This window comes from Chroicocephalus ridibundus, chromosome 2 (assembly GCF_963924245.1).
Source record: "Chroicocephalus ridibundus chromosome 2, bChrRid1.1, whole genome shotgun sequence".
NCBI classification, from domain to species: domain Eukaryota; kingdom Metazoa; phylum Chordata; class Aves; order Charadriiformes; family Laridae; genus Chroicocephalus; species Chroicocephalus ridibundus.
The window spans coordinates 43367175-43511353 of record NC_086285.1 but is presented as its reverse complement, the minus strand read 5'-3'; the positions used below and the strand labels follow the sequence as shown (position 1 = coordinate 43511353).

General features: G+C 42.0%; 1 protein-coding gene across 7 annotated transcripts; it reads right to left on the bottom strand.

Moving 5' to 3' along the window:
• Positions 1 to 34245: 34245 nt before the first annotated feature.
• Positions 34246 to 81172, bottom strand: LRRC3B (leucine rich repeat containing 3B). Of its 7 annotated transcripts, none has more exons than XM_063323912.1 (3): positions 80977 to 81172; positions 55386 to 55433; positions 34246 to 35489 (listed from the first exon to the last, which is right to left on the bottom strand). In XM_063323912.1, the coding sequence occupies exon 3, from the start codon at positions 35323 to 35325 to the stop codon at positions 34546 to 34548; it is 780 nt and encodes a 259-aa protein (XP_063179982.1). In that variant the 5' UTR covers positions 35326 to 35489; positions 55386 to 55433; positions 80977 to 81172; the 3' UTR covers positions 34246 to 34545. The 7 variants fall into 7 exon arrangements, with proteins under 7 accessions (XP_063179982.1, XP_063179983.1, XP_063179984.1 ...); XM_063323913.1 differs by lacking the exon at positions 80977 to 81172 and adding an exon at positions 80855 to 80923; XM_063323914.1 differs by lacking the exons at positions 55386 to 55433; positions 80977 to 81172 and adding exons at positions 42771 to 42851; positions 42968 to 43418.
• Positions 81173 to 144179: the final 63007 nt, after the last annotated feature.

The window sequence follows — 144179 nt, the reverse complement described above, 5'->3', positions numbered from 1 at the left end:
CCGCAATAAAAGAAAGGATGACCCAGAGCGAATTCAGCAGAGGGCCTCCAAGATGATCAGGGCAGGAGCACTTGCCATTTGAGGAGAGACTGTTGGACTTCTTCCAACAGGAGATCTGATGGCTTTGGAGGGCCTTAACAGCAGATGTCTGATGCCTACAAGGAGGTAATTGAAAAGATGGCGCCAGGCTGCTCGTAGTAGGGCATGGCAGGTGGACGACAGACAGTCAGTTTCCAACTAGATATAAGGAAAAAAATTTTCACTGCAAGGACAGTCAGGCACCAGACCAGGCTGCCCAGAAAGGTTGTGCACACAGTCTCCATTCTGGGAGAATTTTCATGACCCAACTGGATAAATCCCCAAGCAACCTGCTCTGAGTTCAGAGCTGACCTTCCTTTGAGCAAGGGCTTGGACCAGAGACCTCCTGACCCTTCCCACTTGAGTTACTCCATGATACTGATTACCAGCCACTCCACCCCACTAGATGTAATGGCAGCTCTGCACAGCTCACTGTACCTCAGTCAGTAGTCTAACTCCTGTCCTCAACAGGCAAATGCTCAGGCCTCCAAGCTCTAGGATCCTTGCAATATTTTAATTTTCTTAAAAGAGAAACCTTGAAAAGTTGGGCTCAATGTCCTCAGTAGCGTTACAGTAGCCTAGGGTGTAGGGAACACGAAACAATGATCTCAACCCAGTTTTCCCTGCTTGTGGTATATTAAACCTGAAACCTCCTGCTCTTAGGGTGTCCCTCCTCTTAATGTTAGACGGGTGTTGAATGCTCTACGTGGCTTGAGTGGGTCAGAAAAGCCAAAGATTGGGGTGTCAGGAGTGGTTCGAGATGCTCTTTTCTCTCAGACTGTGACAGAGGAAGTGATGTTAATCTTTTCACCCCCTCTGGCTTGCTGTTCTTATACAGACATAATGGTACCTGCCCTAAACCTCCTAATGTAATACAGAAGTAAATGGAAGCCACAGAGTTAGTATTACGCAACTCTTAAAGAGGGGAAAACAAAAGCTATCAGAATTTAAGCACTGTAGAAAACACGTGAAGGAAGGTAAAGAAAGTATAGAGAAAGCGTCTTCCAGGTTTAGGACAGGGAGGACTTTTTAAGCTATAGTACAAGAAAAATAAAGAAATAATAAACGACCACCTTTGCAAAATGAAAGCAAAACTATTCATAACTGTGATAGAGAAAAGAAAAGTCATCTGTTGTATACTCAGAGAAAAGCAGGTGATACTGTAAGGGTGGTGAGGCACTGGAACATATTGCCCAGAGAAGCTGTGGATGCCCCATCCCTGGAGGTGTTCAAGGCCAGGCTGGATGGGGCTTTGAGCAGCCTGGTCTAGTGGGAGGTGTCCCTGCCCATGGCAGGGGGGTTGGAACTAGATGATCTTTAAGGTCGTTTCCAACCCAAACCATTCTGTGATTCTATATGCCTATGCCATGTTAAATGTTTTCCAGCCCACTGGAAAGCAAGGAAGGTGCTACCATGTCTTTAAGATTAATCTTTATAAAGCATCAAAACTGAGTAACTTGCATCAAGAGATATAGCAAATTACTACAATCGTCTGGTGATGGTACAGTACAAAGGAAAAATGGGTTAGTATAGGTAATCACCTTGCTAGCCTGACGTATGACCCTTGCAAAATAATGGAAAAACTGAAACAAGATTTAATTATTAAAGATGTAAATAGAGATAAAAGGTGTGAACATAATTTCATGACAGTCAATATGATGCTATTAAAAAAATAAATCTTGTCAGAACAGCCTGATTTTATTGGGAAATACATGTTTGGCTGATAAACACTGTTGTGTAGACATAAAATATTTCTATGGTTTAATGTGTTCTGGTTGCTGCTATAGGATAATCTGTTTTTAAAAAATTAGTAACTGCATGGCAAGGTTGCAAAAATGAGCAATTAGTGTCAATAAAGCTTGGATAAGATGAATTTAGAACTTGCTAAATGGCAGATTGCAAAGCTGTTGCTAACGCGAAATTTTCTCTGAATGAGTCTGCTTCTAGTGGCATCCCATGGTGGTATGTACTAGAAACAATGCTGACCAACCAATTTCATCAGTGATCTGGAAATAAATGCAACGCTCATGTTGATTTAAAACAAATCTGTGAGTATCACATATGCTGGCGGAGCAGAAATCATGATGAGGACATGACAACTATATGAAATGATGATTGGGTGTATGGGATCCAGTCAAATAAAGATTTTTAATATGGGTGAGTTACGCAAGCATAGATTGTAGGCTGTATCTGCAGAGTTGGGGAAGCAGCAACGCTGAGAAGAGTCTTGGCGTTGCCACCGTGCAAACTGAGCCCCACTGTGATGTTCTGGCAACACAAGCAAATGTAATGCCTAACTACATAAACATGAGATAAACAAGTAGGAGCAGGGAAGTAATTTCACTGTAACTGAAATACTGCATGAAGGTCTGATGTTGGCATCTTGAAAAAGATGTTTGAAAATGAAAAAGGTGCAGAGACAGTAAAGAGTTTGAGAAACTGTTTTGTTTTGAGAGGGCTTGATCTGTTTATTGTGAAGTGGCTTCATAACAGCTGAAGCAGGGGAAAAAGGGAAGATAGGGCACAGAGAATCCTTAATCTAGTGAGAAGAGTTCAGCAAGAAACAAGAATGGGAGCTTAGCAAGCTCAAATGTTGGAAGGCAGAAAAAGTTGTAGGACAAGAAGATGCATTTTTATTTTTTTTTAACAGTGGGGTATGAATCTTTGAAAGACATTACAAAAACGGATGGTGAATCTATTTCTGGATCTTCATCTCTGTTAAGAAGAAAATATTTTGAAAAATAGGTTTTAGTCAGCCAGGGGTCACTTGGTGTGGTAGAGGAAAAACCCCTTAAGCATTAAGTTGATTATACAGATAAAAGCCACCCCGAGATCTTCCCTCCTATTATCCCTTAGGTTTCTTGGAGATGTCCAATGGATGGACTTGTGAGGGTAATTTAATGCTTGTAATTATGCTTTTGGTTTAACTGCCTATAGGGAGCTGTAGGGCTGACTGTGCTCTAGCCACACTGGTCATACTCATCCTTTTTTTTCTTTTTTTTTTTTTTGCCATGCTCTGTGGTTATCACAGTCTTCTTTTTCTGAAATGAGAAGATCCATGTGTGTCTGTTCCCAAGGTCTCCTCTGCACAGGGAAGAACCACCAGGAAAATATCCTGCAAACAGAAATTTGTTTTCTGAAAGAAGAAAGCAAGAAATGATTTGGGAAAGAGGTATGAGCCATTGTGTTTTCTCCCTGGAAGGATCCCTCTCCATATTACTGAGACTGGCCTTATTACAGCCATCTCCAGCTGGCAGGAAAGTTATGTATGTACTCAATAACAGCAAACATCAATGAAATGAGCCTTTAGAGCTACCCTTACTGTGCTTGACTCACCTTTATTGATGCAGTGGGATGCAAACTGCATTTCCAATAGCAGCAGCTGATGGGCCTCCAGGCCAGCCAGGAGAGGCTGCCTCAGACTGGGGAGAGCAAATTGAAACTGTTCCCAGGTGCCTGGAAATAACCTCTCAAAGGCCCATGGTTGCAAGAGGGCAGGCAGAGTCTGTACCACTAGGGACGTTACCCAGCTGAGGTGCACTTTTGGAGTGGCACTTCGTCTGCCTGAATAAAATGAGAAGGGGAATCATCTACCTAAATGTAGGTCACCTGGGCTGTCTGGTGACCAGGGGAGGACTCTAGACAATATTGAACAGAGTCAAAAGTGTGATTCAGCCCACCCTAAAATAGGCATCTAAAATAAGACAGAGGTGTGCTCCCTAAAAGTGCCTTATCTCTCTGTTGGCTGTGTAGACAGTTTGCTAAGTAGCTCAGCTACAGACTACTGTGCTGCAGGTGTCTGCCTTCATTAGCTTTTGGGGTCTTACGATCAACTCAGTTTCTGCCATCTGTCAATGCTGGGAAAAGGCCCCGATGGGCCACAGTCACACTTGTCATGTACCATGAAAAGGAGCAGATGTGATTTCATTGTCTTCCACATGCACAAAACACTCGTTCACACTAGCTGATGGGCTCTTACTGCAAGCGGTGCAGGGAGCCAGTCCAGCCTCTGATCATCCAGCCTTTGTTAGCGATCTTTGGTCGCCACTTACAAGTGAGTAAAAGCAATTTCTGAATTTTTTCCTGCTCATTACAAATGAGGATTGATCCAGCATTGGTATCAAAAGGCAACAAGCTCATTCCACTTATTAACTGAGAGCAAACCGAGAAAGACAGTTTGAACTTTGCACCAGAGACGCATAGATAATGTGGTGGTACAATTTTTCTGTGCTTTCTGATTATAGACTGCATCATAAAGTTAAGGTAGGGCTGCCACATTACCAGAACCGAAGTGTCACCTGTGGCATTATCAGGTGGCTGAAGGAGGACCGATGGGCTGGGTCCTGTTGCAACTCAGTGCAGGAGGCGATATCAGCATCACTGGAAAATTTGCACAGAGCTCTGGGACTGTCGGTGCTCTGTGAGACGCAGTGCTATTTTTGAAAGCTATAAAACTAGTTGAGTGTCTTGAAAGCATCTCATTATTTCATTCATTGGGAAAAAATACGTTCTTCATCAGAGATGGACTGCGGAGCGGTGTAACGGAAGCAAAGATTAGTTCAAGATTCCTGGCATTTGTAGGAATTGGATAAAATTTTATTTGTATGAGGCTGTTCTCTTTCAAATGGAAGACTGTAGTTACAATGTGATAGAAAAGAGGAGGAGAATTTGCACTTGACTAACAGAGCATAATCTGATGCCAAAGCAAGACCTGTGACTTGCAAATTTACACAGTTCAAATAAATGATAAACTGCCCAGTAAGCCTTTTGAAATGACAACAGCTATAAAATATTCACGTGAATGCCTTACAAATGTATTTTTTATCAAGTTGATCTGTAAACTTTGGTGGTCAATTATGCTGTTCTGCGCTTAAAATGGGCTAACAAATGAGTGGCCATGTAAATTATGGCACTGTAGGTGACATCAGAAGCAACCCTTTGAGAAACTTAAAAAAAAAAACCAAAAACAAAAACAAATGAAAAACAGAACACCAATGAATTTTTACTTGAAAGAGGACCTTAGCTTCCTAATGCAGAAGTAACACATGGCCTAAAACATATACTTTTCTTTCCAACCAACATTTTCTGTCTTCCATTGTGATTCTTGCTTTCCCCTCTTGGCTAAGACCAAATTAAGAGTCAGTTGTAAATATCCTTTTTCTGTTGCCACATAGGCAAGGAGATGCTTAGTGAGTGCCATGCTTAAAAATGTCTTCATCTTCTGAAACTAAACGCAGAAGATGTGTGATGGAAAGAACTCAAGTGCATGCATTATTTCTGTAGTGAAATAAGGGTATAACCTGCAGTAGTCCTACTACAGGGAAGCTCCTGTTGGTGGTATCAGATAAAAGGGGATGGCTACATATGGCAAGTACAGCATGTCTAACAGAAATCCGAAACAGGCCTCTTTGTCCCACACTCTGTAAAGTGAGACCTGGCTAGCAGGCAATGGAGGCTACACACAGGCAAACCAGCAGTGACGTGCAGGATCTGTTCCAGTGGAAGTGGATATTGGACTGGGCCTTGTTACATACAAGCACAACTGATTAATCACAACTGGACAGCTGTGAGCTGTGGAAATTGCTAATGCAACTCAGGTGCCTGGCTTTTACCATATGAGTTTTTTCCTAAATGGAGCCAAGATGCTGCTTAAGCATCTGCAGTGCAAAGGGAAAACCTTTCCCTGGGAGTTGGTTTACTTTTAGTTCATGTTCCCAGAGCCCTGCTCTGTGTGATTTCCTCCTCTGCCATTTGCCCTCCATGTATTCTTCTCTCTCCCCCAAGTTTTGCAGTATCATTGCTGTGAGATCCCCAGTGTGATCATACCCGACATTATCCTGCCCGTTTTATCTTCCTGACTGCCAGTCACAGGAAATTCTCACATGAAGGAGGATTTGTGAAAAGACCGTCATCTCTGCGTGTTGCCTCTGACTTGTTCCCTTTTTTCAGTTCATGCCACAGCTCCTTGCTGCTCAATCTCAGTTGTCTGCTGAATCTAATCTGCATCTTCCTCCTGCTCCTTGACTGAAGGTACCTTCAAAGCTGTTGCTCAGCATATAACAAGCGAGACAGCTACATCTTATTACCCTCTTTTAAAAGCAGTAGCTCCATGTATAGTGTTTTCTTCCCTTTTAAATCACTCCTTCCTTTGCAATTTGAGGTGGGGTCCTCATTTCTCAGCCCAGTTTTGGACCCTGGGGCTCAGAGAGAACTGACAGTGCTGCTACCTTTCCCTCAGACACCAAAGTCACCTGTGCCTTGATCTGGAAAATTTATGGTCTCTTTCTTAGTCACATCTAGTAAATGCCTTTAGCCTGGCTGTAAGCATGTGCCCATTCCCAGCTTGGAGGCAAGGTTGAGAGGATTCACCAACCGGCCCACACATCTCTCTCTTTCCACCATGAGACTCCAGGAAGTCCCATGTTTTACTGCAGACCCACCTGTAATGGGGTTCTGCTGGGATTCCTCTCAGGTCAAGTTTTCAGGCTGAGTTTTCAGCACCTCCATTTAAAACATCTCTGTTTCATCAAAGGGTTTGTTAGCACGAGTCAAATAAACCCCCTTCAACACTTTCTTCAGACTATTTCTCAGTGAAAAGACCTCTTTTTTTTGCCCTCTAAAAAGGAGACGCCACAAATATCCTTTCTGGCAGCTGCTTCCTCAGAGCCAGTGGCATTTCCCGCTATGGATGTGAGGGGACAACCGTGCTCCTCCGGGTCATATGGCTCCCAGCCAAGGTGTGCAATTCCCCTCCCAGCTCCGCTCACATGCTAAATCATTCATGACACTTTCAGGGAGCTGGGATTTGAGTAGCACGGGGCAAAAAATTCTGCTTAGTGAGGTTCTCTGTGAACCAATTTTTCCCTGTGAAGATGCTGAAATGTGAAATGATCCTTGCGGCTCCTACTAGGGTTCACAGTGTAGCTGGACTTTATTTTTAGCTCTCTACCTCTTTTTTTGGCCATTCATTATTTATCTCTCAGCTTGGGAGAGGTCACTCTTGCTCATCACTCTCTGAACTTTCAGATAGTGAAAGACTTCAGCTCGTGCCTTTCCCTGCTTCGATTAGGTATGGTCCAATAAGCCTGACTAATGCTGGCAGACTCCCAAAGCTTGGTTTGCTAGAAAATAAGCCTAATGCCCATTATTTTATCCTCAAGGTACTTCGGGTTTCCAGACAGCTTTCAAATTTGAGATTAGGAGGCATGAACAAGCCAGTTGATTAATTACAAGAGGTATTTTATACATCAGATCCCAGTTTTCAGCTGCTAAGGAAGAGGGAAACCTCCTCATCTGCCAGAAGTATGCCTGTTTGCTCATGTGGCTACTTAGCACGGGGGCAGGCTGCTTTCTCATCAAAAATCCTGTTAACAAAGAGGAAAGACTTTCCAGTATTTTTTTCCTCCTTTACATGCATAAGAGACAGTTACACCTTAAAATCGCAAGCATCTCGTTCACTCATGTGTGTGCATGGGGACTGGGGAGAAATTACACCTCCTTTTCTTTAGTGGGAGCCACGCTCTTCTACCCCAGCCTAGAAAATTAGCTTTAAATTTCTGGTGTCAGTAAGCGTGCCACATCTGCTGGAGCATGGAGGACACAAGTCAAGGTGGACTTAGAAGGAATTGCATTTTCTGATATTTGTGACCTGTAAGAAAGATGGATGGTTTGTGGTTCACGCCGGGACACTGGCTAGTGCTTAAAAGGAAGCTTACTTTTCTTTGCTAGTCTTTTACTAGACAGCAAAGACTTAGTTCAGTACCTGGGCATCTCTAAAACGAAGCATTTTGAACCCATATGCATAAAGGCAGAATTCAAACAACCCCTGCCTTTTTTTTCAATGTGCCTTTCACACATTGCTCTTTATTTCCCTCAACTCAATTCGTTGGAGGCTACCAAAACCCCAGCGTCAAATGAGCAGAGCCAGGGTTCATCTTCACTGGAGGGAGGATGGGAAAGCCTGTCTCCTGCTTCCCGTGAAGGGATGCTAACATACAGCTCCAGCAGTCATTCCTGGAGCCTGTGTTGCTCCCCTGCTGCCTCTGTGGTGGTGTCTCACCCCAAGGCTGCTCAGCCTGCCCACGCTGATGGCAAGCTCAGCCTAACTATGGCATTAACAATGGCATTGTGGGCATCCCTCAGTGTCTGCCAGGTTACCGTGAGAGCTGCTGAGCTCCTAATCTCGCCCTCCTGGCACGGGTCTTCATGACTTCTGCTAGTACTGACTTCATGGGGTTCGGACAGCCTTCCTCTTCACACAGGAATGCTGAGCTTGCAGGTGCAGTGTGCATCTGCTGCCCTTCCTCCATCTCACCAGCAAATGCCCCCCTCTCTCAGCAACCCCCAGTCCCACGCTGAGACATACAGAAGAAGAAGGGAGGGCTAGGCCTACAAAGAGTTTATCTGTGGCACTTCCCTAGCGACATCCTATCCCCTTGAGCGACTTTGTGCAGCATTTCCCCATGGACAGAAGTTTTTAGTTGGCTTGTAAGAACATAATTTTTTTCACTAAAAGTGAATTGGTTTTACTACCAAAGCAGAAGAGGTGGCAAATGAATGACATCTGTTAATTTCCATCCCTGCGCAATTCCCAAGTGCTTAGAAGCTCTGAGTGCAGAAGCCAGCAGGGAAGGGGGCAGGGCAACTGAGAAATCCCATGAAAAATGAAAGCTATCTTGATACAGAACATTAGAATGTAATTGAAAGCAGCTGCACTTTTTAATTTAATGCCTACCCAGATACAAAATGAAAACAGTAGCTACATTTGTAATAAAATAAAGCCTTAAAACAGTCCTAACTAAGAGTGAGATGTCAGATACCACTCCAGACCCGGTCTTCTGCTGACTTCTGAAGAAGGATCACTTGGCAAGTGACAATTGATGCCACAACCCAACATTTCTAAGAAACTCTAGTACTATAAAGTGTACTGCCAGAATAGCTACAAAAAGCTGTCTGAAAATGTTATGAATGACTAAATGTTAAAAGTTGGAGATCTCAGGAGACTAGATTAATGGTCTATGCGTAATAGTGAGACATACATGTAGAAAAATAAAGTACCTTACAAAATGAAGTGAAATTAAATAAAATTCAAAATTAAAGCAGAGATTGAAGTAAAAGATGCAGTCCCCTCCACCACCCCCACCAGCTTTGCTGACATAATGTCAGAAACCTATGCACTAGAAAAAAAACTTCTGTCCTCTAAAGCAAGGTAACAAGCTAGATGTGGAAGACTGGGCCAATGAAGGCACTGCATCCATATTTCAAGTCTTTTCATGAGTGATGGTGACAGATCATTTCCTGGCTATGAGTGGTGTAAGAAAGAACTAATTTTCTTTGGCTTTCCTTGAGCATACAAAAAACAAGGCAGTGAGGTATAGATAATATGGTTGGCAAGCGTCTTCTCTGGATATTCAATAGGACAGATCTTTAGCTTGCATACATCAGCATAGCATCATTGTTTTTATATTAATTAAGCATCTGCCCTGATATACTAATGATTCTGCTATTGTTCTTTTTTTAATTGACATTCATATATATTCTAGCAAAGAAATCCCCAAAAGAGCTGTTTTAAACCAATGGAGCAAAACAACCCACCTCATAGTGGAAAGAAATATCAGAATGGCATTCAAGGAAAAACACAGGATGATGCAGCCTGAGATTTGTTTGCAGGAAAAATGAAGAATCAGGGCACGGGTGATTTTACCTCTGCCAGGACATGCCTGCCCATTCCTGCAGCCCTAGCCTCTATGCATGCATGCCTCTATGTACTAAGTGAAATCCAGTAGTAGTATTCAAAATCACTCCCCAGTATGACAGGACCATGGGAGTGCTTAAACTAGATTAACCAGCACAGAGCAAGCATGTGCCTAATCCTTTAATTGAGTTCTTCTATAGATCACAACTATTTCTTTTATTGGTATTCTCTCCGAATATATTCTAAATATAAAACACTGTGTTTGGTTGGGACAAATAAGGAATCAGCAGTAGAGAGTATGGGTTGTCATACTTCTCTGTCATAAACTACTAGCTTAATATGTTCCTTGCCCACCTGATTGCCTCTCCTTGGACTTTAGAGCATTCCCTCCCATAGGCGCCAAAACCTGCACATCTGGAAGCCATAGCAATGTCTGGGAATAAACCCTTTTATTATTTCTTTGGGTACTGAAGCTTATCTCAAAGATCCACATCTTTCTCTTCTATTTATTACCTACTTACCTATTGGCTGTACCTTGGCTCTCCTGTCCTTCAGTCCACTGGAAATTCATCTGCTCTTAATGAGGTGTCAAAAATGATTGATAATGCCTCTGTAATTATCTCTGCCTGCTCTTTAAGCACATTCAGGTGAGACTATCTGTCCTTGCTCATATGTGAGCATTTAGTCTGTCACCATCATTTTCTTCAATCTTTTTCACCAGCCCAAACAATTGCTTCCGTAATTGTTTTCTCACTTTCTCACCAACTGTACAGAAAGTACAGCTTTGAACACAAAGCAGCAATTTCTGTACTTGTACATATCTTGCTTGTGAAGTCTCACTGAAGTCAACAATAAGTGCAAGATACAAATCAGAGTGCATTAGCCTTAGAGAAACGTATTCTTGTATGCTTCAATCTGTTACTTCCAGTTAATATGTCTGGATCCCAAATTAGCTTTGAATCCTATGCTTTCATCTGATGTGCCAGTCTGCAGGCCAAGTTTCTGTAGTAGCAGCCAGATTCTACCCTTTGATGGACGCAGTTTCACTCTTGAAGGGTTTTGTTTGAACTCCATGCACAAACCAGATGGTAAAGTCAGATTTGCAATCCAGGACCTTAATTTGGTGTGGATGGAATGCTCTAGAGCACTGAATTTGCAATGAAAAGATAAAATTATTTGCTTTTGAGGTAAGTAGGGAAATTCTATCAATTTATGCAGATTGCGGTGCCTGGGAAAACATCATTACAAATTAAGTCAGAGGCATGAGTGGGGCTGATAAAGCCCATTTTCACTGAAAATGAAGTTTAAAATAAATGTTGATGTATAGGATATCAGAAAATTTATTGTGGGTTTAATCTTCATAAGAAAGTGGTAGACATTCAAACAAACACAAATCTATACTTCAGTTTTCCCTGGTTGTAAGTAAGAACCTTATGACTGCATCATTTTTTCAGTGAATTTTTTTGAGTGTAAATTGCTGTTTATCTCAAATAACTGAAAAATTTAGGGCATTGAAGCTGAACAGTAAAAAGTACATGATGTAATTTTAAAAGCATCAGGTCCAGTTCTTAGGAACTCATTAGGATTCTTTCCATAAACTTTAGTGCACAGAAGCATCCATCCAAACTATGTGGTCATACGTAAACATACCAAGGCATATCTAGTGGGCTCTTAATCCTGGTATTGGAGAGGAGGCTTCACTGATACTGTACTTATCATGTATCCTCAGCTCATCTCACACAGTTTGAGACATTTAAAGCATAGACATCTGTAATAAGTATCTCACTGTAGTCTTCCTCTGGTCAATGGAATGAGACAGGGGTGGCCAATCTGTCACTTAGGCGTCACCTTCAGAAGAGGAGGAATCGTGCTCTAAATCCTCTCTTTTCCTCCCACTTGGGAGATAACTCCATTTGATCAAGGGATCCCTTCAGAGTCTTTGTCCTCTGCATTCGTTTGGATTTGACATAAAATCTGGGCTGGTCATATAGAGATAGGATTTTCCTTGGTTGTTTCAGAAGTCTGGTTAGGGCTGGAAGAGAGATCTAGACAAGAGGCTAATGGTCGTCTTTTTTATTGTCTTGTGGAATAGGAGTGCTTCTACTGGTAAGAGATAGAAATACAGCTCTTAGCACCTTTGCTGTCATTTTAAAAGGGGAATCACTACTACAGAATGTCCTGTTGTTTCTTCTGGCTCAATCCGAATGAAATGGGGACTAGATTTTATTACATTGATCCTTACTTCTGTACTTTTTAAGACCCGTTTTTGTAGTTCAGATGGAGCACTACAAAGAACGGCTACAGTTTCACTGCCGCCGTCATCTTTTTCATTAAATTCACCCCACATCATGCAGTAATTTGGTTTCCTGATTTGGAGTCCTTAAGGTTTTCAAGATTCTTTCAACCCACTAGTCATGCTAATGTCCATACCCAAATATGGCTTGTCCAGCCACCAGCAGAGATCATTATACACCCTGCAATTCTCTCCTAGGCAAGTCCTTAAGCTCCCCTTCTATCCTAATCCAGTTACCCCTGGCACAGATGAATCCTGCAGGTATGCCAACCACCCATCGGTGAGCAGAGAAGGATTGAACGTTGGCACCAATGTGAATTCTGTACATACCATACCAGGCACTGAAAAGGAGCATTTAGATGATCCTCAAGACATCTAGTGATTTTGACTTGTATAAAGGAAAGCCAGAATGCTTTGTTCACATGAAGCCAGGCCTGGGAACATGCTATTTCAGGACAGATATTTTAAATACCACTTCTATGCACAAGTGGGGTGGTGTTTTTATCTTTTTTTTAAAGCACAGAAATACCCAAATGTACATTGAAACTTTTAAACCACTTTTAGCTTAATGCTTAACTTAACATATTTAATGCTTTCTTTATTCATTTCAGGTTTTGCTCTTGAAGCGGACATCTGGGGAAGTGGGAGGTCTTTCCTTGTGTGTTTTGAAGAGATTTAGATAAATCTGAGACTAAGCATGAAGAGACAGTAGAGATTAAATTCGTGCTTGTTATATCTTCAATAAAGGCGAGAATTTTCTGGAGCCTCTTAGCCACAAAGGCCAAACTGCTGGAAACCAAAGATGTTCCAAGTTGGAAGACAAAAAAAAATACACACATCAGCACAATGAATCCCCCGCACACACGTTGTTCGCTCAGCCTGCAGCAACCGCAGACTGCCTCATGTTTGCCACCCGATCATAATACCCACGCAATTACTGCAGGTCCCCTGCAGTACGGTAACCTAATGAGGTGCTGATAATGTATGTTCAGAAAGCACCACCTCATTGAACGTGAGATTTCAGGTCCTCCCACGCTGGGAACGCCTGCGTGGGGAAGGTGGCTGCCCAGGGCGCAGGGGCAGAGCGCTGCCGCCTGCTTTTGGGCATCCCCTCGGCCTCCGGTTTTCATGAGATGCTGTGGCTGCAGCTCAGTGGGGCAGAAGTTGCCTGGCATTTCCCAGGCCTGAGTCCTGGTTGAATTATTATAGATACTTTTGAGGCGCAAACATAAATCTTCCTCTCTGCTAACTCCACGTTATTTAGCTTTTGGCAGATTGTTGCTGCAAAAGCAGGCTTACATTACATTAGCAGTAGAGTAAATAGCTCTGAGAGGGCAGGTGTGTTACCCTGAAAAAAACCCGCATGCTATTCAACTACAAGTGTGACTGAAATGTTGTTTAACTTCATCACTTTCTTGTTTTAATTAAACATGCCCCTTTCTTTCTTTCAGGAAGAGAATGTCAGCTAAGAAGCATAATGATTAAAAAAAAAATAATTATTCAAATTTGCTGAGGACAAAGAAAGATTTCTTTCTCAGTCAATTTACAGTGAGTCAGTCTGCCAGGGCCAAGAATTAGCACTAAGTGAAAAGAAACCCAAGTGGGTAATTAACAGCAGCAAGAGCAATAACAGTGATGGGAGCTCAAAACCAGAAACATAAATGCTCTTCAGGTGCTGTCTTTGTTCAGACTGTCTGGAAAATGAGAGCTGTGCACTTGTTCTTCAGAAACTCAAAGCGGACCATTTACCCTTGCCACATAACTCACTCCGACCTTATTCTCAAGTCTTAATCTTAGACATGTTGAAATGAATAAAATCTTTTCTTTCACATCCGTGTATTCTGAATCAGACTCCCTGTCCAGAAACCTGAGGAACAGATTTTGAGGAGAGAAGTGCTCTTGCTTGTTGAGATGCTTGGTTTTACTTTCAAATCAAAAAGTTTCCAGTGGGAGATGGCTACTTAAATATCTTTAATCAGGACCACACATTTCTAGTGTGTTTCCTCATAAAATATGGAGAGGACTTCTCAGTTTTTAACAGGGCAGGGTTGCACGGTTTTTTGCTGTAAGTAGGGAAAATGCTATAATTAGACATCTGTTACATTGGAAGCTGGATACAGAAAGGATATAAAACCAAGTCTACAAAAATGCTAATAACACCCTCACAATCAAAATTGTAATTGTGTGACATCATTGTTGAGAAACAGGTAATTAGGCACAAAAGGTTTCTAACATGCCAAAATCAGTGCCATATTTGGGCAGAAGGTTCAGCTATCAGTGGTAAAATTTTATACCTATTACCTACTATTTTATTCCTATTTTCCTCGCTGTTCTTTATCAGCGTATTAGATGTTCATTTCTTTGTGGGATCCAAGAAGTCACGCTAAGGCTAGCACAACTCAAATTCCAGCTCAAAACCCACAGGAATGACACTTTATAGGTAAAGTGAGGCAGAATCAAAGACATAACATAAGAAACTGATATCCTTATTTTGATCATGGTAAAATACAGACTGAATATTGATCTGGAGAACTCTGATGCTTGAGTAGCCTGAAATTACCTGAAGTATACTGCAGCATATCCCAGTAAAATAGCATATTGTTGGGAAGAGCTTCTGTTCGTGAAATTTCTTTGTACATATGGATTTACCCCTATAAATCATATTGGAAATATATTTAAAACCAGCTACACTTTTGAGGGATCCTAGTTTTACACTAACACAGCTTATTTTTAAGGATAAGCTATAATAATTAAAGAAAAAAAATACATTGCACAAATAAAGCCATATATGACATATAATAAACTAGATTATAAAAGGTCAGATGATAACAAATCCTGAGTATATGCCAAAACCTCCAAATACTCCTTCAGATATCAGTTGGGTACTTCATTCAGGACAGCCTTGGCTCTTGGCCATTACACTTGACTGTACAAACTTGGTAACTCAAAGTGAGTGTTTTTTGAGGGTCAGCTGGTGGCTGATTTGATTCTCTTCCCATTTCTGTCCCAAGCAGCCAGTCCTACTGCAGACAGAGACCAGGGCCACACCCGTGGCTCCTCCTGGTTCCTTAAGCATCTGGTCATGCTTAACTGGCAGCCACCTGGAGAATCAAGTGACTTCTGTCAGTCCTTTCAAGAAATGCAGAAGCTGGAAATTAGGAAGGGAAGGCAGCCTTTTGCCTCCCCTCGTGGTGCTAAAGATCCCTCCTGGACTCAGGTACAACCTGGCTTTCCAGTAAATACTCTATTAAAAATGGTTTTCCTCTCACCAGAGGTTGCCAAGGTAATACTTGCACGAACAGCATTCAGAGTAAGACAGGATTTTATCATTAATCATCTCATTTAAAATGGAAAGTATCCTCCTCATGTACTTGAGGATTTTGCCTTGGCTGGGGTTAACCCATAGGTCTCCCACTAGCATTTTCTGCGCAATTAGTTCTTTCAAAGGGCTTATTGAACCTACACAGATATTGTGTAATCTAGGTTAAATCAGGAAATAGTATAATGAGAAGCAGTTACATGGGGAAGGGAGGTCAAAAAAAGCAGCAACAGGAACTCAGAAAATATGAGGATATAAATAAAAGGACAGGTGCTATCTTCAGTCATGTAACGTGATGGGGACTCAGTAATTGACCTAAAAATAGAAGAGACTAAAAGAAAACATTCTGAAAAGCACAGTAGAGGCCACAACCTCAGCTGGTGTAATTCAACATTACTTCCACAGAAATTAGTACAGAAGTGAATCACTACAGCAGAATAATAACTTACATATTTATAGAAGAAGTGGCAAAAATAGCACTTGTCAGAAAAAATTACTCAAATCTACAAAGAAATGCTTATCGAAGCAGACCACATTCTGTGAACAGAGCTGTGATTACTATATTATGCTTACAGTAAAGGCAGGCAATGCATAGACTAGGTTAATTTTAAATACAAGTTAAGCAAGAAGCATTTGGTAACTATGATACAGATGGTAACAATCCTAAAAAAAGAAGGGATCATGTTTATATTTTCCTCCATGGCAGTATTTTTGGAATGACAATGGCTAAATCAGAACAAATACTTAAGTGGATCATGCTCAGCTGGATATATATGTGATCAGATTTCAAACCTTGACAGTTTTGCCTTGGATATAATTATCTCAGGCCCTTGAGAATTACTGAAGGATTTTTACTTATCAGAGGCAACTGGTGATTTTAAAGGATGGGCATTCCCCATCAGTCTATGGACAAAAGGACACCAAAGGCAAAGATTGCCTCGGACAAACTAAACCTGAATTTTATCTTTCTTACTTTGAAGTGAGATATTAGATCTCCAGTTTTCCCTCTTTCAAAACAGCTATACTTCAGCTTTTCTAAAGCCCATTCTGAGCAACTTCACTGTTGAAAAACCTGGGGAGACAGAATAGATGAGGAAATGCTATTTTTCTCTTTGGTTGAATTTTCTTTCACTTGAATAAAAAAACTTTCATAAAGTTGGAGAAATTCTGCTCAGAGAGGAGTAAACAGGAGGAGAAACAAGCTTTCTGGCTGGTATCATGCAGGCCAGGAATACTCCTAAATCTGTGCTTTAATCGCTGACATTTTATGCAACTGTCTATAATTAAAAGCAGAGTTTTCACCCGAAATGTATCTTATGCAAGCAACATATGTTTTGTGCACTTGAGCTTAACTGATCCGCTGAAGGAGGAACTCCGTTCCTGGAGAGCTGAGACCGGACCATTTCCTTACAATGCTGCTGTGCTTTAGGAAGCCAAGCTCAGCATTACCATTGCCACAGTCATAAAGACTCAGCGCAATAAATACCCTTGTTGTTGTAAATTAGGGTAGCGCTGTGAACTTTCACAGTACTGTACAGATTTAAGCCTACTGAGAATGTGACTCCCATTTAAGCAGGACGGGATTTAGCTGCGGAGACTTCCTGCAGCACTAGGATAATTGCCTCCAGAAGAGGTTTTTCTCCCACAGTGGCTAAATGCAGAGCCCAGCAGCGGAGCCAGCTCCTCAGATGCATCGCTGGGTCATTGCATCCATTTTGCACATTCCTAGGTGAGCAGCCTTGTATGAACCATTTCAGAATGGTGTACTTTCATACAACGGAGTGGCAATAAATGGTAGAAAGTGCTCCATTTTCTGTTTCAATAAGGCTAAGGAATAATTTCATAGTACAAAAATCACGCTGTTTAATTCAAACTTTTAATAGCTTTGAAAATACCTATATTCACAAAATAGAGTTCCAACCTTCCCAAAGATCAGTGAAAGCTGTACAAGTGTATTATTTCTTTGAGGACTAGCACAGCCAGGAAGTGTTATGGAAGCATTATGGTTATTGGCTTTAAATTAGAGCCAGCAAATTTTAAACCAGCTAAACCAACAGCTCGATTTGTAGCTGAATAGGGTAAAATGAAATAAAACTAATATATATTCCTAAAGGTTATGAGACGATTTTTCGACAGAGCAGTAAAGTAACATACACAGTTTTCTTCAAACAGAAGAACAACACACACAATAAAAAAAAAAGCAGGAAAATTTCAACACTACTTGGACCTGTTTGCAAAACTTCAACAACTTCTCCAGAAAAAAAGCCGTTTTTTTCACATGAGTTTGAACCAGCTCTCCTCAAATGCTTAGAAATCTCTTTTAAGAGCCAAGTAGAGACTTGGCACCAACTGGAATTCTGTGCTGCAACATCATGAAACACAGTGCAGTAGAATAATATAATAATAGCCCTTCTTGTTTTCTTAATATTTACCCCTTGTTTTGTTTTGCCCAGAAAAATCCTAGACATTTTTTTCGTTGTTTCCTTTTTGCCTGAAATACTGATCTGTGAACCAATTACCTTTTCCTCCAACAAACGTGTCATCATCTGTCACTGCAAAGCTCGCAGGATGGTGCAAAGTGCTAATAAGAGCAGCAAAAATATATCAACTGCTTGTTTATATTTAATCATTTTAGAAACCATGCAACTAGTCACGCACTGCATCACCGCCCATCTTTTATTACATCCTATTAACGTAACACTTTGCTCAACTCTTTTCTGGAGTGAGCCTGTACATCCATCCATCCGTCCACACATGACCACACTCTGCCTTCTGTGCATAAGAGTATTGTTCCTTGCTGGAAATTCTCCCATTAACCTTGCAAGTGGTCATGAGAAATGTGCTCAGGATCGTGCAGTGGCACAGAAATGCTCAGGAAGCTTCACCGCCTGTTTATTTCTCTCCCAGTAGGGGCAGGGGTGCCTGTGGCTCTGCAGTAATAGAAATGGCAGATCAAGTCTGCAGCAATGCAAGATCTGATTAGCAGATCTGTGCAAACTTCTTTGCTTAATAGCGGGAAAATTCTTTCTGTCCATTTAGTGAAAAACTTTAAAATTGGATTGTTTGAAGTCCCACTTATTACTTATTTACTAGTCTGTGTGTTCTCCATTTTGCCAGAAAACCCTGTCTTAAATATTGACATGGGACTAGAACAAGATTATCTAGCAAAGTGGCCAGTGGATGAGCAACCAGAATTCTCCTTTGCAGATATCAATATTAGGATATGTATAATATTTGTTCTCCAAAGTTGAAAACACTGCATTCATTTAAACAGTAACAGCATTGTTTTAGTTGTCATAATATAGGGCCCCTGGCAAGGTGCGTGGGAGGAGCTGACATGTTTTTGTAGGCCAACTGACATAATTGGGAGAAAAACAAACAAGCAAGTATTTTTTGCAGTTTCTGTGGTTTGCAAGAGCTTATCTGTTGGGTTTTTCCCCCCCTCTTCTTTTTTTTTTTTTGTCTCAGCTATATCCACAAGTCTAAGAAAAGACAGTACCTTTCCACTTTTGTAACAGGAACACTAACAGGGGAGAGAAAGTGCAAATGTGCTTGAGGACTTAGAGGAATGTAAAATCTTTGATAAATTAATTCAAAACCAACCAACCAGAAATCCTTGTGTGAACTTCAGTGGTTTGTTTCTTTTTTTTTTTATGGTAGAGATGATCAGGAAGAGCATACTGCATTCCCGTTTATGTAGTTTTTGCACTCGCTTTGCTCAATGGCACAGCCGTAACCAGCAGCGGAACACCTCAGCAGATGTTCCCAACATTCACAGATCTTAGATCAGAGAAAATAGTTTAGACAGCTGGGTATATTAGGGGACCACATAAAACACAGTTTATCTTAATCCTAAAATTCTGCCACAGAGTGTATTTTTTATGCCAGTGTCTCTTCAGGTTTTCTGTTGTTTCCCCAACTTCTTTCCCAGGATAACTGCAAAACCGAGAGAGGAATGTGAACCCAGAGACTCACACACCATGTAACAAGCCACAGAAGTTTGAGCAAACAAGCCACTCTGGCATCAGCTACTTTTGAAGAGCTTGCAGATGCACAAATTGATCTTTATGCTGAATTCAATGAGCAAAATGAAAGCACTTCAGTATGTCACATATTTCCAAAGCTAGACTTTCCTGGCCAGCTGGTTAATACATACCCCATTAGGATATGATGTCTGACACCAAGACCTTTAGTTGTAACGAGTGGCCAAGCATTCAGATACTCTGAGCCCTTAATCCTCGTTCGAGTCACTCAAGTAAATGTAGTTTTCCCCTGGAGACAGTCCTAGAAAACATTATATAAAAGCAGTCTCCTCTCACGACAAGTGGCCATCAGCAAGCTGCATGCCTTTTTGAGATCTTTAAAGCGGTCTCAGTCTCACAATGCTGGAGCCCCTCTAACCACCTGCACAAGAGGTAGGGTTAACACCTTGCATTTAGAAAACAGCATCCTCAAAGCATGCAACTCTTTTTCCAAACACGCTTCCTCTCATTATAGGTCTGTCATGAATGGAGAAGACAGACTTTTTCGCAGAACTTGGATTTACATGTATCTGCAGAGCGCCCCCCAGCCCTTAGACCCAACCCGGGATTGTCACTGTTCTGTATCAATCCAGAGGACCGAGTCTTGCCTTCAGCAGCTGGCAGGAAGAAACAAAACAAAGTGAAAAGGGAAGAAACATTTGTCACAAACATCCCCACACGTAGGGGTGATCTAGGAGATCTGGGTGAGCACCATACCAGCACCATGCGTGGTGGGGCATGGAGGTAGAAGCAGTGCCAGCTCTTGCTGATGACCAGGTTGACAACCCACCACACTGGCTGAGAGTGCCCAGGCCACATCCTTGCCTTTAGCCCAGCTGGAGCTAGAAAGAGGAGCTCCTGTCTGCCCGATTCCCACCTCGCTGGTAGCAGTATCCCCATGGACCCTCGCTCAACCTCTGTGAGCACCATAGCTCGGCACACCAAGAAGAGGTCCTGGGCTTGGCTTCACTCTCCCAGGCTGCCCCACACTTTTGAAATGAAGAATTGTTTTTATTATTTTAAAGAAAGATGCTTTGATTTCTGTCTTTTACTTTCTTCCTAAACAGGCATTTCTAAACTTAGGGTCTTCATTAAGAAGCTGCTAAAGGAGCCTTGTTCTTTAAGACAAGATTTTAATCACCCTGACTTCCAAAACAATCTGAATAATCCAGCTCTAAGTCTCCTCATTAAGGCCAGATTTATAAAATCTCAATCAGACTTTTGCTTGAGGTTTTGTAAATCTGGTCCTAATACAGATACTTAGAGCTGGAACACAGATCAGCTTGAAAATTCAGGGAATTAAAAGAAATTAAAGCAGCAGATAAAACCTGTACACCACATACTGCTTCCATTGTAGCTGACATGAGAGAACATATATATTTTGTATGGAGCTTGTCTTCCCTGTCCATTCAGTGTCTAAATTACAGCTGCTGGGTAAAGGACAGATGAAGAGAATAAAGCTAAAACCTTGATTTTCTTTTACTTTTACTTTAGATCTATCTGAAAGATCTGGAATTTAGCCTTTCAAACTTTCCAAGCCTTGATAAAGGATGCATCAAGGATGTTTATTTTGAGTTCTTGCATTTCTGTGAAGAAGCAAAATTGTTATTAAAGACTTTAAGATCTCTTTTATCTGATGTTAATTAGCCACTGAAAAAAAAAATTACATGCTAGCAGAGTGTGAGGCAGTCTGACTTAAAAAGCCTTTTCCCGCCTCTTATTAAACATCATCTTATTTGGCTGTGGCAATACGCTATTTCTCCAATCACTGTAAAATTTTGCAGCCCCAGTAGACTTTCAGTTTCAAAAGTGAAAAACAAGCAAGGGGCGGGGAAATAAAACCGAACCATCTGTTTTCTGAACACCTTTCCAGGCATCCTCCATACATCTTTTCCTTCAGAGGTGACCTTTACCAAGGTACATTTGTCTAAAGGTTGAGCAACGCTCCTGTATTTCATCTGGAGTTTCTCAGCCTTTGTTGATATCAAGCACCCCAGCAGACAGGTCTCCCATCCATAACATTCACATCTAAGAACGATGAGGTCCTAGAAAAGGCCGGCAGCAGGCAACAAGGGTTTACATTTACGGAACTTGACTATATTTCATGGAATTACAGTGATAACAGCCCCAGAGAAATTCTCATTTCCTTGACAATGATAAGGATCTTAGGTAGAGACAGCAACTGTATCTAAACCAAGTTCTATATGCCTGCAAAACAAGGTTATTTTTAAATGTAGGATGCCTCCTTGCAAACTATTCCGCTGTAAATTCCTCATAGAAGGAAGGGATATAACACTAGCATTGTAACCACTAGAGTTAATTAACGTCCGGTTCAAAAGGACAGTTTCTAAGATAAGACAAAGCCTGAGTCTGATATTTTAGAAGTTGTTAAATTTTTTAAATCTTGTTGGGTGTGGGAAGTACCTCCAAACTGGTAGGGAGGTATGTCTTGAGTTTATGTTTTAGCATGAAAGGTACAGCATCTCACAAGTGCAGTTTTAGGAACTTGCTAATCAGACCCTGTTCACTGGCAAACAATTCATGTGACATGAAAAAAGTTCAGGGAAGATTTAGCTGCAGCAATATGCTAGGAATTGGTGGGAGGGTAAGAAACTTGGAGAAAAATATCAGAAAATATGGTTTAGTACACATCATTTTGCACTCACAAGATACCACTCGCCCTGCCATGTAAGTATATGTATTCACACACGGAGAGACAATTATAGATATGTATATTTGGGTGGACCAATTGCTCCACTGTAAACAGTCCAGAGGATAAATAAATCGCAAAACTAACATGGTCATTATAGGCCCTTCTGAACACTCACAGGCTTCTTGCTTCTTCTGCCTCCGTGTCTTTGTGTTATACTAGCATGCTCTTACAAGAAGAAGGTGTAGTGTAGAGACCCAAGTCTTCACCTGTCCCTGGTACTTTGTAGTTAGATTATAACTGCTCTTTCTTAGCCCTGCTTTACTGTCCTTGCAGTTCAGCAATGACATTTTTAATATTGTACCAGATAATTCTAAGGAAAAAACAAAGTTATATTTGCCTTCCCAGGCTTTGGGCTAAGAGCCAGGACTGCTGCTACCTTTAAGGTGGGAGAGGAGTTCATGTAGATGCTCCTTGTCGTTCTACGCACTGATGACAGAATATGACCTTTTCAAAATTCACTGAAGATCATAATTAAAATTAGATTCTCTTTGTTATCTACAAAGCCTTGAAGCTCTCATCATTTGAGTGCTTTTCTTCTTGATCTACTTAGCCCTGACAGCTTAAGTCAATGCTGAAATAAACATGTTCCAACACAAACCCTCGTATCAGTATCTTTTTCTCTGATAGGAACCCCTAGGCACAACTGAAATAGGAACAACAAGCACCTTTAAACCAAATGGCCTAAATATTCCCCCCAAATTACCATGGATTTCTTTCCCTCATGCTCAGTGAGGATGCGGGCAGTTAAAAATGCATTCTGCAAGGGGATCGTCACTGTGATAAATGAGAATACCTCCTTTGATTTTAATGGCATTACATTAAACTGCTGCAGGTAAGGACCTGACCCTCTACACTTTTGGATTTCACCCAGGAAGGCATTACAGCAGGGCAGGTGGTCTCCCAGCTTATGAATTTTAAAAAAGACAGACAAAGCAGGGAGAAGCATGCAAGGGATGACTTGATTTATACAGCCTGCTCCCTTCTTCACTACATCTTCCCTGCACTTCGAAAGACATGTACAGCTGGTTTAAACGCCCTTCTGTGGGAGAGCAGAGCATCGACATTATTTACAATTCACTGCCTGAAAAGAAAAATATATTTCCTCTTCAGAGTTGATGAGGGCCGGGTAGAAAAGTGTCAAGCATCAGACGAGCTGCTGGGGTGGCAACGTGGCAGTGGCTGGTCAACTCAGCCGCCACCGTAGCAGCTGGCACCTCGTCTGCCCCATCCCACCCGTTCGGAACCAGCCTCGCAGCTGGAGCAGGGCCAGTGGTGGGATGTCTCCTACCAACCCAGGTCCCCATTCCAAGGAGGTCTCAGAGGCTGCAGGTGGCAAGGGAGAAACACTCCGGTTAGGCCAGGTAGGGCTGGCAACTGATCTCCTCATCAGGAGCATAAGCATCCTAACACCCTTCTCTCCCAGCTCAGCCTTGCTCCCAAACAGCCTTTCTGGAGAGGGGAGCAGTAGCAATAGTGTTATGGGAGGTAGGAAACAAGTTGTGGTGTCAGCAAGGGTCAGGGTGACTGAATGGGGGAATTCCCTCTCCTTCCCCTGCAGCTCCCCGAATGAATGAATATCGCCATGCAGAGCATCCTCTCCAGGCAGTCACGTTACCTCAGCCTCTCCCACACCTTCCCTTCCCTCTCTGCAGACAGCTCAGGATTTCTCCTATATACAGACTACCAGGTTTTACTGGCTTTTCCAGGCATTCCCGTAACCCCTTGCTTCAAATCAGGACCTCCTTCATCTACCCCAGCTCCTCCTTTCTCCTTGGATGCACCAGGAGCGGATTCCCACCACCCCTCGTCCTGCCCCGCCGCCACCAAAGGACATGGAGAATCCCACCGAGTGTAGCTGTCAGGTGAACAAGGTGCTTTACTCAGAGGCAGACACCTCGTGGTCGGGCAGGGATGCACCGAGAACTTGGCTGGCTCCTTGCCCTGGGGAAGTGGCCTCAGACAAAAGCAACCTGGCAGGCTCTGATGTGACATATAACATGCAGCAATTAAGTGCTTCTGCATTATGGCAGTGATAAGTAATGATTTAATTACGGTGCCTTAATTTTTACAGAAAAGGTTCCAGTATTAGGCCAGCAAAAGAACAAAAGACGAAGTAATCAGTCCTTTTATGTCAATACTGGAATAGCACATGATCATGACAAGCACCCTCTGACCCTCTCCCACCCACCCTCCAACAAGCCTGTGGATAGCTTCCCAGGGTTATTGCTGCCACCCAAGCCCATCATCTGTATACGCACTAACCCACAAAGTATGTAAATTCCCGCTCTCCTGCCAGCAAAACCTAGTGGAGTCGAATGTTACTGCACCCATGCAAGTGCACACACAGGAATGGGGACAGGAGGCTGGGACAGCTGAAGTCCATGTGCCACGAACTGATGTGGCATGCCCACAAGGGATGCGAACTGGGGTTTCGAACCAAGTTCATCAGAAACAGCTTCAACAGGCCTGCAGTGAGGGATGCCATCCGCTCACTCTGCGAATCTTCAGCCAGACCATGCAGCGCCTTTCGCCGGCATCGTCTCAGTTTGTACTGATGAGTTGATTCTCCGTTGTGCTCAATCCAACACCTGCAGCAGAAGGAGCACATGCATCAGACACCCCGTACTGTGCTCACGTAACGTGAGCAGTCATCACCCATACGCCTCTACCAGCTAAAACTGACTGCCATACCTATAGTCATTGCCATGCTGTGTCAAAACAGATCTACTGGCATCAGAAGGAAAAGCATTTCAAGACTGATTTAGGACTTGCCTGCAGGATTTTCCAAATGCAAAGCCTATTTAATCATTGAATTTCTGTGGGTTTTCAGGAAAAGCAGCTCAGCTCTGAATGACTCACCCTTCTCAGCCCAAACCATTTGTTCTCTGTGCTAAGTTCGGCATCTGTTTACTCAGGCAGTCAGGGTCCAGGCAGGAAATGTATGTCAGGTCTCCTCAGGTCCACAATTATTTACTGCCGTGGTTTTAATTGAGGTAGTTTCCATGAAAGACCTTTCTTCCACCCCCTCAGGAGAGCTTGAAAATTTAGAGCTTCTTCCTTCCAAGACAACTTTCTGCTCACCTCCACAGTGGTGCTCACCGAGGACACAATGGTGCAGAACAGCAGGAATTGTGGAAAAATACTGGAATACAAGCATTTAAACAATAATGGTGGTTATTTTTCAGAAGCCTGCTGACTCCAGCAAATTCACCATAACATAACTTTGTGGGTGATGCTGGCTGAACAGTAACCCATTACTGGAAACTAGTAACATGCAGTCAATGTGCTTAAATACTATTTTTTTTTAACACTGAAGAAGCCTACCCTCGTACATACAGACTTACAGATTCCAGAGAGGTCTACGTACAGCCGAATACAAAAAGACACCATCTGTCTTTTATCATATAAACAATAGAAAGTTAAGACAATTGCCACTGCTGTTTCTCACCAAGATAAGGAAAGGCAAGGTCCTCATTGCCACTCCAGAAATCTGAGGGTGCACTACTGCAGAGCTGTGTGATGACATTATTTAGAGGTTAAACCCATATTAACCCCTTCAGTCCAAAAGCAACTGCCAGAAGAGTCAGTCAGTTCACCCTGTATCAATAAGACATTTATTGCAGAAATGCTGATCCCATGGCAACAGCAACACTTCTGTTTCACATACAGCCCAAAGTGTATTCCTGGATTTGGGAAGGAAGCCTGCTAACAAAGAAAGTACAAATTCAAGTTCAGCCAGGAATTTTGGTACATCACAATGTGAGACCCCAAGATAGAGATTGATTTTCTTTTATTATCTAAAAATTAATTCTTTTCAGCATTACAATTTGCATCTAGTATGATGCTTCCAACTATAGTTTCAGCATTGCCACAGTCAGAAGAGAAATAAAGGTTTCAAGGTATTGCAGAGCTTGTCTTTTGAAAGAATACCTTTATACATCACCCAGCCCTTCCAAAGAGATAGTCTGTCTTTCTCTACTTCAGAACTTCAGAATACAATACAGTAAATTCCACTTTGTTCATTTATTGATCAGCCATTTTTCTTAAAAAGCTCATGTATACACATCACATCTAATTTTCTTTGTAAAACAAACCTAGTATTTTATTCAGTTCACGAACCTTGTAAAAAACATGAGTAAAGACAAAATCTATGACCACCCACGTACATTTTCCCAGTGAGGTTTACCATTCATAGCAATAGGAAATAATTCTTGATAAGTGAAAACGAGCTTGCTGAAGATTCAATATGAAGACCTATGAAGGTTATTCAACCACAAAGGTAATATTAAACAGCAAAAGACTAAAGAGAGGGGGAAAAAAATTGTAACATTTTGAGTATAGCTGCAATATGGTTAGACACCCCCTTCTTGAAAATCAAACTGGCTATGCTGGTATTTTTCAGTTTATAGTACTGGAGAGTTTGATGTCCCAAAACTAAGTTCTGTCATTCTGTAGAAAAGTAGCCATGAAATTGGCTTACCCAGACAATTCAGTTTCATCAGCATGTCAGGATGCCCAGTCAGAAAAAAAAAAAAAAAAAAAAAAAAGAAAAAAAAGCGCCTGATGGTTTTAAGGGACAAGCTGTCTGGGATGCTGAGCTGTGGTGTGTCTGCTATTAGTGGTAACCAAGACACTTCAAGAGGGTTCACAGATTTCATCCCAACAGCAGCTTCCCTCCTTTTACATATGGCCTAAAATAATGCTGCTGCCAGTGCTGAGGCGGATCCCTGAGCAAACTGCTCTCAGGGTGGCATTGCCCAGGTACGGCGTTTCCCAAAGCTCTTGACCTTAGTGAAAGCACGAAGAAGGAGGTTTTGTGTTCTGTAATAGCAACCAGACCTGTAGCTTCTGAAACAGGGCAGCAAAAAGGTGTGTTGGTTGCCCCATATACAGCCACATTAAGAATATACCTGCTCTAGGGGACCCTGCTCTGGAAGGGGGTGTTGGACTAGATGATCTCCAGAGGTCCCTTCCAACCCCTGCCATTCTGTGATTCTGTAATATAAAAGCCAGCACCTACTTGAGAATCTGAAATCTCTCTAGCATTACTTTAATTCAACAACAACTCTTTTCCTTTGCCGCTACATTCAATTAACAGGGTATAGAAATATTGTCTAGAGAGCTTATTTGTTGCAGTCACAGTTTTTTTCGGCCAGCCTGATATGCCTCAGTATTCTCTGTTGCTGAGAACTCCATTTATAAGAGACTTTGCTGAAAGCGAATGTTAATCTGGCTTAGGCACAGAAATAAAAAAATTGGTAAACCGTGAAATGCGGCGTTGAGCACAAAGCTAATCCTCAAAGGAAGAAACAAGAATAGGTTGTGCTAGGGCTATTTTTTTTTCTCCTTTTCGTCCAGCTTTGATTTATGAAGAGGACCTGAAAGTTCTGGAGCCTGTTTTTCCTTTCCAGTTTTTCCTTGCTTTTTTACATTAAAAGCTTTCAGAGCATATCTGAAAGAGCACAGTCTCATCGCAACACCTATATAAGCAAAATTTTTAATATATACCAAATTATTTGTTTGCAGATATGCACACAGGCATACAAGCAGACCTCAGTGCAGATGAGGTTTAGCTAATATGTTAAACTTCAATGACCTTTTAATTACTAGTACTGTCAGGTCAGATACTAGCAGTGTTAGGGCAGATGTGTTTAAAAAGGCCTATTTTACCAAATTAAGATGGATCTATGAGGAAGTCTAGTGATCACAAACTCTTTGATTATAAGGCAGAGACTAATAATTGTGAAGGATAGAGATATCTAAACAGACTGTTCAACATATGGACTTTTTTTGTTGGTTGTTTTTTTTTCCTCCCTCAATGCCCAGTTTAATCTGCCACTGACAGGCTTTGGAGATTGTTGCGTCTTTATGAAATCTGCTTGCAGACTGCCCCACCAAACCAGCAGGACGCTCACCATGTGCGTTTGAAACCTCACAGCAGCATTAAGAACAATACAGATGTTTGAATTCCCAAACACTTAACTGCTTCTCAAGTTTCCCTGCAGTAGGGAAAGCTTAAAACCATCTCATTTTTCACTCTGGAGCTTTTGTTGGATTTAGCAGCTGTATTCCGACTCACAACCATCTCAAGAAATCTCCTTCGCGCGGCATGACTATCTCCTAGGAGAAAAACACAGCCAAACACACTGTAATGCCAAGAACCTACTCATTAACAAGTGCAGAGAGAAGAGCAGATCCAGGGACGCTAGCCACATTTGCGCACTCTGGTTTTTTACAAACAGGACTGTTTCTTATGAGCTAAAAGGCATTACATCATCCACCTAAACATTTTTCTTTCTAGAAAATCGCATCGCTTTCTGTGAGCCAGAAGGAAAACAAAAGGTTGTTTACAAAGGTCTGTAACAGCTTTATGTGGTAACCGACGGACTTGACTAAGGATTTGAGGATGAGAAAGAGGATGAGCTGTGCCAGTCACCCCGTTTTCTTTCACACCACATGCAGCTGGTGCTGGGACCTGGGGGACATTGTGAAAGGCTAAGGATGGAAGTGGCGTGAATCATGTCATCAAAGCAACCTGTTTCACTATTAAATAGGGCAAGCGAAAGCATCCAAAGGAGTTCCTGTTTTATCCGCGTACGTGCATGTGCACACATTATCTGCCACACTCATGCACACAACTAACAGCAGGGAAATACAAGTGAATTTGAGAGACCTATGGATGCCCTGCACACATACATACCCATTTATGTATCGTCGTGCAAAAAAACACTTCTTCATATATTGCCACGGTGTGGCGGGTACAGTCTGTTTTTAATGTTGGTTGGTTGACTTCACTCCTCAAATTAACTAACTCGGGCATACCAAAACTTCATTAAACCATCACATCAGTTTTCACTTGAAGAAACAGACAACAATGAAAAGATTTCTTTGTGAAAAACAAGACTTTAGCCTTGTTTTAATGAAGAATCTATATAATAGGGAAATCATCCTTTTTAGATGGACCACAAGGTGAGCTGTATAGTATCAAAGCACCCCGACGTGTCAGGAAAGATCTCTCGATAACCTTACTACAGGTCCCCAATGAAAAGCTGTCGCTCCTTTAGTTAACACAGTCTTGGCACAACTCAGCGCGGAGGGCCCGAAGCCCACCTGGCAGTTAGCACTGCAAATCACAGCAAGGAGACACCAACAGTTAAATGTGATTTTTCCTGAGTTTCATTCGAACTCCACGCATGTGAGACCTCCTTGTCTGCACAACAAATGCCCCCTCCTGCCTCACAGGGAGGGCAGTGCAGCACGGTTTGCATCCCACCAGACGCAGGAGAGCATAAAATGCCGTAAAATCAAGCCCACCTCCCCTTCTTCAACAAACACCTGCACCAGGACCTCAGAGAGAGTAAGAGAAGCACAGACTTGTGAGCCTTTCCTAGAGAATCCATCCCTGCTTCCTGGGATGAGCAGGGAGCTTCCTCCTTGAGAATTGTTATCTACATCAGTGTTAGCAGTGTTAAATAGCCTCTGGCAACATTGATTTGCATGAATTTGTGGAGTCCTACCTTTGAATATGTGTTTTCTTCTCTACAGTATCCTGTGCTTTACCATTTAAATGCATGCTCTGTAACAAAAAATATTAAAAAAACCCCAACTAACACCTGCCATTCTTTAATCAGAATTGCTCTATTTTCTGTTGCAAGAAGCAGAGATCAATCCTTCTTAAGTTACTTTTTGTGTACTACTCTAGTAGTTTGGAGACTACAGATCTACTTTTTTGGAGATGCGGAGAACCTGAACTAAACGCAATGTTCCAGATGTGGGCTCATCAGTTTTTATTCAGTGGTTCATCATGCCATTCCACCACACTGTTTGGCTGTCTATTTCCCTCCGGATAATTTCTGGTGTTTGTCATCGAAGAGCTTCCCACTGTGTCTCCAAGATGTTTTTCCATTTGCTTATAGCCAATTTAGAGAATATCTTTGTGTTCATAGCTAAGGATATGCCATCTGTGGTACTTTGCAATTATTCACACCAAATCCAACCTTCATTTTATCATCATCTGCTAACTTAGAAATGTGAGAACCTTCTGTATTTCTTCACAGTTAGCTGTAGGTTGGACTGCCCTCAATAACTGTTTATCATCCACAAATGTTACCAGTTCATTATTAACTCCTTTTTCCAGATCACTCAGAAGTACATTGCACAGCATTGGTCCCATTCTGAGACCTTTGGGACACCTCAGAAATGTCAGTAACCATCCTCCTTCAAGAAAAGAGATAATTGCTTCTTTTGTTTCTTATCTTTTCACCAGTAACTAATTCATAGGATGATTTTTTTCCTCTTCTCACATGCTAGTCTACTTTCCTCCAGAACATTTGCCCAGTCTATCCTGGCCCTTGCTAGGGTGGGATTCCTGTTTTATGATTTGCTTAGAAAAAAATGTTCCCGTTTGTTTTGGCCATACTGTGGCTTTACATCTAACCCCACCAGAATTTACACCCTCTTCTACTTTTGTTCTTCAGATTTCATTCCTACAATTTAAAGACTATGCTTTTATCGCCTGAAATCTCATTTACTCTTGTTTGTCAATCCTAGTTTTTTTTCCGGGTGTGGGAGTAGAGGGACATCCTTTTAAAAATTGATTTAGATTGACTGCACATCTTAAACACGCTGCAAGACTCCATGGCATCTTCAAGCATTTTAGCCTCCAGCTGTTCCTTCTACCTTTCCGGGGTTTTTTTCCTTGCTTCCTAATGCTTACAATTTGCCCCTTTCAAGCTGAGAAACACTGGTGGATTTTCTGTTATGGCATCTCTTTGGTAAAGCAGGATTCTCCTCTTTCCTCCATGGGACGACCAGAACCTGCACCACCACACTTTCTGTTTGTACTCAGCCCCTGAAAGTTATGGCGATTGCGGTGCAAAATCTTGCTATGGAAGACTTAAAAACATAATGTACATTAATGGTGAAGATATCCGTATCTAATTCTGTACAAAACTGAGAACAGAATTAAAATATGAGCCTAAATACAGACAGTCCAAATGTACCATCACAGATCTTACCCAAAGAGCATAACACCACTAGAAAATTAGCAGAGAATTATCAGCGTTAGTTTTAAGAAAAAAAATGTTGAGAGACTTATCTTCTACCATTTAGAAACAAAAACCAGGAAGTTTTTTACAAAATCAGGGTATTGAAATGAATCACAGTTAATCTATTGAGCCCTAGTCCTACTTTTCCTGAAGCATCTTAATGACGAAAAACATAATTAAGAATCACTGTGCTATGCATTTCCCTCTTTATTTTCTGTTGTATACCATCTCCTGTGAATATGGAAAAAGCTATTTCATTTCATCATATTTATATACAAAGGTATCACAGCTACAAATATTTCAAATTACTAATTTTTGAGCAAAGCTGTTTGGGTAAATAAAATAACTCCTTGAAGTATTATGCATTCAAAGTTTAAACAGTTTGTGCCATTGACTTCAAAGGGCAGCATGTAGGCTTTTCTACAGACAGTAGCTTTGGACAGAAAGGTGTGCAGTAAATGTGATAAAAACAAGTGTCTTCATATGCTAAAGGTCTTTTTCTTTCTTTCCTATTTCTTTTCAATGAAACAAAGAGATGCAGCTCAAATATTTGAGTTGTCAGGAGTACTAGCAGTGCCAAGTCCACGTAGCTGAGGAACAGTGATTTAATTCTTTTTCCTCGTCAGCTAAATTCAGCTTGACGAGTTTGCATCTATCGGTTGTCAGAGCATTGCCTTGTTTCTCAGATTTTAAATGGAGATTTCAGTGCTGGCTTTAAAAGAGGAAAGGAAAAGTTTTGTGATGAGAGATGTTTGATAGGGAATCAATTAAAGAAAATCAGTAGACCTGAAGAACTGATATGAAACCATCCCTCCAGAGGCTTTCTACAGAGTACTGCTTAACTTGGTTTAAATTGGTTTTGGTCAGGATTTGAACATGCAGAGTCAGAAGCTCAGCTGGGGCAAAACTGTATCAGCTCCAGAACCAGTCTTACAGATCAAGTAATAAAGTGGAAGAATGGAAAAACTAAAGAGAAATTATTTTTAGTTTTGTCGGACAGTTTTGGGGAGAGTTTTTTTATTTAAAAAAAACCCACAACACTGCTTGAAAGCAAATTTTAAAAACCTTCTTTTTGTAAAAAAAAACACCTTTAAAAACCTGTTTTAGAGTGTTTTAAGGCTGCCCAGATTTTTGTAAATATTGCTGTTTAAATAATTTTTTTGTCCAAATTTTGTGCAGAAATTCCTGCATTTGGTTGTGAATAACCAGCACTGCATTCTTGTTCGAGTTAGTATCTCCAGCTCAATCCTTACTTTCACCTAGTACCCCCCCAGCTTTTTCCAAAAGCAGCATACTAGCTGGGATCCCAAATACCGCTTGGGGAACACACCAGTAGAAACAAGACAAATTTTACCCTGAAGGAGATTTTAAGGAAATTAGGTGAATTGCATCGGGAATGAACTTGGCTCAGCCTACACAGAGGCACTACGCGTCCTGTTCAGCAGGGTTTGTTGTATTGCCAGTACAATATCACATTTTATCTCCTCTCTTCCGATTCACGTGTGTATTTAGCCCTACTGCTTTTGGCTCCTGCAGGAGGCCACGCAGAGCTCGGGGAGCTGGGGGCGGCACTTCAGCGAGGCTGGAAAACTCAGCTTGGAAGAAAAAGGAAGGTATAAAATGCAAACTAAGCAGGATGCGTAATCAACAGCCTCCTCTCCTCAGAAAATACAATTTTTACTTGGTGGGAGAGGAAAGGGGGGAGGCAGAAATATCAGAGAACAGATTTTTTTTGGACAGACTGTGCCCTTTAAAAACATTAACATTCTCTTAATATGCCAAAAACTGTTCACTGAGGTAAAACAATGCAAATATCTAAGTCGGTCACAAGAACGGGTACTCAGGCAGGACTCAGCCCACAAAGGTGACATAAAAAGTTGAGTCTATGCACACTTAAAAAAAAAAAAAAAAAAAAAGCCTTTTTTTCCTGTTCTCTCACCTCCTTTGAAACAAAGTTTAGATATTCTTTTAATAATGTTCTGAAAGAAATAAGATAAACTTGTGCACTCTAAAATATAAAATATAACTGTAATAGAAATAACGGATAATCTACTGGGAGATATGACTCTAGAGTTTTTTTAAACTTTTTAAGACTGTCCTTTAGCACTTGTTTTTGCAAAGCAGCATTTTATGTATTTTTTAATACATCCTTCTGCAATCCATATTCCAATGTCAGTTAGACTGGATCTATAGGGACCCAGAGACAATATCATTTTATTATGGTAATAAAGGACAAGAGGAATACATTCTTGTGAATTTGTTCCCTTTGAAAACTTTCTCTATAAAAACAGAAAACCATCAAAGACAGCAGAGCTTAAAAAAATATCTATTTCTTATCCAAGGCTGAGTTTAACTGCGTGGTCTTTATATTTTCCTAAGCATTTATCCATAAAATCATATAAAAATATTTCCTAATACACAATAAAATATGCCCAGCCAAATGTTCACTTATTTCATTCAGCTTTTTTAAAAAGGCTGCACCCTAAAAAGTAAAGCCACTTTTAGTTACAAACCAACATACTGATTAAAAGGACTAATTTTATTTAACTTTTTAAATTTTAATTTAAATCATCACTGTGGTACTCCGGTTTGAATGGTATATTAAGTTTGCTCCTGCCTTCTTAGTGTCCCCCCCAGTGCTGGGGACACTTGCATGAAGGTCATGGGAGGCAGTAAATGGGTGTAAGATGAAAAGCCGCCGCATTTCCCCACTTACCTCTCTTTGACGTCCTATAATGGAGCTCCTTCATGTTGGTTCCTCCCCAGCACTGCCGAAATGCCCTCTTGTGTCTTACCCAGCATCAATCCCTCACACCCAGGGTCAGGACACTCTGGCTCCTCACACTGTGCCCCTCTCCCATCATGGCGAGCAGCCCCCAAAATGGGCTACCACACACCAGCTCTTCACCTTGCACCCCAGGGAGAGAAGTGCCCTTCAGGGACTCCCTGCTCCCGGACCTCTCACAGCCCTCTGTCATCGCGCCTCTCTTCTACCTCACGAGTGCTGATCAAACCAAGTGTGCTCTGGCACTGGACAGGTTTCTGATCAATAAATTACTCTGGTTTACATGGTTCAAATTTAAGCTTTTATTTGGTTTTTAAATTAAAAAAATAAATTTCGTTATTAAATAGTGGAATGGGTCTAAACTAATGTTTACATATTAATTCACTTGCTTTAGGATACCACCAGAGAAATAATTAAAGTATACCACCCGGACAAAACTTTCTGTTAGAAAGCTCAACAGTGGCGTAATTCAGTTAACAGAAAAAAAAAACCCAAAAGTCTTAATGTTTACAATGAACGTTAGAAGTAAACCTCTGGTTTTAGTGTGATCCGAACCTAGTTTCCATCACAAAGGCAGTCATTGTATTCAGAATACTATACCACAGTGCTAATGTCATCGGCTTCATCTGGTTTCTTTTGCCTGCTTGGCAGGGATTTCAAGTACTCAAGGTGCCGCCTTGCATCCTCCTGGTTTTGCCGGACGTAATAAACCACGTACGAGATCACCATGGTGAACCAGCCAAACATGGTGACCAGCATGGCGTAATCGGTAGTCTTTTTAGGAAGGTTGCAGAGGTCAGCATCATTGGCAGCGTTGAGGAACGGTCTCCCCGCATGTTCATCCAGCACAGAAGTCTTGCAGATGACGTTGTTGGCCGTCTCGTGGTTGGAGGCCATGCTCCTCAACACCTGCTGCAGCGTGCAGTCACAGTGCCAGGGATTGTTTGCAATTCTGGCTCTGGCCTTTAAGTTGTTGAAAGCGTTTTTGTGCACGCTTTGAATCCGGTTGTCAGACAAATCCAGAGTCTGCAAGGTTTCTGCCACCCCTTTGAAGGCATGTTCATCTATAAACTCAATCCCGTTTTTTGATAAATTGAGGACTCTCAGTTGGTGCAAGTCCTTAAAAATTTCATTGGGGATTGATGTTATCTGATTGGAGTCCAAATAAAGTAAGACTGTTTCTGGAGGAAGATCTCTGGGTATTTCCTTGAGGTTCGCATTGCTACAGCTGACGTTCAGACCTCCGGAGTGAGAACAGAGGCAGCCTTTCGGGCACATACTGGCAGAATGAAAGCACAGTATCATGAGGACAAAACTTTGTAAGAGCAGACACATGGAGAGGGAACGAGTTAACCACAGGTCTACCAAATGCATGCTGGGGTGTCAGCATAATCACACGCCCATTTCTTCTTCAGCCAACAGTGGTGGGAAAAGGATCGGCAAAGCTGAAACGTGGCTTCATTTTCTTCGGTGGGATTAGTTAAAAACTGACTAACATGTGGGCTTCCTCATGGTCAATACTCTTCTTAAAAGCGCACCTACAGAGAGGAAGGAAGACAAGTTGCTTATACCATAATTCCAATCCAAATTTTGTTTTCTTTAAAAAAAAAAAAAAAAAGGAAGAAATAAAATGAAGTCAACGTGATGTACAACACTAAATAAATGATGCATTATCCTATCAGCACACCAAAGAATTTATTCAGGTAACTTCTGTTAGCATTCATCTGAGTTTAGTATATAAATCCCCAGGATGTTTTTTAAAGGGAACTTACGACTAATTGCACAGGTTTGGGCTTTAATACTTAGTAGAGGAGGCACTGGTTTGTTTTTATCAGACTTTTCTAAAACAGCTGTAAAACTAAATTAAATTTTCCCTTGCTAAAGTAGAAAATGCATTATTAGGACCTAAGAGCTGGATCTCCAGCAACAGTGACACGTAATTGAGGAATTTGTGGTGGTCAATGTGAACTTATCTCAAAATAATTTATGCTATTTTAAGTCCAAATCGAAGTACTTCGGCAAGGCAATATTTTTACTATATCAAGAAACAATAATGAAGTAAACCAAACGCTGCTACAAGACACCACAGTCTCCTTGTTTGTCTCCCCCTCCTTCTTATCTGCTGTTGACCCCCGGATTTCCTGTACCTCCCAGCATTTTGTGAGACACTGCTGAGAGACCCATAGAAATAATATCTACTTTCAGTTTTCTTCAAAGTTTTCTTTTCATTTAACATGGAGAAAAAGAAGGAAATATAACAACAGCAAAAACCTCACCCACAAACCAAATAAAACTCACACAAACCTATGTACGAGCCAAACAAACAAACAAAAAGACTTTATTCAGGGCATGTAATTTGCTAAAAGAACACATGAAAAATATTGTTTCTGCTTCTCCCCTCTCAAGTTGGCTTAAAAATAGTAAATATCCAGCAGCTTTTCCATTTTCTCCTTTAATTGGAGCACAAATACAGAAGTCTGAAATGCTGACCTATAAGGTTTCAAAGACAACCTCATTTATTTTTCCCCCTATTGTGGCAAACTATGAATTTTCTAACCACAACAGGTCAATTTTTTGTCATGTATATGCCCTCTGCCTTTGTAGCAGCTTGGATATTTGCAGCCTTCAGGTTGTATTTACATATAAATGAATTTATTTTTTTTCCAAACCCACAGTGTAGTCCCCTGCAGGGAGGGCATGTGTGATTCTACAGGAAAAAGAAGAAATTGCATTGCCATCATTTTTGCCTGCAGAACTCACATACTAACTGCAGTTTCCGGCACATCACAGTAATATGGATCAGATGTGTCACGTAGCATTCAAACCCATAGCTCAAGTTTTATTTAACCCTTTTGCTGAGGCTTGGTACGTCAATAGCCCCGCAGAAAAAGACCCAAAGCATCTTAATAACATGTACATTATGTGTGATCACTCCATCGCCATGGCTTGGGAATGGCAAAAGCTCAGCACACTCTCACTGCAACTACTGCAAAGAGTAGTAGCGTATCACAGAATCACAGAATTGCCTAGGTTGGTAGGGACCTTTCAGATCTTCTAGTCCAATCATAAACCTAACTCTGACAAAAACCATCACTAAACCATAACTCTAAGATCTACGTCTACCTGTCTTTTAAATACCTCCAGGGATGGTGACTCAACCGCTTCCCTACTCTTCCACTTATCTATTCATCAAGAGAGAGATGGCCCAGGAACCTAAACAGAAAGTTTACACTTGGACTCCATTACATGCAAATCTTCTACTCTAAAATTAAAGAGAAAGGAAAATGTTAGCAACGAGAAATTGTGAAGTTAACCCTGGAAATGTGAATCATTAAGAAGGGAAGTAAGCAGAGCATGGAAAGCTCTCTATGAGGAAATGGAGGTGAGGTAGCACCTCCACAATCAACAGAGTCCTGCAGAACCTCTGTGGAAGAAAGAGGGTTTCATGTGAAAGGAGACAATTACACGGGCTGCATCCTTGCCATCCCTCCCTGTGGTACTTGGTCTTCAGATCAGATAGAAATCTGCTACGGAAGGAGACAAGTTACAGAAGTTGTTTTTTCCCAGCCTGCCCAAAAGTGCTAAATACTTGCTAAAATGTGCAGCCCATTCGGAGGCCAAGCTTGAGCTGTCAGCTGCTCCCCCTGGCAGCTCCGAGCTGGCAATCTGCTCCTGGGTGCTGCTGTAAGAACACCCATTCCCTGGAAAAACAGCCACCCATTTTCTTTTCCCTTCATGTTTACATGACTTACTACTGTGCTGCACCAAAAGAGTAGACGAGCGGTCCAGCTCATCAGCACAGAATAAGGATTTCATCACTGACTACTTGCATGTAGGGGCTTTCCACCAACAACACTGGAGCCCTACCGCAGGAACGGACTGGGGTGAATGCCTGAAGTAGGTCCTTAATTTTGTAGAAGCATAAAAATCACACTGTTCTCACCAGAGTGTGATGATTAAATATCATATTCGTTTCATTACAGGCTAAAAAAAAAACAACCCTGCCAACCTGAAATTACACCATGGATCCTGCTGAGTTCTCCATAGCACATCTATGCCACTAGAGATCACGTGTCCAAGATGCCCCACGCACCAAAACCAATGTGGAATGTCTTCATCCCACTGAAGACAAACAAAGCTCTTTTTCTTTAATGTATTAATGCGTTTAGAGTGGAAGAAGTCGGATCATTACAGACTAAGCAGGAAAGTGTTTAATGAAGCAATGCCTCTTCAAAAGAGATAACTAAGTAAATAGATAAAGAGGGAGAAAAACTCCCCATGTTGTTACAAAAAGCAAATACAAGTTTAAACCCATCATTAACAACCCAGCCAACAAAACTTAGCTGAGCAAGAATAAAGCTCATCAAATTCTCAGTGAATTAACTGGAAGCAACCCAATGGAACTAAGCATCAGTCACGGGAAGCAGAGCTTTGTTTACTTCCATAATCAGGATATCTTATCCAAGGGATATCTGAGGTTTGGGTTTAACCAACAAACTTACAGCAAGGACTTTCTTGAGTCACAGCATCTTAGCGACTGCCACAAGAGAAAAGAGAACTAGGATCTGCACATTTGTAATGCCAAAAGGAAGATTTTAGGCTTCTTGAGCATCTACTGAATTTTCTCTGCTTTGAACACAATAAACAGAAAAGAAAGTAACAAAGTTGGAATAAAGGCAAGAGATATATACCAGACAGAAACACTAAAGACTACAGAGAAAGGGATGGAAGACACAGAATTAAAATAAATATATGAATTAATTAGAAATTTGCAAATAAAGAAAAAAAAAGAAAAAGAAATTTAAAAGTAAATGAAGGCACAGGGAAATGACAGCAATACTACAAGCACAGGTAACAGCATGGTATAAAAATGCTTTTTGTGTACATTTCTAAAATACAAGTACAAACACAGAAAACAAATATTGCAGGGCAATAAAACTACAGAGGGAAGATCGCACAGAAGAATTCTTTACAGTCTTGCAATTTAAACTGGTTTTCAAGCTTTCCACTTCTCATGCTCCCCCAAGACCATTCACTCAGTACAAACATCTAACACCGTAGGAAAATGTACAAATCCTGAAATCCTCAAGGAAAGCACATTTGCTTTTAATAGACAGTGAGATTTCTGCAGAGCTTCAGGTGTCAGCTACTTGCAGATATCTGCCTTTCCAGCAAGCAAGGTGCAGAGACTGTATCTTAGCACCTGAATGCTATACTACCAAATTAGGAATTTGATTAATAACTCCTCCCCACAAGAAATGAGTGATGTAAAGAAGCATTAGTGCCTCCAACTGCCCACCTGGTAAACGGGGCCTGCAGACTTAGCCAAGTCACAAAGAATGTCCATGACAAGAATACTTGTGATATTAATTTATGCTGCTGTGTCTTCAGAGCAAGACATAGGAGGACAGGAAATCCTATAACCATCCCACAGAAGAGCATAATAATGACACAGACTGAGACTTGTTGTTGTTTAGGACAATGCTAAGACAACAAAAGATGCAGGAAAAAAGAATCAATCATATATATGTAGTTAAATGTGTCTGACTTAACAAAAGAGAAGGGGAAAGGTAAGGGGAGGTAAAAGTGGTTTCTACTATGGTGTACAGACTTTCAGAGTCCCCATGGCAGCTCTTCAGCCATTACCCAAGTGCTCACACATGCGTGAGCAGCTCCTCACTGGCCTTTTCTGTTGAGGAGAGATTAAGAATGTCACCCTTTTCCTGATGGTTATTCATCAAGCAAGATCTCACATGACAAAGACAAAATCGTAACCCAATGTATTTAATATAAATGTCTTTATGGGATGATTCCTGGCCTAAATCATAGAAATGGGGGCCACAAATAAAGTCTGTAGAATAGGATCACGCAGGTCCACGCCAACGTAAGACCCCCAGACTTGCATACAGCAACACAACTTGTCTTGCTGGTGGTCAAAAACTGATGGGAAGAATCAGCAGCAGCTCTCTGAAGTCAGTACCACACTGGCCTTCACTGGATCACAGACTGTAAGGACTCTTCAGCAACAAGAGACAGGGGAGGATTTTTAAAATTTTTTTTGCTGTTGTTATCATTCACAAACAAGCAGAAATGGAAAATGGAGAAAGATATGATCCTAAAATACATTCTTGTTGCCTACGCCAACCAGCACAGGCACCGTGCAGAATGCACGTTTCTAGCAATAACAACTGGATAAACATTGCAGATATTTTGGAAGATGCTCTTTCTTTGGGATGAGATGTCATGGCATGCTGAGAAAAAAAGACTGAGGGTGCTATAGCATTAAGCTGCAGCTGAAGCAAGGTCTCCCTTTGAGCACAGGGTCCATCAGTAGGCATGCTTCTTCCCATCATGTTCCTGTCCCCTACCCGCTATGCAGCATTCCCTCGATTTTCCCTCTTCCCACTCCAGGGGCTGATCACAGATATCTGACAGACAACTGATCAGGTCAGTCAGCTGCATCTGCCCCCTCGGAGCCCAACCCCAAGAACTGGAGGGTGCAGCAGTGTCAAGGGTCAGAGTACCAGTCCCAGCCATGCAAGATGTTTTTATCCCCCTGGTTAGGTTCAGAGATTGCATGGGACTACAGAGTCATGGAACAGAATGACTTACAAAAAAACAAAAAGTAGATGAAGATGCCATGATTAGAGAGGAATTCCTTGTTACTACTGTAGCTTATGTGCTGAAACGAGCAAGCGAGAACAGGAAGAGGCAAAAGGAAGCCAACAGATCAGCCACAGGGGGTGGCCTGTTGGCTGTGTCCGATTGCACTCAATCTGTCTGGTCTGTCACTTTCGACTTCCAGAAAAAAAATGGGAAAAAATTGTGCACAACCCAACTTCCCAAGAATGTGGATCATAGGGCCTTGGCACACAATTCACCTGACCAGACGTACCACGCTTCTGATGATGTACAGCTGAAAAACTTAAATGACCTTGCTACTAACTTTAGGCACAGTACCTGGAGAGGCCCTCATTTGTAAACAGATCCCAAATAGCACCGCAGCGCTCCACACTCCTTGGGATCAGAGAGTCCCCACAAACGTCACTGGTTTTTCAGTTAATACCAAAGGCGTCCCTGTGAGCAACCGCAGGCCTTCCCCGTCAGAGACGGACTGCACACGTCGAGGCGTCTCCTGTCCTCCCCACGTACAAACCATACGAATCTGTAACCTGCTTGCGTTCATGTGTGCAGCTCTGCTGGCTTCAAATGAAACGCCCAGCTTCAGCTGTGCATGCAATAAGCCTTCAAGAGATCCCTAAAAAAAAAAATCAGCTCAACTTTTCAAGCCCAGTTTAAGTAAAGTCCTAACCTTCAGAGTAACAACCTTCTTGCGTGCAAACAGCAGAAGTTTGCTACAGAATTAGAAAAGCCCAGGAAATAAAGACTCCTACAGGGCTCTTTTTTTAGACATCCTTTAGAGCAAACTTGCACTTTGAATAAATATTAAAATTTTATAACTAAGAACCCATTAAAAAGGAACACTGTAAAAAGATCATTGCTTTATTTGACTTCCAGACAATTACTGAGATGTTCTATAGTTTTGAAACTGACATTATTATTACTTTTTTTTTTTTCTCTTTAAGACATTGACTATGTTGGTATATAGAAAAGATGGTCATTGATAAATCTAGCCTCCTATTCTCTATTAAAATAGGCCTTAGCTTTGCCATATTGAATACTTTTGTTTTAAATCAGGTTTATCAAATTACCCAACATTTCTTCTTGTAAGGCCAGTCTGTTACCGCACACGCAGAGACCTGCCTTGCTCTACACATCCATAAAGAGCTATATTTTATGTCTTTGTACTCCTTTTTTAATTTTTTTTTTGCCATTGTTACAAAATGTCATATACTAGTTTATCTCTAAAATCATTACCTTGTAATTAATATTGACAAGATAGCCATAAGCTGGAGACTAAAGGCTAAAATTCACAGGTGGTTAGCCCACTGGAAAAGTCCAGTTGGCTAAAGGACTGAGGATGGGACAATTTCACCTGAAACAAAGGAAGAGATTTGCCACCACTACTCCAAAACAACTGCAGCCGGCATATTTACGAAGAGTCGGAACAGGGAAGATATCCCTAGGAAAACTATTTCCACACATCCTATCCTTAATCAGCCTTATACTACCGGTTAGTACAGACCTTCTAGTAAGCTACATGTTGGGTTGTCCTGCAAATCTGCATGCCATGTTTGAGAGCAGCTGAGCCTCTGGAGGCCAACAGTCTGTGCACGCTGGAGGGCATACCTCCATGAAATCCTGCCCTGCTCCTCTAACACCTGCAGGCTGAATCTGACCACAATTATCTAGGACAAGATGAAACAGCCTCAAGTTGCGCCAGGGGAGTTTTAGACTGGATATTAGGAAAAATTTTTACACTGAAAGGGTTATTAAGCATTGGAACAGGCTGCCCAGGGAAGTCATTGAGGCATCATCCCTGGAGGTATTTAAAAGACGGGTAGGCACACTGCTTAGAGATATGGTTTAGTCATGGTTTTTGTCAGTGTTAGGTTGATGGTTGGACTAGATGATCTGAAAGGTCCCTTCCAACCTAGGCGATTCTATGATTCTATTTAAAAACACAAGACGACTGATGTAAAAATGCTGAGTCTCCTTCTTCTACATCTTGGTCTAAATCTGTTCCAGGATTTAGACAATGGCTCAAAAGTGACAGTGTCAAAATAACAATAATAAAAAATAATTTAAACAAATATTTTAAGAAGGTACTTCTGTTCACTTCCCTATGGACATATCATAAAACTAGACTGCAGCTACGTGACTGACTGAGTGGGCACTGAGCTGGAAAGTGAGGATACCTGCGAGCTGGAGCTGAGCAGGAACAGCAGGACCCAAAGGAGAACACAGCAGCCACGTCTGATCTCTGTGCTGTCTGCACACTACAGAACAACAAATTTCATGGGTACCAAGTGAATTCCTCCAGACAAACACAATCATTTAAAACAACAATGTGTACTGTCAGTGGGGAAGGCATCGCAGCTAAGGACAATCTCACCAGCTGCACAGACAGATTCCGAGTTGGGTAACTCAGCCCTCTCTGTGGCTCTGGGACACCATCAAGAAATTCAGTTTAGCAGATGAACCAAGAATCTCCTCAAATGTGGAGTGGCTGCCTGGCTGCTTCACATCACAGCTACCTTGAAGGAAAGCAGTGAAAATGCTATGAAGCACCAAACCAGAGAGATGCCAAGAGCTGCTTTGCAAGGAGCCAGGTGACTTAAATTCCCAGATGAAAGTCTCCAGCAGTGGAAGATTTTCAGGATTTCAGAACACGGCAAGATGAAATCCTAAAGCAGTAAGAAGAGAAATTAATAGAAGCCAACAGCAAATGAGGTGGGAAAAAAGGGGTGCAAAAGATCACTGATTCAATGAATAATTGAAATGTCGTGATTAATCAGTGTGAGCCTGAACTCCAATTACATAATGGATTCATTATCTAATGAAACACCAAATGTACTCAAACTATAATATTCTCGCCTAAGACAGGACTCAGAATGCCAGTCGACATTTTGTTCCCAAAAACCTTCCAGTATAGACATCCTTCTAACAACTGATCACGGCAAACCACTTCCAGTTGCAGAAGCAAACTGTGTAGGTAAACGTTTATACAGATCTTAAGCTACGAATACTCTCTCTTAACAGTAACGGAGGAATACAATGGTTGAGGAGAACCAAATGAACATTTTAAGCTATAATTACTTTCTGATTGTGAGATCACTGAATGTATCACTCCTTATTACAGATTAACAGCTTGCTTAATTATACTGTGTGGGCAAATGAATCAGCACTTTAAGACTGATGGGTTGGGTTCATGTTAAGAAACATATTTGACTTTTCTCCCTTTTCATCTCAAGCCAGGAACTATTTTATAACTCTCAGCTGATAAATAATTGTGTGAAGCTTAGCAGATATAATAACATAGCAATGATAGAAAAATATTACCAATTATCTTCTATCTTTCCTATGATGCTTTGCTCTTGGAAGTCTTCTGTGGCAACACACTTCTTGGAATGAAATTTTATATGCTTGATGGAAATTTAAAGAAACAGCTGTCAGGGAAGACAGCTTAGACCTCTTTCTTTCAAGCCCTAACAAAAACTGAATCACTTGTTTTTCAGAAGATGTTCAGTGCTGCCTGCTTTTCCCAGTTCTCTCCTGCATCCCCTTCATATGACTTAAGACTACAAAAGGCTCACATCTCTTCCTTGAGCAATATACCCTGCTGGGACATATAAGCAACGTTTTGTATGTGTATCTATGCCATTTGAAAAAGGAACCAAAACATTACATACAGTTACAGTGCATATGTAGTGGCAACATGAGGTAAATTAAAAATAAGACATAACCTATAAGATAAATACCATAATCTCTTGAACATCATTTATCACTATATTTGAAAGAAATTGGCTTGACAATCTATAGAAGAACGAACAAAGGCCGAAGATATGCCAATTACTTCTCAGCAAACATATCTGCAAAATGGATTTTTTACCACTATATAAGAGCATAAAGAACCACATTACAGATGCTAAAGGGAAATGTTCCAACACAGACAAATGACTGTCTGTAAAGAATTCTCCAAGGCCATATCATTTGTTTCTAGATTAATTATTAGCGTGCATGAGAGTCAAAAAAGATTTTTAGAGTTTGGGATTATATTCTACCAAGTCTCAGTCACATTTTCTCAGACAACATCAACAACCATTCTGTTTGGCAAGAAAACCCTTTCCAGCAGCAGCTGAGTCAATTCTCCATATGATCTATACTAGAAAAAAAACATACTCTGAAAGCTTAAAATAACCTGAAGGGGAAATACTTTGTCTTCCTTGGGTAAAGACACCCAGACTAAAGTCTGTTCTAAAGTCTACTTACGAACTGAATGCCTAGGAGCCCTTCACGATTAGGCAATGCAGTAGGTTTTCAATAAATCTGATAGAATCCAATGGAAAATGTTTTCAATATGAAAGGTCAACTGCACAATATTTGCTGATGTATATTTCTCCCGTATTATAAAATAACATGATCAAAGCAAAAAAGGCAAGTGCTTGGTTGGAGCCATACCCTGACTCTATCCAGTAGCTAATGATGGATGCTCCTTCAACTTAATTCTGCAGTACCATACCAGAGAAAATGTCTTCTTGATCTCAAGATAATTACACTGATCACCTCAATGATTACCAGCATAATCAGTGACAAGTCTTGCAATTTAATCTTGATAATTGCATCTGGTGACTGCAGATAGCATCCTTGTCCAACTGAAAATCTCATTCTTATTTTGCAGAGTTACTAAGCCAAGTAACAAAACCTGCGCTAACAGAAACTAATAGGCCTTTAAGGCACCACCTTGCAAGCATAAGCAAGATTCAGACCATCTAGAGACCTTTCTTCCACTTTTAAGGGTGCTTATTTGGTTCTACATACTGCTATCTTCAGGCTCATTTAAAGTTCATCCAAATGTTCCTGCAACTTAGTAGGCAGTGGGAAGACAGAAGTTGTAATTAGGCTGGGGAAGCTGTGCTGATAATAAAGTCAGCAGGGCAGAAATAAGCATGCAAACCTGAAGGGACCATTCAGCAAGGAACATGCTAGCGGCTTTGTAAAGTTGACAACAGTTGCACGAAGCAGCCAGCAAGACAGCTGCTGGCAGCAGATACCCGGGCACTAGGGAGTCCTAGAAGAAATAAGATGTGTTACAGACTCCAAAGTAAGACAGGGAAGGGAGGAGGAGAACGAAGCAGTGCATGACTGAAAGTTGCTTCTTCCAGCTGGCCGTCTGACACAGAGCGGGTTCCCGGGACCACGGCAGGTCACCACAGATGAGACCACCTCTTGGGTTACACGCCTCAAAAGGAAATACAGATGTGAGCAGAGGCAGTGCTATAGTGGCAGTTTACCATCCACTTTCACATATTCCTGCTAATTGGGATCTAGATTACCCTGTTGTGTTACACCACAGGACACCAAGGCTGTGTCTCTCCATGTACAACTGCCCAGGGACAAAAACACAGAGCAATAATCTATGGCACAAGGAATTTGCAAGGAAAGAAGCCAGGGCAGTAGAAGCTGCTATTAAAATTAAACAATCTGATTAATATCCACAAGATGAGACCACAAACAAAAAGAACATACTTCCAGGGCAATTACTCTATATGAAAAAATCCGAAAGGGGGGGGGGAGCGAAACCACAAACTGAATTAGCAATAGGGGACAGCACTTTAGCATAGAGTACCTCAGCCATTACTAATTCAGCTCCTTCTGCTTTCAAATACGCTAGTTGTGTAATAACAGGACCTTTAAAAGGCATGCAGAAGTAGAGTATCTGATTTAGAAAAACGAAAAAAAAGAAAAGTGTAACTTTTGTATATAAAGGAAACCAATAAAGTTTGAAATTCCCAATTAAAAGCTCTAAACTTAAAAGTGAATACTCAACACCACAAAACCACAATGTTCTATTAAAGAAATTAAAATTGTGACCTATCAATGCATTTCGGAAAATAACGAAAGAGACAGCAAGTATGGAATAATTATGAAATCAATAAGCAATTAAGCAACTTTAAGAAGACATTCAATTGACCTTCTGGAATCAAGTGGCACACTGAGTTAACTACACACCATTTGGGCTTGCCGAAGAAACTGGTTGATCAGTGACGCTGGTTTTGCTGGGTCGATGGTTATTAAACCTGCATGCTGACACTTGTGTAGCTGAGAGAGCAAAGAGCACATCTACAACAACACACCCATCTATGCTTCCCATTTCTGCACCAAAGGTGTCAAGCAAAAGTATCATACACCTCTACGGTACCAAACTACCCACCACTAAAACCACATCCCACTTTTAATATTTTAATCCATGAGCAGCTTCAAATGACTGTAATTTCTTTTTCATCAGCTTGCCAGAGAAACTTATCTTTTTTCTTTCAATGAATGCCATAGTACTGAGCTAATAGTAGATTTTATTTCTATATTTAGATATCATTATAGCTCTAAAAGCTGAATGTGTGACAGTCTGGAAGAGTAAGACACAGGGCTTTTGTACTTCCATGAAAGCAAGACTAGAACTTTCCCATCAGGACTCACTTTCAGCTCTGCTGGCTGCTACCGGGGCGTTAGAGGCCGAAGAAAACACCGGCCCAAATACAACCTCCGCAGCTCCGCTTCAGCTGAGGATCTCCCAAGCAAGCGAAATCTAGCAGTGAAAAGCTTCAGTGCCATCTTGTGCTGGCAGCATTTCCCTAATTAAGAGTTTAAGGCCAGATGGAGCCATTAGATCATCTAATCTGACCCCCTGCCTATCACATGACGTGTCAGTTTTACCAGTAAACCTCATATTGAGCCCAATAATTTAGGTCAGACTGAAGCATGTGAGAACTGAGGAGACTGCTGCGTGCCCACGGCAGTACCTTTTGTACCCACCGTTCTTGTACCACCCCGTACCAGGAGGTAAGAGTATGCCTTCAGCGGAGTCTGAATGTGCCCAGAAAACTCAATTCCGTCAACGTCCACCATAATAGTTACCCTATTCTAGCAGAGATACCTGCTCCACCAGCATCTAGATACCAAGCAAGAGTGTCTGTTTTCAAAAGAAAAGTTATATTCAGAGATAACGTTAGACTGCTCATCATAACCTGCTGCATGTTACCACTTGTCTCCAAACGAGAGCTAGAAAAACTGGCTGTTTTTGTAATGTGCTGGTGAGTTACATGAGGCCCTCAGCTGCCCTTAAAGGACTTTGCAAATTACATGTGTTCCACCTAAGGAACAATCAGCATGGTTTCATTTTGAAATGACTGCCCTGGAGCATCCCCAAGGCCTCCCAGGAAGTCAGGTAAAATCCTTTTATTTTTTTTTTTTTTAAATCGTGCAGTATTTTTCCAAAGTCATAAAAAGCTCGCAGTATAAGTTTCTCATCTGAGGACATATGATCATAGCAAGTTGTTATTACAACTTGTTGTAGGAGGCTGAAATCCTTTAAGGGTTATTTAGCCTAGTTGCAACTCCACACCTTGTTGAGAGGCGAGCCTTCAATGTTCAGGGGCCTGAAATAAAAGTTTTTTATCAACCATTGCTAAATAATAACAGCTCTAAAGAAAAAAAAATGGATCGGCATTTCTCAGTGGAAATAAACACCAGTCTTTATCAGACATGAAATCTAGCTGTGCTAAAAAACAAAAACAAGGCACAGCTGCTCAATACTGAGTGAGCGGAGATTTTCCAGTCAGTCAGTCAGTCATTCTTCCCAAGGAGAAAAGAAAAGAGTGAGCCAAAATAAAGTGTTGCAATGGCTGCCTCCAAGATGAGAATAAACTGTTGAGGTCACATTTATTCTAAGGGAAAAGAGGTCTTTATTAGCAGCACTAGAGCACGACAGGAAGAGACCGAAACGCAGTTCAATAAAACCCTTATTTTAAAGACAAGAATACATCAGCTCTTTGTGGGTCTCCACGGAGGTTATACAGCCAAGTTGACTTTGGCAGAGCTAGCTGATACAAAAAGCAGGAGTTGTGAAGAAAAAAAAATTTTCTTGATTAGCTGGGCAATGATCCAATGAGCAAGACACTGGAGGCTGCAAGTTCACAGCCGAAGAAGCTCAGGTAGAAATAATTTATAGCAAATTAAGTTAGGTCATGATAATGAAATTTAAAGACAAGTGGGACATGATTTATTTTACAAAGGCTTGTTGAAAAGTGAAAACCAAGCAGACCTAACAGGAGGGCTAATTTAACTCTGGTTACAGTTGGTACTGGCAGGGAGATAAACTTACCTTGACGTATTTAGAGTGGGAAAGAGAATATAAGAATAGGATTTTGAAAAAAAGAAAATAATTGTATGCCATTTTTTCAAATTGCAGAGGGGAGCAGGGCAAATTCGGTTCTGCAAATCCCTACTACTTGTTTCCCCATTTTAAAGCATTCTGGGGCACACAGCCCTCAGTGGCAAACGCTGTGGAAATATATGATCGCAAGCACTGGGAAGGGATGGATATCAACACCCGCGCTGCAAAGCCCCCACCATCAAGGAGCAGGAGGGAGGATGGAAAACCCTAACGGGAGAAGATCTTGGAAAAGGTGCAGCCCCCTCGCAGGTGACTGGAAAGTGGCAGCCACGGCAGGAAGGATGCTTTGATCATTGAGGGCTTTGCGAGTTACCTCAACAGGTTATCCGGCAGCAGCCCGGGCTTTGGCTTCATTTGGCAACAGATGCGGTGCCATTATGTCCTCAAGTGTCCCTCCTGCCACCCACCTGCCTCTCCCTCCTCACGCTGTGAAAAGTGGCAGGCGAGGGGAAAAAAAGAGAGCGCCGCTTTGTAATGGATGAGTGCAGCAGTTTGCAGGAAGAGGGGAGAGAGAGAGAGTAATGAAAAAGCGTTAATATTAAAGTAATAAAGCTTGTGGCCATTTTTCAGTCTGAAATGCACAACCCCATAAAACAATGCTTAAAGGCACTTGCTTCTGTTCCAAACCACCTGCACGCTAAGGCACCCTGCTATTAGCACAGAAGTTGTTTACTACCAGTCTCGTTTCAGTCTGATTCCAGGAGGGCCATAAAGCTGAATTTTCTCACTCAGTACAAGAGCCCATGTGGCCTCAGGTTTTCTTTGGAATGCCAAGCCCTGCCGTGTCACCCGCGATCCCTGCCCGGTCACTAACCCACTCATTTCTAACAAGATGTATAAAAGTCATGTCGGAGCAAAGGGAATCTGTCCCCGGTGCATGGCACAGGTACGTACTCCTTCTCCTCCAGTTCCTGAAACAGCAGCTGCTCTCGGTGAGGTGTGCTGCGCGTAGCTACGACCGTGGCTTTGCCAGCCAGCATGCGTCACTTGTGTCCACACACTGCCCCAAAACGGTCTGGGTGGTAGTATGCAAAACAAGACTACTATTTCCTCTCCTGAAACAATTCCTTCCAAAACAAGAAATGGAGAAGTGATGAAATACAATGTCAGGGAAAATAAAAAAAGGGAATTATTTTGAAATTAAGACTTATTTTTACCTGTTGGCGTTTTTTTTTTCCCCCCCTTGCTTGACTCCCTTTCCCCCCAGCAAATAAAAGCATATGAATTCAAAGCCAGTCACCTGCGCTTTTTTTCTCTGTTGGAAACAAACATTAGCATTTAGGGGCTCTTTACAGAGATGGCCCAGCTACAAAGAAAGCCTTTGTCTCACTGGCAGGACTACTAATTCAAGGACAAAAAGACAGAGGGTAGAAGAGTGGAGATACCTACAGGAACATCCAAGGCTGTCAGAAGAGCCTGTGGAACTGCAGGAAGAGGAAAGAAGAACGAGAACCAGAAACTGCTTGTCACGCCTGTGCTCTCACCGCAAAGGGAGGAAGCCAGACGCGGGAGTTTCACATGAGAGACCCCACTGGCTCATGAGCCGATGGGTGAACCCCTTACAACCTGGAGCCCAGTGAAATTGCCAAGCATTAGCAAGTTCTGTGAATTGTACCATCCTTCTGGGAGCTACATAACAGACCACGAATTGGCCCACTACCAGCAGCATCAGCTTCCTATTGACTAATATGGTAGAAAGAGATGCACTGATACAGTAAATGACCCATACAGTGATATACTTTTACCCTGTATCTACTGCACTTTTTCACTGAGAGCAAGAGAGAAATCAAAAACATCGTGCTAATTTCCCCCTCCTCTCCCTCTTTTTGAGAATCAATTAATTTCAAAGGCACCTTTATTTCTTTTATGTATTCAAATCCCACAAGTCAACAGTCCAGGACACCCAAAGATGTCCAAAAGGGCTATACAGCACCATTATCAAGTCCCGATCTACATACTATGAAGAATGGCAAAACAAATAGTAAAGCAAACCACATCACTTGAGAGCAGCACTGTCAAATGTCTTTTCCTTCACGCTCCCCGTCAGAGGAAACGTTACACTGCTCATTCGCCTTCCCTTAGTTGCCATAGATGCAGAGCCACAGTGCTGCAGCAACGCTAGTCCCATCTCCGTAAGCTGGTTCACATCCGAACACCTCCTGCGCTCCTGACTCCTTCCCTTCTTGCTTTCAGTCAGCCAAAGGCACCCTCCAGTTCCACCCTGCCCGCTCTTACTGGATACTGGACAGTGAATAGACGAGCTCATGCACAATAAAATGCACTGAACTGTCACAGCACAGTAGTGCCATACACACTTTCAGTGCCACTCATGTTCTGGTCCAGGGAGAGTTTTTCTGCATCCCAAAAGGATGCTTCCCGAAAACGTCAGATTTTCCATCTCCAGCTGCAAAGAGGAGCCCATCCTTGCAAATCTGCATTTCAAACCTTGCAGCCTTTGCCAGCCTGAGGAACAGCCCAGTAGTAAACCTCAGTCAACACACTGCTGTCAACTGATTTTCCAGCTGATCCATGATAGATGAGCTGAATTTGGAAGCAGACAGTGTTCACATGCAATAGCCACACGGTTCTGCACCACCAGGGCTCTCACGGTGCTCTGTGCTCAAAAGCGTCTCCACAGAGCACAGAGACACTTATAAGATACACTTATAGCTGTGGCATCGACAGTCCCCCCTATACTGTCACCATTGTGGACACATGCCCTCGTCAACAGGGCTGCTGCAGACCTCAGCCTCCTGCCTGCGCTGAGCGTGAAGGGATAAATCGAGGTGGTCTCCTGAGTTTCACAGCCACTGCTGAGGATGCAGAGAGCATGTGCTAGTGGCCACAGCACAACTACACTATGGCAAGCCAGGAGACTGCATGCTGGCAATGGCAAGTGCCTGGTTACTCAGGGCACAAGTCTCAACAAGTCCTAAAAAGCTATTACGGTCACTTCACCTGCTTCCTTTTCACTGGGATATAGAATTCCTCCTTTCTCTTTCCACCAAAAAAAAACCCTGCCATCTTGCAAAAAAAAAAAAACAAAACACAAACATTCTAAAATTCTTTGAAGTTGCAACACTGAAATGTACTTTGGCAGATCAAAACACCTCTGCAAACAGGGAGAAGCCGGAAACTGTGGAGGCGTCTCCTAACTCCATTTGCAATATTAACCCACTGGACCATCATTTCATATTACGAAGTTCCTTTTAAAATTGCATGAACAATTTTGTTAGGAATGAGCGATTAGTTCTCTATCAGTGATTTTAACAGCTGCCTAAATGTGGCAATCATTATTTTTAACAAAGAAGATAGTAGCCTTCTCTTAGAATCAATGCTAAGTAAGAAGAGAGAAAAATAGCCTATTAATAACATGCTAATAATTATTTTATTTAAAGTTATTAAAATATTCCTCAGGCAAAATTCCACATTCTACCTTTACTCATTAAAATGTAGCTGGTCTTGCACTCAGGAACTTGCTAACAATCTGAAGCAGAAACTCAGACAGTTGGAGTGAGATTATACGATGTGTTTGTAAAATGAGACACCTAATATGGACTACGTTATGAATGGTCTACCATGAACAAGACACACACATCGCAACCCTGTCTTAACAAAATCTGTTAACAACAGAAGATACACTGAGGAAAAATAAATGACCTTTTTTTTTTTGTGTAACAGTGCCAGCAGAAAGCAGCCCAAAAAATGGCACAGCTACTCTTGGGAATAATTACTGCAGCATCCACAGACTCCCAGTAGTTTTGAGGCAGTGTCACGGTTCCCACTGTGCTTGCAGTGCAGAGTGAGGAGTGACCCTGGCAGACCTTCACGAGATGGTAGGCCGAGTCCTCACTGCTGTAAAACCCCCTGAGAGCTGCTGGCTGTTTAAGAAACCCTAAGAAGCTGAAGGGCTTTTTTAAAGTCATTATTAACTTAAAGCTAATGGAGCTGTGCTGGAAGAATAGATGAACTGCCAAAGGCAGGTGGCTCCTCAGCATTGACTCCACTCAGTGCGGATGTCCAATTCCTCTTTGGAGGACAGGGCTGACTAACCCATGCTCCCCACTGGCGGCAAGTGCTCAGCAGGAAAGGGCTGATCCCTGCTTTGCACCCGCATAAGCGGTGGGACTCCCACTTAGGCTGGAAGCTGGAAGCTAGGCTGCTAGGCTGGAAGCTCAAAAGAAGCTGGGAGCCAGAAGCCTGCCTCTTGCCCATGGCCCCACCTGTACCCTGCAAGGCAGTGGCTCCCGGCATCCTGGTCCTGTTGAGCTCAGGAGCTGTCAGGTTCCTGCTGAGCTGGAAACAGCATCTTCACTCCTTTTCTTCTCTCCTTTTCCCCATTTGACGACTGCACAGAAAAGCTTGTAGACTGGGGCTGCTACAGCCATGCAAGCTCAAAAGAACCTTGCTCACGCACAGACGACAGCTCTCGATGGCAACGTGAACGTGACTGCAGACTAATCCACCTTGTTGATCCACCTTTTGACACTGTTTCCCACAGCATTCTCCTGGAGAAACTGGCTGCTCATGGCCTGGACAGGTGTACTCTTCGCTGGGTAAAAAACTGGCTGGATGGCCGTGCCCAGAGAGTGGTGGTAAATGGAGTTAAATCCAGTTGGTGTCCAGTCACAAGTGGTGTCCCCCAGGGTTCGGTGCTGGGGCCGGTTCTCTTTAATATCTTTATCAATGATCTGGATGAAGGGATTGAATGCACCCTCAGTAAGTTCGCAAATGACACTAAACTGGGCGGGCGTGTTGATCTGCTTGAGGGTAGGTTAGCTCTGCAGAGGGATCTGGACAGGCTGGACCGATGGGCTGTGACCAATGGTATGAGGTTCAACAAGGCCAAGTGCCGGGTCCTGCACTTGGGTCACAACAACCCCATGCAGTGCTACAGGATTGGGGCAGAATGGCTTGAAAGCAGCTCGACAGAAAAGGACTTGGGAGTGTTGGTTGACAGCCGGCTGAATATGAGCCAGCAGTGTGCCCAGGTGGCCAAGAAGGCCAACAGCATCCTAGCCTGTATCAGGAATAGTGTGGTGAGCCGGACTAGGGAAGTGATCATCCCCCTGTACTCGGCACTGGTGAGGCCCCACCTCGAGTACTGCGTTCAGTTTTGGGCCCCTCGCTACAGGAGGGACATTGAGGTGTTGGAGCGTGTCCAGAGAAGGGCTACAAAGCTGGTGAGGGGCCTGGAGGACAAACCTTATGAGGAACGACTGAGGGAGCTGGGGTTGTTTAGCCTGGAGAAGAGGAGGCTGAGGGGAGACCTTATCACCCTCTACAACTACCTGAAAGGAGGTTGTAGAGAGATGGGGGCTGACCTCTTCTCCCTGGTGACAAGTGATAGGACGAGGGGAAACGGGTTCAAGTTACGTCAGGGGAGGTTTAGATTAGATATTAGGAGACATTTTTTCACTGAAAGGGTTATTAAACATTGGAATAGGCTGCCCAGGGAGGTGGTGGATTCACCATCTCTGGAGGTGTTTAAAAAAAGGGTAGATGGGGCACTGAGGGACATGGTTTAGAAGTGGCTCTTGTCAGGGTAGGCTAAAGGTTGGACTCGATGATCTTAAAGGTCCCTTCCAACCTCAACAATTCTATGATTCTATGATTCTATGTTGTTCTGACACATTAAAACCATCTCTGAAATTCCTGCGCTGCCTGTAGTGACTCCTGTTACACACCTCTGCGCAGCCAGCACTCAGACAGGCCAACACAGGGGAGACGCACAGAGGAAAACACTCGCATTTTTGGTAGATTCGCACTCCTTTACGAACTAGAATTTTTCAGCGTAACCATGGAAAGACGTTAACAGTTTAGCTTTAAATACAGGCCTATTGACAAACTTTAGCTCTATTTAACACACACATTCTGCAAAGAACTGGTTTGCATTTAAAGCACATTAAGTGTATCTCTGATAGTTAGAGACAGACTACTACCAGAAAAACGGTGGTCAATTTAAAAGCTATTTTTTCCTTGAATATTCTGTTCTCAGAAATCCCAGGCTCCTGCAAGCAGTGAGAAAGTCTGGAGCAATGAATACTAACCCTCAGCAGAGGAGGATCAAGTTAAGAAACACTTAAACAAACTGGACATACACAAGCCTGTGTGTCCCGACGGGATGCATCCACACATGCTGAGGGAGCTGGCTGATGTTAATGGGAGCCCACTCTCAACCCTTTTTGAAAGGTCATGGGGATCAGAGCAGGTTTTGAGGACTGCAAGAAAGCAAAAGCCTTATTTTCAAGAAGAAGAATTCAGTAAACTACAGGCAGGTCAGTTTGACCTCCAACCCTGGGAAGGTTATGAGCAAGTAAATCTGGGAACAATTTCCTTAATATATGGAGTGAAAGAAGGGGATTGGGAGTCGTCAGCCTGGATTTATGAAGGCAGAAATCACATCTGACCAACCTGATAGCTTTCTGCAATGAGACGTCTGGCTCATCTCACTGAGATGAGAGAGAAGTGTATGTTATTTACCTTGACTTCAGCAAAGCTTTTGATGCTGTCTCCCATAACACCCTCATTGACAGACTGATGAAGTACAGACTAAGTAAGTGAACAGCGAGGCTCATACCTGATCAGGGGAATAATGAAGACAGAACCAGACTCTTCTCAGTGGCGCCTAGAAAAAGGATAAGAACTGGTTACCCAGAGGTTGTGGCATCTCCATGCTTGAAGATACTCAAAAGCCTGTTGGACAAGGGCCTGAGCAACCCGCTCCTGAGCAGGGGGGCTGGACTAAGCGATCTCCAGAGGTGCCTTCCAGCCTTCGCCATTCTGTGATTACTTCCAAGGTTAAGCAAAACGTCTGCAAGAACTGCAATTCAAGAAGAACTACTTGAAAGCAGTGTAAATTAAGACAGAGATAATGCTAGGCCTTGCAGCACAACATGTAAGTACTACTGAAGCACGTTTTTATTTCCTGTTTATGTCACACATCATTGTGCAATCTGTGTTGTCTGTAAAGAAGGTATGCATTTCATGGGGTGCTTCACTTGCAACAGGGAGTTATAAACACAGATCCCAAACTCAGAATTCAGTTGCAGATGTTTTCTATCACTTAGACAGGGTTTATGAAACATCTTACCACTGAGCACAGTTTCCACTATGACTGGGGTGGGTAAACAAGTCCAATTACAGATGTTCTATTTTTAAAATATTAACTGTAAGGCACATAGTGTAAAACATTAATTAAAATTGTGCCGGTTTCCACAACAACAGTGCTTCCTGAGAAATGGCTGTATTAACAAACAAACATTGAAGATACACAATTACCGTATTGCTCTCTAACATTATTCTCTAAATCAAAATAGTGCTCTTCTTTTTTAACTCATACCAACATCTAAAAGCAAAGGACCAAAACTGCAAATATTTATTAATTTATGTCACTGAACTGCAGTCAACAAATTGAATTACTGAATTGACAGCATGACAATATCCGCAATAAATATGCGTAAACTTATTTGGAAACTCTTGAAAGGAGATTTTTAAATGACAGCAAGTCACACACGGCCAAACTTCCAGTAAATAAATTCCTAAGCTCCTAATGAGCCCATTAAGTGATTAACTGATTTCAATGCATCAAACATTAACTTGGGTGCCTACTTTCATACAAACTGTTTTAAGAACTCTGCCCTTAAAAAAAAAAAAAAAAAAAAAAAAAAAAAAAAAGAGGGGAAAAAAAAGCGCTTAAGCCTGTTTTAAATGCTTTTGGGCACCAAAATGATACTCAAGCTGGCCAGAAAACAAGGGCAAATTTTTATTCTGTTTTCTGCACCCAAACTACAGAACAAAATCTCATAAATTGTAGCTAGAAGGCTTAAAAACAAAACAAAACACCTGAACTTTGTCCCTATTTAAGTTATCTTGCAAACTGTTCTAAAGAAGTCAGTCAAATGGATTGTAAAGGATACACGTTTTTCCATCCTTCATTTACAATCCTGTCTCAGAAAATCTGAGGCAAATTCACATCCCTCTACAGGGATATGCGCCAAAGGAAAAGAACTCTGCAGGAACAAGCCACCAAGGTTTTCCCTGAAGCCTCCTGTTGGGTTTTGTAGCCTTGAAAGTAAAAAAGGCTTTTATCCTGCTGGCCCCAGCTTGTCAAACCGAGAGCCCCTGTATCTTGTGACCGCTTTCACTCAGAGATTCTCTATCGCTTTCTCTTGCTACCTTCCAGCAGAGCCAGCAGAACTGTTTTCACCTCCTGGTTATCAGTCAACCTTTCTATCAGGCTATTTGCTTAACCTAGCAATCCCAGAGGCTCCCAGGAGACAGGACTCTGAAGGAAAGTTGAAGCACTGCCAGCCGTTGGGGAAGCAAGGCATACCACCTCTGCTCCACGCTTTCACAGGACCAGATAATCTGCAGGTGAGAAGGGGAGCGCTACTGCTGACCTGCCTTTTTCCAAAGTCACAGAAGGATTCGACCACGGAGATAACTTCTGCATGTAAGCAAAGGAGCTACATCATGGGATCATGTAGTTCATGCCTTGAAAAAAAGCACCATCTCAATTTTCCAGTTCACAGTAACAAAAATATCTTTACATTTCAAGGACTGATAGCACTGATAGCAGACAAATTCCTTTTAAATGCCCTGAACATTTTGGTTTTACATTTCAATTTATTCTCTATTTCTGTTCTATGCTGAAGAGAAGTTTCCTTAGGCACCAAGCCTAAAAAAGGCAGCCCACCACATACTTGCCCACAGTCATTACCTCTGAGTGCTGGCAACCAGTGCTTACTCACTGCTGCTTACGGCTTTTCTCATGGTGGGAAAGGGCTGACTGCAAGGAAGCAATTAATCTTTTTTTCTTTCTTTTTTTTATTTATTTATTTTCAGTTCTTTCTGTTTCTGGGCTACACTGTTTTAAAAGTTGTTGTTTGCATATTTCTCCCTCGGGTTTCACAACTTCGTCTTAATACATCTTTCACTCTTCTCCATAAAAACGTCCATTCTTTTCTGGTTAGCCTTATTAATTTGACCAATTGGATTAAACCCACTTAAAAAGCTACTTCCTAGATGAGCTTTCTGTGTCTCTACATATTAAACTATTTCTGCTTATTTCACTTGTAATATCTTAATTTCATTTAATTTGATCCATGAAAAAAAATGGTATACACAAAAATTAATGCAGAAAAAAACCCCAGAGGAAATAGTATTAGAAAGCTGCAATAAGAGCGGGAATATACGTACATATGTTAAGGAAAAAAATACAACTAAAGTATCTACATAATGGAGTCAATAATGAGTTACTCTGATCTTTTAATTTAATCTCATCTGAAACCATTTTTTCAAGGAGAATTCTTTAATTCATAGGTCCATGCATAAAAAATTCAAATGTCCAGATAGCTCATAAAAATACTACTCAATTTGGTGTATTCATGCATGACTACATAAAATAAGCAAGATTCAACACTATGGTAAAGAGAAGAAATGAAGTGTAAAAATATTTTCCCTTACAACACCAAATGGAAGTCACACTCATTTAAGTAAATATTTTCCTATATTGAGAGAAGCTAAATCCATGTTTTTTTCAAAGCTTTGCTTTAGTTGTCGCTTATAAGATACTGTGCTTTTTTTGGTCTGCTTCATACAAAATGACACAAGAAGTTTGTGTTCGGGTAACACTATTGATGAAATGCTCTTTGCTTTTTACAAGTTGTTTGTAACGAACACTTTAGCTCTCTCGAAAAGGTGAAGAAAACAATCAGCCAACGTCTTTGTGCACGTCCCGTGAGGATGCTCATCCTCCATACAAACAAATTTCACTAACCTGAGTCAGCAAGCTGTAATGGCGTGTGGTAAAACTATGATACGCACCAGAAGCTTACAGACTTGTTAATCAGCAGCAAGATACAACAGAGTACGCCCTCTGAAAACTACCCAAATGGCCCCAACAGCATTTGGATAGCTTCCCTCTTTGAATGGGCACTTGATGCTTCACATTCAATCCGTATGCACCATTTTCCGTTTCTGGGCTACACGGTTTTAAAAGTTTCTTTCTCCCTAAATTCTACCCAAATTCTAAACATTTTTCTTACATTTACTTCTTCTGAGATTCAGTAGTGACAGTTTCTTCCTTACACTCCTACATATATTTTGCACAAGCTGTTAAACAGAGTTGGTCCACGCTCCTCTTTCACATCAGTCACCGTTGGCCAGAAATTTTTCCACAGAATCTCGTATACAAGAATCCAACTGACTTCACAGTTGCAAAAGCTCAACAGCAGCCAGACTATTAAACAAAGTAGAGAAGGGAAGTGTTTATAGGTGATACTCCAACTTGCAGTGGGATAGAAGGCTGGTTTTCCTGTGCTTTAAAGGAACCTAATAAACTGACCTTAGAGAAACCCCGGTTCTGACCCTCACCACCCAGCTTCTAATTTGTGCTACAACTGCTTGGCAGCCAGGCTGAAGAAAGGTTTTGTGGACTATTGTCATGCTGACCCTTGAAATGACCACAAGACGCATTTACTAGGTGAAGACAGGTCCCAGGTGGCTAGCAGGGAAGGGGTATGGACACAGCACTTGGAAGACAGGTTGAGCATGCCCAAGGTAAACTCTTTATGCTGCCTTCAACTACCGTAAGGGCATCACTTATAAGCAGGTAACAGTAGAAACATTGCCTGGTACCACTTGGCAGTATGGTATCACTTGGTAATGGTATCACTTACCATTCAAAGCCAGTACATAAAAACTGGAAAAATGAACAAGTTAGAATTACCTAGAGAAATTAAACCTTGTGGTCTTCACAGACCTAGCAAAGCAGAAAGATTAATATCAGCAAATCCTGCCCCCCACCCCAAAGCCGATACAAAAAGGCAAAATTATACCCTGGTAATTCTTTCAGTTGCACTCCACCAAGATGTCTATTAGTAGTGAACAGGAAAAACCAGTTTTAAGGTGACAATCTAAATTCAATGTCCTGTTTTTTAAAAAATTAAATAAAAATACCAGAAGAGATACCAGAAGAAAACAAGGGCCATTGGAAAACTGACAAGATTCCAGGAGATGAAATAATTCAAGTCTGAATGTCCTTCCTTCACCATGTGTTAGGACCACATGGCACGAGGAGAAAATTAACATGTGCTGTATCTGAAACCCGTGTCAAAGAACAGAAGAACTAATCTGTTATGCAAGTGCGTATGTTCAAATCCGGAGGCACAATACCCCTTCCTGCAGAGCTTTCTGCTGAGTACAGGATCCATGGGGAAAATGCTCTAATCCCCAGCAACGACACAGTGCGAAGAGCCTATATGGAACATACTTAATGCTGTCCTCCACGCTGAGGGTGCAATTCCAGGAATAAAGAGTTAGTCACCACGTCTCCCTCCACCACCCATCTTTTCATCTTCTGCATATACTGCTCTCCAGAGACAGGCATTCACACCTACGGGATGCTGCTAAGTCATGTGGGGACATGGCATGAAGGAAGCTGCTCTTCTACAAAACACTCCTGCAAATACAGTGGACATCCCACTAGGATTTCTTTCTTTACACGGATTTCTATAGGATGTGAGATGGATGTCGCTGGTGGCTTTGCTACAACCTGTACCTGAATGGCAGCACCACTCTGCTTCAGCACACTCTGACTTCTCTCATGCGTGCTAGAAAGGGGCAGAGAGCTTCTTTTTACATCCTTTGCATATACTGTGAGGCCCAAGAGAGGCATAATAAAACAGATAAATGATTTTTAAAGAAATTGGTTTAGTTACAGCAACCGTTTATTTCCTTTTTTTTTTTTGTAAAATAGTTTTGTGGAATTGCAATTCACCCTGAATGCTGTAAACATTTCTTGTTAGCTCGCTCCCAAAGCTCATCTAAGAATTGGATAAGATCACGTGCAGCCATCCGATGAAGCAAAGGAATGAGTCATTGGTCTGCAAGCTGAACAACAGACAAAATCATAGATTCAGAACCAGGTAAGCACAGTAATGAATGAAACACCAGTTTCTAAATTACACCTCTGGAGACAACAGTCTAGGACGGCAACTCATAAACATACCTACCTAGCCTAGTGTGAAAAAGCACATCGGGAATCCCATGGGCCACTTCAGAGAAAAACTCCATGGAATTCAAGGTGGGGGAAATCCCCCTGAAAAATGTCTGAAACAGCTGAAGGAATTCAATTACCTCTCTAACTAACTCGATCAAGCCTTGTGTCCTATGTTCTTACACGTTGGTATAATATTATGGGTTAGGAAAATGTCATTTTTTAATAAACTAAGAACTTTTAATTAATTTACAGTGAACCCTATTAGTCTTACTCCTATGGAGATCGGTACAATTTCCCTCATCACAGAAGGAAAAAAAAGGACAATAGTGCAAATGCTTTCTCATTTTGAATTCAACCGGTTTCTTCTTTGACTAAACAAAGCTAGCAGGGTCTCATAAAATGAGAGCACTTCCCACCAACCAAACTGACAAAAAAGGCTCAAATTCTGTTTGCAGTTTTCCTGGTCTAAATGCAAATAATCTAGGTAATAAATTCAGGTTTCTACCAAAGCAACTGAAAGCAAAACACGTCCCCAGAGATCTACAGCCTGGTTTACTGATGATAAGCTGAGATAGCACAGCCCCAGCTGCTCAATATTACACAAAGAAAGAGGTGGGCAGGTTCAGAGAAAGCTGCACATATTGGTTTCACTCCTATTCACAATTTACCCCTACTATTTCACTCACCCACTCTCTCTCCACCAAAGCATGAAATGGCAGTTGCTTAGATTTAAGCTGCTCAATATTCAGCTGCTGCCATCACAAATTACTAAATAAATTAACAAAATGCCACCATTCCACATAATAACTCCCAAACTTCATGCTAGTCCAATGCATATTCAGATGTTTTGCTCGCCTCCCGGGCTCTTCTGCCCTGCCACCACCTAACCAGACGCAGCACCAAGTTGCCATCCCAGCTCCTACTCCTTCCCTGCCCCGGGGCAGCACACCCTTCCCTGAGGACCAGTGAGGCAGCACACTCTTCACTGAGGACGGCTGTGGGTGCAGTACACATCAGGGGTACTTTTCCCCCCAAAACCTTCACCTGCACCTAGACGTCTCTGAGAATTGCATCCCATCCATTACTCCTTTGGTTACTGCATGCTACAGAGATGGCAGTAACCACTCTCCTGTGAACCCTACACACAGCCACGCAAAAAAGACACGGACCTGTTGGAACAGGTCCAGCGCAGGGCCACGAAGATGATCAAAGGGCTGGAGCACCTCTCCTATGAGGACAGGCTGAGAGAGTTGGGGTTGTTCAGCCTGGAGAAGAGAAGACTCCGGGGAGACCTTATAGCAGCCTTCCAGTACCTGAAGGGGGCCTATAGGAGAGATGGGGAGGGACTCTTTATCAGGGAGTGTAATGACGGGACACAGGGTAACAGCTTCAAACTGAAAGAGGGTAGATTTAGATCGGATATCAGGAAGGAATTCTTTACTGTAAGGGTGGTGAGGCACTGGAACAGGCTGCCCAGGGAAGCTGCGGATGCCCCATCCCTGGAGGTGTTCAAGGCCAGGCTGGATGAGGCTTTGAGCAGCCTGGTCTAGTGGGAGGTGTCCCTGCCCATGGCAGGGGGGTTGGAACTAGATGATCTTTAAGGTCTCTTCTAACCCAGACCATTCTGTGATTCTGTGTGGCCTAGCTTAGCCCTAAGTGAAGGATGGGAACAGAATGAGAAGAAGGAGAGCCTGGGAATAGGGCCTCCAGCTCAGCTCTTCAGGAACCTTTCCCAACCAGCGACTCTGCTGGCTCAGGTACAAGATTCACAGGTTTAATTTTGGTGGCTCTCTTCCTACTAACGCTTTATTTTAGGCCAGACGTGCTGCAACATACTGTGCACTGGCTGTGCCAGCCTGGGCAGGGTGAACATGCTCAAAGTGTGCAGCTGAGAAAGGTGAGGACCTCATCAAGAAAAATAACACCGAGGATATATTAAGAGGAAAAGCGCCCAAAATGGGGCAGTACAGGACAATCTGCCATTTAGGGACACAAAAGGGGAATAATACTAAATTTTTGTATTGATACCTCCAAACCTATGCTTCAGCAGCTTAAGAGAAGATAATTTTGAAGGCTATAAAGACTCCTTCCCTTCTTCTCTAATCTGGACCTGCTTCTTCACTTACTGTTTTTTTAAGGTAGCTCAGCTTCCATGTCTGTTTCATGGCTTCTAACTCACTCATTTCTCATTTTAAGTATTTACAGCTTGGGAGCAGAAAAAGCAAAGGGAGAGGTGATGAGCAGAAAAAACAAAAACTGGCCATGCAGCATGCCCACGCCAGGAGCTGGACCACCTCTCACCTGCGGGTAGGATGGAAAAGGAGTTAGGGGATGTCTCCTTCCTGTTCATGACAATACGAGGGGCTGTGAAAGATTGCTTTCCTGCCAGATTGGGGCTGTATCACACCTACCACGCGGTGACCCAGAGCACCCCTGCCACACACACAATTAAATTCTGTCAAGCCACTGCTGACCACCCCTAGTGCACAGCACATGGCACGCTTTAATTTAGCATTAGCAAAATACCAATAGGCCCTGGAGAGACTTGGATTTAATTCTACTCCAAAAATATGTTCACTACACTAGAAGCAAAGCAGCAACAGTGAGTAATAATTACTAATTGTCAGCTCTTTGAACATTTTCATACCTATACCAAATGTCTTGGAAAGGAACAGCTCCTCTTCCCCACCAGGAATGCCAGAAACAGTATTTTTCTGAAAAGGAAGACCATTTCAGACTGCAGATGATAACTCTACATTTCTTTTCCAAACTACTCAAATTCTGGAAGCAGAAGAAAAAACAAAAAAAACCCCAACATTCAGTACATAAAACCGGCTCAAATATTTTCAGCAGCCCAGCAAAATCCTCTTGCGCACATTCTTATGAGTAAAAAAGCAGATCTGCTGTGAGGCACAGCATGTACCTCATGGCAACAGTGTAGATGTATGTTTCTGCTCTCTGGGAAGTCACTGCTACGTAAAAGGATACGACTGGCTTTACAGGTCAAGGTAAAATCTATTGCCCTGAAACAGACTGAAAAGGAAAAACAGCTCTAGCAACCTCAACACAGAGAGCTATCAGAAGAGGTTCAGAGGTAGGATATACCACCACTGATTTATACAGTTTAAATAGCACAGTCAGTGCCTTTCTCCTCCATTTGACAATTTCTCTTTTTGCTTTACGTTTTCCTTGCTTTTCAGTCCTTTGGAAACCTCACTCAGGGGGGAGAAGATGTCACATTTCCTCTGGAATGAAATGGGCATGACACATCGTATAATTCCAAAAATACATAATGCATTAATTTGACACACTCCTGTCATCAAGAGCTTAATTTCTAACATCTTCTTTTCCAGATACAATTAAAAAATTTCTCTGCCTCAGCCGTCTAATTTGTATCACTTAAGAGGGAGAATTTCTTCCCACTCACCCTAAGGTCCTTCACATGGGAGATTCCGAAACCTCTGGGAGAAGGTCTACTTGAGCCTCTTCTTGAATGTACTACATTCTCATCCCAGCAAGTGACTATTACTGAGCTGCTTATCTCACTTTGTATTTTAATTCCTAAATTTTCTTGACTGATTGCCCCCCTCTTTTTCTGAGCATTAGTTCTCCCCCTACCCTTGTGCTCCTGTTACTCTTTCCTCTCACCTTGGCTTTGCTCTCTGGACATGTGTGTTCCTCTTCTTTACCACCAGACTACCATGCATGCTACAAGTTATCAAAAATACTGCAAAGAACTACAGCACTATTCTGTGCAATACTCTGCAACTGTAGGAGTGCTGTCTGGCAACTGTTCAGGTAGATCCCTGAAACTTAAATGGGGCATTTTCTGTAAAATAGGTGTATATCTGCTATATAAACTTGATGCCCTCCTACCTTCTCTAAAATTAGAGCTGCTTCTCTTCTGAAGTAAAGGCAGGGACAGAGAGAGATAGGATATGTGAATATACTGAAATGCTTTATAATGTCTTCTGGTGGACAGTTAACTGTAGACTGCACGTCAGAGAAGTGTAAGAGATCCACCTGCTCACACGTTTGTGACCTTTCTGGTGAATTTTAGGAGTTATACACCATTTCAGGTAAGTTGCCATTTTATCTTCACAACAGACCTCATCTGGTTGAATATCATATGTACCTTGCAGAAAGCAGAAGAATTATTAGCAAAGAGACCATTTTTTTCTGCTTCCCGTAACACTGAGCTACCCCTGCAATGACCTAAGATGAGGAGACAGATGACTACGAGGGGACGGAGATACAGCAGTGTCAATGCCACCACAGGTGGTATTGTCACAATCTGACCCAGCATCTCTATCTTGCCTTTATCTCCCTCGTCATACATCTTTTTTCTCACCCTGCGTCCATCAATTACATGTATACACAAATCAAATGACCTGGTGCAAAGTTTTTTCACAGAATGTCCAGAAGTCATATTCCCTGGTTTCACGGTTTGATGGTGCATAGAATTATGGGAGTGGGCCCCTAAAAAAAAACAGAAACCCAACCTACAGTGAAGACTGATGTTGCTGACATCAATCTTGCCTCTCTAAATCAGCCCTAAATTAAAATATCAAAAGGGAAGGATGCTTCACAGAGATATAAATACTGGTAATTATTGTTCATAGCCTTCAATACACAGCCATTTGCACTTGTGAAAGACAATTACAAAACATTATTCTGGCACTGTGCATCACCAAATCAAAACAGTGCGTGTAATGTACCAGCATGCTCCCTTTGCACTGCTCTCTGTCACTCTGCAGAGATGTTTGGGAAAACCACAAAACAATATTCATGATTTTAAAGATTTCCTTTCCGTGTCCTCTCCCGCTGTTTTTTTTTTTTTTCAATCCCCGCACGGTCTCATCATCGAAAATCAGAGCAGCATTCACTGCCATGAAGATGTATATCCTGGACATAAAGGAAAACCAAAGTTCTCCGTTTTGGACCAGATCCCTTTGATGGGAACACTGCCCGAGTGAAAGCAGCCTGGCTGAGCCGTATAAGAAGCTAGGAGGCAGGCGACAGTATAGCAATCCTACGATTTCTGGATGCAAGTTCAGGAAAGAGAAAGGAAAGGCAGGTGCCGGTGGCTGCTGAGGACACCTAAGGAGTGGCTCCATGGCACTGCACACATGAGCTAAGCCTGATCTTATTTTTCCTTCTCACGCGCCTGGCCAAGCAGCCCAGCTGAATGCACATGTGCACAGAGACTTGACTCTTTATACTATATACATTGGCCAATTGCACCAAAAATACCCCCCAATTCTGCCCAGTACTGAACAAATGAATGGAGCTGAAGGGCCACTGCCAGGTTGGAGAAAATGGCTCTGATTATGGTGAGCAGCTCGAAAAGAAAGAGGGGAGGAAAGGCTGGAAGACGTGCATTCATAGGGTCAAGAAGACGCTTAGTCATGTCTTTGTCAGTAACTACTGTTTTTCTGCTAAATTTGCATAATCCCTTGCACAACGAGGTATGTTTGACACATGATTTTTCAAAAAATATTTCTTAAAAACAGAAAGAAAAACCTTCTTGCAGATTAAATTAGTAAAGCTATGAAGGCTAAAAAACTTCAGAGTACAGATTTTACCCCGGCCTACTTCATTCCACACCTCGTGTGCGAATTTATGACAAGAAAATGTTACTTAATTAAATATATTATGCTTTGATTTTTTTTCGTTAACTTATTTAATTAAAACCTTCTCAATTTATGTAATTTATTATGGCATGACCATTGTTAATGAAGCTCACAACCGTACAAAAGGTACTGTTAGATAAATTCATGCAAAGGAGATGAAGCAGAGCAGAATGAGGGATTATGTTCTCAGACTGATGAGGCAAAGAATCCTGAAATAAATGCAAGCTGTGAGTATTTGGAGCAGAGGGTATATTCATTGTAATTATTTCAGACTGCATGCCGATTGCAAAAGATTAACATAAATAGGAGTCGTTATTGCAGATGTTTCTATTCTTGCTAGGAAACCCCTTGAATATAGGAAACAGAATAAAAAATGTGAAGTTGCTATACTACCACATTGTAACTTTTGTTCTATTCTTTTTTTCTGTTCTGGACATACCAGAAGACACAGAAATAAAACTGTTCCTCTTCAAGCCTTGAAGGAAAAACACCACTCCTCTCCGGTAACACAACACAACATCTAGATGTAACCTCACTGCTCAGCATTGAGCATTTTGGCACATTCCCTCCTGCCTTCCAGAAGTGCCCTTAGACAGCACGGCACTACGTTACCCTCCAGAGCTGACATGGCCTGCGGCTACAACCATAGTCAGTACAATACAATTCATAGTAATTAACAGCTTTTAACATCCTTCCTTCTCCATTCACAACAGCAAATTGGACATATACATAATTCACATGTAATTTCGATATTTCTGCCTCCCCTTCTACATTAAGCAACGGCAAAAATCCATGTAAAACAGTCCATTCAGTCTTCTTTCTGCGAAGCGGGTATAAATGTCTAATGACAGTACCGGAGGTACGTATAATACATCTCACTCTATCTTCTGCTTCACCTTCTCACTTCCCATAATTTGCTTTCTTGTCCCAGTAGGATCACAACACAAAGAAACTGAGAAGAAAACCATATGGCTCAGGGCAGAGCTCTTTGACTGCAACTTCGATCTGCTCAGGTCTATCTTTGCAAAACTTTTTTTAAAGAAGAATTATATAGCTATTCAAGCTTTCCAGTTATTTGTGGACCATCCGTATGAAGTACCCTCCACACTCACGGAGGCCGGCATGAGTCAAAGATGCCAGCTGCTCAAATGGGCATGGCTACAATGGTCAGTACAATACCCATCTATAGGTTGCATAGTATTTCCTATGGTTCTGCATTGAACATGAAAGAAAAAGGTCATACGGGCCTTTCCATACAGCAATATATATCTCCACATACGCTATGTTTCGCAGTCACAAATGGCACGGCCATCAGCTGCACCACCACTGGCCAGACCCCAAAGCTTCGCCCCACTGCCTGGAGACCGAGGGCATGCAGACACCTTCCCTTTATGTTCCTCAGCCCTGTGCTTGCTCCGTACTGGATGGTGCCGGGAATGTGTGAGACCTAAATCCAATTTTCTTGGCCCAGGGAGGACTCTGCTGCCTGGGACCTGCTGTGCCGCAGGGCAGGTGTCCAGCAAGATGGACCTGGGACTCTGGGCACCCCCGCTGCCCACCCCTGCTGGGAGATGGCCCTGGGCCCTTCCCAAAAGAGATCGGGCCATGGAGGAGGATGGTCACACTGTGACCAGTGGCTTGAATGCCGAGAGAAACCAGAAGCCCACAGAGAACATCGATCTCGCAGCACAGACATTGCTACCATGCCTGGCTAAGGCAGTTTGAATAGCAAACTCCACTGACAGCACGGCACATCTCATACTCCAGATCTGTCCCTCTACTTCAATGTTATGAAACAGGATCATCGACTGCAGTTCAGGTACAGCTTTAAAATAAAACGTACTAGCGCAAAAACAATAGCCCTGTCTAACATTTACAGAGCAACTTCCAGTGAAGCGGCTCTCGCAGGATTTCTTAAGTCGTTCCAAGCCAATTGTGTAATGCCACAGGTTTTCAGAAGTGCAGCTAAGGGCAGAGTTTGGGTCTCCGTATATATGATTTCTTCTACTCGCTGCCAGCTGCAAGGGGTCAAACGCTGACAGCGTACAGAAGCAATTCAACGTAACAGCATCGCAGAGGAAGGAGAGCCTGGTCCCCAGCAGAGGGAATTCACCGCAAGCACAACGCAACTGCTGGGGTTTGAAAAAGAGGGAACAAGCAAAAAAAAAAAAAAAAGAGATAGAACTGCTGTTTTCCCCAACACAGAACAGTAGGGTTGCAGCAGAAATTTTACCATACTTGCAGGGGGAGCAGGCGATTTATGGGCACAATTATAAATTCTGCAAGTCCTTTCCAAAGGACTGTCCTTGAACGACTGAAGCAAGATCCCAATCTCCTCGAACTAACTACATAACAGGGCTCAGCAGGAATGAAATCCATTGTATGACTGTCATTTCTATCATTTTGAGCAGAATCTTGTTTTAGTACCCTGTCAGATGACAAGGGCAGATACGAATTCAATAGATAATACTGAGGGCCCAGAAATAGTTATTTCAAGTACTTTTATATTGCAAGTGAGGAACAATACCTCATTTCCCATTTGGACATATGCTGTGTTCAAATCAGAATGAATAACATCCATTCTTAAGGTGTTTTCATTATGATTTTGCATAAGTCTATCACCAACTGAGACAGCATGCACATTATGGACGTAAATCTACAATGGCTTACAGCCACCTTAATCAAAGCAACTTCAGCGAGCTCAGATTTATGCAGGTTTACCTCAAGTCTTTAAATGTGAGTGATTCTCAAGCTAAAAAAAACCCACCAAAACCCACAATACTGATGTTTCCGAAACAAATAGCAACCTAAGCACGAATGGGAATACGTCTGTACAACCCCGGTCTCAGATCTGAACCTATGCATATTCCCGTGGCTCCTTCTCCTTGGAAGAATCCACCTCCATCCCCAGCAGACCCATCCGTCAGCTCTGGCAGGGGTATGGGAGGACCAGCTCCAGGCACCTGCACTGAAAGTCTTTTGCTGCCCTGCTCCATGTAATCCTTACCCACATGAGGTGTTAAGTTGGTGCATGGCAAGAGTTCTCCCTAGCTAAAACATCTAAAGAAGGGGAAAACATAACTTTCAAAAAGCAGCAGCAATGACAATGGAAGAGACACAGCAAGATAAAAAGAAAACAGTAAAAAGTTTAGGGACTGTAAACATTCTCATTAGTATCCAAATATTTGCAAAGAAAATAACGCAGAGTTTACTTTTTATTAACTTGCCACACTGCTATGCTATAATAAAACATTTCTCCACTCTTGATTGGGAAAGGCAGAGGTGCTGCTCTTGTTTAAGCCTTTTGAAGACTTTTCTAATCTATCACTTGAGAACACCTCACCTCCTTATTCAGAATAACCAATTTCCCTTGAGGAAGGAAAGACCTATCCACCTCCCATTTCAGACCTCCTAAGCTGACTCACATCTTCTAAAACTCTTTTTCTTTGTTGTGCTAACATCTCTAATGGACTTTGTTCTTTAAACATCACTTTGGTTCAGCGAAAAATTAGAACAAGGTCTTAAAAGTCCTGGGGAAGGAAGAAAAATAAAAAGGAAATGGCTGGCAAGTTAGAGATTTTAACCCCACACTGCAAAATGCCACATGGAACTCCCCCGTCGCTGAGAACACTGAAATCTCACCTACCCACCTTCCCCTAAACCATGCCGCCCACTAAGGGCAAAGAATTGAGCACTTTTTCTCAGTAAGGTTTTGGAGAAGACCTCCTGAAGTCCTGAATCACAGCCTTGAAGGTCTTATGCAAACCATGGCAATTAAAAACATCCTCGACTTACACTGATGATGTTCACGTTAAAAACTCGAATGGTGGTATTTCAGAGCGCAGTAAGCATAACTAGGTTTGGCAGCAGCAGGTACTGAAATGCTGTCATCATTCTTCTTACACTCTGGACCAGCCACCCATTCTGTAAAGAAACTCCTCTTTTGTAGAAAAGTCCAGCTCTTGAACGGACTTTTAAGACGACGACTTCTGAGGGAAGCCCATTACGGCTGATAGCTGTGAGCTCTTCATGCAGATGCCTAGAGACAGAGCTGCTGCCTTAAGATGCTTCCCTGGATGGATTAGGAGCTCCATCACTCACCATTTGTACCAGTGTCCATGTCTCAGCCCTGATAAATTCCCATGTCCTCTGCACACTCAAAACGCCTGGTTTCTCTGGGCCAGGGAAAATGTCTCCATCAGGGCTGGCAAGAAAGTAACCGTAGGCTTAGCAGAGAGATGCTTTAGCGTTAGCTGGATGTTTTATCTTTTACCTCCCACCAGAGGTACAAATCTTACAGGAAACATTTCTGCATGTCCTGACCTTTCTGCCCTTCATCTCTTCAGATGAGTCTTCTTAGACAGGTATTTTATCTGGTACATCCCGGCCAGCTCTTTATAGACAGCACTTCCCTCTCATGCCGCCCCCAAGCCCAAACTGAGGAACACCGACCCCATCACATCCGATGAAGTAGCACTGACAGAGGCTGGCGTTTTTGTTTGGTTTGTTTGGGGTTTTGGTGGTAGTGGTGTTTTTTTTTTCTGGATGGGCAAGGAAATGAAGTTCCCCCTTCAAATGAACCCAGGGTCAAATCCCTAATGAAAAATACAAGGCCTTCACCAGCAAGGGGAACTACAACACAGCGTAAGGATGCAAGGTGAACTTTACAATGTCCCACCGAGTCCCTGAAGAAAAGAGGTGTTCCCCAAAGCTGACATGGTCATAGGTGCACCCTGTCCTTGCGGCAGTAATGCTTACAAGGAGCCTGCAAATACCATCTCCCTTCTACAACACCGACATCGAGACGCCAGCGCTGCCGCTGCTGTAGGGCAGCAGGGCACCTGACTTTCAGCCCCGTGTTTTCTTTGCTTGTTATCACCGTCGTTGAATAGCAATATTCTCCTTATCGCATCTGAGGAATACAGTGTTCCTCTCTAATCTGAAAAAGTAGGGGCAGGTTTCAAAAAGTTTACACAGATGGGCACTTTTTTCCCCCATTCTGGCATGAAAATGCTGAAAAGATAATATAATTATGCTGGTTTTATACTGAATTTGTTTTGGAAGTGATGACACAGAGCACTTGCCTTTAATTTCCTTATTCCAGGTCCGTTCTTTATTTAGTAAGAACTATAAAAATTCTTTTGAAGAAGTAATATATTCAAGACAAATAAAATTCAAGTGCAAAATATTTTGAGAGGCAGCTTAGGTACAATTGTTAAGTTGTCAAATAAAATCATCTAGTCCAAGTTATACTGGAGAATGGACAAAGTTAATATCTCAGACCGAAAGGGAGCTGTTTCCAGGAGCAACCCTTCTCCCCAGGATGCAGCTAGGTAACTCCAAGAAGAGCTGGGTGAGAACAGTGATCCTGAGCACAGCATCAATGTCAGCAAGAAGTCCACCACTCACCAATCTCCATTTTTCACTACCACGAACTTTGCACCTATAGGGTCAGCCTACCTCTACTCAAATCTACTGACCGCAACATTAAATTCAACAGTCTTTTTAACCCCTTGCCTTAAATATTTTTAGAAGGTAATAATATTCTTTAAAAAAAAAATAAATTGAGGAAACTATGGATGCACAGGAAATGGAGAAGACTACTTGGAGGAGCCGAGTGGATGGAAGAAGACACGTGGTCACAGAATCAGCCCCTCGCTCCCCACTGCTCCGCATTAACGAAGCACTACTCTGCGAGCCTGAGAGTCTTTCAGTCTCCCTTTGCAGAAGCCCAAGTGATTACTCTGGATTCAAAGCTGCACTCCACAGCTTCTAGAACCAATTTAAAACTAGCGGGTTTAGCCCACAGGATTAAAATTGCTTCATAAAAACAACAGCCAAGACAGAGTAACTCCAGTCAACAAGACTCCTTTTGGGGAGCCCACAGAAAGCCAGAGCTTAGCTGCTCTGCAACTCCACAGCAAGAGGAAAATGAAGGACCTCCGCAACCTGCAGCGTCCTCATTCACCTCATGTTTTTCCAATGATTTCCCAGCTAACTCGAACATCCATAAACTTTTTAAAGCAATTTACTTATCATCAAAGCATTGCTTTCCAAGTCATGCGTGCCACAGTAAAAAAAATACTAAGATGACAGTGCATGGAGCTGACACTGCATGGAGAGAGTTTCTCTCTGGGAAGGCTAGGCTCTTCTTTGGAGAAGGGACAGAGTCCATAAAAGTACATTTGTGGTATGGTCACACAGTCACACACAAATTGGAATGGTATTTTTATACAAATTAATCCTGAAATTAATGCAAAACATATTTTATCGGATCTGATCTGCAGTCTGATTTCATATCAAGAAATATCCCCAGCATAACAGCTTTTTGTATGTTAAAAATAAATACACATTTGCGAGCTGAAATCAGTGGCAAAGGTGTAATAGCAAATATCCCTGTGGCGAGCTTGCAAGACAGAGCCATTCTCCGACAACAAAGCCTGAATGTGAGAGGGTACATCAATTATTGCTGCACAAACCAGATCAAAAGAACAGCACACAGCTGATGCGTTCATAGTTGTTCATGCAGCATGACAATGAGAAGGGCTGAGATGATATTAGACAATACAACAGCACGCATTCAATTTTTAACAGATTCATGCAAATATCTCTTCCCCCCGCCCCCCGCTCACAACCAAGGGAAGCTGCAATGCTACTGACACTGCACAGTTGACTGTTGTTGTTCAACGTGTTAAAAAAAATCTGGTATAATTAAGGAACTGCTTGGCCTCTGTCCATTTTGTTCCACACTGCTGCCTCACACTTGTTTAAAGAACTGAGAAAATTTGTTGAAAATGTGGCAGATAGTGGGAAAAAAACACGTTAAGCTTGACTGGTTCAAATTGGGCAGCATTTGTACAGATGGAGCACCTGCCGTGACTGGCAAGAAGAACAGTCATGTCGCTTTGCAAGAAAAGTTCTTGGATCGAAAGTTATTGAAATACCATTTGTATCCATCAGGAATTTTTTCTGAGCCAAAGATTTAGGTTTCTTACATGTCTAAATCCTGTCATCTCCTACTCTAGCAAAATAAGTATTTATGCATGAGAGCTGCCAATAAGCATACCATGTAATTGATGAAAACGATGAGCAGAATACATACACAATGTCTTCTGTCAAAGGGCAAAAACCGTGAAAGATTCTGGAAACAGAGAACGACCAATACATTTTCTTAACAGAAATCATTAACCCTTCAATGACAACAGTCATTGCTTGCTTAAAACCACGAATGGGATCAGAAATCTGGTCTGCAGGGACACGACATCTCAGCTTTGCAGGCTCAATACGTACTTAAAGGGAAAGAATTGCCCATTTACCGCATGCTGTCATCCCTGTGCTGCTTTTAAGTCAAAGCTGAAAAGCTCTTATTCTACTTGAATTGGTGTGCTTCAGTGACGCACAGTGTGTGAGAAGTGACAACTGAAGCTCTGAGAAATACTGTGATCTGATGTTTTGGAAGTTGTTTCACTCTAAATTTGAAAATCCTAGAAAACAACAATTTCCCATTCATATCCCGTTTTATAACGTGATGGGGACCATTTCTTGGAAACAGTTTGGAATCTCTCAGCTTTAAAAAGGAGGAGATATCCTTGCAGCAGCAGAGTGAAGATCGATACTCTTATCTACAGAGCAGGACCAGGCACACCCAGAGACCAGCAAAACTCAAACATGAGTACTTAAAAGCAGTTCTCCTCTGATACATGCCTTCCTTTTCAGTGCTTGCGCAGATTGGGACCAACACTATGGATGAACAGCAATACTCTATTATAAAATTTGTTAAAAATAGACTGTTCAAAAGTCACCAATTCTCATCTCAATGACTCAAGTGTCAACAAAGCTGAAAACAAGGGCAAAAAGGACGTTTAGAAACACTGTCTGACTATTTGAAGGTTGCAGTGGCAATTGTACTCTGTTAACTTCATTTCAGGAGAAAAGAACTAAGGGTCATTCTCTCTTTTGACACTAATAACAATAAATTATGTTTAATAATACACAGGAATCAAGATAAATTTTAAAGACCGTTTCCAGCAAATCTAGGAAAAAAAACCCAAACAACACACACACACACACAAAAACAAAACAAAAAAACACACACACAAAAAAAACCCCTAGCCACACTTGCTATAAAGACTGGCCCCTGGATTTACTGATTCCCAGTCTTGTGAACAGCCTCCTGCCTTTGAGTATCTTCTCTCTTCTGAAAGCCCTAGATTTGCACATGTTGATTAAAGATTTTTGTTCTTGGCAAATACCATTTTTGCCTAGATGGAGGAAAGTATAACAGAACATCACCATTTCAAAATAAAACTTCAGACTAAAAAAAGCATTACAGCATCTGTGTTTAGAAATATATGAAAAGGTTTTTTGGTGTGTTTTGGGTTCTTTTGAAGTTAAGAGTGTATTGAAAACAATACACAAGTACTGCTACGCGAAGAATTAAAAAATAAAAATAATTTAAATGGAGGTCTAAATAGATTGCACCAATTTTCATTTCCCAACACAAAATAAAAATACATAAACCAGTCAAAAATTAAAACACCGGTAGCTTAGACTTATTTTGGTTTTAATATTCATAAGCTGAAGTTTCATCGGTAAGATATATAATCGCCGTTGCTTGCTTAACCACATATGAGCTAGCAAGCAACTTCATATAAAATTTTTGTTGTAGTTTCTCTTCTAAGAGGAAGAAGTACTTGCCTCTGCTCTTAAAGGAGGAGGAGTACCTGCATGAACTGAACACTGTACACCCAGGGCTTTTGTTTCTTTTTAATTATAATGCTTTTACAATAGCAAACAGCATAGATTCATTTGAATGTCCAAAGGCTTCACCCCTTTGCTGCAAATTATTCACACGCACATAAAAATATGTACTTTGTAAGTACTACAAAAGTACTTTGCATGAAGCAAATTCTGCCAAAGACATACACATTTGTAATCTAGCTGAGGGAAACAACCCTCACATGCTCTTCACGTGTCCCACTAACTCCCAGTACAAGCATATTACATAGTCAGTCATTCACGCACTCTAATGAAGTGATGAATACTCATGATCTTTACATACCAAATATTTTTAGTTAGTACAGTAGCAAAAGTATGTGACCCAGTTTTGGTAAACTGCAAAAAAACATTCCCTCTAAAATCAATGCTATTATTTGTTGGAGGGAGAGGTAACTTTCACTGCGCCTTTGACAGAAAAGAAAATGACAACGCCATTAAAACTAACAGCAGCCACAACGCATACCTCCTAAGACAGCCTGTCACTAAGGCATGCCACCTTTAAAAACACACACCCTCTTAACTGAGGTTGTGCATCCAAACGATGAAGCAGGAACATGAAGGGACCCAACCCCCCCAGACCACCCACCCTGCGTCCGACTTCCACAGTTTCAGTAAAATACAGGTTGTTATGTAAGCACTGTGATATACAGATTTATACAGATAATATTTTCCAATTGAAAACTCCATGGAAATTTTAAATCCATCCCCTGCCCCATTGGATCCCTCCCTGTCCACCTTCTACTTTCTTTATGCATTGCTTCCCTTTCCCAACTTTCTTTTTATTCTGTTTGTCTCTCCTTTTACTGTCACTTTATAAGCCGACTTTTCATTTATTGTTCCTTGAATAATTAAATAGTCTCCATTTGCTTTCCTGCTTCCAAGCCAGAGTAGCATCCCATTTACGTGCTATCACTCACTTCTATCACCTTTCACTTTCTCTTGTTATCATATCTTTATAGTATTATTTGCCAGGCAGAGATCAACTTTTTTCTTCTTCTCAAAGGGTAAATTAGCACCTTTATGAAACGGATATTAATTTAGGACAAAATTCATTTAAAACACTAGCTAGTGGAACTGACCCTGAAACGTGGAGGTAAACCTTAATCAAGCATATCAAGATCTGTAGCGCTAATTTTCAGCTCTGTTTAAGTAAAAATTCCAATTATCCAGTTCAATGTGTCTCTGAAAAGGCCTTTTACCAGACCCGTTTACTCGAGAGGGATTTTTATCTCCTTTCTATCTGTGGAGTTGAGACACAAAAAGCCAAGTTCAATCCCTCAGCAAGGTTTCTAGTCCCACTGAAATCAACCAAAACATCTCTTCTGAAGTCCCCCGGCAAGCCCATGGCACAGCAGGGAGCCGAGCCAGAGGGCTACGGTGCAACCCCACTGACCCCTCCATCAACCCCTCCATCCTTTGGGAGGTCAAACCACCCAGTTCAGCCGCTACCTTTCTCCTTGCTGTCTCTTACTTTTCCCCTGTTTCGAGGGCATCTGGCCGCCTTCATCCGTTTCCACTTCTCTCTCTTTTTTCATCCCTGTACAGGTTCACACTTGTATGGGGAAAGAGAAAACCCATTCCAGTTCAGCTACCACTGCCTTTTCCTTGCTGATGGAAAGCAGGACTCGGGACCTGCGCCGACCTTTACAGTAAAAGGCTTTTCCCATATCCAGTATTGAAGTCAGTGCAGAAAGAAGCTATTTTTTTTTTCAAAAATGTGTTTGGTGAAGGTGCTCAATAGAGCATTTGAATATCCGTGGGGGAGAGGAATAAAAATTACTTTCTTGTTCAGTAGCAGTAAGCTTTGTGTTTTTTCTTCAAAGTTCAAACTAAGTCTCCCTGTAAAATGAGGCAGCGCCAGCTACAAATGCTGGTTAGTCTACAGGGGTAAGCAATGCAAGTGGGTTTGGCACTTGCTCATCTAAACCATGAGCTCCGATGAAGCGGCGAGTAGAACTGGCACCACATCATGCTGCTGCTTCTCTGGGATGCACCCGGGTGTCCGCTGTACACCCAGACCAGCAAACTGCACCAGAACAAGGGAAGCACAGAAACTACAGTATGAAAAGTGCTAGATTAAAACTAGAAGCAGAGATTTAAATTCACCAGAAGACAACAACTCTAAATTTGATGCTACTTCACTCGTAGCACGTTGGATTTAAGATCAGAAGGCACACCCTGCTCATGCATGTATTTACGGACTGTAATCCATTTCAAAATACTTATTGAATGTGCTTAGAAATTCTTATATCCTTATTGCTTGTAGTGTCTGTAGACATATTGACATTTGATTCATGCCAGCACGGAGGTCTTCTACCACATCTGCACTTTCTGGAGGTTACTTTTAGAAAATAAAATAATATTTAAAAAGGCTTGGCCAAACAAGCCAAGGTAAATGCTACACATTCCATGAACTCAAATAATTTACTCTTGGCTCAAAATACCATCATTTTAAAATAAGGTTCTATTTAGCATTATTATAAGTTCTTGAATTTCATAGCTGCATAAGAGTTCTCTCACTATTTACTAGCACATTTTACTGGATGAAGCAAAACAATAAGATTATTTTGCTAGCCACAGAACATTAATTTAATCTGCATTCTCCAGTGAGGACTGATCCAAAGACCACGCATGCAGATGACAAGGACAGTAGTTACATATAAATCCTAGAAATGATTGCAGATGTAATATTCTACGCTGAGAAAAGGTACCTTCCTTACTCCATCTTCTAATGAACTGAAATTGGAACAACAAATATTTCTACGCGTTTTCCTGCTTGCTTATTCATTTCATTAAAAAGTTTAAAATCTTCCTGCCAATGAGCCACATATCTCGTGTGTTACTCTCATAAATATTCCTAGTGAAGCGACAGGAAATATCCTTAAAAGCAAAATTCAGAAGTGCCTTATTATTAAACTGAAGATCTAAATGCGGTTTTGTAATAAAGCAATACATTTCCTCTGGGTTTAGACACCCAGGTCTGCACTTATGGGTAAGGCTGAATTTTATAAATTTCAGTTCTACTGCTTGGAGGTTATTTCTTGAGTTGAGGGATTATGTGTTTGCTCTGAAGTTACTCTAACGCGGCTTCAGTGTGAGCAGAAAAAGATTCCTGCCTCCCAAAAGATTTGAAATATGGACCCCGTAAAGCGCACGGCAGAGACAAATAACAAATGTATCCTTAAAAGTCTTGCTATTATGTTTTTCTGTGGCAAAGCTGTCATGGACTTTACTAGCACAGTGCTGGATCCAGAGCACGAACGTATATCCCTATTAAACGACGCTCCTTTTTCGATTAATCTCTCATTTGTGGCAAAACACGTCAATTCTTGACAATTGCAGATACAGTCCTCTTTCTCATTCATTCAGACCCCGATCTCCAAGACACTGAACAGCTTCAACTCACCCTAAAGCAATGGGAAACTACAATCACCCAGAGGAGCTCATCTTAGTTGGACTCAAGTTGGCGCGAATTTTACAGCGGACCTTGGGAAAAGCAAGATCAGGGCTCAGGGACCCAACTAGCAACAGCTGAATAAATGTAGGAGATCTGGACTTAACCCTAATTTCTTCTCCCCTCAAAGTCAAAGACTTTGTGCCAACAGCAGCATCCCCACATAGTGCCATATGCTGGAACTCTCTGAAAATGGGCCCAATCCTGCTATCTTGAGTCGTCAGAATACTACCTGTAGGAGTAATCCCATAGAAACCCATGGTAACTTGTGCAAGTAAAGGCTGCACAATCTGCTAAGCAATCGCACTGTTATAATTAATTCCAAGCAATTTTAATATTTAAACTAGAAAATTAAGACTCTGAACCTAGCAGAGGTTTGCAAATTAGTTCACTCTACAGCTTAAATACTTTCTTTCCCTCTAAATCAAACTAGAAGCCTATGGTGTGCCTGTCCTTTTTAATTAGATTATTAAGAATAATATAATCGGGTAAGCCATATGAACACTGTGGTGCTCTACATCAAAGCCTTCAAAGTACTGCTTTCAGTGGGGCGTGACACACACCTTGCAATTTAAATGGACAAATTAGACAGATTACCACAAGAAGAAATTGTTGCCAGTTATTTTTCAGCACTCAGAAAAGGCTACCCTAGTCAGAGCTTTCAGCTCTAAAAGTACTTTTTCCTTTCCTTGCCAAATCTGTAACATTTTCTCATGGTTATTATTCTTTTTTAAAAAAAAATTACAATCATCTCAAAAGCATTAGCTTATTTTGTCATTTTCATATATAGGTAAATACCTCTCTGCTCACTTCTGTGAAAGGAGCAGTAAATGCTGTTTGCCCGCTTTTCATTCTGACTCCCTAAGTAGTTAATTTATTCACGCTTCCCAAGTTATTTGTCTGTTTTATTCTGTAACCACACCATTTCTGCTGTCTAGGGACACTCGGAAAGACCGGCTGATAAGCTGCAGCCTGAATCACTTTGCGATTTTCTAACAGATACTCCCAAACCCTTCTTAATTTCTGAAGGCAGAAGCCAAGAAGGAAAGAAAAATTCCCGCTGGCGCACCCGAGACATTTTCCAAATTTTTGGGAGAGGGGAATTCTGAACGTGTCAATTGCCAGAAAGGCGAGAGAAGAGCCCGCCGCTTCCACACACACACGCACACCCCTCCCCCGAGTATCTGGTACCCGCTTACTGCGAGCCATCACATTCCCCCGCGGGCTCGAAGGTGGCGGCCGTGCCCTGCTCGGGTCGCCGGGCCACCGCCGGGCCCCCCGCCGCCGCGGGATCCCCCCGCCTGGGCAGCGCTCGCCCAGCTCGCACCGGGGGGCTGCACCTGCCGCTCGGGAAGCCCGGGCAGCCCCCGCTTACGGTCCCGGTCGGTGCCCCGGCGGGCAGCGGGGGCGGCCCGGGGCGGTGCGGCTCACCTGGGCGCCGCAGGCACCGCCGCTGCCCCCGCAGCCCGCCCGCCGCCCGCTGCCATTTGTTGCTGGCTTTCAGCGGGAGCTGCCCTCTCCCTCCCCATCGCAGCCGCCGCCGCCTGCTCCGTAGCAACTGGTCCTGGTCGGTCTCAAAAGTGGAAAAACCCCACGGCGACACATACGGCGTCTCCTTCCCCCCGCTCCCCGCCGCCTACCCCCGTTCCCCGCCAGCCCCGCGCCCCGCTCCGCGCCCCGGCCGCCGCCTGCATGCTGATCAGCGCGACCTCCGGCAGCCCGCCCCGCACACGGCCGGGGAGAGCCGCGACCAGCCGCCTCGGAAACCCAGACATATGGGGGTGCTCATTTCTTTTCCCTCCTTCTTTCTTGATGCTGCTCCGGTACGGGATGGGGCGGCGGGGGGAGGCGCGGGGCTCAAATCCCTCGCTGGCTCCCAAGCCGGGGGGTGGCAGCCCCCTCCCAGCAGCCTCCGCCCCTCCATGCCCTCCCCACCACCCCCCGCTGCCTCGGCGGAGCCCCGACCCCGTCGCCCCCCCTCCCAGCACTCACGGGTCGCCGAGGGCTCGCCAACACGGGCCGGGGGAGGGAGTATCTCCCGATCAGTGCTGGGCAAGGTGGCAGGGCACGGCGGTAGCCCTTCGGCAGCGCTGCTCGCCTCCCTCCCTCCCCGTCGAGTTTCCCCCCGGCGATACCGCCCCCTCCCCACCCAAGCGCGGCCGCCGGGCCCCGCAACTCACACGGCGGAGCGACGCCCTCCCGCAAAAACTTCGCGGCGTCTCGGTTCGGCGGGGCTCGGCTCGGCTCGGCCCGCCCCCCCCTACCCCGCGCCCCAGCGGCGCAACAGGCAGCGCAGCCTCACCTGGCGCCGGGCCGCCGCGCCATGGGAGCGACGGGCGGAGCCTGCCGGCGGCGCGGCCGGGGCCGGGGCCGGGGCGGCGGGGGCCCGGGCGCAGCCACACCGCCCGCTCGCCCGCCAGCCCTGCTGCCTCCGCCGAGCGGCTCTGCCTGCTGCGCCGCCGCTCCCTTCCTGCCCCTGCGCTGCGGCTGCAGGCAGGGAGGCAGGCAGGCAGGCAGGGAGGGAGGGAGGGAGGGAGGGAGGAGAGAGCGGGGCGGGGAGGGGAGGGAAGGAGGAGACTCCCCTCTCGCTCCCACAGCACCGCGGGGAGCTGCTCCCCCCACCCACCCCGGAGGGGTGATGCTGCCCGTCCCTCCCCGGGACTGGTTTTGGGTCTCCCCCCCTGGCCCTAGGGGCAGAGGGAGAGCCCTGCCACCCCCCACCCCCACCCCTGGGAGGGGTGATGCTGCCCGTCCCTCCCCGGGACTGGTTTTGGGTCTCCCCCCCCACCCCCGCCCCGGCTGTAGGGTCGCCTGCCGGCAGCACCGCCGGACCGCGGAGCGCGGGCTGAGGGTGCCGTTCGTCTCTCTCCCCAGTGCCTTCCAGGTTCCCCAGCAAAACATGAGTAAGGTTAATTGTTTTGCCAGTCTGAATGACAGGCTGTTATTGCCAGCGGATAGTACTTGATTTGGCAAACTTGCTGCTGCACAGTTTCTGCTACAATAGGTGAACTTGCTCTGCAGCCAATCTAACCAACCCTTTGAACTGGTCTTGCGTGGAACCCTGCTTTGGGTTTACCGTGGTTCTTGCCAGGGCGACTTTCTTCTCTGAGAGACGCTTCCGTGAAATGCACTGTGTTGCGGCAGTTGCATGGACTGTCAAAATACCGGCATGAAGGAATATCACCGGCTGGTTGCCTGTCTCACTCAAACATGCATTCTCTCCTGTGCCCTTTTCTGCTCTGGCTCTGCAAAGTAAACTTTCTGTTTGCCTTGTGCAGCAAAGGATTCTGTTGCCTGTCTCCAGTTGAGAGCACCCGGGTAGAAGGCGTTTAGAAAGATTCATCGTTGCTTGGTAGCTGGTTTGATTTAAGGTGAAAGCTGCCTAAGATGCTACATGGAACAGAAAATGAATTGGTTTGGGTTTCCTCAGGGCTTTTTTTTGCCTCTAACTATACAAAACTGTGTTCTCCGTATAGGCCATTGTTAAAAAAAACCTGCTGGGTCAGAAGGACCACTGCTATGGCCACAGATAGGTGGTCTTTTGGGGGGGGGGGGGGGGGGGGAAGAAGGAAAAACATGCAATTAATACACTGCTAAATGCCATTTGCCATCATTAAACCTCAGTCCTGGAAGTCTTTACCCAAGTAAATACTTACCTCCCTGAGTAATCTGTCTGGATCAATTAGCAAGATATGATATATATATATACCAGGCCTTTGAATTATATCAAAACTTGCTTTTTTGCTCCTAAGAATATTTGCAAATTGGCTCATGAACACTTTTATGTATGCCTGTCATTTTACGTTCTTATTAGTATAAGAGGAAATAGCAAATATGAAGAAACTTGATAAAAATCACTTTCATCAGTTCCTTACACATCCTCACAGTGCCTGACTCAACCCAGGTTTGAAGACTGAATCAGTTAAAAAATAAAAACCTTAGTACATGAGCATGCATTCCTGTTTACAATGTGTTGGATCGTGTCACACAGTCAGTGACCAGAAGAAGCCATGGCTGGACTGCCAGCCCTGCATTATTTGCAATGGGAAATGATTTTTAGACTTCGTGACTTTTATTCCTTTAACTGAAACTGACTCAGATTCGGTTTAAGGCAGTAGAAAAATAGTCATCATTGCTGAGAACCCAAAATCTAATTTGCAGGAGCCATTTCTTCAAATTCAGCTTGTGTTTATATTTTCACTGTTCAGTATACAGGCATCTGACAATGGGGTACAGCACCCAGGATGGATGCACTTGGTTGCTCATACTCACAACACTAATATTCCTATGACAAGCATTGCAAACCTCCTTGGAGTGACTTGCTGCTGTTAAATATTTTTTTAATGAGAAAGAAGATTAGCAGATCTGCTTTTCATTTGGCTCAACAGTAAAAATAATAATAATTTTTAAAAAATTTATTTGATTAGGTAAAAATGGATGTCTCCCATGCAGTAATTTCCCTGTAAAATTGAACCTGTAGTTGTACTTTGTGGAATGACCCATTTGCATAGCTAAATATCAAATATAAGGGAAGACTGATCTTAGCTTGCATAACATAACTCTCCGCATTTCCGTGATCTTATTCATCCTATTGATTTAAGTGTGATTGTGTTAAGGAAAAAAGGACCTCACAAAAGATAGAAATACTTATTTATGTTTCTGAAATTGCAGCTTATAAAAAGTTTTTTGACCAGCTGCACATGAGTAGCTGGTTTACAGGTTTGTATTCAAAGACTCACTCCTGAGAACAGCTAAGCATTTATAACTTCAGTTGAAATTAATGGGTGTTTAGTATATCTTTGAAAAAGAGAAGAAAGTAATTTTTCTGGGGAAAATTACTGTGAAGGGATGCACAGCTACTTGCTGTTAAAAATGTCACAGATTCTTAAGAACTGAAATACAGCTGATGTCATGCCCTCCCTCAGCTGGCTGTGCGTGCAGTAGAAAGAATATGTTATTATTCTAGGTGGAAGAAACTTCTTAGCTCCATGAACAAACCCACTAGCAGATTTGCTTATTAGCTTGTTGGCATCACATGTCCATTTTCCATGATAAGTAGAAGTGAAAGGATTAGTCCTGTGTTAGGAAGGAGGGTAAGTTTAAAGGATAAGGAGAAGGTCATTTGGCTGCTCTCAGATAAGAAAGGAACTGCTAATACTTACTGACTTCTACACATAGTTATGAAAATTAGGGAGCATAAAATAATAGGTGATACCGTATGGTTCTTAGGTTTACCTCATAAAATAATTTTGATAAGTGTTTATAAATATTTAAGGGAACAGTACTACCAGCCATTACACAAATTATTTTTTCTAGTGCAAAAAGAACACTACATAATTCAGCAAGACTGTTTTTGAGTAGGAGTTATTCATACAAGTAAGACTTTACAGGATTGGATCCTTAAAAATTTATAAAACACTAACAAAATATTTCAATGGCTAAATTGAAGAATCATCCAGTGCCATCTATTCCTTTAAGCTTCCCAGATATTCATAACTTTGTACAAAAAACAGCAAAGAATACCGCTTCTTCCAGTGCCAAGATAAATTGAGTGACCTTCTCCTTATCCATTAACTAATATTCCTTTTACTAGAGGATTAATTCTTTTCATAGCCAACAATGGTGTGAAATCCATATTCTAGATGTAAATACGTTAAAGAACTAAATCTCACAACGGTCTTACCTTCAGCGGCACGTGCTTAGGAGTTTAGAGGGAATATTTCTCCTGTTCATGGGACAGAGTGATTTTTTTGGTAGAGAACAGTGCAGCACATGTGTCGGCAGCACATTCTGCTTGGGATTACTCAAAGGGAGGACACACGCAGGGCCCAGAGTATTAGTCTGCAGCAAAAAGCACAAAATATTGCATCCCGGGAATACTAAATGCAACACAAACTATAGTGTTCCCACTGTAGGTGTATTCCTAAACAGGATACCTGCTCCTGCTGTCTCTCTGGGCTGATGATGCCAAGAGCCTTCATGCTCTTCTTAGCCCATGGGCACTGCCACTGCATTTCTAGGTGCCGAGGGTTTGCCCCATGAAGATTAATAATGGAGAAAAGCCATCTTTGCAGAGGGCTGGCACAAATCTTTAGTGTCCCTTAATCTAACTTAAGCCCTGTGCTGGCAATGGGCATAGTTCTGGAAACCATCTTGATTTCTAAGCACTGCTACTCTCACAAGCATTTGAGGACTGGCCCTTAAACCATCTCTTCAAGAAGTACCAGTAGCTTCTGTTTTCTTGTATTTGGCAGGTTCTGTCATTTTGAAAGACCTCGCTAGTTTTACACGTACTCTCTTTTCTACACAGTGAGGAGCTGCACTGTATTATAGAAGAGAGTTTCTGTTTTAAATAACAGAAAATCCTTAGACTGTCAATAATTCATTAGCTCTGGAAGAGAAACAGCGGTTGTAAATAAGCTCAACTAGTTCAGCTCATACTCCACGTAGCTCTGATTTAGAGAAAAATATAAGTAGGGAAGTATATTTTTCTGCTACGTGCCATCCATTACTTGAAATTGGTGGTTTGGGCTGCTCACAAAATAGCACGCATTTCTGGGATATATAAATATTAGGAAAAGAACTGGAGAATAAATGTATTTAATGCTAGTCAAAACAGGTTAGTGGAAGTTAGGTCTTGTCAGACACAATTGTGGAATTTTTGGTTATTTAGAAGTTTTCTAGAAAAGATTACAGGTCTGCATGAGAAAAGCAGCTCTATTGATAGGATGTACTTGGATTTCTGCAAGGCAGTTGACTTAATACTACATGACATTTTGATTTCAAGTCTTCCATTACATGGCATTAACAGGTCACCCATTACAAGGATTAAGAAGTGTCTCTGACAAATTTCAAAATGTGGTCTTTTAATGGGGAGGTTTTGTTCAATGTGGGGAGCCTTTTCAGCAGAATCAGAAACAGTCTTCACATAATACTATTTTATATTGTTTTCAGCAGTCCAGGCCATGAGATAAAATCTTCGCTTTAAAGGCTTGTATATGACACAATGTATTTTAGCACAGTAAATAAAGAAGATATATTACTTCTGCAGTGATTTGATTTGGCTAAATGATCACTGTGCAACAAGCAGCACACTAAATTCATTTTACTACAGTCAAATGCAAATTAATACCTCTGGGAACCAAAAGCTTGTAGGAATGGACATTGTCTCCGAGCGAAGAGACGCAGGGAATGATAAAAAGCGATTACCCTAGATAATCACCCCTAACATGAGATCTCAGTGCAATGCTGTGAAAAGGACTCAGCACAGTCCTTGCGTGTTTCCAAAATATCAAGCACCGTTCTGGTGCCTGTGCTTTAAAGAAGATGAGAAAATATTGGAGAAAATCCAAATATTTTGCGAGTCAAGTACAAGTCTTGAGATGGGAGGCTTAAGGAGCTGGACATATTCCACTTAAGAAAAGGTTGAGAGGATACAGGGAAAAGATAACAGATAGCAGTGAGCTTTTTCACTGTTGCTGACAAAAGCACAACTAAATCCAGTGACTGGAAGTTTAAGGTTAGATGTAATCAACCTTGAAATCAGATGCAATTTCCTAGCAGTAAAGGTAATTAAACTCTGTAAGAGCTTACAAAGTGAGGTGGTGCACTCACCGTTGCTTGAACTTGTCCTAAAAACTGTCTGTCTTTCTTAAATATGGGCTTTATTTCAGCTTCTGGGAGAACTTCTAATGGACAGAGCAGCCTCAGACAGGGAGGGAAGGAGGGTCATGTCAGTCTAGATCCCCTGGTGATCCCTCTAGCCCTACATCCATTAGCATGACGCATCTGTGCGACTTCTTCCATTATGGCTGAAACAAGATGTCTTGAATTACACCCTGCCCACTCAGACGTTTGCAGGTTGGCATTAAGGTAATGAGTATAATCAAATCCCATACTTGAGAGCTCCAGTTGGCTGCCTACAGCAGAGAGGAAGAATCCCTTCTCCACTCCTCCCAGAGCATATTTGGCCTCATATATTCTGCAGTAGAAGTTTTTGCCTTCCCTTGAAGCATGTATTATTTATTTAGCCAGGAAGAGAGTAAACCAATGCAGAAAATTATTTTAGACATCTGATGCTTGGGTCTGAATTAAGCCAACTCCAGGAGCAGTAGAGATTTTTCTAGCTCAGATTGGCAAGGATGGTGGATTTTTTTGCATGGATTGTTTCTGTGATTGTCTGGGCATGTCATGGCTAATCAGTTCTCAAGTATTGCAGGGATCTCAGGTACTGCTTTAGACACATAACAGTTTGGTTTCTCAAGGGCTAAAATACTATGAGCTAATGAAAGTAGTTGTCTCAAGCTTGAGGTACACGTACAACATTTAATAGCCACCAATATGCAGGACGTCAGACTAGACAATCTGATGATCTCTCTTGGCCTTAAATTGTGAGGAAATGGAAAGCTTGAACATAATATAACAACAGCCTCTACTTTTCCAGGGCTTACAGGAACACAGGTTACACCATGAGTCACACGCACCAAACAGTCTCCAGTACCACTGGTCAGGGAGTGACAAACTCATGGAGAATTCAAATGCAAAGCAACTCCCACCAAAAAGGCACCAACACTAAATATTGCCATTTGCTTGCAGGTCTTTGCCCTGCAGACGTGGGAAGGTGGTACCTGCCTTTAGTAGGAGACCTGGCCTCGCAGCTTCCGCCATCCGTAGTCCCTCCCTGCCTACGCTGATAGGACAGGAGTGCCGGACAGCCAGACATAGTCATGGAGAAGCCCTGTTCAGAGCAGGTATCTGAAGATTTCCAGCCCTTAGCTAAGAGATGTTTCATCTTTGTGACAGGTGAGGGTGCTCAGCATCCCTGCGTGAGAACGCGGATATTTAACACCCTTTCTGGCAAAAAGTTCACAAAGGCGCCATGATGTTTTACCGTGGTTGCCAGGCACAAGTGGCTCCATGTGGAAAACCATTACTGATTAAACATAGATTAGCTGTTCCTCTATGTAGACTAACATAACTAGTAATAACTTGTTTTTAACCTCTTACCCAGAGTCATGGAAAGGAATGAAAGAAAACCAACTGAGACTGGTGAAACAAGACAGAAAACAAATGTACCTGTATCGTGCCAACACAGATGTACATCTCTGTGACTTGTTGCCTCTGAGTAATAGACTTATATAATGCGAGTGTTGTACTAATCACTAATAAGTGTAATGAATAGTGTGACAGTGCAAATTATCCATAAACAAAATGAATAAACCATGGTATTATAGATCCCCAAAATGTTTGCACCTGGCAGCCTAGAAGAGCACAGTAGGTATAGCTTCACATAATGCTTATCGTTGCAAAACTGTGGATGCTTTTTGTTGCTGGATGGTGGGAGGAAAGGACACATTATAGCTTCAGCTCATCAAGATACTCTTCTCGATTTAGATTTATCACAGGTTTCTCTTAAACCACAGCTTTATTTAAGAAATGGGCTCATCTCATTGGCTGTATGTACAGACTGCAAATGAGGTTTTCCAAACAAATCCTCTATTGCATAATTCTTTCTGTCATTTTTAATAGCTAGATGGAAAAAAAAGTTAGCATGAAGAATCATTGTTTATGATGGGACATATAAGAAGCAACCAGTGCTGTCCCAGAAGCAGTTTGCGGGGTGTCTGGGCAGAAAATGAGAAATTTTGGTGGATTTATTATGTTCCTGAAACAGAAGAAAAAGAGATTTAAAAAAAAGTAATCCAGCAACAACTAACAGTAACATAAAAGACATTAATTCCAGACATCTGAGACACTGTTAAGAGGATATTGAAGTTATTTCTTACTTTGTGCAAAATATTGTGAGGACTTAGAAAAACCTGATTGTTCTGGAAGAGTTCACGTTGTACCCAGGATCTGTTATCTTGAGTCTTTCAAAATAATCAATGTATTGATTAGATTGGAGGTTGAATTGTTTTAATCATGTCTATTTTTGTTATGTAGAAAAGCATTAACCAAATTCATTGCGATATTGTGCATATCTACTGAACACGCATATTTTGCCACAAATTTACATGGTATGTTACATTAAGAAAAAAAAAGAGAACTATGATGTGCCCCAGAGAAGGTGTTAACATAAGATTCTGATCCAGCAGGATCTTATGCAGGAGTAGATTATACATCTACTCAATATTATACACCAAGTCTTTTAAAGGATTTAAAGGTAACTATGTGCGTAAGTCTTTCACTGACTGACACATTTAACAATACTTTGGACACACCAGGAGAACAAAATATATGGGTTAAATGATCCCTCAATGCTTAGACACTTAGTTTCCACCCAAATAAAATGGCAGGGTATACGCAATTTACTTCCAAAGTAAATCTTACTCACAAGATGAAAAGTGCTATATAAAAGCTGTTATGTCTATAAAATGCTGTTGTTTTTTTTTCCTGCAGCCAGTTTGTTAAAAAAGTGTACTTTCATCTTCCATGAAGTGGCCTTGCCAGACAATTATGTTATGGTGTAATAACAGGTATGTTATGTTATGGACAAATATATTATGGTGCCTTAACAGGTATTACAGATGAGATTACATGATCTGTAGTACTCTCTCTCTCTATATATATATATATTTCCTGTGTGTGAAGATTTCCTTCTCTTCACATACATCAGACATCCGTTGTTATTACTGTTCATGTCCAGGACTGGACATCAGGGAGGACCAAGATTGAAACACTAAGAAGGTGTGCATTTTCTCCCCTCATATATTAAGCTCTGAAAAGAAGCTGACATAACATAGTCTGGGATTCTCATAATGGTTCTTCAGCATGCTCCTTTTCAGGAAAATTCCACGGAAGACAGTCCGATGTGAACCCCCTGTTGAATTAAGCTTTGCCAGTGCACCCTGGGTGGACAAGCACCATGAAGGAAGCAGAGGTCCTGGGAAAATGAGAAGCGTGAGCACTGATGCGGTTTTTACGAAGCGGGACAAGAATGACCTTCCACAAAGAAGCCCACTAAGGGATTTTTTGTTACAAGGCACTGATCTTAGGCAAATTGCCAAAACTGAAGTTAGAGACTCTCGATAGATACAGGGTGATCCACAAGAACAACTGTAAAGCAAAAGAAATGAAAAGGATCAAGGAAGCAGAAACATTTGAAGCATAATTGCCTCCTTTCTTCTGGCTGTCAATAAAATCAGACTTTTTTTGCTCTTGTTTAACTAGTCGAGTGCACAAATTCTGACTAGAGTTCTTGTTAACTGTTGTGCTCAAAGGCACTAATGGCTGTCATTCGGACAGTGTTTAACCTGAATAAACATTAAACTCCACTTAAAATCAGTGGTTTGCCAAGAACTCTTTCAGGCTCAGTAGAATATCTGAAAATGTTAATCAAAACTGATCACTAATTGGAGGGGAGTAATAGCCCAACAGACCCGAGCAAATTCATCGTGGGTGCAGGATTTTTCTGGTTGCAGAGAATAAGCCTGGTTGCAGGGTTTGTTGCTGGAAGGACCAGATGATCCAAGTTGTCTCCCTCTCTGAAAAACAGCTGGAGCTTAGACCCTCTTTATTTTGCTATTATGTTTTAAGGGAGCCAATTATCCTGTGGCATATTCATTTAAATTAATTTAAATTGTAAATAAGTAAACAGGATTAGACCAAGGATTTGGCCTGACTCTTGTCAGCTTGGAGGAAACAATGAGACGAAGTCCCCAAATAATACTGCTGCCAGCTAACGACTTGGTTCACTAAGAGAACAATCTTGTGATGATAATCATACCAAAAGTGCCTAAAATCATTAGAATTAATTTTAAAATGGTCTCTGGGAAGCAGCTGGGCAGGGAGTTAGAGGACAAGAATGAGAGAGAGAGAAAAGTGAGGACATTAAAATGGACGGATTAATAAAATATGAATGCAGAGAAAGGTGTGCACCTGGGGTTTTACACTAGCATTTAAAAATAGCCATACATATTGTTCTGCCTCTGTACCAATATCACTTTAAATCTTTTAGAAACATATTAAAATTACTCAAAGAGGGATCATTTTGAAAAGCTCTCTAGAGTTACGCATGATAATTAAAAAGAGGTTCATTGTAAATCCTTCTGTCTAGTTCAACAGTATTATCTCCTTACAGGCAACCCACAGAGGGCAAAGTCGCAGCCTTGATCTGGCAAAATTATTGTCCAGTGCTGATGCATTGTTTGTGCTTACAGAAATGCAGCGTGAGAACAGTAACAACAGATCTTATATGTGGATGCTACAGTGTCAGGAGAAAAACAGCAACTACATCATTATTTATACCAATAACACATTTATGAAATACCACTATTTGTCTAAAACTGAGGACAGATCAGTTTCAAAAGTCAAGGAGAACAGGTAAGGGAAGTCACCTGTACTTCAATTTTCCATTTTAGGACAAATATTCTCTAGATCATAGAGAAGCATTATGAAAATAAGTGTAAAAATGAATTTGAGGGAGATGAGGGGCTGGAAAACATTTGATTGATAAGATCTCTGTATACATATGAGCTCAGAATATCATGATCTTAGAAATAAAATAGTTCAAGAAAAGAACAGGGTGGAAAGAAATCCTTTAATTCATCTGGGACTCTATACTGGGGGAAAAAAAAAAAAGAGCTGAATTTGAAGTTCTTGTTAGTCATCACTGAGGCAAGACATGAATCTGTATCTGACCTACAAAGAAGCAGATTTTTTAAGCAGCATACCACTGTTCCCTGTTGGGCATGCAAAACTGCACTGAATTTTGGAATAGCATCTGCCCTGATGCAGAGGGCTGGCACAGGCCTGTGAGATTTTCTTCCATTTAAGCCTTCAAGACAGAACCGAAGTGAGATCTTGCTTCACTTTAAAGCCAAGGAGTTTTTTTTCACCCTTTTCCTTTTTTCCTTGTTCCTTATGTTCACGTGCAAGAAGGGGCTGGGCAGCACTTCCAAATGTGCTGAGGAGTCTCCTCGTGGAGAGGCTGTGTACACAAATACTGCGCGTGCTTTCGAGGGTGAGTACAAATGTGGCCTCTGTTACCACAGAACAGCAGTGAAACAACAGATTCATTTTTATGAGAGATGCATAGGCGCTTCCACGCTTCTTACAGTTTAGTTTGAATTGTTGCTTTCATTATGAACCTATTAGTTCAGGGTTTTAACAGAGCCAAACAGCTCTGCTTCAGGCTACTATTTGGCACACAACACCAGCAGTACAAGAATAATGGTTTATTCGGACAGTTTAATAAAATTCAGTATCTCAGCTGTTGCCAGGCTCAAAGACAAGCAAAAATGCATGTGGAGGTTTTCAGATTTTACAAACCATATTCAGATCGTACGAGGCGTCTTAGCCTTTAAAAACTAACTCCACAAAAAGATGAGAGTTCCTAATTTGAGGTAATTGCCTTGCCAAATTAGGCAAAAAACATATTACGATATTGGCTGACATACTAATGGGTAAAAAGAATGTTCAGAGATAGCACAGTAAACAATTGAAATTCCCTGGAATTTTGTTTTAAATATCCGTTGATGATTGAATTACAACAATGTGAGTCATCTGACATGGCGGGGTATAATGATGAATTGCACGCTGTGCTCCTTTGTGAGGTGTTCTGAGGTGTGACAAAGAGCACGTGCCTCACACCTAAGTACATGTAATTGTTATTGATTAAGAAAGATGTAATTCAGTAACAAACTAAACATTTTTTGGTCATTACAGATCTTCAAAGAACAAACCTTGTAAAGTACTAATTAAGCCTAAAATTATTTCAAGAAAGAGGAGTTTGAAAACTGTTGCGATACATATATAAGAAACATCATATACTGCATACACTTGACTGGAAATGAATTTTCCCTCCTTTTTTTTTTTCTGTGCCATTTATTCCCTACATTTTCAGAACTGAGAATGAAGTATATTGGGAGTTGTAATGCTAGAAGCCTTGCAACTGAAAATTTTAATTTAGAGGCTTTGAATCAAATGAATGGTTGACTTGGGAAACTGGTAATAGGCTATATAGCCCTTCACCACAAGACTGCTTGTTCAGAGTCGGTCTGGGTCCCAGGTGACCAAACAGGACTTGCTGGGGAATCACCGGTCTGGGCTCTAAGTGGCCACTTCTCCACACTGCAAATGAGCAGTCACAGCTCGGGGCTGTTGCACGATCCATTTTCACAGCCTCAACAAAAGCAGAGTAGCGAAGGACACTGAATAACCCACTCATAAGCCATGCTTACTCACTGCTCATTTATGCAACCCTTCAAACTACATCATTTGTGGCTACTACAAAATACGCGTGTGCTACCTACCTAAGTATTCCTGGGTAGACGTTCCACTACAGCTGTCCTGGCTCCCATGCTGTCAGCAGCGCCCAAGCTAGCTATTTTAAAGCTAAAGTGGCTGTGTCTACATGACCTACAGCCACCGTGAACAACCCCACGCTCTCACTACTGCCCAGGGTCTAGTGTGTCTAGTGTTTGCTGCCCCTAAGTCATCAGGAGCTGCCTGTCCACAGGCACAGCAGGCACAGAGAGATGCAGGAAGCATTTCGGTTGTCTTTCTGGAACCTCATGGTGACTTGTCAAGATCAGGATCATGTTGGAGCAAAAGAAGGTGGCAGGGCTTTGCGCATTTTCTTTGCCTTTGGAACGAATAGAGAAATACAGTTCTAAGATAGTGATAGGAACTATCTTAGTTCCACTGACGTCAGGAAAGCTATGAGAGTCTATACTAGTATCTGCAACTGGTAGCTTTCGCAAGCATTGAAACACATGCACAAAAATACTACATTTGCATTTCAGAGGAAAATTCTGTATTGAAAAAGGCGGCATATATTTTATGAAACAGCACCATTTCTGCAGGCTATGTACCTTGCAGTCCCTTTTGCTGCAGGTTGCTGGCTGGGCTGTACTGCACCACGCGCGGACACACGCTCTGCTCTCGCATCCCCCCAGCAGCACGTGGGATGGACGAAAAGGAACTATTCCAGCTCAACTTTTTCAAAATGTATCTACCTTCAAATCTCTTTGGCATTCACAAACAGGCTCTTTTACAAATGCCTGGCAATTACACTCATACCTATTTTTAGAGTTGTCTAACACACTTCAAAAAGCAGCAAGGAATGCAAAAAAAACCCAGGACTACCATGTGTCACTTTCTTTAAAAAACAACATTTTAGTTGCCATGTCTTACTACTTTACTGCTTGTAAGATGGGTGGTGTCATCCTTGAGAATTTTCCAGGCACTGATTTTAGTGATATTTAGTCACTGAAACTATATTTATTTCAGTTTCTTGGGAATGGGAAACCAGGAAATGGTGCGATAGGAAAAAACAGGTGGTTGGACAGAAGGTGGAATATTTGAGAAACGTTAGCTCTGTGATACACTTGCCTGGGGCAAGTGTATGGCCTGGGACACAATACTTTGTGATGTAATGTCTTATACAACATGAAGGCCAAAAAGGCTGCTGGAAGAGTGTGACACTGCACCACAGTTTAACATGGTTTATTGCATTTTGATTATTTCTCCTATAGGTATGGAGGTCCCCATATTTAACACACAACATGTTGCGCTCTCTGTGGACTTCTTGATAATTATAAGCATGGTTTCATAGATAGCCCCAAAAGTGCTTGTAGGCTGACCATTAATATTGTTTTACCATTGTATATACCATATTTTCAAAATCTATGTTTCAGTATAAGCAGCAAAAATGAAAGAACACTTGGAATTACCTGTGGCAACCTCAGTCTTCTTTGGCCCTGTTGAAATGCACGTTGGGATAGTCCAGACAGTCTTCTCCTCTAAGTGAGAGCAGGGTGAGGAATAGCTGTTCTGCATCTGTGGAAATTCATGGGATTTTGATCATATGAGAGAAAAGGACTAAGTAGGAAATGAAAATGGGTCTCTAATGCAGAGGAGGTACTTGGAAGAAATCCTTAATTTTCATGCTATCCAGGATGATAACAGAGCTTGGCCATCATTTGCAGCTGTTCTGGGATACATCACAATGAACAGAGATTAGCTGTTATTGTTCAGCGTCTGCTTCGGTGTCCTCAATATCCTATAAAATTCTGAGCTTTACCTAATTGGGCTAGAAGGAGAAACAAACCAATAAATCTATTTTTATTATGATTATGTTATGCCAGTCTGGGAGTAAATTAATGTTAAATATAATGCCTGGGAATACTAGCTAATCATCTTCCAATCATAGGAGTAGGTAATAAGAAGCAGACTGGAATATAGAATTGTTCAAAAAGAGCCTTTTTCTTAATCTTATAGCAATTAGAGTAGCCATTTATTATTAGTCATTAGTGCCACCCATCACCACCAGGACCAGAGGTTGCCAGTGTAGTTGGAGCAATGCTTAGCCCCTTTCTTACATAGAGCAGCGATTGAAAACGCATTATACCAATGCTCTGAAACCAGTGTTGGTTTCTGAAAAGCTTCCTGATGGGACTAAAGGGGTCAGCTTTAACCCAGTATGCCCTAGACAGTTTGAGATTGAGAAATGCCCTTCATTTCCACATCCAGTGCCCCTGGGGAGATGGGCAGAGATTTGGTGTACCCTCTTCGTAAAGGGAAGCGCTGGCTGAAATCCTCCGTAGTAGGTTTATATCTTGCTCTCAGCCACGAGCTTTGTTAACGTTTGAGGCTTTCTGCTCTACCCTTACTCTCCCCCTCATCGTTAAGGCAGAGCGGGCTGCAGGATGTGCATTCATGGACAGCTTTCTTCTACACTTACCCTGTGAATTTTTTTACTAATGTTGGGATAGGTGCTTTGACCTATTTTTGGCACTGGTCATGTAGAGATGCATTTTAAAACTGTGAATCTAAATAATAACCATGCATGATTAGGAGAAAGAATGAGGACTGCAGAAGAAAAAAACCAAAACAGCTACTGTTTAGTAAATGCCTTGTCTGTATCCTCACTGGTCCAAACTGAATCACCTGGAATGAGCCCCAGGCTCTGTAGAGCTGCACTGGCACATAGGCAGCTGTACAGCAAGGTGCTTGGTGTCCAGGCAATTGGTCTGTCCTTGCTACCAACTGCATCCACAAACCAGCCTCGGCCCAGGGGTGGAAGAAACAGGCTCACTCCCAAAATCCGAACCAACTGTGGTAGACTGTGGTCTGGCAACAACCAACCTTAGTCAACATTATACTATATACTCGTGACAGAGGCACAGCTCTCCGTTTTTGGCCGGGTCACTGTCATATTTGATATGTCTCTTCACAGGCAAAAGCATGTCCTGGCTGAATTAGGCAGCTGCAGGAGGCCTGGGATCATCTTTGCACCTTCCCTCACTCTTTCTCCACAATAACTTTTTGTGGGTAGGGTTCTGTAAGACACTATTACTACTTATAAGGAGCACCGTAAGTAGTACAGATACTGGGATACCAGCTACATAAGGAGCAAGCCTGAACAACCATTTTAGGTTTATAACAGAGAAGGAAGAAGGTTTTAACTTTTTTTTTTTGTCACAGAATATTGGGATCTCTCTTTTCCAAAGACTAATCGTGGCATACTATAGCACAAGCCTTCCTTGGAAATGCTGCTTAGAAAACAGCTGAGGATGGATGCCTTTGTGTGCATACCGTTATAATAGCTGCATACAAAACCATAAACGCATTACAACATTTAAATTCACTGACCTTGCATTTTCAGAAAAAGAAAAAAGGAGGGTGAGGGAAGAAATTGTGGGACTTCCAATATGGAGCTTTCAAGAGCGCTGTTTTCCAATGGTGACATTATTGTCAACTTTTTATCACTGATATAAGGTGAGTTGCCTGGTAGCATTCTAGGCTAAGCTGTATGTAAGAGAAGTATATTCATCCCTCCTAACGTTGGAGGCAGGTTGAGCAAAATTAATCATTTGAACAATACATTTTATAATATATACACAAATATAGAATAATTTTATTATATTGAAATAAGAATTTAGGCTATTAATAAATAATTAAGTAGACATCCTGGTAAAGCTAACAATAACAAAAGCGGATGATAAGGAGACAAGTTTTGAGACAACAGGAACAAGCAGCCTTGAATTGTACTCATCATCTGGTTAGAACCAGTTCTGTGGTTTGAAAGCCAGCCAAGCCCAACAGGACCAGCCAGTTTCATAAGAAAGTCAAAAGAGATCGACGCAGAAGACTACGAGCCTTCTTCCAAGAGACCCCAAAAGACAACCACCAGACGGCAGAGTGCATGCACCAGGAAGGCAGACCCTATGATAATGAGTTACTGGAACTAATTATAATAACCCCATCTATTTACTAGAATTGTAATAACCACACCTGTGGCGATGAGTAAGCATGTTTTATACTATAAATATAGTCTGTAACCAAAATCGGTGTGCAAGTTAGGAGGAGTTATCCCCCTTGCACCCGGCGCCACAATAAAGAATACCTGCTTAATAGTCACTTAGGCTATTGAGTCTTGATTTCACGGCATCAATATATGCTCAAAGCTCAGAATTAAAATTCAATGTTCTATCTTAACTGTACATGACTGTGAGAGTTTGGGGATTTTTTTCAGGGCTGCTTTAATTGTCACATGTTTTTTTCTTCTTCCATCCAGCTATTACAATAACTTGAGGGGAAAAGCCCTTAATACTCATCCTCTCAGGATTGTCAGAGTTTACGGGCTGATGCTAAGCCTGTACTAGTTTTATAAAACACTGGGCATATTTTTAGATGCAGTAAGAGATGAAGTAATATATGTTAATAACCTGAAAAAGTAAGCATATCAAATGGGTTTTATCTTGCTTGATATATGCAAGATGTAACAATTCGGTAGCAGTTTAGGCATTAAACTTTACTTTTTGCAAGCTGTAAGAATAAAGAGATATATTTCATTTTGAACCCCCTAAAAACCTCTGGTTCATAATATAAACAGGTTCTCCGAGTGAGAATCTTTGCAGAGTGACTGTTAGAAATGATCAATCATCAAAATGAGGTCATGAAACACAAACCTTCAGAGAAGGCATCGGTATGCTTCACTCTTGCAACAGCCTCCCAGGAAACCACGCTGCTCAGAGTATTTATGTCTGAAATGATATCTGTTTGCAGGCTTCAGATCAGTGAGGAGGAACTGTAGTGCCTTCTCTTTTTTTCCAGCCCTATCTGGCTGCCACCACGCCTGAGCTGTCAAGGAGCAAATGCTCTGACTTCATCTCGTGTGCTCATTCCTCTGGATTCTGACAACGTCTCTCAGGTTCGTAGACGTGTCAGCCCCATTGTAATGACTGATGCTAAAATGGATGCACTGAGGAATTAAAGGTGGAGATATATGTTAAAACTGCCTTTCTTATTCATCAGAGGTGTCAAGCCCCTGAAAGAAATTTCAGAGGAATAAGTGCATCTGTAATGGTTGGCGTTGTTTTTTACTTGCTTCTACAGATAATATTTTATATAAAGCAAATCCTCTTCACTCTGGGTTTCTTATCTGAGAGAGAGAGCAGGCGCAAAAAAACTGAACTTGAAAACTGACAGAAAAACAGTTGCAATCAGAAATCTAATTGCCTTGCAGAGGAGCAGTGGGATTGCATAAAACAGCATCACTCCATTTCTAGTTCATCTTCCTATCCAAACATCTTCAACATTACTGTATTATTTTCTAGGTATTTGCACTACCTACGTTAATAAAGATGATTATGTCACAGTCAGCAAGCAAAAACCAATGTCTTCAGAGGAACAGTTTATTATGAATTGAAAATGCTTAATACATATACATATAGATCCATCCCAGGGGTCCAACACCTTTCCTCAGGAAGAGCTTGTAATCGGTTTCATTCAGAAAAGCCTTTGGGATCTTTATTAAATTAGTTTTAGTGGGTAGGTTCTGTCAATCCAACAGTTTCCCTAAAGTAATGTTTTTAACCCCTCTGTTGCTCTCAAAGGTATTTAGTTATTTAGGAGAAAGGAAAAGAAAAAAAAAAAAAAAAGAAAGAAAAGAGAGAGAGAAAGAACAGGGATAACTCCTTAAACTCATGCCATTTAAAAAAATGTCAACTCCAGCTGACTTGACCTACACCGCAGGGATGATTCTTTTCAGAAGGCCACTTTGCAAATTTCAGAACCTAATTTCATGAGCTCATGTTTGAAAAGATTTCCATAAAATTTTCTGTGCTATCCTTCCCCATCCACAGTTCATCTGTAGTCATATCCTTCCTTAGCTGCTCCTGACTGAAACTCCATTTGATTTCATGCCTGTCCAGCAATGTAAATAAACGCTACTATGAAAGGGCATGGCGTGGGGCTCGGTCTAAGCTCTTGCTGAGTTACTGCTTTTGGAAGACAATTTATCTGAGATGTGTTTTAAGCTCATGACTTTGTCTTTCCAACTACTACAACTTTAGTAGTAGTCTGCCATGGACTCTAGGCAGGGATTTGGGCAAGCCTGGCTCTGGTCCAGAGGAGTCTGTGTCTGAGCTGAAAATTTCCCTTATGCAGCATCCACAGCCTAAACTCCCTCTGACATACCTCAGCCCAAACTCCAGCGCTCTTTGAAGAGCTTATACGTGCCTTGCTGCCTGGCCAGCACGGCCCAAGCTGGCAAGAGCACTCTTTAGCCCAGTCTACTAGGAAATATCCTGAGTGAAGCAGAGCATGGCCGCTTAAGCCAAGGCTGGGCTACAAACAGCAGCAAGGAAAGAAGGCGCAGAGGTAACAGGCCTCGGTGGGATTATGCCTGCTCTCAAATCCTGGCCTCTGTGAGGACTACATAGCTATTCTTGTTGGAACCAGAGTTTTTTCTTAACATAGAAAAAGGACAAGAAGCAGTTGGTACTGTGTTTGTTACCCAGCGACAACATTGCAGTGGGGACTCTAAGCCTTTGTCCACTGCCAAGCTAGAAGTCCTTCACCAGATAGTTACTGATACAACACCGATCTCTCTCTGTTGTACCCAGACGCAGCAGACAACTTTAGACAAATGAATTAATGTTTCAAAATAGATGCAGTACTTTACCTCCTTGCATTTAGCCTATCCAGCTGAAGTCAGTGGAAGCTGAATTAGCTCATGCACTTTCAAATGACTCATCACCCATGCATTTGCTCCATGAAGTGCATCTCCTACTGCTCTATTCCACGGAGGCACAGTGCAATGAGGGCAGTACTCAGAAAAGAAAGCAGGTGTCCAAACCTCCCATAGCCTTTTCTCACTATCAAATATGTCTGGGCTAGGATCTTGCCCAGGCAAGTTACCGCAGTGTCTCTGATTGCAGCTGATCTATGTTGAGTTACCCGAGACTGAGATATATGGAACTTCAGGATAAATGAGCAATACATGTAATTTTTAATTGAAATGTTAATATAGTCTCCTATGCAGCAGACAACATTTCAATCAGATTTTCTTCAAATTTGCTGTTGCTGGAAAGATATACACACACCCCCCCCCCACAAATAAGATCTTGAATCTTAACTCAGATGGGAAAATTCACAGGCCGTTCTCTTTAATTAATTTAAACATCACTGATTTAAATCTCTAAGCTCTCTTGAGTAATTCCGGTAACAGCACTTAAAAATAATGCTCCTGTGAAAAGCTCAGCTAATTCAGAAAGTGATCAGAATTAATGTCACTCATTTCACAAAGAAGAAAGAAGGTTGCCTCTGTTGTGGCACATGCAGAAGTTCTAGTCTATTAGCAAACAAGATCAAAAATGAGATCATTAATGCTGGCCGAAACAAACAAGATTTTTATATTTACATATTGAATAGTAGGTCTTATGAAAGCCTGAAGGGCAAAAGAAAAAACAAAGCAAAAAAGATGTTACCCACAATGGGAGTGAAAACTATCCTTCATGATACTAGTAGACAACTAGTTAAGTAACAACCACTTTCATACTTCTATCATTGCTATAAATACTTCTCTAGTTTTGGTTATATTGATGTCACAATGGCCAAAATTCTCTTCCCATCATGACAAGTAGCTGCTGGTCAACTTGCATTTTTATTTTATTCCTCAAATTTCTCACAGATCAGCTTCCAGGCTGCCCTGATTTTATCCTACACACTGTAAATACCTCTGGCTTTGGTCCAGTAAATAGAACAGTTTTTCATTTACCTGCTGAATTTTTGATTTCCTATCAAATGCCCCTACAGAAGTATAGTTTCTGCAAGAGCAATGCCATGCAAAGAGGAGCTAAAGCATTAGAAATTTTTCCTGTGGTGACTGATGAGATACTGAAAGCACATCTTTCAACAGAAGTCCATACACTTTTGCCTTGACATGAGTTCACGTTCAGTGCAACTGAGTTGGTGATGTTTGGATCCTCCTATCAAAGGTCTGTTGTTCTTCCTAGAGTGTAATTTGATTTCATTGGTGCATTGGGGAGAGCCATTCATGCAAGGAGCCAGCCTGCAGACATGTATGATTAGATGGTCTTGGCTGACTCTCAATGGTATTTGTGAGATAAAATATATAGATTTACATCTGTAAGAAGGGTGGGTCTGCAAGTGGACTCAATAAATGCAACCAGCTAATTACATGACATTTCAGTTGCACACACTAACAACACTAAGAATGCTATCAAAATATTCCTTAGCTGGATTCATAGCAAAAAGTTAAATCCATTGTTTCACAAGTTAGTTTGCTATGAAACAAGAAGGTATATAAAAATAACTCATGCAGTATTGTAACTACCTGTTGCCCACTATGACTGTGCAAACTCAATCAAGCACAGTTAGGGTCCTGCCTTCTTGGATGATGCTCATTTTTGTACCTGGTCTTTTGGGAGTTGGTAAAATGGGGTCATTAATCAGATTTACTTAGAGGTTATCACCACCATAAACATGATTAGACCTGTTCATTTATTCTCTCTTTCTGCTTATGGGCTCCTGGTATTTATTAGCATCCTTGAAAGAGCCTGGACTACACAGTGGAGTAAGTTTTACAGACAGGAAGAAAGTATGTGGGGTTTTGAAGGGAAGAGCAAGATGGCTAATTTTAGATATCTCGATCATTAAACATGCAAACAGGCTACCTGTCTGTCACTTCTTCCATTACTTGCAAATCAGTAGAAAATTCTGACTTTTAGTTGTTTCTGTAGATATCAGCAAGAGGTCACAAAGGCATGTGTATGCACATCTGTGTGCACATGTGGCACTTTCTTTTTTTAATCTATGTTGAAATCTATGTAGCGTTGAAAATAAAGCATTTGGAAAGACAAGGAAGTATGGAGTTGTTATTGTCTTAACATACTGGAGTATTCCTTTCACTTTCTTTTCTGATATCAACTAGAAAAGTAGATGCTATGGGGGAAGCAAGATAAACAGGAAGAACTCTGATCTTTTTCCTCATTTGGACAACTGAGATCACATTTCTACTAGTTTGCATTTGAGAAGTGTTGGTTGTCAAGCACTTCTTAGAGCAAAGAAAGAAACCTAAAAGGTGAATATCCTTCCAAAGCACTTTCTTGCAAATTGGATGGCAGTACAAGATTTCTACATTAAACTTAGCCTCAAGTATCAGAAAGAAAATTTAATATAAAATGATATCTCTTTTAAATATGTTTATATTTAGATCTTGCCAGGAACTTCAGTCCAATTAAAGAAATTCTGACACTAGATTCTCAGTTGATTTAGACTGATGTTGATCTATTGCCCTTTATTTAAAGGAAAACCAACTGAGGTGCTGGAAAGATGAATAATATATTCTTGCCTTGTTGTATTAGAGTATATGGGACTATAAAGTATATGGGACAGATAAAGTTTAGATATTAATATTTGTAAGGATTTTGTAGAACCTAGCGTTTCCTGGTTTGCACCTGATTAATTTGAAGGCTGTATTCTGAAATGCTTTCTTAGGCAAAACTCTCCTTAACATTTTCACTAAGTTCTGAGATAGTATTTAAGGGTTTGAATTCAGATTTGCAAAGGCATTTAGATACTGAAAGATGCAGATAGGCATCAAATAGGATTTGCAAGAAAGCCTACACAGGATATGGGGCTAATTCTCTTTGAGACGTAATGGGTATCAGACATCACGCAGACCTGGTGTTTTAGAAATCACATTGGGCACTTCTGTGCAATGTTAGGTGCCAAATGGTCTTCAGAGTTTTTACTGTTGGCCTTTCATCTGTTATTACTTTAAAATCTGTCTCCTGGATAAAGAGAGAAGAAAGAGCAAGTTGTAATCTTGTATTAACAGATAAAAGAAATGAATGTTTAGAATAAAAAAAAAAAATGAGATGCGCCAACCTGTAAATATCTGCTATGTAAGTTCTGGATGTTCATATTTTAAACTACTATCTAAGCGTATCCCATGAGTTAGGAGGCCAGGAGAGTGTAATATATAACTAACAAAGAACAGAGTACTTACCTTTACAAGATTGTTTATAAGAACACATCTGATTTGTCTTGGCATTTGAAATATATTTATAGCACATGAGCTCCTTTTTCATTGCAAGCTGAGTACGACTATGTGAACTATTACATTTTTCTCCTGCTGATATCCAGAGAAATGAAATTGCTGCCTTGAGCCATGTTTTGTACTACTAACCACTGTCACTTGAACAAAGCAAAGCTTTAAAACTTACACTGCAAGATTTCTCTAGAAGCTACAATATTCCCCCTCCAAGCCTCTGAGTCAGCTGCTGATGGGAACAGACTTTTTTCAGATTGCCCCACGAGGTATTTACCTTTCAAGTCAATCACTGCTGAGTTCACTGTGTGGATCTTACCTGAGTACTAATCAGTATTTACAAGACACGCTAGTGTGCCTAAAATGTTAGTGTGCCATGACCATGCATGTGAAACAGCCCTAAGCGTAAAGACCTGACAGATGAATCTTACTGTCTCCCTGTGCAATGAGATAAACAAATCTTTGCCTTTCAGGTTTTTTAATCAAACAAATAAAACCAAGAGAGACTTCTTTTGTTCTGTAATTGTATGTGTGTCAGTGCCGTGCCTTTGCCAGTTCATTTGTTGTGATTTATATTTTCAGAAAGCGTATGGTTGTGCTGCATGAGAAACGTCTCTGTTGAATTGAATTCTCTGACTGCAGTAACTCTAGATGAGCTCATTGTCTTAATCTGATGATGAGTTCTTGTTTTTGTGAAACCACTATGTACAGTGGCTGCATTACTTAGAGTAATTAATTTTGGTCTCATCCTGCAAATCCTTCACTGCGTGGGAATTGCCAGAAAATATTTTTTCTTGCATATAACAAACCAAAATAATACACTACAGGCAACTTTCTATTTAAAGATCATGCCATAGGTCAAACGCTGCTTTAGTTGTATAAGTTCAGATAAAGCATCAAGAAGTTGAAAAGGAACAGGGAGATTTTCTAAAACTTCAGCAAGACTCTTGTAAGTACTGGCGTTAATACACCAAAATATAACTGAATATCCAAGGTGGTTGGAAGGCCACTGTTATCTGCAGGTCTCTCTGGTGAAGGTGAAAGAAGTACATCCATGGAGGACGTGAGAAAAGCAGAGAACAAGGATTAAAGGACCAGAGATGGCCTGAGTTGCTTTGGCTGGGAATCTAGAAAAGCTGGCCTCTGGGAAAGAATACTGTAACTGCAGTGTTAATACTAAATGCCAGCAGCGAATGGCCAGCAGACAGTACTTCTGTAGCAGACCAGGGAAAAAAACCTAAACTCATGTGTGGCCAGATCATAACCACAAATGTGACAGCAGCACTGTGCCTTTTGTACTAGGGCACTTGTCACCACCTGACATCAGAAGCCTTCTCCAAAATAACTAAACTGGGATTAAGGCCTTCAGGATTAGGTCAATTGTAGGCAATGTGTTAGAAGCAAAATATATCCCCAGAAAAGCGCATGTTATACATTAATTTTCCTTATGGACTTCAAGAAGCAAGAGATGCAAAAGAGCCAACAGACCATAGGATCATAGAATGTTTTTTGTTGGAAGGGACCTTAAAGATCACCTAGTTCCAACCCCTCTTCCATGGGCAGGGACACCTCCCACTAGACCAGGCTGCTCAAAGCCCCATCCAGCCTGGCCTTGAACACTTCCAGGGATGGGGCATCCACAGCTTCCCTGGGCAGCCTGTTCCAGTGCCTCACCACCCTCACAGGAAAGAATTTCTTTCTCAGATCTGGTCTAAATCTACCCTCTTTGAGTTTAAAATTGTTTTCCATCATCCTATCACTGCACTCCCTGATAAAAAGTCCCTCCCCATCTCTCCTATAGGCCCCCTTCAGCTACTGGAAGGCTGCTATAAGGTCTCCCCGGAGCCTTCTCTTCTCCAGGCTGAACAACCCCAACTCTCTCAGCCTGTCCTCACAGGAGAGGTGCTCCAGCCCTCTGATCATCTTTGTGGCCCTCCTCTGGACTCGCTCCAACAGGTCCAGGTCCTTCTTATGTTGGGGCCCCAGAGATGGACACAGTACTCCAGGTGGGGTCTCACGAGAGCTGAGTAGTGGGGCAGAATCACCTCCCTTGGCCTGCTGGCCACACTTCTTTTGATGCAGCCCAGATCAGACAGTCTGCTTCCTTCTGATGACAGGGACTGCTCTTTACCCGTCCTTCCCAGTATTTGGTACTGGATTGTCAGCCTTATTTTAAGCACATCAAGCACTTAGCCTTTCCCCTGCAGGACTCCATTCCTAACCTTCCAGCCCTTTATAAAAGGAAACTTTTTAATATACATGCCGAATTAATGCAGCATACGATTTTGGGAGTGTGCCATTTTGTTTCTCAAATTGGCAAAAATTATTTTTAAATTCAAAATAAAAAAAAAAAAGAATGAAAAACTTTCCAGTTTGAAGGCAAGATTTTACCTAAGGGAAAACTCATTTTGCAGCCCAGTACGACAAAGGTATCTGCTGCCTTCCTCAGGTACTGAGTTGGAATTGGAAGTACTTCCTTCCCACACTTTTGAATTTTCAAAGGTGCTAGTAGCAAAGTGACCCAGTTTATACATTTAGCTGTAGCATCCTCATTTTGCTTAAAGTAAAGAAATTCTGACTTTGGCAGCAGGAGGTTGGAGGCACAGCCCATTCTGTTAGGTAACCTCTGTCAGGAGATTTTTGACTTAGCCGATGAGATCTTACGTTCATCTTAATGGCCTTCCTCAGGCTGGCTGTGTGGGTGGTGGGTCAGGTTTTCCAAAATGGGAGGAAGAGGAAATGGGGCACAAGGGGAGCCCCTGAGAGAAGACTGGGAGGCCACTGTCCAGGCGTGATGAACGGGAGGAAGCAGCAGCCTGTTTATAACCCTTGTCACGGAGGAGAGCAGCTGATCCTGACACAGCAGGGAAGAGCAGGGGATACCTGAAGGCCTGGCATCAGGAGGATGTGCTATTGCAGCAAGTGCTGAAAATGGGTACAGAGAAGCACAACACGTCAGGTTTGGGGGTGGCAAGGCAGTCTCCTGTCGCTGCAGGGGGAACAAGGTCCTCTCAGATCTGCTTTACTTGAAATGTTTGCTTGTTTCCCAGCAGTTCACTTCTGGTTTCCTGCAGTTCACCCTGCACAATCTGCACAGTCACTGATGGTCACACTAGCCAGGGAACCACGTGCTGTGTACAGAAGCTCTCTCAGCGCACGCACGCAGCAGTGCAAGCCAGGCAGTCTTGCCATTTTCCATACAGCTACTGTTACAGGCTCCCAAAACACGTGAGTTATTTACTCGGTATTGGCTGCCCAGTCCCAGGCATGGTGCTTTCCAAATAACGTGAAGACACAAATCTCTCCCTACAGAACACAATCCAAAATAGGAAAGATCTTGTTGAAACAGTGGTAAGGGACACCAGATACAAGCAAAGGGCTCAAGGCAATTAGCGGTGATCACCCTCTTAAAATACTTTTGCTACTGTTGTCATGACACAGCAACTTTCCATTCCCCCATCGCCTTCATATCACATCACTATTCAGTTCAGCTATTCCTCCCTTCTGTCTGCTGGAAATCCCAACTACAGTTTTCCAAACAGCTCAGACAATATTTTTATTTCTCATGCAGCTAAACACAAAATTTCTGCAGTAATAACATGTCTCTTCCAGGAAAGCTCATGCATAATATCAGCTGGATGAGAACTTCAGAACTCCTGCACAAGGCGGTCATCTTAACTGTTTATGTGGTAATGGACTTTCTAAAGGACAGAAGAGATTTCTTATTTGATTATATCTCTTTCTTATGAATAAGCCTCTGACTAAGAGGAAAGACTCTCCTTTCTACCCATCAGGAGTTACTGCATAGCTGTGGCACGAGCAGGTGCCATCCCACACTGGCCGATGAGTGAACCGTCCGTTCATGGCTGATGTGTCGGGCAGTGCCCAGCATATTCACAGGGAAAAAAGCTAATGGGTCTGACTGTCTGAAATATGACCATTTTCTCAGCAGTGGCAGAAAAGTGTGCTGCAAAATATCTCAGTAAACAGACTGACCTATTCTCCCGGGCAAGATGCTGAGAAAGTGGGTTAAACACTGTGGCTTGTCAGATGTGTTAACAGATGAGCTGTATTCTCAGTGCTGATCCTAAGAAGAACATGCGGAGCAAATGTCACTTTTACAGCGACTAATTGAACATGACTATGGCTGGTAGCGCTTTCCTACCTCCTCTGCCTACCCTCAAAGACCATGTCCTATTTGTTTATTGGAAATATTCATGTTTCCCCAAAGATTCACCAGGGACTGCATCTCTCTGCCAATTGGGCCTTTTATGTGGAGTTAGTATTCTGCATTTGCCTCTCATACAGCCAATTTGAATCATCAAGTTCATGTAGCATTTCTGCCAGCAGAGGAGGGAGTGCCTAACTTTGCCTTTGGTTATGCCACCCCTCAGTGTCATCAAAGCAACACCAGGGAGGTCTGCATTCAAACTAGGTGACACTAGGTAATTTTTAGTTTTGTATATGCTTTCAAAGCAACAAGCAGCCCTGGGTAAACTGTTGAACAAGTAGTGTTCACAAGGAGACGGGCAGAAGGACGGAGACAGCAAGGAAAAATAGCATTGGTTGAAGCGAAACATGTTGGGAAAACATACCTTCACATGGCCTGATAACATGAGGTGAGGATCTTCTGCACATTGGGTTAAGACTTCCACATATCTTTGTGTGTGGACCTGCCCAGACCCAAGCTCAAGTGTCAAGACACCACTCAGCTTTCAGCACCTCAGTGGCAGCCACCAGAACCACAGAAGTTAGTCATAACAGAAGCTAGGCTCAAATTCAACATCGTAGTTTAAATGCATCTCTAGAAGCGAAAGATAAAATTTGCTTCTAACTGCAGACAGATTTTTTCTAGTCTGCTGGAAACTGTCTGACAATTATTCCTATGAGGCTTTTGTACTGCAAGTAGCCCCAGAAACACCACGTTTCAGCAAGATGGCTGCCACCAGCAATAAGCCTGTAATGCCAACTGCAATTAAAACCTTGAAAAATAGCAGGCAGTATCTCACAGTTTATGAATAACGATGAGTATGTTATTGCTCATAGACCCTTGAGCTCAGCACAAACCTCAGGTAATTTTTCATTATCCTGCAATCCTCTGCACCTTCAAATCAATCACAGTTCTGCCATGGACTTCTAAAAAGACAGGGTAAGGTATCTCAGGACATGCAAAAACCCACCTGCTGCGAATACACAACAAGGAAAGCACAGTTCATGCTGTAGCAGCAGCACTGGCATAAAGCAACACAACCTGTATCAGCCCAGCTAAAATACACCCACTGTTGCATGATTTATAACAAAGCATTCTCAATGGCACAGTTGGAAGAAATTAATTCTGGAAGGCAAGACACAGGTTCAAAGAAGCTGTTTTTCTGTTAAAAAAATTAAAAGGCTATAATTCCTCTCTCCTTATTTAAAAAAAAAAAAAAAAAAAAAAAAGAAAAAAAGCCAGCTGGGAAGGACATCCAAAGTTTCCCTTATGCACAAGCAAAGCCAGCCATGGCCTTGCACGTCTTCAGGCCGTATGAAGCAGCCAGAGAGAAATGGTAGTAGCACATAGCCAGATCCTTTTTACCAACTGGTAGCTGATATCTGTCTCACTAAACAAGTAAAGATCCCTGTTACTTCTATATGAAACTAATAGGAGCTACATATATGCACATAGAGGAACTAACCCAATATACATATTCTTCCCATAGAGGAACTAACCCAATATACGTATTCTTCCCAGTATGTTTTGAACAGTGTGTTATTCTGTAAATACCTATACTCAGAGGGATGGCTTCGGGCCCTGCTAGGGCCATGCTGCAGCATCAGGGGCTCAGTAGCTGTGTGGTGAGACCAACATGGTGTAGCACACCCAGACGGAAGGCTGAGCATCTTCTGCCCAGCTTCTGGGGCATTCCCATGAGCACACCCACAGTGTCCCGGAAGAGATGCCACAGGGCTGCCGCAAGCAGCAGCAATGGATGAAATCCTGACTCCCCTTTGTGGCGTTGCATCCCTTAATTTCCCTGTTTTGATGAGTGATCACAGCAAGGATCAAAGGCCAACTGTCTCTAAAATAGCCTCCAAAGGCAGTTCAATGTACATGGTTAAAAGCAATAGGATGATGTAACTCCCTCAGTCCTCTCTCTGGCCTTCAGCTTGTAACTACTGCTGGCACCCTACCAGGCTGTGTGTGCCCACAGTCCTCGAGCCTCCAGCCCCAGCTTAGAGGTGACCGTAGCGCTGGCCTCCCTCTGCGACCGGCCCTTGGCTGCCACCTCCACCTTTCTGTCCTCACTCACATACAGCTGCTTCTGCTTGCACACCTCAGGCAACGGTTCCTTCCCTTCCTTCTGTTCAGAGGATTAGCAAAGCAAGTTGGACACTAATCCAGGAGGCAACGTAGTTCCCCATAAAGAGCTGACAGTGCATGACAGTCCGCTGTGCCATGTCCCAGCTGTGTACTCACTCACCCCGGCTCTGAAGCAACACAGAAGGAGGCGAGCCCAGTGCCCCTGCTACCTGACTTGGATCCGTGTAAATGAATAAATAACAACTATGCAAAAAACCTAACCTGAACCAGACAAAACGTTTTATCTCTGTATTTCTGGAAGAGGGAGTTCTAACACTCACATTTATACCTTTTATTGCAAAGCCTCAGTTCACCACTTCGAGTCAAAGTTATGGGCAAAGGTACACTATGTAGGACCACAAAACATGGATATTTCAGGGTTCAGTTTGCTTGTGTGCTATGAAACAAACATTTAAGCAAATGTGGTGCATAACAGTTAATACTGCTGATCTTTCTTTCCACCCAGTCTGTTTGGGTCCAGCAGCAGCAATACATACTTCAGGCTGCTGGCTAGCTTGAATAAGATGGATCCATATTGTTGTTCCAAAATTGGGGTGGTTTATCTGATGTGCAAGACGCCAATGTCAATATCTCAGGAAGAACAAGGTGGTCTCTAAAAGTGTCCTCTTTCTGAGACTGCCTCTGGACCCGGTAACTATTACAGCTAGTAGAACTGAAATACAAAAGGCATTTGTGGTACTAAAAGGCTGTTAGATTAATGGCTTCAGAGGCATGGTTTAACAGAGAGGAAAATTTAACAGTAATTGTTTGAGTTTATAATGGAGGGAAGGTCTGGGACAAGTTCTCTAAAGAGTTGGCCTGAGATGCTTATCCTGCTACTTGCAGAGACGCATTAGAGACTGCAGGAGGGATGAGAGGTACAAACCCTGCTTTGGGTCTTGGGCTAGAGGAGGAAGATGTATCTACATATGGGGATGACGTTTTTTCTGCAGCTGAATTACCAGGGGTTTGATGTATTGTCTAACCCTGACGGTGATGAGGGTGTCTGTCGCCTAATTCAACATTACTCCAGTCTATTACAGGCTGGACCAAGGCCACTAAGTCATTTCACACGACCAACACAATGTGGACATCACACCTGGTTAGCAGGATGGTCAGCAGGAGCCTAAAAGGTAAAAGTTTCTGTGACATTTTATTTCCTGAGTTCCTGGAAAGATAAAATGAAACTAGGAAGCAAACATCTGAATGAAAGGAATCCGAGTGGTATTTATGGATTTTTTTGCTAGGCAAGTGCCAGTACTAAAACAGACTCTCAAATACATTAAATGCTCTTAGGGCCCTCTTTATTCCCCCAAGACTGTCTATTCATTGGTGTATGCCTGTGTGTGCTTACCTTGTTAAAACCACCCCAGCAGTGTGTCGTTGAGCTATGGAAAATGTAAGTCTACAGGAAGCATTCAGCTCTGACTCCTTATCTGTAACTAACCGCAGGATCATGAGCTCAGAAACAGGGACCAACTCTCCCATCAGCACAAATAGCCTACAGCATTCTTTTCCTCAGTAATTTTGCCATGCAGCACCTAGTTTTGTTTGATTTTTCATCCCAAACATGGTTACTGTAACACTATAAAGTAACCCTCTTGCTCTCCTCCATGTTTCTGCACAGAATTCATGAATGAGCGAGAAAGCATGGATGAGACAGGCAGGCTTTTTGGCAACGTCCCTGTTAAGCTGCTGGCAAATTGCCTTGCTCAGGATGAGGAACAGCAGCCAAAAACAACCAAACACCAAGTCATGATGCCTCAGGACTGCAGTGCTGTTGCTAGGGACCCTGCTTGCAAAGTGCCATGGTTGAATAAAGTAGGTCAAGAAAATTACTATTATAATGAGATTCTCCTTGCTGTTCTCTAGCCTGCCCCACACCTGGTCCTGCACCACTGTAGGACCTTCCTCATTGCTTGATCTTGCTTTCCTGCATGGTGGCCCATCTGCACAGAAATGGCAAGAAGCTCCATTTCAGCTTAGCCTTCAGCCTGGTGGGAAAGAATCACAGCTTAAAAAAGAAGGGGAGCTGTTGGGTGGAAGCCCCCAGGGCAAGGAGAGCCTGCACTTCCCAGGTGAGATCTGCAGGCTATTGCTGTCTCTTCCCCTTCCATCAGATAGCGGCTCTCTGGTATAAACTCAGGTATTAACTCTCTGGTATAAACTGAAAGGATGGATTTAAGGATGGATCTATTTAATGTGAAGCCCTGATTTAGATGCCCATGAAGATATACATCTGACTTGCTGTTTGTCTTTGGCTGACCAAACATCTCTTTCTTCACTCCCTGAGAGCACTGAACATTTTCTGTGGAGGTGCCTGGTCTTCATCCACCAGAAAGACAGGCACATATTTCTGTGAGAATATTCTCATGTAATGAGTTAACACTAAGCATCTCACCTAGGAGTTCACAGGTACCACATATCTGCCCTGTTACAGCCCTACTGGTACAAACTTGCTTTATGACTTAGGTCAATTTGCTTAGGGGCTGCCTTATGAATCAGGCAGGATTCAGGACCAAGACAATGTACCCAAAAAGTACTACCCAAGAAGAGCCTCTGAAAGGCCCAAGTTAGCCAGGAATAGGGCAGCCCCTCCTTTGCTCCTCCCTGGGAGTAGACTTGTTAGCTGGCCTATATCATCACTGCAGTGTTATCTCAGTAGTCCAGATGGTAACAAATATTTTAAAAAGCAAGGTGGAGAGTGAGGCCCAGGCTTGATTCGTTTCTGCTCTTCTCATTTTGAGAACTGCACCACTCTCTCTGCTCCTGCGCTACTACTTAGGAAGTCTAAGATTGGGTTGTTTAGTCCATGGCACAACCCAGCCCTTAACCCTACCTTCCTAGCCATTGCTAAGCAAATGATCCAGTTCATGACATTAAGAAAGAAATTGCTCCTGTCTCCATTCTGTCACCAAAATGAAAATATTAATAGCTACTTACTTAATGACTGTGAATTAGATAATGTTTGTACAGTGCTTATCTACCAAGAAGAGCTAGGAAGTGTTAAGGATTTTTAAAAAAAATGCTAAGTTGGAAAATTGCATTAAAATCAACTCCTATGAAAACAGTAAGTCTTTTATGCTTGAACAATGAGTTTTTATTTTTGAGCAGCGTTGCTGTTGTTGAGCCTTTCCATTTCCTTCATAAATGCCAACTGTCTGATGAGAAGGCTATTTACTATGAGTGCTGGTGATACATAATCTCTATCTTTATCTCAGAAAGGTCTTGGAGGGAGGGAGAGGCAGTCGTCTGCCCTCCGATAATAGCAAAGCCCAAGATGAGGAATATAATTACACATATATTTTTGTCATCTTTTTGTCTGAAGGCATAGACAATATTTTGGATCTAGCTCTCTTGTTTTCATGTCAAAGTGAAACAGATTATGCTTGTCAAGTACTTTCTTTAGTGCCCTCCTCTTTACTTACAACAACTGCATGGGGAGTGCTATTTACATGAAAGGAGCAGAAACAAACCAGAATCAATCACCACGTTGAGAGATCCCTCAGTCTGCCTTCCCAAAGGGGCTCGTGCTAAATATCACTGCTTCCGTTTCCTCTGATGGAGTCAGAGTCTCACTCTTTTGTTTTCCATACCTGTTCTGTTTTTCTCCTCACACAACCACTCTGGAAAGCAATTCCCAAAACTTGGCCTTTGACACCTCCCTCAGGGAACCCTCCTCAGACCTGCAGCTCCATTGCTGCCAGGATGCCTGGTGAGCAGTGATTCCTGGGACATCTTATCATGACATAAAGGTCTACTTAGCTGCTCCATCTGATTAGCTCAAAACCCCAGGATATGGTACAGCTGTTCTCTATAAGCAGGTATGTAAGTGTAACCAAAGACCTGGCTCACAGCAACCATAATAAGCTTTCAGCATAAAAGGAAAACTCCAGGAAAGAAGAAAAAGGCTGTGAGTTTCAAAGCACCAACTTTACAGCTAGAACAAGAGTCAGATGGTGTCTGTTGTGCTCTGAGACTTTGTCATCTTGTTTTATTTTATCTCACAGTAGTTGCAATTGTCCTTTGATTCTGACAGGCTATTGTGCTATTTTCCCATGAATTCTATTTGGATTTATATAAAGGGTTTTCTTGGACCAGATTTCTTATGTATGTTAAAGGGTTCCTTGTTCCTGCTGTTGTTGATGTATTTCTTCCCTAGGTTTTTCAAGTACTTGACAAGAGGACTGCAGGTACTGTTATCTGTCCTTTAAGATACTTCTTAGACAGAAATGCCAGTTCCAATCAGATCAAACAACCCAATAGTGAAATCAGCCTTGTACACGCTCCCCATTTCGACCCTGTCCACTGCTGCTCTCCTTGAGCTATGTCTGCCCTGTGCTCATCTCCTGAGAATGAGGGCAATTTCTTTAAGACCTGCAGGAAAACAGCACCAGACGCCCATGCTTTCGTGTTTCAAAATGCTCCACCACAGGTACTGCTGCTGGCTACAGCTGTTGCGATGGCAAGGACAGCAGGAGAATATAGAGGGTGCAGTTGTAATGTATAATTTCCTTTGGCACCCTACGCTTTCCTGCTATTCTTTTTAAAGCTAGGGCTTTTAACACAACACATCCACTTTATACAGTGCTGGCAAGAAACCTCCGTATTTGGCATTTGTTACTGGTCATCACTGGCAGAAGATTTTGGGGACAGAAGAGAGTGGTCCTATATTGATAAGGAGTTTTAGGAATGAAATTCAGCTACCAAAAGTGCAGTCATTAACATACTTGTCACTACTCCCCAGCCATTCTGCTCCATCACAGCTACCAGTGCAAAATAATCTTCAGAAATACTAGTGAAAGCAGGAAATTAAGGAGCCATATATAGTGCTTACAGCCACAGACTTTCCACAGGAATAAAACCAGGCCAGGAGACTTGCCAGAGACAGGAGATGGGGCAGCCCTTTGCTGCTGTTAAGTCCAGAGCAACCGCTGGATCAGGATACAAATTAGAACACCTTCAGGCTGGAAATCAAACCAGCCTTGAACGGCCTTTACATATAAACACCTTCTTAGCATTAGCTAGGGCACAAATAAGACCAATATCCATAAAGAGGAGAGCCTCTTGGCTGGGTCAAATTCCTCCTTGCCACATCTGGTGTTTCATCAGAGGAACAACTCTAATCTCCTAAATCTGAACTCATCACGTGTGAGGGTTGCCATGGGGACATGCTGAGATGGTGCCATTTTAATATTTCTTTTCCAGATTCCTCAGTGAAGTGACTATGTAGGCTTCTAGGCAATAAATATGCATATAAAAAAGTGAATATACAAACCAACCCATCAAGAAACTTCGAAGCTGCGATATACCCCCATCCTGGCAGACTTGAATATTAGCTGCTATTTGCACAGTAGCTGCGGGACTGTTCACCGTCCCCAGACTCCTCTCTGCCATGAATGCAAACAGGAAAAATGTTTGGGTGAATGGCTCATAAACGCAGCTCTCTTTGACAGTGTGCCAAGACAGGGAAGGAGGGAGCTGTGAAATGTTTAAGAGAAGCTCCTGAACATCATCTGTAAAGCTCTACTTGTGCTTTACTTATGACACCTTTTCAGTAGACTCAAATTCTTTAGTCTATAGTAAGATGACAGAACTGACGTTAAGCGCAGTAATCCAAACATCCTGCTGAACAGGTGGGAGGAAGGGGAGACAAGCCTGAGGGCTTACCCAGAAATGCTTCTGGCTTCTCAGTATTCAGCCTTTTTTCCTTGCCAGGCTTTATCTGGGAGTGGATTTACTGAAATAAAAGGAGATCAGTGTGTAGGAAACAAGGGAGAAGGGAGAGAAAGATGGCAAAGAGCCAAGGAGAAGGGAGAAGAGTGCTGCAGTTAACGTTAGCTGATGCAGCATATGATCCATGTCCTGTGACAGGAATAGGGCTAGTGACGGTACAGCAAGTGGCTCTTCCACGGTAACCACGTCACTGCTGAATATGACTCTGCCAAGACTTCAGGTAAAAAGAATGGAGGAGACTTCTGGGGAAAATTAATATCACCACTGGAGTCAGTGAAATTTCTCCAGGGATACTGTAAGGCAAAATGGTGCCTGATAAGGATGTCCCAGCTTAGTGGAAAATGGTCTGTGTTGATCTTCAAGCCCAGAAACTGAAGGTATGTTCACACGGCAGGCTGCGCTGTGGCACAGAGCTAGCACACACTCAAATCTTCATGGCAGCTTTCAGTGCCCTGCAACTGCCCTCCAGAAAAAGTCTTGGACTGTCCATGTTGTCCTAGCCTTGAAGCATGGGTGGCAGCATCTTAAGAACATCTCTGAAGGGAAACCTTATGCATGTCTCCCTTCCCACCGCTACTCCATGCCCTCTGACCCATGGCCACTCTGGAGATGCCCACTCTGAGTTACACATTGGGGCAGTTCTACTGATGGCAGAAACTGGTGTAAACTTGCCTTTAAATCAAGAGGTCAAGGCAGGGTGACTTTAGGAAATGCTTTCTGACTGTCCTTCTTTCCGAGGGATGGTTCTGAGAACAAAATTGAGGAAAACCTCCAAGTCAGAAGAAAGCAGGATATATAACTATGCTACTTCATGCATCCTGCTTATCAGCACTCTGATAATGCAATCTTGTAGACCCACTTCAGTTTTTAATATGTAGATATTTTTAAAAAGGTATTTAAGTTGTTAAGGTGAGCCTGAGTTGGGTGAATAAATATTTGGCAGGTTTTTGGTAGTTGAATGGGATTAGAATACAGAATGTTCTTGATAAATCGGAAAAGCTTCCTGGAAAAAAATCAAGATGGTTCTCAGCAGGGATGAGTGCAGTGTACTACACCCAGACGGGCACAGTCAACTAGAAAAATGAGTATACACCGAGCTGGATGGCAAATTCTAGAATAGCATCTAATAGTTACAATGGATGATAATGTTTGTGTGAGTCAATGCTATTGGGAAGGGAAAACATCACTCTGGGTTATAAAAAAAGGAGTAAAACCTGAAAGACGCTCTACTGGTAAGACCTCAGCTGGAGTAGTAAGTATGTCCAGTTTGGGGCAAGGCGCTTCAAGAATGACCTGGAGCAGCTGGAGACTATGAATAAGAACACCAGAATATCAGAGGTCTAAGAAACATCAGCAGTGAATAGTAATTGAGCTAATTTGTACTTATCCCAAAGGAAGCTTTAAAATATATACAAGACAATTGCAAAGGGGAAGGGAACTACTTGTTATTGCCCGTTTAGATAGGACATAATGGGCCTGAATTGCAACAAAGGAGATTCAGAGGTAAAATTAGGAACTATTCTATGTCACTAAGGACAATGGGACACGGGAATAGATATGATGGATCTCCATCACTGGAGCCTTTGACTAGGAATTATGGAGTCTTTCGGAGGGTGGGATAGGAATGGAAGACATGTAAATAGGTCTGGTACACTTTTTAAGCCTAGATAACACTCATCAGTATATTTTATTGGGTAATAAGTCTCTTTAAAAGGTTATTAATTTTGTTTTTATGCAGAAATTTGACATAGAAAAACGAAGAAACCGGAGACTCAAGAAATGTTCAGCTCAAGTATAGGTTGGTGCCTATAGGTGTTATATGAAGACAAATGAGGAGCAATTATTGCTAGCGGAGCCTTGCCACTCTCTAGGGGATCTGCGTATCAGTGCAATTACAGAAAGGAGTGAAATACCAGCATGACCTGAACAGGCTCATTATCGATGAAATCTCAAAATGGCAACATCAATTAATAAAATGCACCATGCAGTATGAAATTCTAGCATGAATTTAAGCTAGCTAGAGGGGGGGAAATAGGAAATAAGTAGGGCTCTTTAATTCACTTTATCCGAGGAGCCAACATAATCTTTTGAAATATGATAACGCAAAGACTCCACCATTTGAAAATATTTTTACTGTCTTGTGTTTGTGGTATGTTTCTTAAGACATTGGGTTTGTTCAGGTAATAAAGTAATTCAACAGATGAAGTTATATTAAAGCAACTTCCTTATCAATCAGAATTAACCCCCCACATCCAACACGTGCAGCTAAGGTGTACAAGGAGGTAGGGTGATATGGCAATGAGAAAACACACTGGCTGGAGCTAAAAATATCACAACCCACCCTTGAAAGTCAGCTCTGAGATGAACAAATTAACCTTTTAATGAAATGAGAGACATATATTTGACTATCAAACATAATATTGAGTATTTGGTACTAAAGAAAATCTAGATGTTACTAATAATACATTTTTTTTTCTCCATGAACTCAAGTACTGCATAGGTAGAAAGGATAACAGTCAGTACGGTGGAAAGATTCCTACTAGCTCCAGTGCCTAACAGCATCAAAGGCCAGATCAGTGAAACAGCACTAATTCATGCTAGATACAGCAGCGGGGATCAAGACTTCAGCACACCAAACCGCGTTTCTGGTTTAGAGATTGTGAATCAAGGAACGACAGTACAAGCAGTATCCGTAATGCCTCACTGAGCTTCCCAGGGTTTATAAGTCAGCTTGATCTAGTAGGGAAAATACATCATGGCTTTATCCACAAACGCAAAAACATTAGTGTACGGTTCGCTGCCCTACCAGCTACCGTAGCAAGGGAAATTAGTTGCATCCATGTGACCCTTTAGTGTTTCCCAATAGCATATCCTGTTAGACCACAGAGGCACCAAACAACATATTTGCTCAGCAACAGTTTCCTCAAGACCAAAGCACTGTGCTGATGGCATGTTGTGGTTTAACCCCAGCCAGCAGCTAGGACCAGGCAGCCGCTCACTCGCTCCCCCCACGGCAGAATGGGGAAGAGAATCAGAAGAGTAAAAGTGAGAAAACTCATGAGTTGAGATAAAGACAGTTAAATAGGTAAAGCAAAAACTGCACACACAAGCAAAGCGAAAGAAGGAATTCAGACACCACTTCCCATCGGCAGGCAGGTATTCAGCCGTCTCCAGGAAAGCAGGGCTCCATCACGTGGAATGGTTACTTGGGAAGACAAACGCCATAACTCCAAACGTCCCCCCACTTCCTCCTTCTTCCCCCAGCCTTGTATACTGAGCATGACATCATATGGTATGCAATATCCCTATGGTCAGTTGAGGTCAGCTGTCCCAGCTGTGTCTCCTTCCCAGCTTCTTGTGCACCCCTAGCCTACTCCCTGGTGGGGTGATATGAGGAGCAGAAAAGGCCTTGATTGCTTAGCAGCAATCAAAAACACCAGTGCGCTATCACATTATTCCCATCCCTAATCTAAATCATAGTACTGTACCAGCTGCTAGCCAGAAAGTTAACTCCAGCCCCAGCTAAAACCATGACATGGCAGAAGGGCTGAGCTGCTGGGAACACCACCAGTAGGTAGCAGTCCCATGCATGACTCCTGAACACAAGCCCGTGCAGGGTGGCATGCCCTGGTTAAGCATCATTTGGACTGCGAGCCCTGCAGATCAGATATTCCCCTTTCTTCAGTGACTTCCTTTGTGCAGCAGCTTTAGAAATGGAAGTCCAGGCAGCTGCAGTGCTGCCAGCTCTCAGCACACATCACACTTTCATAGTCACCAAGCTGCTGTAAATTGACTCTTTTTAACGTAAAATGCAATTTATCTCTCAGAGGAGGAGATCTGTGAAAAAGAAGAAAACAGTCCCAAAATTAACTTTGGTCACAGAAAGCAAAATTTTAATTTGCAGTTGAAAGCCGCCTATTAGTGAATAGTACCCAGAGGAGGAAAAGCATGTAGCTGTCTGAAATGAGTCCAGAATTCAAATAACATGTTTGCAGGTAAGCTAGCCAAATTTATCATAATTACACTTGGGTGAGCAGACCTAAGCCTACAATTTGGGGACAGCATCCTACAACTATTACATGTGTAATCAGATAAACACTGTGGGCCAGACTGAGACTCACTTACTCTTCAATAAGTACCGTAAATAAATAAATAAATAAATAAATCAGGCAAAACATTTTGGCTTTTTTTTTTTTAAAAAAGAAATAATTTCTTTGAAATTCAGACATGCAGAAGCTCCATTATCAATAGCAGCAATGCTGCCTCTTTATGAGCCCTTTTTAGAAAATACTTGTCCGTCCTAGATGCATAAAATACATTTTCAAAAGCAATTTATGCCTCTGGGAATTGGCAGTCTAAAGACCTTTGAGGATTTGGGGTTTAAGGCCAGATTTTTGAAGCCTCAGGGCTTAGGTCACATTTTTAGAGGTAAAACTCCAACACCAATCATTGAAACTGTTTTTAAAGTTCCACATTTCACTTCCCAAACCACTCGTGTCTCCTTACGGAGTTGCACAATACTGATGTTCAGGTTATGATTAGACATGTTACTTCCAGGAAATCATTAGCCGAGGTGTTCCCCGTGGGGAGAGCACCCTCAGCTCTCCTCGTAGGGGAGCTGGCAGGGGCTGGCTCACACTACGGGCAGTTGGCAAGTGCCTCTGGCCCTAACCACCAGAGAGGAGGATGCAGGCTTGGCCCTGCAGCATGCTAGAGCCCTGGGAAGCCGTGCTGCGGTTCTCTTGCCGATTGGAATTCCGCCTTACCGACATAGTGTCAATGCATCTTTTCAGCTCCATGGACACGTTGCTAACACATAAAACTCCTCTGCTTCTCCCCCAGATGGGTTATCAAGGCTCTACAGGGATGAAATCGCATGAGAAGACCTGGCCACAGCAAGCGGATGAGCAGCCTGTATCTTCTCACGAACAGTTTTTGCTCCATCATCCTGTCGTACAGACCACGACACACACATATCGATGGTGAATCCACAGCGCTGAGTACGATGAGGTAAAGAAATGCACATGCTAGATGGCAGCACAGAGAGCCCTTCCCTACAGCATGTCCCGCCATGGGGAACAACCGTCCTGCAGCAGAGGGAGCAAACCTGGACCGCTTCACTTTGTGCTTATCAAAAACCGAATTAAAAGAAACCCACAGTCACAGCTGAATATGAAATTACATTTGAAGGAGTAATATAAATGTAGGCTACCTCCTTGGCCGTGGCAAATTTATTTCATTCAGATTGTCCAGTTTTGCAAGGAGGGTTTATTGGATTATCTAGTTTCGCAGAATTTGCCCCATTTAATTTTGTTATAAATATTAAGAGAGATGGTACCTACATCCTGAGGCCAGGGGAATGGGAGTTTTCATTTGTTCATCCGGCTTTGATGAACACTGAGTAGTTGCATTTTCATACTGCAGTGATAACACTTCAGCCAGCATTATAACCAGGAAAGGTGATGGGCAGGCATTTAAAATGAAGGATTATCTTGTGGTTGAGGCTGAGGAGCAGGACTCCGGAGACCTGATTTCTGTTCTTTGATCAGTTGCACGAACCCTGCATGACACTGTGCAAGCCAATTAATAGCTCTGTGTCTCTGTTCTTCAGCAAAAATTGAGGGGAGGAGTGGTTTTTTTCTTTCACTTTTCCTCTCTTTCCTCCACACAGATGCCTAGCTCTGCAAATTGCTTCTTATTGATTGGTACAGTAAGGACCTGATTCCTGTTGTACCCCTCATTGTTTCTAAAGTACAAAACAAAAAATCCTTTTCCGTTTTCAGGATCTGTTTTTACATGAATACTGAACAGTGACCAGCCTCTCTTCTATTTAAATTTGGCTTAGGGATTTCATCACTGTTTTTCATTATTATAATTTGCTCATACTTGCCTGGCAATGGTTGTAAGCCTCAGAAAACACCCAAGAACGTGATTTTACAAATATGATCTGTAAAAACGAACTGTACATGCAGGTGGGTGAAATTGGTTTTGTGGATCAAAGTAATAGTTGCAGTTTTGCTGCAGCCATGATGGTCAAAGGATGTAAGCAAAGCAAGTTTTCTAGAGAGGTAGTATCTATTACTAGCACAGTTATATGAGCCAGACAGCACAGGTAGGGTGCCAAATACGCAAGCACTAGTCCAAGTATACGCAGGTACACGCAGTGCTCAGGTTGGGCATTCTGAAGTACCTTTGGAAAACTCAGAGGTCCAGCCTTCTGCTCTCCTGCCCTCCTCTCCCTCCACAAAAAGTGCCAGCACCTGTGCTGAAATAGCAGCGAACGGCCAGATGCCAGCCCCCTTCAAACATTGCACCCGTGCGCACAACATTAATGTACGAATAGCTATTCCAGGGGTCAGAAGAAGAGTTTGTTCTCATTTTCCCATCCCCACGCCACAGCTGACAGCTCAGCACTTGAGCTGCAGTGATGGACTGTGACTGCGCCACAGTTTCCTTTCAACTTTGCTTATCCAAGACACTGATTATTTGGACAGCTCAACATCAGAGAGGAATAATTTACTGCTGTGCTCCTCACTGTACTGTATCAGCCCTCCTTTAGCTGCCGCTTACACAACTGAAAAGAAAATCTATTCTTATTTTAATTTTCTGCATGCTAAATGAGAGAATGATTGTTGCGGTTATGATTTAATAAACACCAACTTGGACCTGGGCCAGGTTAATAGATGGGTACCAGGCATAACAGCAGGAGAGGCATAAGAACTTCTATTTTTCAGTCTTAGGAAAAAAAAGCTTAATACAGCAGGACATCAAACAACATGTTCACTTGTTCCTAGTTTGCTTGTAATGAAATAACCCAACTACAGATTTGCCTCTGGGGTCATACAGATGCTCAGGTTACCCTACTTGTCATCACAGACCTGGGCCCTGTTCGGAGGAGATATCACAGCCCATTTGCTGTTCTTTCCAACAGCGTTTCAGAGGAGCAAGCCATCTACAGAATGTTTTACTAATGGAAAAGGAACCATTACTAATTGGTGTGAACCCGTGGCCACTATTCATGGTTAGATTTCAGCCTCATTTGACGATGACCTTTTGCCTAATGTTGTTAATTTTGCTTCCTGTAGTTTTTCATTAAAGGAAGCTAATGAAGGTATAAGGTCCTTGGTGTAAATCATTAAAGACTCTGACTAGCAATGTGATAGCAAAAGATAGATCCTCCCTCTCCTATTTTTTTCTTGTTCATATTTTGATGACCCCTTAAAAATTCCTATTTTTGAAAGTGGAAGTCTCACTGACCTGCAAAAATAAACAAATCTTCATAAGACACCATACTGTGGTTCATGAGAAGCCCCTGGTCTATCACCACTGGCAAAATTCAGAACGAGTAGTCTGTAAAAAGATTTCTGAATGAAGACAGCATGTGCAAACAGAATGGCACTGTGTGTCTGGAAATCCTGTACTCTCAGCCAGGAATGAACAGTCCCAGCACTGCTGGGCATGCACGAGATCTTTAGTCACCAGAAAGCTCCAAGATGATCTTCATTACTAGCTTTTAGTAACGCTATTGCTGAAACAGAGGGTGTAGGGTGTACTGCTTGTTAAGGATCCATTTGTCTGAGCCCTTTAAAGCACTGCAGTCTAGCCTGCTGTTCAAACAAATGCATTTCACAGGAGTGCCTCAAAAGCAATCTGTACACACATTAGATGCAGAAAAGTTTCGAAACTGAAGCAGTTTCATGCTGCATTATCACTGTCAGATATGCTTTGAAGACCAGATCTTTCTTTGGCAATGCCAGAAAAAGTGACTTTTGTCACTTACATTCTTCACTTGGAAACAGTGAGTTATTGGAGGCTCTGTTTCGCTTTTGAGCAAGGATCAGCTTTTTGTCTGGTTTCTAGACTAGGGGATACTTTTTCTGTGCCTCCCCAAGAGCTATGCAGCTCCTCAGTAACGCAGCAAGGGATTTGGATTGGTTGGGCAATTTGACTAGAACAGTTCTGTTGGTGCTAAACCAAAACGTTTCAGCTGTCCAACTAATTTTCTCACTCTATCTAACTCCTCCTAAAGGTAGAAACCTAAACTACCCCAAATAACCCCAAAAAAGGTAAAATGGCAAAGCTGATTAATGTACTTACCAGTTTCTTAAAAAAAAATAAAATGTGTTATTTCAGAATTCTGGTTGCCTATAGCAATTGAATGAGTGCCTCAGATATCTTACTGGGAATGAAGTGGGCTAACCTGAGCACGCTGCAAGAAACAAGTGAATTAAACTTGGCCAGTAACCTTAAGCCGTCCTCTTCCAACATGCTAAAGTTCCCATTCCAAACTTATTTGTAAACATCTCATATCTGTAAGGCAAATTTAACGAATAATTGCAATCATAAAATTCTTAAATATTTACAGGAAAACAGCCGATCTAGAGATTATTGACACTTCCAGTTTTGCCAATAACTTGGATATTGCCTTGAAATTTAGCAAAGGTTAGAAGTGGCTGAAGATCTGCAAACTGGGCATGAAGGTACAGCTTTGTCCTTCGAGAATTTTGTTAAATAGCGAAGGTGAGTTAGTATTCAAACGCGCACCATCAAACCACTCAGTGGACTGCAGAAGCATTTTGAGTGTCCTAACTGTGCCCACTGCAGCAAGCAATATCACTGACAGGCTCGGAGCAAAATTTCAGCTGTTGTTGCCGAAACCTAAGGCGCTGCAGAGCGCTCTGGACCGTGACTACACTATTCCTTTGGCCTATTATTGATTTTGTGGGTTTAACTTTCTGTATGGAAGGTCTTAAGTTTATGACACAATATTGGAAAGTGTTTTGTGGCTTCTGTTGCCTACAGGGTCACCACAGGCTACGTGTCTGTTCCATGGTTGTCAATGAAGTAAGAAACGGGACCCCCCAACACAGCACATATTTCCAGCCCTGTTCCTAGGTACCCAAAGCAATGCCAATATTTTTTAAAGTCCTCTCCACAGATGTTATGAACAGAAAGTAATAACACAGATGCCTGTCTTTTCTTAAATATTGTGCGGGCAAAGTGCTAGATCTTCCTTCCTTATCTTCACACCCTACTTAAGCAATACTTTTGCTGAAATCCATGGCAGTTTTGAGTGAATAAGGGCAGCAGGATTGGATCCCATGATAATAATATAAAAATCTGAATTTCAAACAAGTTGCGTGCCAAGAAAACTCACAGGACTCCCTTGTATGAGAAGTTTAAAATCTTTTTTTTGTAAAGAAGGAACAACATGGCAGAGAAACAGACTGTCAGATACTTTCACAGTCCGCGTTTCCTGTACAACAAATATTCATTTGATACAATGGAGTACAAAGCTATGAATCATCTTGTATGTGAAGTGCAAAATCAAGAGAAAGTCATGAATATAGACAGTTACATGTTGTAATCTCAAACTTCTACCAGTTCTATTCAGATTCACTACTGGAACTAACTCCAGGTTAATTTCAGCTTCTTTTTTTATATACACTAAGGGATTTTTAGTTAGATAACACAACCCTATTACGGGTTTATTAGCTATGATTTCTTTATTTCTATCTGACTTCAAGGATCACAGCAGTTACAAGCTACACAAAGCAAGGATGAAGGAATTGCTGTCAAAGCCCAGTGCTCCATCTGCACTATTATCCTATCACCAGTAACTGGTAGTTGCTGCGACAGGGAAAGGCACACGAAACTCTGACTACTGACCAACCAGAGAAAGATTCTCTCAGCTTTGATTGGGATAAGACAATATTTTGTAGGCTGCATGGACTATCAGGCAGAAGCAAGTGACAGAGGCCACAATCAAGGCAGGTAAAACGAGGCACTAAAAAAGTCATAAAGTTCATAGGGTGAAATAGAAATGTGGTCCGGGATCATCAGAACAGGCATCAGAGCAACAGGGTGTGCTCCATAAAATGAGTGAGCAGAGCAAAAGCAGGATCATGCAAGACTTTGCATGCACTGCCACTTAATCGGTGTCTAACAGTGAGATCCAGACCTGGGCAGAGTAACCCCCGGGTAGCTGCTGCCTGTGCGGCAATTCGGTTCCTGCAAGCTCATACTTTCTCACCCTCTAGACAGACAGACTGGTCTGTAACCAAAAGCCTCATGAAATTCTCAATATTATTTTTTATTCTCTGCTACCCTCTTTTTTTTTTTTTTTTTTTTTTTTTAAAGTCCTATAATTCTCCCTGGCATTTCCTATAGGAAAATAGCATGCTGAGAGGTTTGGTGGTTTGTTTTTTTTTTTTTCTTAAAAGAAAATGATCTTGCTGACATCTCCTTGACATTTAAAGTGAGCTATCTGACCACAAGGTGCTCCTGCATGAGGACCCCACAGCGGGAGGCAGAGGAGAGGAGCAGAGAGCTTCTCTCCTGCAGTGGCACCAAAGGTGGGCTGCCAGTCCCATGCCGTCTCCCCAGTAACATGCACAAGGGCACCACATACACACTCAAAGACGTAAGAAGGCAGACTCTCTGAGACTTCACAGACGGGTAACGCACATCAAGATCTCATGGCTGTGACAGAGACAGCCGTTTTTAAAATCAGGATTATAATCTAAATGCAATTTTGAAGGTGAAATCTTGTTTTTCTACTGATTGCAGCATTAAAGCCTCAGTCGAGCACCAGTGTGTGTCCCTGATACTGCTGAAATCTTTGCAGGGGATGGGCTAGACAGAGGTGCAGGAGGTGCCAGATCAGGATCAGAGTTTTAATCTTTAATTACTAAGGAAAGACAAATAATATAGTAAATTTTTCTTCTCTGTGCACGGGTATGCACGCATACGCGTTTCCCTTCTGGTGAGTAAATATCACACCCTGACTTTGGGCCATCATTTGCCATATGATGTGTGAGAACATTTTGTTGCTCTCTTTTAGGATTTATTCCTATTTGGAAGAAAATGGAGGTTAGCTGTGAGCAGTGCAGCGCTGCTGACAAATCTGCTAAGCCAAGTGCTTTGTTCCTCATGAGCAAGTAAGATGAAGTAAGCTGTGCAGAGTGGGTGCTGCAGGCTGAGGCCCTGAATAGATGGATGTTAAGAAAACTATTCATTTGAGCTTTTGGAGGCATTTCTAACGGGGGCTGCCCCTGTGATTCATTGCTTCTCTTCTAATCTCTCTCACCTGCAAGTCACCAATCCATCTGGCTGGCGGCAAACTGAAGTGTAAATCTCATAAGTAGCCCAGCTTTTGCATTCCCTGGTTTGCCCTGAAGTTAGAGATGCTTTAAAATCAATCTTTAAAGCATTTTGGAAAGCACTAAATATGACATACTAAATAATCAGTGGAAAACTAATAAAAAACCCAAAACTTTTTTTTTTTTTTTAAAAAGCTCTGGTTAAATATTGTTAAGTTTAGTGTAAAGCAGGTGAGAAAAACTTTTTTGTCATAGGCATGCTGAGCATCAGCCAAAAGTGAAGCTAATGGACTGGGAAGAATAGCTATAGAGATTTCCACCTATAGAAAGGCAGCGTCAGGAATTAAGACCTATGGTTATGAGTACAGCCAACCAGAAATTGCCTCATAAAACATACTTCTGTATGTTTATTTGTAAGCTATTCCTCAAAACCAGAAAGTTTCTAGAGAACCACTCAATTTTGATGAATTTTGACGAATTTTGACTCTGGTGAACAGGTTTTCTTAGTCCTCATCAGGTTACTCAGGTGGTGCTCAAGGCTTGGCGCAGGAACCACAGGGATTTTGGATCTCACAGGTTTCTCCAGACTGCATGGCACTACTGCATTGCTCCAGAGCTGCCTTGTCTGTAAGCCCTGAAAGCCTGACTGGAAGCAATGTTTGCTTTAGTAGAGCTTCACAGGTCTCCTGTGCTTCTGCCGAGGGTGAGCACCACAGGCTTCCTGCTGATACCCATCTCATTCCACCCAAAAACCACCAGGGGAAAACAGGTCATCGGACAGTTCACGTTTGAGCATTTCCAAAACCATGGCTTGGGCACGTCAGCATGTCCTGCAGATCGGGGACTTGGATACAGCCAGGTTGACTGGTGAGCTTACACATTTTCTGATCTTCAGGCAAATCTATCACACTGAAAGGGAGCCTATTTGTATACACTGGTCATCCCAAAACATTTAACAGACTTACTTCTATTCCTGCAACACAGAAGATGCTACTTCATTAAAAATCAGAGCCAGAAGCCTAACAGAACAAACATTTCTGGTGAAGAATCTCATCATTTCAGTTTGTGAAATGTTACACAACAAAGTAATAATCACGGCCTTCCTTGAAGGACAGTTAGGTAACACATTCATTAAAGCTTAGTTGAAGGAGCCTCTCAGAGATCAAAGACTTCATCTGTAGGATTCAATGATTCTTGCAAAAGTGACATTCAAGACCTCTGGATATTTTTAAATATCATGTTTACTATTTTTCCTCACAGAAAAGAAAGAAAATGTATGCAACCGCACTCATTACTGTTTCACTACATCTCCTTTTCAGTGATCTCAAGTTAAAAATTCAAATATACATATAAAAAGTCTGTGAAACTAGGTATGCAGATTGAACAAGTGGAAAAAATTATAAACAACAATGTTGAAGTGTGTGGCCGACACCTGACACCCCAGCAAGGATTTCCTGTAAAATTCAAAGACCTGTGAGACTGCACACCTCGGCTCTTTTCAAAGGGATCTTATGTCATTAGATGTAAACTTCACTGATCCTCTTCCTATGGCTCTCATCTGCCCCTGCCTGAGTAGCAGCAAAAGAACTCATTTTTTCCTTCTGAAATAGCTTATTTTCTGCTGAGACTTAAAAGACTGCATATGGTATGGGATTGATAACACCCGTTCAGCAGTGAATAGGTCTTCCACTGCTGGCAACGCCGTGTGAATATTTTATAGGTAGGGCAAAAGTGATTTATCAATAGGCATATCCACTTGTCACAGGAAAAGGGTGTGAGCACATATGTGAGGGAGAGGACCGTGAGCCAGTCCAGCTCTCCTGCTATCTTACTGTCCGCCCCCTGCCACGTAGCCAAGGCAGCACGAAGGAGTGTGCAGGGAGAGAGGTGCCCACCACACCGCCGGTTCCACCTCCCTCTAACTAGTCAGACAGTGAGGACAAAAAGCTCTCGTTAACATTTTCCCTCTTTCTCATATTCAGGGGGACAAAGAGGACCAAAGAGTGAGAGGGCGGCCTCTTTCCAGCTTGCCAAGGACGGCAGGTGCAGGAGCTACCCCAGGCAATCACGCCCCAGTCAGCCCTTTCTGCCTGATAACAGTAAGATTTATGAATGAAACCTTTGGAGAAGAAACCCAGAAGGACTATGACAGTTATTCGGCAATATTTTTCAGAGAACAAAGATATTTTTTAAAAAAAAACAATATGTATATGCCACAGCACCAAACACAGACGGCACAAGGGGACTCGACAGCTATCAGTCTAATGAGCTCCCTGATGGTTATCAGACTGGTTAGGTTATAAGGGGCAGGAATGTCCTGGTAGCTCCATCAGTGCCACTCACGCTGGGGAAGGGAACAGAAAGAGAAGAAAAAATGAATGGGAATAAGAGAGTAAGAACATAGCCTGGGGCTTAGAAAAAGACCTTTAACAAAATGGTCATTATATTAGAAATCTAGAAGCTGCTTTGAGGCAGCACTTCAACAACTCATAATAGCAAAAAAAAGTAATAGAAAAGAAAGATAAAGCCTTTTGAACAACACAAGTCTTTTCTTTCCATTCCTTGAATGGATAAAATAATGTCTGTCTAGCAGTTTTCTTGCTAGCTGGAATCATATCCTTTCCTTGCAATACACATAGCTTACTGCTGTTCAGTTTTTCCCAGAGACTATGAGACAGATCAGCATCCCGTTATTCTAGGTGCAGCAAAAACACAAAGCAAAGAAATATTGTTCCCCCACAGTGTTAATAATCTGAGGAGATAAGATAAAGGGTGGGAGAAAAGAATTATCACTTATGAGAGAAAAAAAGAGGGAGAGGAATATGCCTAGCTGCAGTCATGACTGCAGGCGCTGGGTGTATGTAGTATTCTGTCTGGTGCTACTTGGGGAGAAAGACAGCAGTGAATCCACACTTTTGAGTAGCCCAGTTTAACAGAGACACAGAATGCTGAAAGCAATTAAGACCTTCCTGAAATCACACATGCAGAAATACTAAACGCCAAAAGTAAAATGAAATGCCTTGGAGCACATTGCGTCAGTTTGGGAAAAAAACCCCACACAAATGGAATCTGAGAGTTAATCTGGAAATGATTTTTGTATGCAGATTTAATTTTCACTGGATACACTTCAGCAGTTTTTAAAATCTGTTTTAGCTACACAGAAAACATTGAATAAACCAGAGGACTAATTTTTCATCTCCTGACCTGGGGGCACTTACCTCAAAAAACAAAGTTCACAACCAATTTATCTTCATAGGTGCCTGAAAACATAACATGCCTCAGCACTTCAGTGCTTGCTTTGTGTTCAAGCAATGTTAGAACTATCCAAGGGAAGAATGTTGTTTGCCAGAAATAATGCTCCAAGGAAGCTGGTTGAGGCTCTGTTAGTTCATTTTCTCTAGGGTAATGCCAGCACTTCCTCAAGGTACTATCGTTCACAGAATAGCTTGAGAGAAGACCCCATTGCAGAAATCACAACCACTACCCTCCAACAATACTGGTCAAAAAGCCCATGACCACTCTGTTTCTCTTGCCATCTTCTAGAACGTAATGCAGTAGTAATAACGTGCTCAAAGCGCCACAGGGACTGCCATCATTGTACTGCAACACTGACTACTTGTCTCCCTAAAGCCATCCCTACAGGACATTTCATTACCAGTACTGTTTTAGAGTAGCGGAATTAAAAACATCTAGTACATGTTCTTCAGGGCCTTCAGAGTTTTTTCAGAATAAAGTGAAGTTTGAAGAACCCTTGTCCTCTTGTATGCAAATATTCCTCTTAGGGTAAAGCAGTAGTTTGCATTGCAGCACACAGAAAACGCATATGTGCACGTATATCTGCTGAGTAGGAAGACTCTAAAGACAGAGAATAATACAGAGCAATAAAAGCTGTTGAGGAAGGTGGGAATGGAAATCCTGGCTGAGAAGATACAGGATATACAAATAAACTGAAAAAACACACTTCTGTTTCTTGTTAGACTAGTAAAAACAGGATGAAGGAATAACCCCATCATGCTCGAGATGCACTGAGTGCATCCTTATGCCAAACAGCCATTCAATGTTAGCAGGTTTCAGCCTCATGCAGCACACTAGGAATAAGGACAAAGGCAGGCACGTTTTAGATAATTTTCTGTATACATATTATTTTTCAAAAGACAGAGCTTTTCAGTAGTTTCTTCCCACCTAACTTCAGACATTTGGTTGAATAGTCCGTGTTGGAAATACATTTGGCCCGAGCTTCCTTCGTAGTCAAAGGAAAGACATTGGCTTGCCCAGGGGATGGTTAAACTCTGCAGACACCTATAGGGATTATCAAGGAAACCTAAACCAGGTATGGCTGCATCTCAAAGGCAGAGAGACGGAGACATTGGGCAGTGCATGGCATGCCTGGTCATCCTCACTATCCAGATGAGAAGACCTGTTTGGTGGCTTATATTTGTTCCCCGCCTGTGTATCAGTATACTAGGACACAGGGCAAGAAAGGCTGGTGCGTACCTAGGTCTTGCCTGAGCAAACAGGGATGCGGCCTGTTTTTTTCCTGGCACACAGACACATCCTACGCACCTAACATGAATCTAGGGTAAGCACTGAAATTTAGGCAGCCAAAACTGAGCCTTTATGTCTAATCTGTATCTAGAGTAGCACTGCACCACTCCCACTGACACCCATTTTGCCTGCTTTAGGTAAGGACCTGTACCTACACCCACTTAAAGAGGCAGAGATTGAAGGGATTAGATGTGTACACAGTGGAAAAAAACACAGTAAAATACATAAATAAAGTACATTGCCTTTCAAAATCTATTTTAAAACCTGTGTGGGTTTTCTCTGATCTTCTCTCCCCCTCACCTTTTTCCCCTGTTAGCACAATTGAATGAATAAAAAAAACAATGCGAAATTTCAAACATGTCGTTTTAGCTGCCTGAAGCACTTTTAACTTACTGTGTTTATGGCACAGCTAAAACAGAATCTGATAATGCCAAGCAGTCTATCATCGTAGGTTGCACCAAAGGATTAATTGAAGGTTTATGCTGCAGAGTGCTATGCTATTCTTATAAACAAAAACCCGTTACCTCAGTTACTGAGGCTGTAAGTTTTTTAGTTCAGTGATCTGCGTTTTTCATACGCTTTTAGTGACTAAGAAGGGGGACTTGGAGCAAGCTTTAGGAGACTGCATGCTGGAATCACTTACTTTACATTTCATGGCAGATTGAAAGTAGAGGTAAGACCAAAGGACAAAACCCAAAGTAGTATAAATGCTATGTTCAATGCTGTATTCATTTTGTTTTCTTCCATCTCTATTCTTGCATCCCACACAGACCTCCTGGCAGCCTTTCTTATCTGGATTCATGAAATAGGCTCCTCTTATCACTTTCAATCTTTGCTTGAAGATTTGTTTTACCTGCAGTGTCCACTATGTGTTAATCAACAAAGCCCGTGGAAGACAGAGCTTCTCTCCACTCTCATTGCAGCTTTCATGCTTCTTCATGCAGAGCCGTAACTTTTTCTCTTCCAGTTGATGAACCTGAAAACTCTTAAAGATGGTATTTTCTTATCCTGGGAGCCTACACCAGGCAGAAAATACTGCCATCAGTGAACAGACCCTAATTATGAAGGTTATGAGTGAATGCTATTCAGAAAACTGCTGAAATCATGTTGAAATATAATTCTACATTCACAGTTAGGCAACAAATTTGGAGAAGTCTGAACTATTTGTTGTTGCTCTTGCTGTGGTTACTTGCTTCCTTATTTGATTGCAGATATAACTCTAAGAAGAGAGAATAAACCCAATAGGATAGTCGTACTTTTGCCTATGGCAGATCCAGATTACAGCAAGTCAAATAAAAATTATTTTGTATGGGGAGTTGCAAATCAATGTTATTGTATGCATTTGAAAACATACAGTTCCATTTCATAACTTTTCACCTACGACAAGTTTGTCAACTTTTGAGTAAATTTAGTTTGATGCACAATTCAGGAGAGGGAGGGAAAAATACACTCTAGATTTTGTAGTATTTTGGCCTCAACCCCTGCACCCTTCTGTTCTTATGCCTGGTTTGGGATTGTGACAGTCAAAGTAACACAGTTTAACACAGAATGCTTAGTGTATGAAGGTATTTTCAAGAAATGAGAGAGCAACCCGCAGGATTCTGTAGTAACCTGCCAAAGTCCAGCTGTGCGAAGACCTACACACCAGCTCATGGGATAGGAGAGTGTGATCTGCTGCCAGGCTGGCTGGAGTATCCTGGGAAAGCTGAGCCAGCTCAAGCCAGGCTTGACACAGGGAGCAAGCCTCTCCTTTCCTCCAAGCCCAAGTTTGCCTGCAGAGAGGCCCACTTGCAATGGATCACCAGATTAACTCTGGAGGACCCAGCTGGAGATACGCTAAACCATGGCAGCAGTGCTTGACACTGGGGGAGTTCTGCTTGTGAAACACCTCAACTCATGCCCTGACCACCACAGAACTTCACGCTTTGCCTCTAGTCTTGCCATGCAGCAGAAGCAAGTGGTGGGACCAACCTTCAGCTGATAAAAATCAGCATCGTCCCATTCATACTCTCAGAGCAGTACTGAGCCACAGAATACAGCCCTGCTCCTGCCAGTCTGTCACTAGCAATCACCTTATTAAGGAAAACATTTTATGTTGTTCAGGATTTTCTAAACGAAACGTATGCCATTCTCTTAAAAGATTAAATAAAACCTGAGCTGCGCAGTTATAATCTTGTCCCTACTGTACAGAAAAATGGAGCACAAGTGCCTGCCATAAGGTTATTGTGTAACTCAAGTGCAGTGGGCATTTCCTAACCATTTAGTGTACCACAGAGGCAGTTTCCTGGCTATACAGCAATAGGTCACGGGAAAGGCCTGCCTCTTGGGCACAACGATACCTGGCAGATATAATTGAGAATTTTCTAATAAAGCTTGCATTTAGGACTGCCACCTGCCCAGTGTGCTGCATTAGTGATGATGGAGCTGGCAATACTGGTCATCATTTTTGTGGCTTTTCTCCCGCATAATCAATATTCAGAGACAGGGGAAGAAGAACAATGTGAGTTTCTGGAGATTTGAGAATTACTTCCAGGGCATCACCACAAAATTAGTGAGAGCCACATCCTTGGTTACTCTGGCCATTGGCGCACTTCATTGTGAGGGAGATCATCAGACCTAAGGAAGTTTGGGTCCAGCAGGATAAAAACTAGTTCTAAAATCTCATGGTGTAGGTAAATGTGACTAGACTCTGCCACAGAGCCTGATTTGACTGCTGGAGCGCGTTGGAATTAAGTATTGCTCACTAGTTCTGGCTGAGGTGAAGAAAGGAAATGAAAATTTTCATGACTAAAATAATGGGAGGCCAGGAGTGATGCAAGTAAAAAGGAGAAGTAGTAAATAGAAGTGGGGAAAAGGAAAACTCAAAACGCTCTGGTCAGACTAATAGAATTGTGAAGATAAGCGAGTCAGGCAATTAAATGTAACAAAATAATTAAATAGGGAGAGAATATGAAATAAGAAAGCTGAAAGTTAAGATTTTTATTTATTTTTTTAAAGAGGCATTATGGTAAGTGCTGCTTCCTTTTAGTCTAGCATAAGCCAGGAGTAACTCTATTGCCATTAGTGAGCAACATGAATGTCAGCAAAAAATTCAGATTTTATACCAGTGCAACTTGTGAGTACATTTTGATTACCATAACCCAAAGGAAATTATTCCGACACAGTGGTATGAAAATTAATTTCAACCACTGTCTGTATTTCTGGTTGCTTATATTATAAAAAGAAACAGGTTTCTTACAGATGTGGAAAAGATAGAACTAACAAAATGGAGAGATATGAAATTACTAATTACTTAAAACCCAAAATCATACCAAGGAGAACAGAAGTAGATGCAGGGGAGATCCATGGTAAAGGCATGTGATTCTGTTTTGTAGTTCCAAGATTTTCATCTTTTTAAACTAATACAAAGGACAATGGTCATGCTAACACAAGATATTCTTGATACAAGGCAATTAAGTGAAAAGAAGCTGACATTAAGCACTTGGGTCTAGGGAGAGGAGAAAAGAGGGAAAGGCATAAGAAGGTAAAACAGTTATGCAAGGGCCAAAAGCATTTTCAGGTATATATATATATAGATAACAAAAGCATTGGGACTCCTTAAAAATTCATTATATAGATAGCAAGTTACGGCATGCCACATGAGGACAAAACACCATGGGGCATCTCCAAGAGAAGAGGGGGAATGTCATGTTTTAATACCATTCCTAGAAGGGAGAGGACAAATTGGAGCTGGGAGAATTCATTAGGTCCTGGAAAGTAAAATATGTGCCTCCCAACCAAAATCAGGGCAGATTATCATAATTCCTCCTGTCTGCGACTTCAGTCAGTAAAATCTGATGACTAAGGGAAAAAAAATAATCAAAAGACTTTTCATGCTATCTGTTCTCAGGCTGAGGGCAACTGAAAGAGGTATGAGTTAATATGAAATCTAGTTGCTCTGATTAATTTACCGTGTAATGTAGTGTTTTCATCAGCTTTGAATTTACTAATAACACAAGTAAAGGCAATAGTAAATAATTAATATACTGAATTGCCATGAAAATAATATTTTCAGCTAGATGATCATCTAGCACCAAAATAATCTTTAATGTATTCTGCAATTGTATTTGAAAGGTTGAAGACTAATGAGGTGAATTGAGCAATTCTTTGATGTTTAAAGTTGAAGACTCTTTCCAGCATCCCATTATTATTTTACGGGCAAGATGACATGTCAATCAATGTATTCAAAACAAGACTGAAGTCATCTGGCAGAATGGCTAATTCCAGTATAATGCCATCGTTTATGTTCAAAGCAGCATTATGGAATAGACAATTGCTACTGTAAAGCTCTTTGAGCTTTATTGAGACAATTCACAAACCCCTTGCTGAATACATATAAAAACCTTTTTCATAAATCTCCAATAAGATTAAGTCAGAGTGACTTTTACCCAAATACAAGTTTGAAAACAGAACAAGAAATCATAGGTTTAGAATATAAGAATTAGAGAGAGAAAATAGAGTTATAAGCATGAAAGCCAGTGAAAGTCACCCCAAATTTGAAAGTGTTGTCTCACACTACAGTGTCAGATTGAAGAATGGTAGGATGGAAGAGAAACCAAATACTCTTTTCTCTGGGAAGACCCTAAAGCTGCTGTACCTGGTATGCAGATTTATCTAGGCAGTGGCCTTGTAAGATGTTAAACGAAAAAAAGTCTCCATCCATTTACGCAACTTCTTTGCAACAGGAAGATGTCATTCAGACATCTTATGGTTCAAATGGCCAGAGGTGTCATCTGCAGAAGTCTAGGAGAAGGCCAATACTGTTGTCTTTATCCTCTGGTCAGACCTATTAAGAATCATAGGTATGTAGTGGCTTTGCACAAGTCTCTGCTCTGCTTCAAATTTCTCCCATACTAAATAAATCACACAAAGCATTACTCTGAGATAATTCCTCCTTGGGTTGTTTCACTTTCTTATTAAAGCTTCAAAAGGATGCCAACATTTTCATTCTCTTTAAATACCTGTATAAACCTAATTTATCCATTGCTTAAAAATACCGTGTCTTATCTCTTTTTGTGATCTGAAAGTCTATACAAAATTAATATTTAAAGAATAAGGCCAGTCTTCCCTCTTTAATAAGTAAAAGAGTTCATTATCATGCATTGTCTGTGCTTAAATCTCTATCTGTTGTTTTCAAGATGACACGTAAATCTTGAAGACGTAAGCAGTAGAGTCACTCCCTCTTAGTCAGTCCTGCTGATTATACTTCATCCTTATCTCAATTGCTGGAGCACCCTTGCAATTAGCTGAGCATGGTCCTTCTTTCTGCAAGCCAGTCCCTGCCCCAGAAGAGTTACGGTCAAGGCAAAGAGAAGCTGATAAAAATACTCCTTATATGCACAACAAATAATCCAGTAGTGGCAAATATCATTTGACTCCGTGCTGTTTTTCTCTTTTTACTTGTATCTATTAACACGATTGTATCAGGGACAGCTTGTTCAGGAAGAGGATAGAAGATCAAGCGTGAAGGTTTGGGGAGAAGCTGGGGCAAAGAACCCATGGGCACAAGGGATGTAAAGTTAAGGGTAAATGGCCCAGGAAAAATGCAGGCAATGTTGACATTGTCATTACCGATATTGTGCCACATCTCATTGGCTTCTTCTTGCTGTTTCTGCACATGAAAAAAAAAATTTTGACTGCTAAAATAATAACAGAAGCTATAGGCTCTGCGGTCTGGATTTATTCAGCTCTTCACAAGTCCTGCAGAAAAAAGGTAGGTAATTGCTGAAAATGCCAGGCAAGAACCCACTCTTCTCTGCACCAACAAAACACCTGCATGTCTGTAGAAGGGCTTTTGCACTCTTCAGTATGACGAAGTGGAAGATGGCAGATTGCAGAGTCCCTCCATGGAGAGGAGATTTTCTCTGCAGTGACACCATAGAAGTACTTTCTCTCACCATAACACAGTAGAGGAAGCAGGCCCCACTCCCAAGAAAGCTGGTGCACCATGATAACCTGATGCAATGGGAAGAATTTTCTGAAGAGAACAAGCAAGTAACTTTTTCATAGTGTATTTCATTGGTACATTTTGCAAGAACTGCTGGTAATCACAACTAAGGTAGGAGAGGCTAAAATCTCCTTATAGAATAAAAAGTGAACATATGAAAAATCAGGTTTGACTCTTCTAACAGCACACTTTTTTTTTCCATTTAGTAATAGACTCTGTACACACTAGTGAACATAAGTAGTGCCTTGCTAGACTATGAAAGAAAGCAAATTCTCTCACATCACATCGGTAGAACAGCATTCAAGCGTCTGATGTTATTTTTCCTTATGCTTTTATCAGACTGAGCGTTCTGCATCAACCGAGTATCCCAGCAAGTGGAAAGAGTGCAAAGTAGTTTTGTATAGACCTGCTAATATGTGTGAATCTGTTCCTTTTTTCCCTATTAAATAACAGTCCTGATGATTGTGCTTGGCAAGATTCTTTTTCTTTTACACTTTAAACTCATTAAATTTAATGAATGTATTAAAGGTCAGGGGCACAAAGGGAGCATTTACCACTATAGCACAATGTGAGAAAGGTGAAAAATATCAGCAATAATGAACACAGGCAAGAGACCTCTAACGACATTGCATTATTTCAGGCCATTTCTCCGCAATTTGAACTGTGTGTTTTGCTGAAAGTACAGCTAAGAAAAGTCTAAAACAAGGACACATAGCATACATTGCAACTAACCCATTATTAGAGGAAATCTAGAAGGAATAATTCAAATTTCTAGAACAAAAAGTACCAGTAGCAAGCCATAAGAGAAATAAGAAAGTGAGTGTGAGTATATATTACTACACAATTCTTCTCTTTTTTTTATTGCTTCCAAATCACGACTTCTAACATATTATGCAGTCAAAGACAAAAGAAAGCCAAGTTCAGAATACTAAAATGCCTTCTCTTTCAAAAAAAAAAAAAAATTTGTAACACCTTGGAGAATTTGCTTGAGCTTACGAATTTCACCCAGCATGGTCTTTCAGGGTGTTTGCATAAAATTGCACTCTTCAGTTTGAATGTGGAGGTGGTTATCTTCTCTGCTGTGCTTTGCTCTTCTGAAGAACCTGAGCTCCATTGGAGAGGATGTGAAAAATATTTTTGCATAGCACAAGACTAGCTAAAATGGAGAACTCCAGTGACCATCTCTTTCTTAGACAGAATAGTTACCTGCTGGCAAATCAAGTTCTCAATGGGAACATCAAAGCTAGCGATAACTGAGCAGTGTGCTAAACGGTGGGGATGCTGATCACCTGAAGAGACTAACTTGATGAGAATCTAATAACACAACTGAAAAGATACTTGGGGAACACAGAGGTATAAAGCTTTCCTTTTTAACTCTGGGGCAGGCAAGGAAAGAAGTTCTCAACAGAGAGGAGGAGAAACTAATGATCTGGGGAAGAAATTATGTGCAGGAAGGGACTTGGGTATAGCTAGTGTCTCCACTGTTGGTACCAGGATCCTGACCCAGCTCCAAAGAAGACTCAAGAATGTGAGGAAACTAGTAACAATGAAAGAAAAGGATCTCTGCTATCTCACTCTGAAATACACAGAAAAGGACTTAAAAAATATACCCTATTCAGGGCCAAGGAAAGCTTATGGGCACAAGAGTTTAAAATGGCAGGACTATGACCCAGTGGCCCAAGAAGAGATCAGATAAGGAAAATTTTACCAAGGGTGCAATACCATCCAAGTCACAATGATAAAAGCCAATGACTTGCAAGCAGAAAAAAATGTTGTAGCTGTCTGTATGTCCTCCCAGGACAAAGCCTACAAGAGCTTCTGTGGTTCCCTCATTGCTTTCTGTGCCCCCCACCTACGATGCCAAGCACAACCACCCCCAATCAACATACTCAACCTTCATCTTTGAGAAGGGAACACCCTAAACGATTGTGTGAAACTTCTATCAACACCTTATTGATATTACAGCCTCTTCCCTGCCCTGCTACATCGTGAACACGCTGTAGAGCACAGTGAGAGAGCATGGAGCACACAGGGACACACCAAGAGCGGTAGTGGCAGAAACCACGCAGGATCAACCTTGTCTATCTTTAGTCAGGTAAAATTCAGGTGGCTAATCTAAGCCAGTCACTGAAGTTGACCATAACTCAAGGCAGCGGTCCTTAACACATTAAATATCATAAATAGTATATCATAAATATCATAAATAAACACATAAATATCATAAATACATAAATAGTATCATTAAGTAGTATAAAGCAACACTAGAAATAGTTTAAATCAATAGAAACACATATTCAACAAAGCCAAAGTAAAATTTATACCCCAACATGGCTTTAGATGTGACAGGCAATAAGATGTTTGGAAAGTTTTTGAGAAGAGGAATTAGGGGAAAAAACTGAACTGTGTTTTCCTGTGGAGAAAGCCATAAGCCAGACTACAAGGCTGACTGGAAGCTCCTAACATATATTTATGTCATTGTATGGATTAGGATAACCTGATGTTGGTAATAGCCATTAGTTTTATTTAAACAACTCTATATCGGAAATAAGAAGAATAAAAGCAGCACTTTGCTCTGCAGTGCCATTTCTTTTTCACTGATGTTATATCTGTAAAAACCTTGCCATCTGCAGATGCCCCATGGCTTTCCCTGACAAATCAGGCTTTGAGTTAAGGGAGTAGAAGTAAGAAGAGATTAGTTAGGCGAGATGAGCCATAAATGAACAAGGTAACTAATTTCCAGTTAACACTCCTCTAGCAGATTACTAAATTACTGCTGAAATTGTTTTTGAGCAATGGACTTCCATTAGCCACTCTTGTAAAATCAGACTCTTCCTGGTAATAGCAAATAAAACAGATCTAATCCTCAGACTGTAATGTCTGAGGCCAAACATCTCTTTTAATCTTCTTGATTGTCCTTAGAGAAGATTCTTTCTTTATTCCTCACAGAACGGTCAATGCTTTCCTCCCTCATCGGCTCCCACTCTTCCAAAATACTTCTTCCCATCATAAAGCAAGTTCTGATATTTTTAAAACCTAACTTGTAACACTGGAACAACTGCAAAGAGCGTAATAGCAGGAAGTGATGAAGTTCTGAAACCCTCAGGACTTAGAAAGGGAATGGCTTTCTTTGTTCATTAAAAATATTTCACGCTTGAAACCACTGAAATAAGACAACAGTAAAAATGCTCACCACAAAGATTATACCTACCCCCAAAAAAGCATATACCTATTGCTGTCTGAGAGCGACATCATCACCTCTTTAACCATGCTTGATTGTAATCTATGCATGTGAAAAACTTGTAAGGGTCTGAAAGCAGCAAATTAAGAAGATACAAAAAAAAAGGAGGATTAATACGTAAAGCATCCTGAGCACTGAGTGTGACTTCATTCAGTCTGAGGCACTCCAAAGGCCCTCCTTACCCAAAGTTCTTCTGAAGTATTTTTAATAGTCAAGGATAAATTGATCTCTCACAAGACGGGTCTCTGCTAGTCAGTGGAGGCAAGGAAATCCCTGATGTGTCTCCTCCCCTCCAGCTCACATACCAGACGCTGGGGTCTTAGAAGCTGGACTGATTCAAGAGAAAGTTCCTAGTACTGATGAAAAACCACTCTGCTGAATACTTTATTTTTAAAAAGTAAAAGCTTTGTTCTCTTTTATTTCACAAGTCACCTGTGTTCTGGTTAGGTGAAGCTAAACAACAGTATAGAAAATATATGCACCTGTGGCTAAGCTGAAGCATTTCTGGAAAAGCTCAAGGCCAGGAAAGTGTATTGCAGTCAACGTTAAAACCCACAGGATTCTGCTAGATATTCAAGGTGACAAATTGCCCCTTATATTGCTTTCATTGTGGTTTTGAAGAACTTACTGCATTTGCAGTCAAAGCTATTCTCAGAATTATACCGTGAAATATCTAAAATGCTTCCTTATTATTATGAATGGGTTTAATATTCAACAGATTATGATTTCCTGTTTTCTCTGTACTATTGCCTGTAAGTCAACTTCTTTTTTGCAGACTTCAGAAGCCTTCAGTGACCAGCATATCTGTAAGAATGATGTAACCTTTGAAACCGATAAAGACACAGAATGACAAGAATTTAAATAAATATGAATGTTCTAATTAACTGCACACACAAATGGTTAGAGTTCTCTTGCAGATCTGTCTTTTATGACTTTTCGAAAGTTGTAAAAATGTTGGCATAACATACGCAGAATGTCAGCAGTGTGTGATAAGGGCAGTGTAGCATCTATAAAACACTGATGATGAACCTGTACAGGAGCTTCTTGTTTTCTAGGCAGGAGGTTTTCTGAACAGGCAGGATGCTGTGGATCAGAAGCTGCCATTTCATGCTTCAGCTCTATGGCAAACGTTTTACAGGGAAGCAGCTGTCTTCCTTCTTTCTCAAAGGAGGCCGATATGAAACAAAAAGCACGTAAGCATCTCTGTCTGTGGTCGTTTCCCAGTTAGCAGACAAGGTTATCACTTTAGTTACTGGATCCAAGAGGTTGCTGCTCCTTCTGTCTCAGATAGTGTTATTTCTGATCAGCCTTCAGTGTTTTAAATTAAGAGAGTTAAATCCTTCCTAAAAGCATCTGTTTAGGGATAATTTTGGTTTTTTTCCTGAGGATGACCTCTTTAAATTTGCAGTGACTGAATATCTGCTAAGCACCCAAGCAGTTGCTTTACCTGCTTTTTAAAATATTACCACCTCTTCTTGTGTCTCCGCAGATAGGAGTGTCATTGCTGGACCTGGCTTTGTTTGTCTTAAAAGCCTGAATCTTCCTACTCTTCCTTCCTATCCACACATGTGCTGTGGTTTAACCCCAGCTGGCAACTAAGCACCACAGAGCTGCTCACTCACTGCCCTCTGCTCCCCCTGCCCCGGGCTGGGCTGGGGATGAGAATCAGAAGAGTAAAAGTGAGAAAACTCATGAGTTGAGATAAAAACAGTTTAATAGGTAAAGCACAAAGCCATGCATGCAAGCAAAGCAAAAGAAGGAATTCATTCACTGCTTCCCATCAGCAGGCAGGTGTTCAGCCATCTCCAGGAAAGCAGGGCTCCATCATGCATAATGGTTACTTGGGAAGACAAACACCATAACTCCAAATGTCCCCCCCTTCCTTCTTCTCCCCCAGCTTTATATACTGAACATGACATCATATGGTGTCAATATCCCTATGGTCAGTTGGGGTCAGCTGTCCCAGCTGTGTCCCCTTCCAACTTCTCGTGCGCCCCCAGCCTACTCGCTGGTGGGGCGGTGTGAGGAGCAGAAAAGGCCTTGGCGCTGCGTAAGCGCTGCTCAGCAATAATGAAAACATCTCTGCATTATCAACACTGTTTTCAACACAAATCCAAAACATAGCCCCGTACTAGCTATTATGAAGAAAATTAACTCTATCCTAGCCAAAACCAGCACAATCAAGGTTTCCAGTACTGAACTAGTCCTCTGTAACATACACCAGCTGAGTCACCTTTCTCATCCACTTGCTTCTTTTTTGGCAAGATTTGAAATTAAAGAGGGTCCTTAGGCTACCTCAGTGGCAAAAATTTGCCATGAGACAGATTTTCCCAATAAAGAAGATGATGATATATGTGCATAGCGCCAAACTGTGTCACTGCCTATGAAAAGGTATTAGCTGAGGAGGGATGGGACTGAGAGAAATCAGATTAAATAATTTTTTGCTGGTGGGTTGGGGTTTTTGTTTTGGTTTGGTTTTTTTGGTTGGGGTTTTGTGGGGTTTTTTTGGTCCCTTTAGTGCTTGACTGCAGCGTAGCTGCATGATTGCACTTCACAGGCAGGGTGAAAGTCTGACTCACTAATGCGTCATTAATTTGACAGAATCTGACTCAGGATTTGACTGTATACTGCTTAGAGGCTGTCTGTTCCAAAGTGTGGTGAAAATCTGACTGAAAAAAATCTCACAAGGAAGAGACAGCTTCTCCTTTGCATCCTTCTTTTCCCCTACTCTTCAATTTCCTTTAAGATCTCATTTTCCACTTTGGCGTTTCTTTCCTTTGATCTTTCTCCCCTTCAGCAATCCAGGTTTCCACTAAAACTCTTGACATCTATTGAAATGGCCCATTTATAGCCACTCTGAAAACTGCCATTTAGCAAGGAATAATGGGAGAAGTTCTAGTATACCTCATACAGACGATAATGAGCCTCTAATGAGGTGTGAGAAACGATCTGAGGGCATGGGTTTGGATAGAATTTCACCACACAGTGAAAGACATGCTTCTTCATCTACGTCTACCTCTTCTATGACTCCACTGGGAACTCCTATTCCAAGAAAGCATGATTTGGTCTTTTCTCTTTAGTCAGTTAAAGGCAAATATTGTGTAGCCATGAGAGGATGTGCACATTCACTTCTGAGGGTGGGATTCTGGTCATCGTGCTCCTGATCAGGCAATGAGATCTGACATTTGATAGATGTTGATCATCTATCACCAGCCAGACTGAAAAACTGTGCCTCCTCAAACTTTCTGAGTAATGTTCATATTTTAATACAATCTTTACGCTTCTAAGTGCCTAAAGAAGTAAACACACATCATCTCTCTCCCCGTGCCATTACAGTACGCCCTGAGGAGCGGCTCTTTACCCAGGGTAGAAATACAGGTGCCATTTCTGTGCACCAGCATTTGTTATACAGGGACTCAAAGGGCCAGGCAGGGCTCAGTCCTGCAATTCAAAAGAGGACATGAAAAATTGTCCTCCTACACAGGAAAAAAAACCTGTCCCACAGTCTCTCATGCTCTGGACCCTCTTCCCTAAGCTCCCTCCTCTCTCACCACTTCTGCCCTGCAGGTGTGGATTACAGACAGGGAGAGAGTCCTTCCATTAATTAAGGCATTGGTCCATGATCCAACCCCGTGTTCAGTCCACCTTTCTCCCATGCTATTAATGCCAGTCATAGAATCATAAAATTATTTGGGTTAGAAGGGACCTTAAAGATCATCTAGTTCCAACCCCCTTGCCATGGGCAGGGACACCTCCCACTAGACCAATTGCTCATCCAGCCTGGTCTTGAACACCTCCAGGGATGGGGCATCCACAACTTCTCTGGGCAACTTGTTCCAGTGTCTCACCACCTTCACAGTAAAGCATTTCTTCCGAATACCTACTCTAAATCTACCCTCTTTCAGTTTAAAATCGTTACCCTTCATCCTATCACTACACGTCCTGATAAAAAGTCCCTCCCCCACCTTTCCTGTAGGCCCCCTTTAGGTAATGGAAGGCTGCTATAAGGTCTCCCCAGAGCCTTCTCTTCTCCAAGTTGAACAACCCCAACTCTCAGCCTGTCTTCACAGGAGAGGTGCTGCAGCCTTCTCATCATCTTCGTGGCCCTTCTCTGGACTTGCTCCAAAAGGTCCATGTCCTTCTTACATTGGGAGTCCCAGAGCTGAACACAGTACTCCAAACACACACAACTGTTGCAGGATTTCTGCTCGTGGTGGAACTTGACAGACTTCACAGTAGCTGCCAAGTGGCTGG

Coding starts and splice junctions, on each gene's coding strand:
- LRRC3B (XM_063323912.1), bottom strand. CDS start 35,325: ATGCATTTGGTAGACCTGTGGTTAACTCGTTCCCTCTCCATGTGTCTG.